At 42.7% G+C, this 127,133-nt stretch overlaps 3 protein-coding genes, 2 long non-coding RNA genes and 1 other non-coding gene across 6 annotated transcripts; 4 read left to right on the top strand and 2 right to left on the bottom strand.

Annotated features, from left to right (window-relative positions):
- Positions 1-6,384: 6,384 nt before the first annotated feature.
- LOC132870800 (uncharacterized) lies at positions 6,385-13,296 on the top strand. Its single transcript, XR_009651201.1, has 6 exons — positions 6,385-6,457; positions 6,718-6,758; positions 10,455-10,502; positions 12,676-12,752; positions 12,948-13,004; positions 13,187-13,296. It is a non-coding gene; the product is annotated as an uncharacterized LOC132870800 (long non-coding RNA).
- On the top strand, positions 12,802-12,865 carry LOC132871066 (small nucleolar RNA SNORD52). The gene has a single exon (XR_009651255.1). It is a non-coding gene; the product is annotated as a small nucleolar RNA SNORD52 (small nucleolar RNA).
- Positions 13,297-20,075: 6,779 nt separating the features above from the next.
- On the top strand, positions 20,076-27,382 carry c22h6orf47 (chromosome 22 C6orf47 homolog). The gene is made up of 2 exons (XM_060904676.1): positions 20,076-21,390; positions 26,249-27,382. The coding sequence occupies exon 1, from the start codon at positions 20,465-20,467 to the stop codon at positions 21,371-21,373; it is 909 nt and encodes a 302-aa protein (XP_060760659.1). The 5' UTR covers positions 20,076-20,464; the 3' UTR covers positions 21,374-21,390; positions 26,249-27,382.
- Positions 27,383-34,861: 7,479 nt separating this feature from the next.
- Positions 34,862-46,172, bottom strand: ppp1r11 (protein phosphatase 1, regulatory (inhibitor) subunit 11). The gene is made up of 3 exons (XM_060904675.1): positions 45,828-46,172; positions 36,104-36,212; positions 34,862-36,010 (listed from the first exon to the last, which is right to left on the bottom strand). Exons 1-3 carry the CDS (start codon positions 45,903-45,905, stop codon positions 35,829-35,831), a joined length of 369 nt encoding a protein of 122 aa, XP_060760658.1. The 5' UTR covers positions 45,906-46,172; the 3' UTR covers positions 34,862-35,828.
- Positions 46,173-46,255: 83 nt separating this feature from the next.
- Positions 46,256-110,925, top strand: vars2 (valyl-tRNA synthetase 2, mitochondrial). Its single transcript, XM_060904674.1, is given in 31 exon segments — positions 46,256-46,433; positions 54,106-54,288; positions 56,008-56,089; positions 58,142-58,242; positions 60,054-60,175; positions 64,975-65,041; positions 65,643-65,740; positions 67,452-67,533; positions 70,658-70,777; positions 70,991-71,099; positions 71,183-71,271; positions 79,008-79,098; positions 86,431-86,558; positions 86,690-86,793; positions 88,013-88,094; positions 88,896-88,972; positions 89,624-89,708; positions 89,944-90,037; positions 90,135-90,205; positions 90,316-90,441; positions 93,584-93,688; positions 95,922-95,990; positions 96,100-96,178; positions 96,370-96,500; positions 100,663-100,815; positions 104,577-104,813; positions 105,194-105,305; positions 109,219-109,424; positions 110,364-110,513; positions 110,675-110,714; positions 110,717-110,925. Coding segments are annotated over 30 exon segments (3,222 nt in total). The 5' UTR covers positions 46,256-46,433; positions 54,106-54,108; the 3' UTR covers positions 110,749-110,925.
- A 15,237-nt stretch (positions 110,926-126,162) lies between these two features.
- On the bottom strand, positions 126,163-126,531 carry LOC132870406 (uncharacterized). Its single transcript, XR_009651107.1, has 3 exons — positions 126,513-126,531; positions 126,322-126,430; positions 126,163-126,235 (listed from the first exon to the last, which is right to left on the bottom strand). It is a non-coding gene; the product is annotated as an uncharacterized LOC132870406 (long non-coding RNA).
- Positions 126,532-127,133: the final 602 nt, after the last annotated feature.

Here is a 127,133-nt window from a genome sequence, read left to right as displayed (position 1 = left end):
CCCGCCTCACACCCATAGTCAGCTGGGATAGGCTCCAACTTGCCTGCGACCCTGTAGAACAGGATAAGCAGCTATAGATAATAATAATAATAATAATAATAGGGTGGCATGGTGGTGTAGTGGTTAGCACTGTCGCCTCACAGCAAGAAGGTCCGGGTTCGAGCCCCGTGGCCGGCGAGGGCCTTTCTGTGTGGAGTTTGCATGTTGTCCGCGTGGGTTTCCTTTTCCAGCCTCTTATTGCCCCTGTCCCAACTTTTTTGAGAAGTGTTGCTGTCATGAAATTTCAAATGAGCCAATATTTGGCCTGAAATTTCAAAATGTCTCACTTTCGACATTTGATATGTTGTCTATGTTCTATTGTGAATACAATATCAGTTTTTGAGATTTGTAAATTATTGCATTCCGTTTTTATTTACAATTTGTACTTTGTCCCAACTTTTTTGGAATCGGGGTTGTAATAAATGGTGGTAGTGGTTAGCACTGTCGCCTCACAGCAAGAAGGTCCGGGTTCGAGCCCCGTGGCCGGCGAGGGCCTTTCTGTGCAGAGTTTGCATGTTCTCCCCGTGGGTTTCCTCCGGGTGCTCTGGTTTCCCCCACAGTCCAAAGACATGCAGGTTAGGTTAACTGGTGACTCTAAATTGACCGTAGGTGTGAATGTGAGTGTGAATGGTTGTCTGTGTCTATGTGTCAGCCCTGTGATGACCTGGCGACTTGTCCAGGGTGTACCCCGCCTTTCACCCGTAGTCAGCTGGGATAGGCTCCAGCTTGCCTGTGACCCTGTAGGACAGGATAAAGCGGCTTAATGGATGGATAATAATAATAATTTACAAATAATTTAATCAATAATATATATCGTTGAAATAAGTCATCTTGGTCAACTAACAAAGTTTAGTTCGAGGTCACGGCACCATACTCTCAGGAAATAAAGTACCTTATTAATGTCTTGTCACTGGATCAGTACCATCTAAGGTACTTATTTGTACCCTTTATTTGTTCCCTGCAAGGGAACATAAACTTAAAAAGGTACAAATATTTTCCTTGAAGTCCAATAATGAGCCCTGGGGGGTACATTAGTGTAGATTGTTCCTTGGGGGACAGAAATGGACTCCTACTGTACCCCTGTTTCTGACAGTGCACAAATAATATAAAAATATTATTAATAAAATAAATACAAATATTATACCTTCTAGTGAGGAGTCGTGAAATAGACATGAAGAAAATTGTTAAGGATGCAATAACTCGCTTTGTTTCCTTGTAAATATCGCCAATGGAGAGTTTAAAACAAAGAAAAAAGATTTGTTCAGTTTTGAGAGCAGAACTTTTTTCGTTCCCATTTCCAGGAAAGTATTTTTATGGAAATACTGTATAAATATTCATGTTTCGTGTCTCATTCTGGTTCAGAGAATGTTCCCCTAAATATTACATAACCAAATGGTAGTCCATCATGGTTCAGAGAACATCCTCCTCATATTCTTGTAACCTTTAAAATATTTGATCTATGCAATACCCTGCAATGGTTTGGAGAATGTTCCTCTATCATTCTGGTTCCCTATAAATGATCTGAACTCAGGAACTATGTGGGAGCCCAGCTAGTCACAGAATGTTCTGAGAACGTTTGTTTTCGTTCGTGAAACAGTCTGAGAACAGATATTTAGCTCCCATTTGGTTTTCCAGGAAATGTCTCTTGACAGAAATATAACCTGCATGTTTCATTTCACCTTATAATTCAGAAAATGATCCCTAACATTCCACTAACCTTTAAATAATTTAAACCTGGTCCTGAGTACGTCCTCCTAATGTTCTCATCTCATCTCATTATCTCTAGCCGCTTTATCCTTCTACAGGGAGCCTATCCCAGCTGACTACGGGCGAAAGGCGGGGTACACCCTGGACAAGTCGCCAGGTCATCACAGGGCCGACACATAGACAACCATTCACACTCACATTCACACCTACGGTCAATTTAGAGTCACCAGTTAACCTAACCTGCATGTCTTTGGACTGTGGGGGAAACCGGAGCACCCGGAGGAAACCCATGCGGACATGGGGAGAACATGCAAACTCCACACAGAAAGGCCCTCGCCGGCCACGGGGCTCGAACCCGGACCTTCTTGCTGTGAGGCGACAGCGCTAACCACTACACCACCGTGCCGCCCTCCTAATGTTCTGGTAAGCTTTAAATAATTTGGACTTCCCTAGAACCTTACAGTAACTCAGGGATGTAACTCAGGGACGTTCGCAGAATGTTCTGAGAATATTTGTTTTGGTTCATCGAATATTCTGCGAAACAATCTTTCTTTTTTAGCTTACGTTTGATTTTCCAATAATGTTTTCTTCAGATAGAAAACCTTCATGTTTCTTGCCACATTATGGTTCTGAGAACGTTCTCCTAACATTCTGGTAACAATAAAAAACTGTAAATCTCAGGAACCTTATACTAATCTGGTTCTGAGAACATTCCTCTGAGGTTGGGATGTTTCAGTTCACAACTTGGTTCTGAGAACATTCTCCTGACATTGTGGTCACATTTTACAAAAAAATCTCAAGAAGCTTGTAGTAACCCAGGATGGGTCTGGAAATGTTCTAACGATGGGGCCTTTCATTTCACATTACACCATTACACATTACACTCACTGGCCACTATAATCAGAACTTGTTCTTGATTCTAAGACTCCTGTTCTTGGCTGCAGGACTGGAACCCAATGTGTTCTTCTGCTGCTGTATGCTGAGATGCTTTTCTACTCACCACAGTTGTAAAGAGTTGCTATGAGTTACGATATCCTTCCCGGCCAAAAAGCTAGAACCAATCTGTCCATTTTCCTCTGACCTCTCTTACCAACAAGGCGTTTCCACCCATAGACCTGTTGCTCACTCAATGTTTTTTGTTTTTTGGCACCATTGGGCGGCACAGTGGTGTAGTGGTTAGCACGGTCGCCTCACAGCAAGAAGGTTTTGGGTTCGAACCCAGCAGCCAGCGAGGGCCTTTCTGTGTGGAGTTTGCATGCTCTCCCCGTGTCTGTGTGGGTTTCCTCCGGGTGCTCCGGTTTCCCCCACAATCCAAAGAGATCCAGTTAGGTTGATGTGGGGCGGCCTTGGGCTGAGGTGCCCTTGAGCAAGGTACCTGACCCCTGACTGCTCCCCGGGCGCTCTGGTGTGGCTGCCCACTGCTCTGGGTGTGCGCACGTGTGTTCACTACTTCAGATGGGTTAAATGCAGAGGATGAATTTCACTGTGTTTGAAGTGTGCATGTGACAAATAAAGGATTTCTTCTTCTTCTTCTTCTTCTTCCATTCTGTCGTGTGTGAAAACCCCAGGAGATCAGCAGCTTCTGAAATACTCAAACCAGTCCATCTGGCACCAACACCCATACCACAGTGAAAGCAAGTCACACTTTGAGATCACAATTTTTCCCATTCTGATGTTTGAACAGGGCGGCACGGTGGTGTAGTGGTTAGCGCTGTCGCCTCACAGCAAGAAGGTTCTGGGTTCGAGCCCAGCGGCCGATGGGGGCCTTTCTGTGCGGAGTTTGCATGTTCTCCCCGTGTCTGCCTGGGTTTCCTGCACAGTCCAATGACATGCAGGTTAGGTTAATTGGTGGCTCTAAATTGACTGTAGGTGTGAATGTGAGTGTGAATGGTTGTTTGTCTCTGTCTCAGCCCTGTGATGACCTGGCGACTTGTCCAGGGTGTACCCCGCCTCTCACCCATCGTCAGCTGGGATAGGCTCCAGCTTGCCTGAGACCCTGTAGGACGGGATAAGCAGCTACAGATAATGGATGGATGGATGATGTTTGAACATTGTGAACATTAACCGAAGCTCTTGATTTGTATCTGCATGATTGTGCTGCTGTGAAGGGATCAGCTGATTAAAGAACTGCATCAAACAGCACGTGTATGAGTGTGGCTAATAAAGTGATCGGTGAGTGTTTGGTTCCAAGAAGGTTCTCTTAACATTCTACTAACCTTTAAATACAGTAATTTGGAACTTTCTCTGAACCATCCCCATACAAACAAAATATTTTATATACAGCGCCCTCCACAATTATTGGCACCCCTGGTTAAGATGTGTTAAAAGCCTTAAAATAAATTCAATTTTTATTGCAGAAGCATAATCTCACACTGAAAATTGTAGAAAAATTTAACCCTTAACGCAAGTGAATTTAAAAAAAAATCCCTGACTAAGAAATTATTATTTTTCATAAAATCACCTGTTCCACAATTATTGGCACCCATAACAATTCCTAGAAAATATAAATGTAATTGAAGCATTTTTGTCATTTCTACTGTAGTTTATAAAGTTGATCAGAGTATCTAGGAACCTTTAATTAGTAATTCATCACATCCTGTTTCCCTGGGGTATAAATATGATGTGACACAGAGGCCTATTTCTCTTATCCACTCTTCAACATGGGAAAGACAAGAGAACACACCATTCAAGTAAGGCAGATGTGTGTCGACCTTCAGAAGTCAGGCAATGGCTACAAGAAACTGCCCATATCTACAGTCAGAGGAATCATCAAGAAGTTTAAAACAACTGGAACAGTGGCAAACAAGCCTGGACAAGGATGCAAGTTTATCTTGCCACCACGCACAGTGAGGAGGATGGTAAGAGAAGTAAAAAGTTCTCCAAAGCTCACTGTTAGAGAATTGCATCAAAGAGTAGCATCTTGGGGTCACAAAGTCTCCATAACAACCATCAGGCGCTATCTACATGCCAACAAGCTGTTTGGGAGGCATGCACGGAAAAAGCCTTTTCTCACTTACAAGCATAAACGTAAACGTCTGGAGTTCGCTAAGCGGTACTGGGACTTCAACTGGGACCGTGTGCTTTGGTCAGATGAGACCAAGATAGAGCTTTTTGGCAACAAACACTCTAATACGTCACAAAAGATGAGCATGCGGAAAAGCACCTCATGCCCACTGTGAAGTATGGGGGAGGATCGGTGATGCTGTGGGCCTGTTTCTCTTCCAAAGGCCCTGGGAACCTTGTTAGGGTGCATGGCATCATGAACTCTTTGAAATACCCGGACATTTTAAATCAAAATCTGGTGGCCTCTGCCCAAAAGCTGAAGATGGGTCATCACTGGGTCTTTCAGCAAGATAATGACCTTAAACATGTGGCCAAATCTACACAAAAATGGTTCACCAGACACAAACTCAAGCTCCTCCCATGGCCATCTCAGTCCCCAGACCTCAACCCAATTGAAAACCTGTGGGGTGAGCTGAAGAGGAGAGTGCGTAGGAGAGGACCCAGGACTCTGGATGATTTAGAGAGATTGTGCAAAGAGGAATGGTCGAATATCCCTCTCTCTGTATTCTCCCATCTTGTGAAATGTTATAGGAGAATATTAAGTCAATATTAATACCTGGGGTCAACTGTGCAGGAAAATGGGGGCTGCGATAGTGAGGTGAGGAAGAGAGTGCAGGCAGGGTGGAGCAGTTGGAGAAGGATTTCGGGAGTCATTTGTGATAGGAAAGTCCCAGCAAAAGTGAAAGGGAAGATGTATAAGACAGTAGTGAGACCAGCTGTGATGTACGGATTGGAGACCATAGCCTTAACGAAGAGACAGGAGGCAAAGTTGGAGGTGGCGGAGTTGAGGATGTTAAGGTTTGCGATGGGAGGTTGGACAGGATAAGGAACGAGCGCATCAGAGGGTCAGCACATGTGGATAACTTGGGAATTAAGCTAAGAGAGATGAGACTGAGATGGTACGGGCACATCCTGAGAAGAGATGCAGAGCATGTTGGAAGGAGAATGTTGAGGATGGAGCTGCCAGGCAAACGAAAACAAGGAAGGCCAAAGAGGAGATACATGGATGTGGTGAGAGAGGACATGAAAGTGGCAGGTGTGGTAGAGACAGGGAGCAATGGAGACGAAAGATCTGCTGTGGCGACCCCTAATCGGGAGCAGCCAAAAGAAGAAGATAGGAGAATATTAAGTGCTGTCTTGTTGGCAAAAGGGGGTTGTACAAAGTATTAACATCAGGGGTGCCAATAATTGTGGCACACATGATTTCATGTAAAAGAATTATTTCTTCATGTGGGATTTTTTTTCCCACTGAATAAACGCACTTGAATTAAAGGTTGGATTTTTCTCTTTTTTTGCATTGTTGTCCTATATTATTATTATTATTATTATTTGTTTTAAATGAATTTATTAGAAGCCTAAGAACATATCTTAACGAGGGGTGCCAATAATTGTGGAGGGCGCTGTATATGTATGTAATCTCCTGGTTTTTTTTTTAATAAACTCTTGTTAATTTGAAGTTAATTTTAAAAATCGTCTCCTGAATAAACCATTTTAATATCTGACGTTCATTTATTAAAAATGTTAAATAATAATAATTTTAATCAGGCAGTTGATTTGACGCCCCTGTTACTGAGTAAGGACCCCAATAAAGCCTGGCGCGGGGCTCTCTGTTCCTTCTCTGGGTGTGAGTGAGTTGTCTGTGCGGCAGGTTAGTGGAGGAAATATGTTTCTAAAACGCTTTCTTTACAAAGTATTATTGTTTAAATCTTTGCATGGTACAGTGTGTTATTTAATAATTATTTATTCTTGAGTGAACTAATTGTTAGAAAACCGCGCGCCTTTCTGTAAGGAGCTGGTTTTCCAAAATGGCGGCCACCTCGTGCTGCCATGGTGATCATTAAAGGGTGGAAATGTGTGTAGTGAAGTTTTTCTTAGTAAAACTCATATTTTATTTTTTTTTCTTTGTAGGTTTGCAGATATGGGCCTCGGCTACAGATGTGATGAAAAGGGTGAGTGATTTCCTACAATACTCTTTAAGCTAACGGCATTTTTTTCACCCAGGGTACACATTTGGAGAAATAAGATGTTATTAGATTATATAGAATTTTATTGATCCCTTTGGGAGGGTTCCCTCAGGGAAATAAAATTCCAGTAGCATCATTACAAGATAAACAGAGAATAGAAATAGAGAAAAAACTTCTAGATAAATTAAACTAGGTATTTGCATATGAGTGATTCCACGCTTATGGGTACTGAAATGGGGACATGAACTTATTTTTAAAAATTCACCTAAACCCATTTCTTTTTTTTACCATCAGGTCGCAAAACATGTAATCTTTAATGATTGATATGTTAATAGATAACTTTAATTTTCTGAGATGTAATAAAAACATATTTATATGCCAAAGTCAGAACATAACAGAAGTGTTGTGGACATATATATTCTCAATTTTAACAATGTAGAATTACTTTTTGAAACATAGGAAGGTGATGTTTTAGCAAATATAATTAATAAACATGTGTAGTAGAATAAACATACACATTCTTTCAATAAGATTAACATGGTATATAGCTAGATTGTAATTAATTTGTAACAGACGCGAGATGGACAATCGTAACAGAAGTAATGGAACAGACATCATTTTGGAACTCATAGGCTTGACTTTGGCATATAAATATGTTTTTATTACATCTCAGAAAATTAAAGTTATCTTTTAACATATCATTCGTTAAAGATTACATGTTTTGTGACCTGATGGTAAAAAAAGAAATGGTTTTAGGTGAATAAGTTCATGTCCCCATTTCAGTACCCATAAGCGTGGAATCACTCGTATACAAATATAATTAAGAATAAGAGAGGGAGGGGAAAAAGGGGCCAGTGGAAGAGGTATTGCACATTCAGGCCTAGAAATTCATATATTTTTTTTCACCAGCCAGCTGGTGTCACAGTCTGAATTTACCAACTTGGTATAATTTGGCCTAGTCTGAATTTACCAGCCTAATATGAGATTTATGTTCATACTTAAATTATTTTCACTTTATCTTGATGAATATTGACTTGTTTAAGTAAGACTCCTCATGATTATAATAATTTAGTTATTCTCTCAAATTTACCAACTTGGTATAATTAGACTGCTGTCATTGGGCCTAGTCAGAATTTACCAGCCCAATAGGATATGGGATTTACGTTCATACTTGATCCACAAATAAATTTTCACTTTGTCTTGATGAATGAATGACCCGTGTTTTAGACCCCGTCCACACGTAGCCGGGTATCTGCTAAATCGAAGATATTTTTCTACGTTTTGGCCTGTCATCCACATGAAAACACATCAAAAACGAATATTTAAAAAAACTCCGGGCAAAGTGAAGATTTTTGAAAACTCCGTGTATGCCTTTTCGTGTAGACAGAGATAACCGGAGTTTTGCGTTTTAGAACGTCACAATCTGCGCCAAAAAAAATGACAACAAATCTGCCCTGACGTCAAACGTGCGACCTTTGTTTACTGCAGAAGCCAGATTAAGCATGGACTTAAGCTACCCGCACACCACGGCGATCCACGCGGTACCGAACCGACCCATTTCAGAGCCGACTCCCGACAGGGCACGCACATATACCCCGACTGCTGACGAGTGCAGTCGCGATTGAAGCGACACGTGACAACTTAATAGCTTTGTGATTGGCTATTGGATATAGTTACTGTTAAATCCAACACTTGAAGATGCTACAGGCTGAATTACAAATGACACAACACGGAATATGTAGCGCACTATCTAGGCTGCATGAGCTATTATTTCCAACCTTAAATAGTGCACTTATATAGGGGAGTTAAAGCGATTTGGAATTCAGCCACACAACTTGAGCAGAGTGGCTTTCCAGCCCACTGTGTCTATGGATAAAGCTTCAGTCTGTGGAATTACAGTATATACCTGCATTAGGTGCTACCAACACGTATTTCTCGCGCTAGAAATTGTGTTTAATGATGTCACGTGTTATATGCGAAAGATATGATTGGCTATTGCTAGCGACTCTCGCCGATCAGTCTGGCTCCCGATTAGTTTTTCGAATCGGCTGTGAGATGAGTCGGTACCATCGAAAACTAGTCTTTACGCCTGACTCGCGACTTCAGTTGGCTCGGTACGCTGAAAATTGGCGTAGTGTGCGGCTAGCTAAAGAGTAATGGGTCGGAGTAGTGCCTTGAAAGCGTTAATTATTGTGCAGGTGCTATTTACATGTTTAATTTTAGAAGCCCAACTACTGCTCCAAGAGCACAGGCGATGTGATTAGGGGGGAGGATTTGGGGAAATAACCATCTACAGGTTTGGAATGCTTATGAATGTGATTGAAAACGCAGATGTTCGGTTATGTGTGGAAGGGATTTTTTTCGAAGACGAGGTGGTGTGGATAAAACATTTTTATAAACGGAGGGGGGGAAAATGTTCGGTTTTAAAAATACCCGGCTACGTGTGTACATGGCATTAGTTCCAGTTTATGCACTAAGTAGGCTGATCAGGACCAGCCAGCAGCCGGGAATGATGAACTTTATCTTCATGAATATTGATTTGTTTAAGTATATTGAGGTTTTTCACCCACATGACCAAGTCATGTGATGCATCGTTAGGCTGCCATTTTGGATGTCACGGCTCGAATCGGTTGAATGCGAGGAAGGCGACAAACGAAAAACATAAAAGAAAAAGGAGCGAGATGCAGAAAACACCTTCACTATCCAGCGACGTAGGGCATTTACAGGGCGAGCAGAGGGAGAGGGATTTGTAAAAATTGAGGTTAGCAGGCTTAGAGAACGACGTTTACCTGCTTCCACCAGGATTGTTCACTGACGTACGGAAGTACACGAAGCCCTCGTCTTTACCTGACTTCGGCCCACATGATCTGTATACCTATGTCGTTAAAAACCCATCGCCATACACAGGTATTGATCTGAAAGCGTATAAGAGTTTGGATGCCTACAAATATTTTGTCAGGCTGGGTAACATGCCTACATCAGCGGGTCGTCCCTGGAGCCGGTGGTCGCCATCTTATTACAGCTTTCGGTCCTCAGGATAAACAATGTTATTAAATATCATTGAAATAACTTCTTAGTCTGTTGAGACATGGCCCGTTATAAATTTGCTGTTACCAGGCAATGACCAAGAACTGTATTATTAGGGTCGGTGTCTGTGTTGTAGCGGTGCACTAGCAGCTAGCTGTTGGCACTAGCTAATGTCAACAACATCGTAGCTAGTATGTTACTGTAGCAATGTTTACGTTCAGTCATTTGGATGACTGTTAAAACCTTTCAGTCTCAAGTTCTTCTTTTACTGTATTTACTAGTTTACTGTAATTATGATCCGGCAGCTATTTACACCGGATCCAGTGTAAATAGCTGCCGGAGCGCACTCCGGCTTGCTCCCCCTCAAATTAAGCAGCGCGCTCCGGCTTGTGAAATATATGTGAAAACAAAATGCACTGACTAAAAATCTGAGAACTAAACTTTCAAAAATGACTATTTTGGAGCAGAAATGTGTACCCTGATTGAAAAAATGGCATTTTTGTTTATGAACATGTGCTGATGATCCATTAGACTAGAGTCTCTGAATGCATCATGAAGATCTTCACACTAAACTGAACATGATTCTGCTGTATGCACTGACTTAAATTGGTACTTTTCCAGCAAGACATTTATTTTTTTTTTTTATTGTTTTAGGCACTACAGAATGGTCTGAAGACGTCACCTAGTAGTTTTTATTCTCTGGTAAGTGCGTTTATGTACACTAGGATTTTTTTTTTTCTTCCTCCAATATAACTTTGCACTTGGTAGTTTAGTGTGTTTATATGTGGATCATAAAACGCTTGGTGTGTGGTTATAGGAAAATGATCAACAGTGGGGTGGTGGTTACTGCAGGGCTCGACATTAAAGTGCATATCACGGGTAAATTCAGGAGCGAGATCAATGTAATTCTATCTTGTATTAAACTTTGGTCAAATGTCACATTTTGCGCAATTTTTTTTACCTTGCGCAATACGAGAAATTCAGTTGAAATCGAGCCATTTGAGGCGAATTGGTCCGCTTCTGAAAAAACTTGGCACATTGATTTTCGTGACGTTGCGTGCGGGATGCCTCCCTCTGAATCCTGCGCCAGCACTCGTTTGTTTGAGAAAACGACCTGGTGGTTTTCTGCAAATTTCTTCGTTATCACATAATTATTTAAAATGTTTAACAGGTGTATCGTAGGAGGGTGTAGCAACACCAATCTTGATGGGATTAGTACTCATCGTTTCCCAAAAACCGGCCAATGGGAGCGCTTGGTCTACACAGGCTGTGCACTGAAACCGTGCAAAGCTCTCGCAGCCTGCTGGCGCTTCCGCAGGTGACGTCACGAATCTGGCTCCAGACTCCCTTGGGATTTTTCCAGATGCATTTATTTTATTTTTATTTCTGTTGTAGACAGATGGCCTTGTGCAAAATTACCCTTCTGGATGAGTGTAAAAGGACGTACTTTCATGTAAAAACAAAACACGAAATTGGTCCAGAATATGCACTAACTTTTTTTTTAATCCAGTCAAGCAAGCAGCAAGATTTTTTTTTTTTCCCTTGTCCTGACCATAACCTTTTTATTACTATGTATTTGAGTTCAGCGAAAGAAAACTGGTTAAAGTTTATTAAAAAGCGGGTATAGTTATGATTATGCTTTAACAATAACTTCTCAATAAATCTTGAACTTTAACTGTAACAAAAAACAAACTATCCAGTGCCCAATAATGGTGTGCACGTGCGGTGGTCTAACCCATTACCTGATCTGCAGTTTTAAGAGTCGGCCTCACCCAAATTCAAAGCTTCTGGAGGGGATAGTTAAATTTTGATTAATCCTGAAATATAAAATAATTTGAAGAAATGAAACAAAGAAAACAAGTTGGACATAAGGGTGATAGAATCACATTGTGAATGAAAACAAACTGTAAGTGGGTTTGGCATGGTCATAAAATTCCCCTGAAATATTTTACAACATTTGTGATGGTTAATGTGACCCATACAAAAGAGAGCCAATTAATGTCTGAATGAAATGAAGAAAATTCTCCAGATACCTTGGAGGTAGTTGGTTGCCACTTCAAAAATTTCCATTCATGTCCTTGGTTGTCCATCGTTTTCGATAATGCTTTGTCTTTGCGTAATTTTATCAAGAGATGGGTTTGTGCAAAGGACCTGTTTTAAGTGGAAAAGCCGTTGCATTGGGGCAGACCCACTCTCTTGGCCTCAGAAGTCAGGATCCAGTGGGATGAAGTCATCATGACTGGTGATTTCCTTAGCTGCAGTGGATGGCCATGATGTCTTTGGTGCCCTGTCATGCCCTATGCTCTCCACAAAGCGTTGCAGAACTGCCTTCCTGGCCGTTGATCTAATCTCCTCCGCCCAGTCCACCAGAACTGACTCACATGCTGGGTGGGCATCCCTAAGTTTCACTCTGTCTAGCGAGCATGCAGCTTGACAGAAGGGTCCATTAATCTAATAACCTAGATATTACAATGGTGTTATTTTTACATGTGCACCTGTTGTACTTGGCTTCCCCAGAATTTCAGTAGCAATGTGGCCAGATCACTGAAATGACTGAACTGGTTTTGTTGGGACTTTGTCAACTCTTGAATAATTAATATAAAAACAGTGATTTAACAAATTCAGGTTGTCCCATCGGACAGGTAGATGCGGGTTTGACTTGTCCGGACCAAACATTTGGTTGTCTCGGACAGTCGGACTACTGTTAATGTCGAGCCCTGCACTGTTCTCACCCAGAAGGTTGTTTGATTTTCCCACAATTTCATGTCATGAAGTGTCGTATTTCTCCAACACCACTGCAATTTGCCAAACTCATGGTTCTCATCTTATGACTGACCTTTTTTTTTTTTTTTTTTTTTTTAAAATCCTTTTATAGTGGCATTTAATGTTGAGCATCCATGAATCAACTTGGTTCCAGTTTTCAAATGAAAAGAGCTGTGATTCCTGACTGAGGTTGGCTTGATATTTTAAATATTGTGTATATTGGATAATCTCCAGTATGTGTAATGATGAGTCAATAGACTAGAGTCTCTGAGAACATGATGTCCTTTACAGAACACTGAACACATCTACATTTATACACAAGCATTTATTAGTCAAATTTGGCTGTCTTAGTGTGTTTTTGTTTTTTGCCTGGTTGGTGTCTAGAACTTGAGTTTTCTTCAGGGTGGAGTTTTTTGCACCCAGTGTGAAAGATGGCTTTTAGTAAGTATTGACTTTTTATTCTGAATTCCACTGAATATAGTGTTGATGATGATTTGCCTTTATTGGTTCAACTGAAATGAAGTGAAGTTTACTCGCAGCGCACTGAAACACATCTGTCATTTTGGGCTTTAAACATTTTTGCTTTTATGGATGTTTAATTTTGTATACTTTTTTTATTTTAGACTCGTGTTGGAGCATCGATGGTGAGAGCTGTGCATTAGTGTTCATGAATATAACCTGCAATGTTGGTGCTGATGGAGCAACTGATGCAAATAAAGCTCTGAAGTGTGAATCAAGACTGTTTGGGGTTTTTTGTGTCACATTAGGACATAATGTACTAGAAAATAAATCTCTACTTTTTTCCCTTATTTTAAAGATGCCATCAAGTTATTCTTTCACTTTTTTTTGGTTCACAAGGTCATACATTTTATTATATACAGGACCAGTCAAAAGTTTGGACACTTCCTTATCCAGTGGTTTGTTTAAATTGCTTCATGTCTCAAATGATGGATGTTGAGCAGTTCTTGACCATAATATGGAATTGTGGAACAGGGCTATTTACCATTTTATCTCATACATTTAAGAAAGTAAGAGATTGCACTAATTAACTTTCGATGAGAGACCTGTTAATTGAAAAGCATTCCAGGTGACTACCTCATAAAGCTGGTTAAGATAATGCTGATAGTGTGCAAAGCATCAAGGTAAATGCTGGGTACTTTTTGAAAAATCTAAAATATGGAACTTGTTTACCATGTTTTCATAGTTTTGATGTCTTGCAGTCTAGAAAATTTGCAGGTCCTATTTTTCCTTACACATCCTCCTCCAGTCAGTATTTAGTATAATGGCTTGGGTTCAATTTATACAACCCCTGGCAAAAAGTATGGAATCACCAGTCTTGGATGAGCACTCATTCAGACGTTTTATTCTGTAGAACAAACTGAGATCACAAACATGATACAATAATAAAGTCATTCCAGAGTGCAACTTCTTGGCCTTCAGAAACGCTAAAATAAATGAAGAAAATGCATTGTGATAGTCAGCAAATGTTACTTTTATAGACCAAGCACAGGGGAAAAAATGGAATCACTCAATTCTGAGGAAAAAAATATGGAATCACTCAATTTTCAGGTAGAAAATAAGGACTTGCCCAGTCAATTTCCTTTCCCTAAATTGACTCCTGCCTCAGATTAGATCTGCTCGTTAGTCTGCAGTTAGAAACAGCGCAGTTATCACACCTTGGAGGGCTGCTGGACCAAGTGGATTGGCAAGAATCATGGCTCCAACAAGAGAGATGTCTCTTGAAACAAAAGAGAGGATTGTCAAACTTCTTAAAGAAGGTAACTCTGCATGCATGGTTGCTAAAGATGTGGGCTGTTCAGTCAGCTGTATCTAAGATATGGACCAAGTACAAACAGCATGGGAAGGTTTTTAAAGCCAAGCGTACTGGTAGACCAAGGAAGACATCAAAGCGTCAAGACAAAAAACTTAAGGCCATATGTCTTGAAAACCGAAAAAGTACAACAAAACAAATGAAGCTGGAGTCGATGTACAAGTATGTGACCGAACCGTGAGAAACCGCCTAAAGGAAATGGGATTTTCATATAGGAAAGCTAAAAGAAAACCATCATTGAGACCTAAACAGAAAAGAACAAGACTACAATGGGCTAAGGAGAAGCAATCATGGACTGTGGATGACTGGATGAAAGTTATCTTCAGTGATGAATCACGAATCTGCATTGGACAAGGTGATGATGCTGGAACTTTTGTTTGGTGCCGTTCCAGTGAGATTTATGAAGAGGACTGCCTGAAGAAAACATCCAAATTTCCACAATCCTTGATGATATGGGGCTGCATGTCAGGCAAAGGCACTGGGGAGATGGCTGTGGTTACTTCTTCAATAAATGCACAGGTTTACGTTGACATTTTGGACAGTTTTCTTATCCCTTCAATTGAAAAGATGTTTGGGGATGATGAAATAATTTTCCAAGATGACAATGCATCGTGCCATAGAGCAAAAACCGTGAAAGCATTCCTTGGTGAAAGACACATCCAGTCAATGTCATGGCCTGCAAATAGTCCAGATCTCAACCCAATAGAAAACTTGTGGTGGAAATTGAAAAAAATGGTCCGCAACAAGGCTCCGGCCTGCAAAGCTGATCTGGCAACTGCAATCAAAGAGAGTTGGCAGCAGATTGATGAAGAATACTGTTTGTCACTCAAGTCCATGCCTAAGAGACTGCAAGCCGTTATAAAAGCCAGAGGTGGTGCAACTAAGTACTAGTGATGTTTTTAATGTTCTTTTGTTTGTCTGTTTTTCATGATTCCATATTTTTTTCCTCAGAATTGAGTGATTCCATATTTTTTCCCTGTGCTTGGTCTATAAAAGTAACATTTACTGACTTCCACAATGTATTTTCTTCATTTCTTTTCGTGTTTCTGAAGGCCAAGAAGGTGCACTTTGGAATGACTTTATTATTGTATCATGTTTATGATCTGAGTTTGTTCTACAGAATAAAACGTGTGAATGAGTGCTCATTCAAGACTGCTGATTCCATACTTTTTGCCAGGGGTTGTATTTGTAGGTTTTGTGCCTCCCCCCCCCCCCCCAAAAAAAGTCGTAAAACAGCTTTACAGAGACTTTTAAGCATATGAACTAATTTTATCCCTAATGAGCAAGCCTGTGGTGATGGTAGTAAAGAAAAACTCCCTGAGATGACATGAGTGAGGAACCCATCCTCATCTGGGTGATTGATTAGCAACTCCCTCCTAAAGAAAGAAAGCACAACTTTTATTCATCACACACACTTGTGAAATTCCTCTCTGCATTTAACCCATCTGAAGCAATGAGCACACTCACCTACCCAGAGCAGTGGGCAGCCATGCTAACAGCGCCCAGGGAGCAGTTGGGAGTTAGGTGCCTCACTCAAGGGCACCTCAGCCCAAGGCCATCCCATATTAACTTAACCGCATTTCTTTGGACTGTGGGGGAAACCAGAGCATCTCGAGGAAACCCACACAGACACGGGGAGAACATGCAAACTCCATACAGAAAGGCGGCCGCTGGGCTCGAACCCAGAACCTTCTTGCTGTGAAGCGACCGTGCTAACCACTTACACCACCGTGCCGCCCTAAAACTGTTCTATAGAGTCAACTTTCTAACCAGGAAATTAATTTTAGTTTTAACATGAAGTCTGTTTTGTTGACATTGCCAACTGTTCATGAGTGCTGCAGTCCTAAAGTTTATCATGGCAAAACTACATGTCTGTGAAGATTCTCAGGCCCTGTCCACACGGCAACAGATTCAGGTGAATATGATAAAATTGTTTATCGTTTCGGCCTGGCGTCCACACGGCACCGGCGTTTTGGGTGCCCCAAAACGAAATCTTTTGAGAACAGGTTCCAGAGTGGAAAAATCTGGCAACGGCGCCGTTGCGAAGTCGTCTGGATGAGTAGAACGGATTTGTTTACGATGACGTCACAACCACATGACAATCCTGCCAGCAAAAATGGGGGAAAAAAAGGAGCGATCTCACCTCTTCAGATGTTGGTTTAAGTCCGACAATCAATATTTTTGCAAGCTGGTTGACTTTTAAACTGCCTAGCCGCTTTTCATCATAAAAGTCCTACACATCAGAAGAGTGATGTTTTTAGATTTCACTCCAAGATGGTACATATCTACATTTTATCACACAGGCTTTTAACAAAGAAATGCTTCCTAAGATTGAAAGTGACATGCTATGATGTCTATGTATAGCATACGCTGTTGCAAACTGTGGTTGGTAAAAAGAGCAACTGGACTTGCTTGAAGATTCTTGAAGACGTTTCACCTTCTGGATGAAAAGCAATCCTAAGGTGTCGTTGAGTCATCCTGTTGGTGTGGTTCACTGGGGGCTGGGTGTGAACGGCCTGGAGTGTCGTTGGGGTGATCAATGGATTGTTGGTTCTCTCTGTCCTCCTGTGAGTCACTGAAAACAGCTGGGTTTTGGTGTGCATTCAGTTGTCTGGGAAGTGTGCCAAGGACTGCGTTGTAGGTGGCTGATAAATGGTGTCTTAGACCACCACCTCTGTTCAGTGATGGCCATTCCAGGTTGACAAAAATGGCTTCTTTAACTCCTTGCTCATAACAATTCTCTCTGGCTAAAATGTGTATGTTGCAATCCTGAAATGAGTGTCCTTTGTTGTTAAAGGACACTTAGCATGGTCGCCTTACAGCAAGAAGGTTCTGGGTTCAAACCCAGCGGCCGGCGAGGGCCTTTCTGTGTGGAGTTTGCATGTTCTCCCCGTGTCTGTGTGGGTTTCCTCCGGGTGCTCCGGTTTCCCCCCCAAGTCTAAAGACATGCGGTTAAGTTAATATGGGACGGCCTTGGGCTGAGGAGTCCTTGGCACACTTCCCAGACAACTGAATGCACACCAAAACCCAGCTGTTTTCAGTCAGTACGTTTACATGCACATCCAAATCGAGCTGCTGTCGGTAATCGAGCAAAGGGTCCCAGCAGGGGTGCCAGAGAAATCCAATCCTATATGCACACAAGGAAATCGAGCTATTGTGTGAGGTACATTGTGCACCAGAGCCACAGGTGGCGCTACACGCCCCATCGTGTTGGTACACTTCCGGTTGTCGTCATGAAGAAGAGCTATTCAAGAGTGTAAACAAAGTTATCAGTTCCGTGTTCTCCATTGTGCGTTTTTCTCCCAACCATGAATTTTAATATATTCAACTCCTTAAGCTGAATGAGCATGAACTCTGTCTCCTCATTGCTCCAGAAGTGCATGTTTCTGCTCGCCATTTTCTCTTCTTCGTTTGTTCCTCCTGACCTCTTCTGCTGCTCGCTACTACTGTTGTCATGCCGACCGAGGCTGTCGTGTTTCCCGCTTGTGGTCTCGTCACTCGTCACTTCCGGAAGGGGCAGTGCTGAAGTAAGTAGCTCGACTACGTAGCTCAATAGGGTATACATGCACTAAGTCGCTCGGCAAAAATCGCATAATCTAGGTCGTGTAGCTCGATTACGAGAAATCAAGTTCGGTTCAATTTCAGCCTAGCTAAGGTGTTTCCATGGCATTTAGAACTTCGATTTCAGTCGAGCAACGGCAGAAATTCGATTTTCTCTATGTGCATGTAAACGCACTCACTGACTCGCAGGAGGACAGAGAGAACCAACAACCCACTGATCACCCCAACGACTCTCTAGGCCGTTCACACCCAGCCCCCAGTGACCCACAACAACAGGATGACTCAATGACACCTTAGGATTTCTTTTCATCCAGAAGGTGAAACGTCTTCAAGCAAGTCCAGTTGCTCTTTTTACCACCCACACTTTGCAACAGCGTATGCTATGGACCCTTTTCACGTGACGTCACGACAAACGCGGCCGCCATTTTGGACATGTACTACCAGTAGTTTACCACAGCCAACATTGAGGAACGGCAGCAAAGAAAGTGTTTATTTTCAGCAAGACTTCCATCATGCCACTATATTGTTGTGCACCTAGATGTAGTAACCATCAACAAACAAGGCAAGGGTTATCATTTTATCGGATCCCGGTAGATGCTGACCGACGGAGAAGATGGATAGCGGCATACCAACGCTTGTGTAGTGACCACTTTGTTGGAGGTAAGACAAATAAAATTAGCCAGAAAAGGCGTTACATTGCTGTTAACATTCCATTCTAGTTTACTGTAATTATCATCTGGCAGCTATTTACACCGGATCCAGTGTAAATAGCTGCCGGAGCCAACGTCCGAGGTTCCGGAGCGCGCTAGCTCTCGGCCGGCCAGAGCAAGCTCCGGCAAGCTCGGACGTTGGCTCCGGCAGGTATTTACACTGGATCCGGTGTAAATAGCTGCCAGATCATAATTACAGTAAACTAGTAAATACAGTTTTCTGCATCTCGCTCCTTTTTCTTTTATGTTTGTCGCCTTCCTCGCATTCAAACCGATTCGAGCCGAAGTCCACTACATGTCCAAAATGGCGGTCGCGTTTACGAAGGTCACGTGACTGAAAAGGGTCTATACATAGACATCATAGCATGTCACTTTCAATCTTAGGAAGCATTTCTTTGTTTGTTAAAAGCCTGTGTGATAAAATGTAGATATGTCCCATCTTGGAGTGAAATCTAAAAACATCACTCTTCTGATGTGTAGGACTTTTATTATGAAAAGCGGCTAGGCAGTTTAAAAGTCAACCAGCTTGCAAAAATATTGATTTCCGGTATCAGACTCGTACCTCATTTACTTTGAATATTTGCATTATATTATCTAAGTTTTAAAATGTTAGAACAGATTCTACGGTGGAAATTAAGAAATTAATTAATTCAAAGAAGCACTCGGGCTAGTTCACTTCCTTAAACGTCAACGTTGATAGAAAGAATTGACTCAGTGAATCGGATCATTTGATTCATCAACAATAAGAGCCGAGTTATTCGACTCCTAAATGGCTGCTATATATTTTCCCTCTAAACGGACAAAACTTGCCACAGTGATTTATTTTTTTTATCTAAAAATGTTCAATATAATCTTAAATTAATAAAATAACTATTTTTGCATTCACTGTGGTGATGTTTGTGTCCGAGCTTCATTAAAATGATTCACTCTACATTAATGATTCACGTCCTCGCTGACAAACAACTCGGATGGTGAAAAGGTTTCTGGATGAAATCGCGATTTAAGAGATTTATTTACAATAAAGAAATAAAATAAATCGGCTTGTGTATTCGATTCACGTCAAAGAACCGACTCGTACGTGAGTGAATCATCACTCGTGTGAGCTTAGCACTGAGGCTAGTCGTTGTTTGCTAGGCTCCAGTTAGCCTTTTTTTTTTTTTCCTGAAAGTCTACGATGTAGGCAGCTATATTAAGCAAATTTGGCAGTAATAATGACTTAATTTTGTATAGATATATATTTGACTGAGTTAGATAGTTTATTTTAAATAATTTTGCTAATATTGGCTTGAGAAAGAGCTAATGCTAAAGGTGCTATGCTAGGCTAGATGGATAAAGACATCAGCGTTGGCTCTTAAAGTGACTAATTTTTGTAATTTGTGTGTTCAGATATCGCAAGAATTGCACGTAAGTTAACCTCGATTGTATATTTATTAATTTTAACCTTTAATGTGTGGTTAACTATTAGATAACTAGCCGTATTTTTTATTTTTTAGGGCGGGTGTGTCCTAAATCAGTTTGACTCTTCCTTGGGTCTTATAAACAAAGTACAGGTGTGGCAGTGAGCAACGCCTTTGATTTAACGTCTTTCATTTTTTTGCATAAAACAAACAACCTTTAGTAAAGCGTTCAAGCCAAATCTGACCGTCCTACCTAATGTTTTAATAGTTTATATATCATGTAGAGGTGTTTAATGATGAGATTAGGGTTATTCTAAGTTGAGTTGAAGCAAATAAGCTTCTCAGGTGACTTGGGTGATTTGGACACATTGGAGAAAGAAAAGAGAACAGAACAGAAAAGCCATGTCAGTTGTCGTAGGACGAGTTTGGGCATGGATCAACCCAGGGAACTTGTATCGGCCTTGGACCAGCAAACCCAAAAGTGAGAGAAATCTTCCAGGTGAGGGTCAGGAGAAAAGCAGATGGAGTCTGAGAGGGTTAACCTCTTGGGTTTGGGGTGGATGGAGAAACCAAAGTGACCAAAAAACCCCAACGGAGGAATACTGGGAAGCTCCAGAAGAGATTCTTAAACCTTTAGAAGTAGAAGTTCTGAGCGCAGAAAGCCTTCTCGAGGGGCAAAATCGTCCACGATGGTGGAAGCGGATAATCGGCTCCGTGTTTCATTTATGGCCGTCGTCATCCAAGGTCAGCGGATGCAGTCAGAGGAACGAAGGGTCGTGGGATTCTGACGCAAAAGATGCCGATTTTTCAGATTACGGAACCCCGCCGCCTTCTCCCGTGCCCCTTTCTCAAAGGTCCGCTACATTCCGGTTCTTCGCTCAGTCGTGGTCTGGAGAAATTCTCCCAGAGCATTATGAGATCTGTTTCAATTTCCTTCGCCACCTGTTTGACCTGTTTGTAGTCGGCTTTCTTTGGACGGTCTCACCGCCTGCCAAGTTTGTCCTGGATGTTCTGGGTGTCCAGGGTACACTGAAGCTCTGGCTCCATGGCATGGCCATGTTCCTCGTGGCCTCTGTAGGAATGGCCGGCCTGCTGTGGTTAGTTCAGGAGTACCTGCCTCAGTTCGCGCTGGTTTATGGCATCATCCAGGCGCTGGTCATTTCCGTCAGTGTGCGGCAGAGCGTGATTTTGGGGACCGAAGATGAAGGGGAGGATGGGAATGAAGAAGAGGGCAGCGAGGAAGAAACGGAAGACACTTTGGCGCAGAGTCAAAGCAGTAGCACTGCCAGCAAAATTGTGAATGTGTCTTGAAGACAGAAGGTCTTTGGGTAGGTGTTTCGCTTCACATACATTCAATAATCGTTCACTTTCATTCTCACATTGGAGGCAGGAAGTTATATTGTGATACTAGAATATAAATACCAGAATATTCCAGAAAATAGTCACCATTTAGGAGCTGAAGGCAAAGTCGATCGCAGTTCTTGATCTTAAGGCAGCATAATGATGCCTCTTTCTTTTATAAAGTTCCTTATTTCAGGCAAATTTAAAGATGCATTGCTCATTTCTTGCTTGAAATATTGGCAAGGCTCGACATTTAACAGTAGTCCGACTGTCCGGGACAACCAAATGTTTGGTCTGGACAAGTCAAATAAATCCACATCTGCATGTCCGACAGGACAAGTCGAATATTTGTTAAATCACTGTTTTTACAGTAATTGTTCAAGAGTTGCATCAATAAAGTTCCAACAAAACCAGTTCCTTCCCCTCAGCGATCCAGCCGTATTATTGTTTACGAAATTCCGGAGAAGCCGAGTACAGCAGGTGTGCGTGTGTAAAAATAACCACGTCGTAATATCCAATTATTGATTATTAGACTTGCCGTAATCAGAGACATGGCAATCAAACACGTCAATAAAATAAATATCTGTGGTGAATTTTGATTTCATTCGGCCGTTCATTGTATTTTTCTTTTCGCATTAACCATCACAAATGTCGTAAAATATTTCGGGGGAATTTCACAACAGAGCCGAACTCGCTTACAGTTTTTCATTCACAATGTGATTCTGTCCCCCTTATCATGTCCAACTTGTTTTCTTTTTTCGGCGTCATTTCATTAGTATAGGTAATCGTATGGGGCCAAGTCAAATTAAGGATTGATTTCCAAGTTTTGAAAATTCAAAACTTTGAAATCACGAGTGAAATTGATCCTTAATTTTACGAGGAACCATACGATTACTTGTTTATAATATATAGGGCCAAATTCATACTTCGGAAGCCATTCAAGTTCACAACATTTGTCATTCACGTTTTCTGAACCAATCAGGGCGTAAGACTATCTTGCACGTTTGAATCAGTTTCTAAAGCGTCTTTCGTCATGACACGGCGACACGACACGAAGATTTTGAAAGTCTCATCTCATTATCTCTCGCCGCTTTATCCTGTTCTACAGGGTCGCAGGCAAGCTGGAGCCTATCCCAGCTGACTACGGGCGAAAGGCGGGGTACACCCTGGACAAGTCGCCAGGTCATCACAGGGCTGACACATAGACAACCATTCACACTCACATTCACACCTACGCTCAATTTAGAGTCACCAGTTAACCTAACCTGCATGTCTTTGGACTGTGGGGGAAACCGGAGCACCCGGAGGAAACCCACGCGGACACGGGGAGAACATGCAAACTCCACACAGAAAGGCCCTCGCCGGCCACGGGGCTCGAACCCGGACCTTCTTGCTGTGAGGCGACAGCGCTAACCACTACACCACCGTGCCGCCCGGATTTTGAAAGTGGTTTACAAAATTTTATTGGAACTTCTTTACAAAAGCCTGCCTTACTTTAAGAGAGTCTGGTTCGTAGTTTCCCCATTTTCTTTCGTCACTTCTGCATAAAACCGCGATAGCACCTTGTCAGCATTCGTACACCACTAGAGAGTCGCTTATTTGTCTTTCTGCGGCCCATTTCTTAAACACGCAAAGCCAAAAATTCGTACTTTTTTTGGTATTTTTCATTTTCGCGTGCAGCTTTCAACTGGTTTATCATTTCTTCGTCAAATATAGTGAAACGCGGCATTGCTGAGTCAGCAGAGTCGGCCATTTTGTTGACAAAATTTGCTAATTTTTGTAACTGTAACCAAGCAATGAACTAGCCAATAGCGTTTCAGAAATACGGCCCCGTGTTAAGGAAAAAAGCCCTTGTTGATTGACCATCAGAATTGAGTAATATGGCCCTATTATCATATAGAATTAATTTATACTTCACGTTTTATTGGATTAATCAAGATTTAACTTGATTTCCTCTGGAAGCTTTGAATTTAAGTGAGTCTCAGTCTTTTAAAATTGCAGATCAGGTAATGAGTTATAACAACAAACGCACCATACTGGGGCATTGGATAGTTTTTTGCTTATTGTTTACAGTTTAAGTTTATGGAAATTATAAATCATTAAAGCGTAATGATTATCATAACTATACCTGCTTTTTGATCAACTTTGTTAACCAGTTTTCTTTCACTGAACTAGTTACAGGTTATGGTCAGGACCAGTGACCAGTCTTGCTGCTTGTCTGACTGGACGAGTCGATTTAAAGAGTTAATGTCGAGCCTTGATTGGCTACACGGATTTCCAGTGGTACCGTCCATATCCGTGAGCTTTCAGAAAGCGCGAACAAATCCAGATGAAATGAATATAGAGTACAGACAGAAGGCTCTGTTCGTATCCATGTAGTCAAATACAGCATTAGTTAAAATGACGTTAACACTTAAATGGTAGAAACCATTTATTCACAAAACATACATCATACGTGCAAGATGATTTACAGGACGGTCTCAACCTGTTCGCCATCGTGTTCAACACACAAAAACCAGGAAGTAACTGCAAGCTTTTGACTCAATTACGCCAGCAGCGGCCACACGTTCAGGAGAAAAATAATTCATAAAGCCAGTATCTCACTGGGCTGCGACAGCTTGCGACAAATCGCGAACGTCATTCGCGAGAGTTTCAAAAGTGTCTTGAAACGTTCGCAGGACTTCTCAATTTCCTCGCATGAGTCGCTCCTTCATCGCTGAAATTAACATGTTCAAAAAACTCGTGCGACAAAATTTCTCTCAAAATAGCCGCAAATGCGTCGCTAGTGTCGCGAAGCGGTCATGAACCCTTCTCAAGTCAGTTTCCGTGAGACAGGAAGTGCGAGTGTATCTCACTGGGCTGCGACTAGTTGGAGACGCAACAATTGCGGTAAAATATCTCATCTCATTATCTCTAGCTGCTTTATCCTGTTCTACAGGGTCGCAGGCAAGCTGGAGCCTATCCCAGCTGACTACGGGCGAAAGGCGGGGTACACCTAGCCTGGGCCCGCCCATCCTAAGCGTGACGCAACATGAGGGCCTGTTGCGAGCTTAGTCTGGCCAGGCAAGCTATCTACAGCTCTTCCAAGCTCCCGAAAAATCGGGAACCAATCAACTTTGAGCATCTCCAACGGCCCTGGGTAGAGGCGTGCTCAAGGCACTGACGTAGTAGAACTGCAACCGGAAGCCATAGATTGTTTACAGAATCTATGCCGGAAGCGCTTCATTCACGCTTCTGCATCTATTACGCATAGATGCTGTATTGAAAGCATTCAACGGGAAGTTCTCATTGAAAACGGAGCAATGAGCAGCCCTTTATTGAAAGGAAGGACGTTTTCGCCTTGCTCCCGACCGGCTTCGGTAAGAGTTTAATCTACCAGTTAGCCCCGTCGCGTCGCATACGTCAGAGGAAAGAGTGATGTGATTGGTTTAAGCTTCGTCACAGCCTTTTCTGGCTTCGACCAGTAGCAAACAGGCATTTCAGGGAGGCGGGTCAACCACGGGCTCTGGGAAACGGTTGGGCTTAATATCTTGGCCAGACTAATAGCTCGTAGAGCTTTGTCGCGTTAGCCAGACTAGAGTACACCCTGGACAAGTCGCCAGGTCATCACAGGGCTGACACATAGGCCAAGTTTACATTAGACCGTATCTGTCTCGTTTTCTTCGCAGATGCACTGTCCGTTTACATTAAACCGCCTGGAAACGCCGGGAAACGGGAATCCGCCAGCGTCCACGTATTCAATCCAGATCGTGTCAGCTCCGGTGCTGTGTAAACATTGAGAATACGCGGATACGCTGTGCTGAGCTCTAGCTGGCGTCGTCATTGGATGACGTCACTGTGACATCCACCTTCCTGATTCGCTGGCGTTGGTCATGTGACGCGACTGCTGAAAAACGGCGCGGACTTCCGCCTTGTATCACCTTTCATTAAAGAGTATAAAAGTATGAAAATACTGCAAATACTGATGCAAATACTGCCCATTGTGTAGTTATGATTGTCTTTAGGCTTGCCATCCTTCCACTTGCAAGTGGTAAGTGATGTGCGCTGAGATCTCACACACAGCGGCTCAGTCCCGAATCGTGGCTCGTGCACTTCACTCGTGCGCTCTGTGAGCTGCGCAGGGCCGGAGTGCGCACCCTCCAGAGGGCACTCGCTGTTCAGGGCGGAGTGATTTGGAGCGCAGGATGCCTGCGGAGCCGAGCGTATCCGTGTATTGGCGTTGCTATGTGCACGCGAATCGTGTATTGGTGTTGCTGTGTGCGCACTAATCGTTTTAAAAATGTTAATCTGATGATCCGCTGATACGGTCTAATGTAAACTTGGCCATAGACACAGACAACCATTCACACTCACATTCACACCTACGCTCAATTTAGAGTCACCAGTTAACCTAACCTGCATGTCTTTGGACTGTGGGGGAAACCGGAGCACCCGGAGGAAACCCACGCGGACACGGGGAGAACATGCAAACTCCGCACAGAAAGGCCCTCGCCGGCCACGAGGCTCGAACCCGGACCTTCTTGCTGTGAGGCGACAGCACTAACCACTACACCACCCGCGGTAAAATATGCGAATATCAATTCAGTGTGATTTCCAAGTGAAAATTGTCGCTAATTCGCATATTTTATCGCAATTGTTGTGTCTCCAACTAGTCGTTGGCTGTCGCGGCCCAATGAGATACTGGCTTTAGTGTTAACATAATTTTGACTCACCCTGTATTTATCACTGAGCGTACGTTACCTAGAACGTTTGTTTTACCAAGTTTGGACGATTTTTTTTTTTTCCTGGTTGCTTGTTTTAAATACATTTAAAATAAACAGTTTAACACGTGTCTTTGTTTTCCAGGCTGTGAGGAGACACTACAAACGGACCACTTGAGCACAAAGTCAGTCCATGAGCCAGACGTCGCTGATTAAGTCGTTATGAAGACACTACAATCTTACCAGCAATTTCTCAATTATATCCACACGGAGTTTCATTCCCACACAAACTGGAGAAAATCCTAAAGCACTGCTGTTTCCATTTATTCCAGTTTTTGAATGGACTTTTTTTTTTTTTTTTTTGAAGAACACGATACTCTAATGATTCATCAGCATTTTGGAAAGTTGCCAGTGAGATTTTTTTTTTTTGGAGAACAACATGCACTGTAAAGGCACTTTTAACACGTACGCACGGGGAAGGAGAGACGGGGAGAGACATGATCCTGCTGTGATATTTACCACATTATTAAAGTTGGTTTTAACCTCCGGAGAGCTGGCAGAGATTTGACTTGAACCTGAAGTGGCTTCGGTGTTCATATCCGCAGCACCAGCTCTTCTTAAATCCTTTTTTTTTTATTAAATACCCCACTCTGAGCTTTACTGAATTCATTTACAGTATTTATATTTAACGAAATTTGTAATTAGAGCAATGATCTTGTGTGTGATTTATATGTGTACTTAGACAGCACATTCATAGTCATGGAGGTTTTTTATTTTATTATTATTATTCTTATTATTATTATTATTTAGGAGTACTTGGGAACATTTTTGTCACTAGACTTGGTCAAGAAAGTGGACTTGCTTTTGACTCTATGGTACACACTAGCCAGGAGCTGGCTGCGTTGTTGTTGTTATTATTATATTTAATCCATTGCTTTCTACCCATGAACATTTCTACTATTATATATGACTTTATTTAATGTGTCTGTTTCTCACTGGGGTTTGCGTATTGTGTATTTGTCTGAGATCACGCTTTTACTTTATTCATATTCACTGTTTTGAATATTTACTACTAATGAGTTTTGTTCTTGTATAATATTTCAGACACACGTGCCTCGGTACAGACCACTAGGGTTTGTTTGTTTTATAGCCATGTTTCACACTAACTTCATACTGGGATTGTTTTAGGTGTCTCTTGCTGCTCCCTCCATCTTTTCTATGACTGGTATTTCAGAGCATGATCAGTACTAAGGTGTTTTAATAAAACTGATATCTACGAGCCTCTAGCATTGTTCTTCAGGCATGTTTTAAATCTGCAGCATTGTTCTGTCCATGTTTAATGCACTTTAAGTTTTTTTTTTTCCCTTTTTTCAGTTTTATGTTTACACTTCATTAAAGTGCCGGATCACAACAAGTCAGATGTGTAGAAATCATCTGCTTTGTAAACTAGGAACGATTGCGATGTCCTTTTGGAGAAGGAACGTGAATAGATGCAGTTGTGTTCAAAATAATAGCAGTGTGTTTTTAAAAACGTGAGTAAAGCTCAAAATCCTTATAATAGTTTTTATTTCCATGCATTGGGAACACTGCACATTATATTCTACATCAAAACATGAAGAAAAATGTATCTCATCTCATTATCTCTAGCCGCTTTATCCTTCTACAGGGTCGCAGGCAAGCTGGAGCCTATCCCAGCTGACTACGGGCGAAAGGCGGGGTACACCCTGGACAAGTCGCCAGGTCATCACAGGGCTGACACATAGACACAGACAACCATTCACACTCACATTCACACCTACGCTCAATTTAGAGTCACCAGTTAACCTAACCTGCATGTCTTTGGACTGTGGGGGAAACCGGAGCACCCGGAGGAAACCCACGCGGACACGGGGAGAACATGCAAACTCCGCACAGAAAGGCCCTCGCCGGCCACGGGGCTCGAACCCAGGACCTTCTTGCTGTGAGGCGACAGCACTAACCACTACACCACCGTGCTGCCAAGAAAAATGTATGAATATTTTAATTACTTTACAGAAAATGAAGAAAAATGAACATTGGGCTGTTAAAAAAAATAGCAGTGTCTGCATTTTTCATTACAAACTCCAAATATTTACTGTATAAACTGCAAAAATCTTAAGGATTTAGTATTCCTGTGAATCACTAAACTAATATTCAGTTGTATAACCACGGTTTCTGAGAACTTCTGGCACCTGTGAACAGGTATTCCAGCCCAGGATGATTTGACAACATTCCACAATTCCTCTGCATTTCTTGGTTTTGCCTCAGAAACAGCATTTTTGATGTCACCCCACAAGTTTTCTATCGGATTAAGGTCCGGGGATTGGGCTGGCCACTCCATGACTTTCATTTTGTTGGTCTCGAACCCTGATGCTGCTCGCTTACTGGTGTGTTTGGGGTCGTTGTCTTGTTGAAACACCCATTTCAAGGGCATTTCCTCTTCAGCATAAGGCAACATGACCTCCTCAAGTATTTTGATCTATGCAAACTGATCCATGATCCCTGGTATGCGATAAATGGGCCCGACACCACAGTAAGAGAAGCATCCCCATATCATGATGCTTGCACCACCATGCTTCACTGTCTTCAGAGTGTACTGTGGCTTGAATTCAGTGTTTGGGGGTCGTCTGAAAAACTGTCTGCGGCCCTTGGACCCAAAAAGAACAATTTTACTTTCATCAGTCCACAAAATGTTTTTCCATTTCTCTTTAGGCCAGTCGATGTGTTCTTTGGCAAATTGTATCCTCTTCAGCACGTCTTTTTTTTAACAGTGGAACTTTGCGGGAGCTTCTTGCCGATAGATTAGCTTCACACAGGCGTCTTCTAATTGTCACAGTACTCACAGGTAACTTCAGACCGTCTTTGATCACCCTGGAGCTGATCATTGGCTGAGTCTTTGCCATTCTGGCTATTCTTCGATCCATTCGAATGGTAGTCTTCTGTTTTCTTCCACGTCTCTCTGGCTTTGCTGTCCATTTTAAAGCACTGGAGATCATTTTAGCCGAGCAGCCCATCATTTTCTGCACTTCTTTACAGTATACGTTTTACCTCTCCAATCGATGTTTTAATCAAAGCACGCTGTTCTTCTGAACAATGTCTGGAACGACCCATGTTTCTCAGGTTTTCAGAGAGAAATGGATGTACAACATGTGCTGGCTTCATCCTTAAATTAGGGCCACCTGACTGACATCTGTTTTTTCACAGAATGAATGACCTCACTAATTAAACTCCACACTGCTATTATTTTGAACACGCCCCTTTCACTTAATTATTCGATTACACAGACTCGGAGCATGCATATCATGAATGTTGGGTCTGTTGGTTTTCTATGACTCTACTACACCTACTGGTAAATTATTTGCCATGTAGTAATATAATTTCCACCAAAAACAGTGACTGATCTGGTTAGTCGTGTTGGACTGCTATTATTTTGAACACAAGTGTAAGTGTGATGTAACCAAGATTTTTCACAGTTCTTACGGCTATAGTCACACTACAGCTCGCTGATACTTCCCAAAGCTCAGGGGAACATTCCCATTCCCAAACCCATCTGCGAGTATTCGCCGCTTAGTTTGCCGACAAAAACGGATTTCATCGCTGCCAGATTTCACTGCATGCACTGATATTTTTGGACAGTCGTGAGGCAGGCAGACACAAAAAAACAACTCACGAAGCACATTCGCCGTCCATGCTATCTATTTTTTTTTTATCGCCAAGTATTCGCCAACCCATCTCGAGCTGTAGTGTGACCACAGGCTTAATGATCACTGATCAGCACAGTGAGCCTGAAATAAATCATCTGGGTTCTGGTGTGTGTCGTTCCCCCTCTCCGTGAAACATACATATACACTCATCGGCCACTTTAACAGGAACTTGATTCTAAGACTCCTGTTCTTGGCTGCAGGACTGGAACCCAGTGTGTTGTTCTGCTGTTGCATGCTGAGATGCTTTTCTGCTCAGCACGGTTATAAAGAGTTACTATATCCTTCCTGGCCAAAAAGCTCGAACCAATCTGGTCATTTTCCTCTGACCTCTCTCATCAACAAGGCGTTTGTTTCCACCCACAGAGCCGTCATCGCTCACTCGATGATGTTTTTTGTTTTTCGCACCATTCTGTCTGTGTAAACTCTAGAGAATGTTGTGTGTGAAAACCCCAGGAGATCAGCAGATTCTGAAATACTCAAACCAACACCCATGCCACAGTGAAAGAAAGTCACACTTTGAGATCACAATTTCTCCCGTTCTGATGTTTGAACATGAACTGAAGCTCTTGATTTGTTTCTGCATGATTTGATGCATTGTGCTGCTGTCAGCATAACGGCATGAAACAGCAGGTGTACGGGTGACACGGTCTCAGCATTTAAGTCTAGGCTGAAAACATATCTGTTTAGTCGAGCCTTGTGTTAATGGTGTTTATGAGGTAAAGGTGTAGATCTGGAGGGTCCTCAGACATAGAGTGTTTTGGTAAACTGGGATGTATGGATGCTGTCAGTCCCCACTCGCTTGCTCACTCGAGTTTGTTGACGGTGTAGTGGCTGGCTGCTTTATGTCCCGGGGCTCCCTCATGCCTGTGTTACCTTCTGGCTCTCCCCTTTTAGTTATGCGGTCATAGTTAGTTGCCGGAGTCCCTGCTTGTACTCAGTGCAATATGTATACTGTTCCTACTTATTCAGGTGACATTGCCAGATCCATCCTGGTGCCCTGTGTCTGGTTGGAGTCTCATTGTATCGCTCCTGTGGAGGACGGCCCCATGTGGACAGTTGGGGGTCGCGCCTGGAGGACGCTCTGGACTCTTGCAGTGGTGCTTTTGTGGTTGGGGACTGCAGTTGACTTGCTGACTTTAGGACTGCGGTTGTCGTGAACCGAGCGCAAAACTGGTTTCCGTTGGTGGGGGGTTTATAGCATCAGTGAAGCTGACTTTATGTTAGGACTGTTGTTGCCTAAATGAGGATGGGTTCCCTTTTGAGTCTGGTTCCTCTCGAGGTTTCTTCCTCATGTCGTCTGAGGGAGTTTATCCTTGCCACAGGCTTGCTCATTGGGGATAAAATTAGCTCATGTTTTAAGTCGTTCAAATTCTGTAAAGCTGCTTTGCGACAATGTTTATTGTTAAAAGCGCTATACAAATAAACTTGACTTGACTGTTCCTAATAAACTGGCCAATGCGTTCGTTGTTATTGCATCATGGTGATCAAAATTGCCGTTGGGAGGTTCTGTTCTGATGGAACCGGTGCTTGGAACAAATTGAGTTTTATAGTTTCCAGTACAATCCTGCACACCAAAAGTATTTTCATCCAAGTTTTGGAACGACCCAGTGAACTTTAGAAGAAAGACCATGTGTGAATTCCTAGTTGACTTTCTACAAATTTCGAGGCGTTTCTGCACCAGCTACCTCTGATTAAACAACTCCGACCCATGCCTCTTTCCTGTGGGGACGGGATATCGAGCACAAAGCAAAAGCCATGCACAGCTCCACGCTTTTACAGTTCCACAATCACTCGGTATATCGTTCAGTGGAGGGCGTGGCATGTAAATGGCAGGACGTGAAATATTTAGTTTTACATATTGATACTTTCTTTGATAGGACAGAGTAGACATCTTTATGGAATGAGACTGTGGGTATAATTACACTACCGTTCAAAAGTTTGGGGTCGCTTTGAAATGTCCTTATTTTTGAAAGAAAAGCACTGTTCTTTTCAATGAAGCTCACTTTAAACTAATCAGAAATCCACTCTATACATTGCTAATGTGGCGGCACGGTGGTGTAGTGGTTAGCGCTGTCGCCTCACAGCAAGAAGGTCCGGGTTCGAGCCCCGTGGCCGGCGAGGGCCTTTCTGTGCGGAGTTTGCATGTTCTCCCCGTGTCCGCGTGGGTTTCCTCCGGGTGCTCCGGTTTCCCCCACAGTCCAAAGACATGCAGGTTAGGTTAACTGGTGACTCTAAATTGAGCGTAGGTGTGAATGAGAGTGTGAATGGTTGTCTGTGTCTATGTGTCAGCCCTGTGATGACCTGGCGACTTGTCCAGGGTGTACCCCGCCTTTCGCCCGTAGTCAGCTGGGATAGGCTCCAGCTTGCCTGCGACCCTATAGAAGGATAAAGCGGCTAGAGATAATGAGATGAGATGAGACATTGCTAATGTGGTAAATGACTATTCTAGCTGCAAATGTCTGGTTTTTGGTGCAATATCTCCATAGGTGTATAGAGGCCCATTTCCAGCAACTCTCACTCCAGTGTTCTAATGGTACAATGTGTTTGCTCATTGCCTCAGAAGGCTAATGGATGATTAGAAAACCCTTGTACAATCATGTTAGCACAGCTGAAAACAGTTGAGCTCTTTAGAGAAGCTATAAAACTGACCTTCCTTTGAGCAGATTGAGTTTCTGGAGCGTCACATTTGTGGGGTCGATTAAATGCTCAAAATGGCCAGAAAAATGTCTTGACTATATTTTCTATTCATTTTACAACTTATGGTGGTAAATAAAAGTGTGACTTTTCATGGGAAACACAAAATTGTCTGGGTGACCCCAAACTTTTGAACGGTAGTGTATATCCTCATGCAGCTACTGACTAGTACAGGTTTAAGCTCACTTGGTATTGTAAACTAGTTCAAACAAAATAGCTCCTAGCTCTGAATGTGTATGTATGGTGCTGTGATGGACATGGACTGGGAGTATTCCCACCTCATGTCCTGCGTTCCCAGATCCACCATGACCTTGCCCAAGCTGATACAGGTGCATTCACAGGTGGTGGCAGTTGAAATTCGAGCTCTGAATCTCCGTACAGGAAAGAACTTCATCACACTGTACAGTTTTATTCAACAGTAATCGTGTGTTTGAGTGAGGATGAAGATGCTGAGTAACCCTGAGAGGGAAAATAAAGTCTGTGGTAAACAAATGAAGCCAAAATGTTGCCCTCTAGTTGTTGACTGCAGTAAACATTTAACCCTGCCTACTTATTTCAAAGCAACGGCCTGAACACTGGAGGTGTGCGGCTTCTAGTGTCCACCAGAGGGCACTGTACTGAGGTGCAAGGCCCTATTGTTTTCCTAAGGATTCTTCTTCAAGACTTGGCCATTTTCAAGGTGGGTCCCATGGGCAAAAATTCATGAAATTTGGTAGACACATCAGTCCTGGCCACTGCTACTCAGGGATAGAGCCTTGGCCCTACCACCAGAACTTGCGCCGCAGCGAATAACATCCCGTGGTGGTGCTGGTTCGTTGTGGACGGTTTCAAGGGAGGTGGCTGTGAAATTTGGCTTCTCTCGGACCTCCGGTGGCCGAGTTATGAGCGTTTAAAGTCAAGCTGGAGCCGTGGATCGAATCAAAACTAAAGGTGAGCGCTGTAGCTCCGGAGGACTCCATAGTGCCCCTACATGTCATTTGAGACTTTTGTCTGGTATATAGTTTCACCTATCCGTGTCAAATTTGGTAGGTGAGTAGGGTGCCCCAAGATGAACAAAATTGTAATGTACATTGTATTAACCATACTCAACAGAGAGTGAGTTATTTTTGGTTTTGTGCGTTTTGACGTGTTACATTTTGACGTTCTTCGCCATGGCAGTTTGTTGGATTCATGCCAGATTTGGTATACCAGAGGTACTTGGGCCCTTCATCACCACTTGTGGCTTCATTTTTTATATAATCAAATGACGACAAAAAGAAAAAATTCCTTGTTTGTTGTAGTCGCAGGGCTGTAAAAAGTTCATCCAATCATTTCACTGGGTCTGAATAAATTGATTGGCTGGTCTACCTGCCTGTTTACCACGAGCTGGCCTAGTGGTTAGCATGTCTGGCTCTCAACCGAGAGATCGCGAGTTCTACTTGCGGTCAGGTCATACCAAAGACCACCATAAAAATGGTACCCACTGCCATTTGGTAAGACGTACTGCAATACAGATGCGAGTAGGGAGTCAAACTCTTGCGGTTACCCCTCACCGTAACACTAGCTATATAATAGGCGAGAGGTAGAGGGCTATAGAAACGGATATTGGCACCGCCCAATGCGCCTCAAAAGACTAGTTAGTACTGGGACAGGAGACTGCCTGGGAAGACCAGGACCTGGCACGGAAGGGACTTTGACTTGACCTACCTGTGAGGGAAGCCCTGGCCTAACGGTTGGAGAAAAAGCATTGGGACCAAATTCCCAGGACCAGCAGGAATGGCTAGGCACCTAACCTCCAACTGCTCCGGGTATGTTGTACATCGCTCTGGCTGAGAGCGTCTGCTAAACGCCATTAATGTAATGCTCGTGCACACATGACACGTGACCGGAGTCTTCCAGAAAGCTAGACATCCATGTTGCAAAAGCTCACAAGCTCGTCGACAGCTGAGTCCTAGCAACAGCCATGTTCGACTCGCTCTGCTCCTCCTTCGATACTCAGGAGTCAGGCAGTGCGCGTTCATGTGTTTTGGAAGAGTGGCTTTGGAGACGGGGCGGGATTTTTCATTTGGATTCTTTCAAAATCTTGATTACTCTTTCTGGTTTTGTTCATAATTACCTTCCCTGCCTTTAAACTGTGTATTTTTTTAGTCATGTGCATTATATCTCAAACAAGCCGTTTAAAGAGTTCGGATGAAACATAGCATTTTTTTTTTCCCCTTCAAATACTTCATTAAGGAAGACGCTTTAATGTACAACTTAAATAATTGATTCTACGTGTATTATTTATGCATTATAACCATTTCAGCTGGCCAAGTCATCTCTTTCATCGTTGCTCTCTCTCAGAAATTCACACGCCTCATATGTACCAAACGCTTTTTCATTTATTTATTACTGAACATGCTGACATCACTGGGATTTTACAGTATTTCTCACATGGTACTGATTTGAACATTAGATCCTTTGCTCCTTTTAATCTTTCAAATAGAGATGCAGCTGATACTGAAGTCGGTTTAGGCAATACTAAATGTAATTCCAGCGCAACTGTGAAGCTTCCTGCCGTTAGTACGTACATGCACAATGCCTTCGTTAGCTATACTCGTCTGATTGTCAGAAAAGAATCAGTAGTGTCACTAGGAAACGTGATGACATGAAGAAAATGACTCGCCGTGTTCATGTAAATGAGTGAAAACGTTAACGTACTATGTGAAGTGTCGCATGTACTCACTGAGGATGGGGGGGAGAAAAAAAAAAAAAAAGGCAGCGCATTACCTCTTTATAAGCTCTAATAATTGCGTCTACTCCAGCTGTAATACAATCATCATCATCATCAGCAGCAGTCTCCTGGTGAGCAGAGTCTCACCTCAAGTCTTTGGAATGGACCCTGCTTTCTAAATCATCAGCTAAAACAAAAATCTAATGTGTTTTTCTGTTTATTTTATAGATTTACTATAACCACTGGCTTGATCTTCACTTGCGTTAAAATGAGAATGTATAACAAGATATAACTGATCTGAAAGATGCAAATAAATAGAAAAATTGAATTAAAAAAAAAAAATTAAAACCCATATCCTATGTACAACAAATCCCAAAAAGATTCTCCACAGCATTCAGCTGTTTTCTCACTAATCACAATGACAGCAGGAAAAAAAAAATTAAAAAAATAAAATCAACCTGCATGAACTAAAAGCTCTCACTCTGCATCGAATCGCAATTTGAAACAACGCAGTGACTTTATTTTGCTGTGAGTAGCCGGATGTAAAATTATGAACGTGTCCGTGCCGCATTTTCTTTTTTTTGCCACCAGCCCACCCAGTGCTCTTTCACTCCTGATTAGTGAGGGTTTGTTCCACCGGAGCTCGGGGGCGTAGTGGTGCCACCGCTGTCCCCTCTCTGTCCGTGTCCTCTCCCGTGGCCGAGAATGCAGTGCGCGCTACCGCACCCTTCCTCATCCTCTCCTTCGCTCTCTGTAGAGGACTCGCCAAACTGTCGGGGCTTCTCGTAAACGCAACAACCTGTAGACGTGAGGGAGCGAAACACAGTCTGATCAAGCTTTTAATGGAGGAGCGAGTTGTACTCAATGCGCTGGAAAGCTGGCGTGTACTCACACTTCGAGGACCTGCGACCCATGTGTTCGTTGTCCACCGTGTCACTGGACCACTCCACCTTTTTGTCAGTCTTCCTCTTTCGAAGTTTGATCGTCAAGCTTCTTCCTTCCTGTAGGACCGAGAAATAAGGTTTGACATGCAGCCGTTTACACCGCAGCGCTGTCGCGTGATTCATTTCTTAGAACAGCAGCATTTGTTCTAACGTAATGTAGTTTTCTAATCAGCAGCACGACGCACGATACGAATCGAGAGCTTCAGTTCCATGTTCACTAGGGCTGTAACAATATGCGTATCGAAATCGCGATACGCAGAGCCACGATCCGTGTCGCGATACAAGGCGGCAGAATCGCGGTACACCCTTTCAAGCTTCTCCTCAGCCCAAAAACAGAGGCGCTTCCAAACTTCAATTTATGAATTGAACTTATTTAAATTACATTTTAAACTGACTTAAATTACTTTTATTTTTTATATCTATTAGTAAGTCGTTTTTTCGTCGACCTGCGACAATCTTCTGCGAGTCACGCAACGTCCACACTCGCCACTGGCAGAGCATTCGTTTCTTTTAAGCGGTCGCCATTCTGGTTGCGACGCAGGGAGCGAATCTGTAAACAAGCAGCTCATTGGCTGGCTAGGTGTGCCACAAGCCAATCACAATCACTTGACCGGAAAGGCATGCAGTGTTGCCAGATTGGGCAGGTTTAGGTGCTTTTTGGCTGGTTTTGAACATATTTTGGGGTGGAAAACGTTAGCAATATCTGGCAACACTGAAGGCATGTCTGCTTGGGCGGAAGCCTTCTGCGGCAGTTACATTTTGACACGCGAGCAATGTTTCACCATAAAAATTCCGTAATTTCCATCTGTTTTCCGCAATCACAGAAAATCATTGGCCCTATGAGAGTGAGAGCGCCACCCCCCCCAAAAAAAATCTTAACGGATTTACACGATTTGGAAAAATGACTTTTTCAGAACCGAAAAACACAGAGCTTCCGGCTCAACAGTATTATTTTGAGAAATAAAACAATCTTTGGATATACATTTGTTCATTTTTGCATACATATTACTCATTCTCTGCAGTGGTCTGAATTATTTGTTATTAAATAGTTAATGTAAGTAAGTAAATGTTAATAAGTCAAATTTACTACTTTAAAAAAACAACATTTAAAAAATCATCGTGGGTGTATCGAATCGTGGGTCAAAAATCGCGATACGAATCGAATCGTGAGTTGGTGTATCGTTACAGCCCTAATGTTCACACATCAGAACGGGAGAAATTGTGATCTCAAAGTGTGACTTTCTTTCACTGTGGCATGGGTGTTGGTTTGAGGATTTCAGAAACTGCTGATCTCCTGGGGTTTTCACACAGAGGGAGGGAAAAAAAAAAAAAAAGTTCTGTGGGCGGAAACGCCTTGTTGATAAGAGAGCTCAGAGGAAAATGGCCAGATTGGTTTGAGCTGCCAGGAAGGATATAGTAAAGGCCAATTTATGCTGACAATGCAGTCCTTGCAGATGGCGTCTGCGTAGCCCCCCACCTTCGCAGACGCTCTGCGCGCACCTCCCAAAAATTGTGACCACCGCAGAAGCCTCGCAGACAGCGTCGCAGACAAGAGGGCTCTGATTGGTCCACTCTACATCCGCTGTACACGCACTTCCGCTTCCCTACTTTCCCGGTTTGTTTTGTTTTCACGACCGGCATTTTTAAAAACACGAGCAAAGATGGAGCAGCACAAAGAGCGGTTGATCGAGGAAGTGAGGAAGTACGTACATCTATACGACTCCAGTTCTAGTCATTTTAAGTAACCGGATGATAAACACTCCACTAACCACACCCACCAACTACTCCTAGCGATTTCGCGCCCCCTTGCGTTGTGGCGGTGAATAACATCGCGCACGCCTATTACTCCCCGCTCAATGATAAATTACAACTGTCTGTGAAAAGCTATCTGCGAAAGCCTTGTTGCAAGAGCATGCAGAGGCCCTAACTCATAGCAACTCTTTACAACCGTGGTGAGCAGAAAAGCATTTCAGTATGCAACAGCAGAATAACACATTGGGTTCCAGTCCTGCAGCCAAGAACAGGAATCAAACGGGGTGTTCACATGACAACTTTTACTCCGGTGTAGCACCGGGGCTGCCCCGGTAGAGCGTTCACACGGTACAAAGTTATAGCGGTGTCGCCCCTGAAAGCTGCTTAAACCGGTGCAAATCTAACCCTGCTCGGGAGGTGGTTTAAGAAATTTACTCCGGAGTAAATGCTAGTTTGCGGGGCAGCACCGATATACAATGGGATGTCTGAACGCTACAGGGGTAGACTCGCTACGCGTGAGGAGAGTTGATTACATACGGGCATTGCATAATTTGCATCCTGGTATTTTGCGCTTCCAAAATGGCGAATATCAACAACAACAGAACTGCGTGTCTTCCAGTGTTGCCAGATTGGGCGGTTTTGAACATATTTTGGGCTGGAAAACGTCAGCAGTATCTGGCAACACTGGTGTCTTCATCCACGTTGTTTTCCCGGCGCTTGGTGATGCCATGACAACCGGGAAAAGGAAGTACATTTTCACGCATGCGCATATTTCATTTCCGCATTATTACTATCGTATAGCACGGTCGCAAAAACTGCCGTGTGAACGCAAGTGGGGCTGCACCAGTGCTAACACGCTTCTCTCTAGTAAGCAGGGTTGTGACGTGTGAACGCTCCACAAAATTTACACCAGTGTAAGATATATCGCAACAAAATACATCATCAATGCAAATATGTGCCGTATGAACACCCCTTTAGAATCAAGAACAAGTTCCTATTAAAGTGGCCGGCGAGCGTAATGCATTACAGGTCAGCGATATTAGGGGTCGACTGATAACCGGAGCCGACATTCAGCATTTTTCGGATTACCGGAATTGGCACTTGAACTTGTTTCATTGCTGATAAAAGCGTTTTTGGTTATAATTTAAAAAACATCCTTCTGTAGTCTGGCTCAGCGTCCCGCCCACAGCGCTACTGGACTGGCAGAAACGTCGGACCACTTTTCAAGTAAATCCAAACAAATAGCTTGTCAGTGTTTGTGAGAAGTGAGGAAACGAAACAGCACATGTTTTCACTTCCACAGTGAGAGGAAATGTACGAATCATGGTAAAAAAACGTCAAGGTTGAACAATACAGCTGGGTGGAAAGGGGGGGGGATAAATAAATAAATAAAAGCCCAAGGTCATAATTCTCCTCACTCACTCTCGCAAACACACCTCAAGATAAGGACGACCGACTGCCAGAGTTTGTGTTCAAAGTGTTTAATATTAAACAGTAGGTTGTGAGTAAGAATTGAATTATTGTACAAACGACAAACGTCACATTCACGGTAAACGTACAGTTTTTCCTTGTAGTTTACTTTTTTTTTGGCGGGATGAGGATGGTCACGTGCAGGACCCCTCCCCACGGCTCCTATTACGCAGATTCTACCGTAACTGGATCCATTAACCACTTGCCCACAAAATAAGAATTTTTTCTTGTCCTTTTTTCAGTGAGGTAATATTTTCAAGATATGGTATTTGGTCTTCTAAAACAGCACGTCATTTAAAAATGCACTGAGTATATCAATAAAAGGTTTTTAAAGAATAAAGTTCTATTTCTTTGACATATCTGACAGACATAACTCCCATTTTAAAAATCCCTTTCATTATCCCTGTTGCTATCGTCAGTGAATTTCTGTCAGATGACCTGACGATAGACTCGGCCGTTATGGATCTTTGGTAGTTATCGTGTGGAAGCAGGCTTTATCATTTTTGGGTGTCAACAGATAGAGTTGAAATAGATTAACAGCGAAAAAACTATTTCGTTCACGAGAGAAGCCCACAGTTATTTTTAAAAAATGCTATCGTCAGTCTGTCAGTCAAATGCACCTGACGATAGCAAAATTCAAGCCCTCAGCACGCACATGTTGACGGACGCAAAGAGGAAATTCTACTGCGCGTGATTTTTGTGACGGCAGACATTTACTTCCGGGCAAGACTTGGAGTTCTGACAGCTAGATTTCATCAAATAAATCAAGGTAAGATTTTCAGTCAGCTATCCTGACCATAGAAACATTGAGAATATATTTGTGCGTTCATATTTAAAGTTTTCTGGAGGAAAACTATCGTAAGTTGAGAGAAATCAGAGCCGCTTGCGACCCTTTCAGCCGACAGGCCGTTTCAATGTGTTATTTCCCCGCGAAAGTGACACAGTCGTGTCTATCGTCGCTGTTCTGACAATTGCGCTACATTCACACTGCAAGGCTTAATGCTCAATTCCGATTTTTTTGTGAAATCCGATTTTTTTGTGAGGTCGTTCACATTAACAAACATATGCGACTTGTATGTGATCCTCAGTATGAACGAAAAGCGACCTAAAAGTGTTCCGCATGCGCATTGCAGGATACGACGACGTCACACGCAGTGAGCATGGCCAGTGTTTACGGAAGTAACCTAAAGTTTCCTGTGTATGACAGTAGCCAGCATGGAGTACCTGGCGATGATGCAGTTGTTGTTGTGACGGAGCCAGAACATGCACAATAGCCTGATGTTAAGGAGGAGGTTGAGAAGGAAGAGGGCAAGGGTTTTGGCTCAGGCGTTCTGCGGGGTAGTGACTGCAACCTCCGTTCAAAGGAACATCAAAGCCATGTTGTAACTTTTTTTGAGAGACCCGCCGCCTACTTCAGCGCAGAATAGTGACGTTTGTGGCTTGTTGATGACGTGTAAGTCGGATGAATGCGACCTGGAGGTTCAGACTGAAGTCGCATATGAAAAGAGCGGATAGGAATCGGAATCAGGACCACATATCCAAACGGCCTGGGTCGGATTTGAAAAAAATCGGATCTGTGTTGTTCATACTGTCAATAAAAGATCAGATACAGGTCACATATGGGCGAAAAAATCGGATTTGAGTCACTTCAGCCTGCAGTGTGAACGTAGTGTTATTGTTGATATTTCAATTTTGAAAATAAATTTTATTTATTTCAATATTTTATTTTATTATTTGGTGCTAGTGATGAGGTATTTAATATTATTACTAAATTTGTCAGATTAATAATGTTTGTTGCTATGAGTGTCTGTCAGAATATGATGGTAGACGTTAGTTTGTCTGTCAGGTTTTGATGATAGAAACCGATGTGTTTCTATTGTCATTTAGCATGTCTGTCATGTCAGGCTTTTATTAATTAGTTACCAGGACTACTGTCCTAAAATTTACTGTGAATGTCCAAGACCCCAAATGCTACTAGAAAAACTTAATAGAATGATCAAAATAATCAATTCAGCAATTTAAGGAGATGGGACTTAACTGGCCTCTGTTATGGTAGAATCTGCCACTACAGAGCATTTGGACCGGAATAAACAGTTAAAGGAGTCCTAATCAAGTCTTCATATTTACCGTATTTTCTGGACTATAGAGCGCACCTGTATATAAGCCGCATCCACTCTATTTAAAAAATAAAAATAAAAAAAAGATACAGGCCACACCGGGCTATAAGCCGCAGATATCTATGTTGAAAAATTAGATATTTACTGCATGTACAGAACGATTTTGTACTGTAAATGTACATGTATGTACCTGAACAGATTCTTTCCGAACAGTGCCTTTTAACACGGCAGCAACTTTGCTGATTAAAACGGAACAGAACCAAGAGAAAATAACCGGTATTTATTTACCTTCATTTCTCCTGTGTTTGAAACCACAAGTCACTTTAATCATCTTCGCTGGATTTGAAAATAATTACCAGTTAGTAATTTGTCGTGCGTGTTCTATCTGCTAAAGATCTGCTAATTCTTCTTTGCATTGATTTTTCGTCTATCTTATTTTTGATTCTACTTCCGGTTAGAGCGCCCCTAGCGGTGGAAGAAAAATCCACAGAATAGCCGCACCTTTGTATAAGCCGCATGGTTCAAAACCTAGGAAAAAAGTAGCGGCTTATAGTCCAGAAAATACGGTAGGTGGTTGACAAAATACAGACGTCACGGACTACAGAAATATAATAAAAAAGGGATATAAAACTCCTCACAATTGTGAACAATCCTGTCCAGATCACGTCTACATCCATAGAAACCCCTCTGAACGTATACGGTGTTCATTGACTATCAGCATCAGTACTTTACAGCGAACTGCTAGCTATACATGGGTAAAATGGCTCTTGGGCAATAATACCTACTTACTTGTGCAATTTGCAGGAATTGGTGACGTATCAATTTTCCCCATAGCAACAAGCCCGTGGTGGGCAAGCTAACTTGACTTTCCTTGACAACCGTAAGAGTTTGACTGGCGATGCAAAGCAATCCATTTCTAGAATAGCTGGTTTTACCTTTTCTACTGTCTTTTTTGACCCGAATTTTCGTACGTACTTGGAAAAAGTTTGTGGTTTTAACTTCTTTCGCAAGTTAAACCGAATCATTGGCTGTAAAAGAGAGTTTTTTGGACTCAAGTTGGTCGCCGCTGAAAGAAATTCACGTGCAAAATGGCAGATTTCTCAGGTATGTTTATAACTTATTATTTCTCCTTTTCTACCTTTTATCATTCGCTTAACGTGTGAAGATTCTTGAAAATAAATTCAGATATATAAAATACAGATATATCCGCCATTTCGCACGTGAATTTCTGTCGGCGGCGACCAACTTGAGTCCAAAAAACTCTCTTTTACGGCCAATGATTCGCTTTAACTTACGACAGAAGTTAAAACCACAAACTTTTTCCAGGTACATATGAAAATTCAGGTCCAAAAAAAAAAAAAAGGAGAAAAGTAAAAACAGCTATTATAGAAATGGATTGCTTCGCATCGTCAGTCAAACTCATGGTTGTCGAGGAATGTCAAGTTAGCTTGCCCACCATGGGCTTGTTGCTATGGGGAAAATTGACACGTGACCAATTCCCGCAAATGGCCTATACTACCTGGGTAACACTACCTGTGCAATTCCACCTTTGTAATACATTTATGTTAACTGTACATCTGCAAACCTGTTAAAAAAAATTCTCTAAATTTGTAGTTTATTTCTTATATATTATTTACCAGCTTAAGGTTGGTCTGTATCATGAAATACCGTGACCGAGGTCTTGAAAATACTGACCGAGGCATCTGCAGGGCTCGACATTAACGCTTGTCCGGGACAAGTGATACTGTATGTCGGACAAGTTCATCGTCTCAGGTGGGGTTTACATTAGACCGTATCAGCGGATCATCAGATTAACGTTTTTAAAGCGATTCGCATGCACACAGCAACACCAATACACGGATACGCTCGGCTCCGCAGGCATCCTGCGCTCCAAATCACTCCGCCCTGAACAGCGAGTGCCCTCTGGAGGGTGCGCACTCCGGCCCTGCGCAGCTCACAGAGCGCGCGAGTGAAGCGCACGAGCAGTGATTCGGGACTGAGCCGCTGTGTGTGTGATCCCAGCGCACATCACTTACCACTTGCAAGTGGAAGGATGGCAAGCCTAAAGACAATCATAACTACACAATGGGCAGCATTTGCATCAGTATTTTCATACTTTTATACTCTTTAATGAAAGGTGATACAAGGCGGAAGTCCGCGCCGTTTTTCAGCAGTCGCATCACATGACCAACGCCAGCGAATCAGGAAGGTGGATGTCACAGTGATGTTGTCCAATGACGACGTCAGCTAGAGCTCAGCACAGCGTATCCGTGTATTCTCAATGTTTACACAGCACCGGACCAGACACGATCTGGATTGAATACGTGGACGCTGGCGGATTCCCGTTTCCCGGCGGTTTAATGTAAACGGACAGTGCATCCGCGAAGAAAACGAGACAGATACGGTCTAATGTAAACTTGGCCTCAGTTACTTGTCCGATTGGACAAGTGCCAAAATACGCCGATATTCGGGTTACATATCAAAATTTATCAGTTTATTCACATGATTTCCGAAGCATCTCTCTCGACATATTGTTTTGATGAATCTCCGGATGTTTCTATTCGGAAAGAGCGATGTGCGCATGCGCAATATTCCACTTGCGAAACCGGCCAATACCACTTTATGTATTTGAGCTGAAAAGTAAACGGCCGTTTATGATTGGTTTTAATCGTGTCATACACGTGGATTTGTTGACATTTCTGTTGGTGGGATCATTATTCAACTGTATATTTACGATGAGTGTGTGGTAATTTCCAAATCTTTGAATTGTTGCTGATGGTGTTCATTATATAGCCGAGCGTGTGCTGGCGGGGAACGTGCGTGTGGATTGACAGGAAGTGAGGTAGGAGTGGGGAAAGTTATCTAGGAAATACCAAGCTGTCAAATGGCTGCTAATTAGGTTACCGGCTGTATTAATTAACTAATTAGTAATGGGGGTTTAGGGATTTGAAACATAGGGCTCTATAATTTAGATATAATTATGGATTATTTGAAATTATCTTTTTTTTGACCATTAAATACCATACAGGAGACACACTGAATAATTAAACAATTAATCAGTGGAGGATATATATTCAAAGTTAATCATTTAAAAATGAAAATATATACAGTATAATTTTAATTTTCAATTTCTCATAAATAAATGATTGATGGAGTCCAATTGATGGAGCAGAACTCAAGGGTTGATAGATGAAGATGAATAGAAACTTTATTTGCATCCATTCATCTGTGAGTCAATAGAGGTGTGGAGGTTTTCATCTCATCTCATTATCTGTAGCCGCTTTATCCTGTTCTACAGGGTCGCAGGCAAGCTGGAGCCTATCCCAGCTGACTACGGGTGAAAGGCGGGGTACACCCTGGACAAGTCGCCAGGTCATCACAGGGCTGACACATAGACACAGACAACCATTCACACTCACATTCACACCTACGCTCAATTTAGAGTCACCAGTTAACCTAACCTGCATGTCTTTGGACTGTGGGGGAAACCGGAGCACCCGGAGGAAACCCACGCGGACACGGGGAGAACATGCAAACTCCACACAGAAAGGCCCTCGCCGGCCACGGGGCTCGAACCCGGAACCTTCTTGCTATGAGGCAACAGCGCTAACCACTACACCACTGTGCCGCCAGTTGCCAAGTTTTCCAATATATTATTATTTGTTGATATTATATTATGTTGCCCTGTGTTGTTCTCATGTATGTATTTAAAAACAGTATCAAAATACTCGGGTCTTGAAATAAACGCACATTAGTCATGAACAATGGTAACTACTCTCTTTTGCGTTATTTTTGACAGAATGAACAGATTTTGGCGAGTTGATTTCCTGTTTGGCGAGTTACTCTGGAAGGTAACTAGTCCGGCTGGCTGGTGAAAAAACATGAATTTCTAGGCCTGCGATTACCGATACTAATATTTGTCATAGATAGTTGGTTCATGGATCATTTTAAAGGTCTTTTCTAGTGCTTTCTGGTGTAGTAGAAATATTCTTAATCTAATAACTTTGATTTTTATTGTCACGTGACTAAATATCGGTTATCGGTTTCCTTGATCAATAGTAGCCGTATCGATATCGGCCCAGAAAAAAAAAAAATCAGCCGACCCCTAGAGGATCCATAATGGACACCATTTTAATAAAAATCACTGAGTATTTCTACAACCCATTTATTTGTAACACAGATTATTCAGAGTTAGCAGTCAGTATTAATACAATTCGCTGCTTGCTAAGTTCATTAGCCAGGCTAACCGACCTCGAGGAACATTTATACCTCCATCTTTAACAAACTTCCCCTTAAATCATGAATAAAGATGTGGAAGATGATGCTCGGTCACCTGCTGGGGCGGCGGCGGTGTTCCAGTCTGCACCGTCTCCGTGATGGTTTCACTGGACGGCCCCGCTACCTCCGCCATAGCAGCGTTAGCACAAGCAGCTAAGCTAACTCGCTTCACGTCCTATTTCCTGTTCGTCTAACGCGCCCAGTTTCCTCACAACCCAGCTAGCTCAGCCACAACTCCGCGCTAATCCTGCCGCAAAATGAATAACTAATGATAATAAAAATAAAAACGAATCCCTTCTGAGATTTTTCAATGCGTCATTGCAGCTAATCAGAATGTTGAGGATGAATCTGCACTCTTTCTAAGCGCAGCAGGTTCGGGGGGGGAAACAATTAGCCGACGGACTACTTCCTGCCTTCCTCGCCCTGTGTGTTCACTTGTATTCTGCTCGACGGGAAACAAAATACCTAACTACTGTATAACTAACGCTTAATTAATAGAAAGAACATCAGATTTGACATAAAAGTGATTTAGTGTAAGGTTATTGTTTTAGGATATTTTTTTCAAATGCAAATGTTATATTTAAATGTTTATGAGCCAGGTGATGACGCGAATCCAACATGTCTGCGCCCTTAGAGTAACATCACCACTCAGCGACTAAAGGTATCTTATAGTGATATTTTCCACTGGCCTTTTTAGATAATGCAAGTTTTGGTGTAAATAAAGTATACCAGCTTTAAAATCTTCACATTTTCAAAGCAAATTAAGCTTAAATCATACGAGTTTTTATCAAAACGTGTGTAAGTGGCATGACTGCCTGCCCTTACTCTTAACACTTCTTTATCTCAGAGGGCTAGTGGATGTGTCAAAGAAATTCATTCATTCATTCATTCATTCTCAGTGCCAGATCACTAATACATTTTGGTCTGATTTAAGTGTTATTACTTGCTCATTGCTTGCTCTGTGAAAGTTAATCTCTCAGAATGATGTCAATAAGCACCTAGGAAATGTTAAATAGTTCATAGTTGAATCTTAACCTGGGGTCAACTGTGGGTGGTAAAAGAGAGCAACTGGACTTGCTTGAAGGTTCTTGAAGATGTTTCACCTCTCATCCGAAAGGCTTCTTCGGCACGGTGGTGTAGTGGTTAGCGCTGTCGCCTCACAGCAAGAAGGTCCAGGTTCGAGCCCCGTGGCCGGCGAGGGCCTTTCTGTGCGGAGTTTGCATGTTCTCCCTGTGTCCGCGTGGGTTTCCTCCGGGTGCTCCGGTTTCCCCCACAGTCCAAAGACATGCAGGTTAGGTTAACTGCTCATTATCATTATCTCTAGCCACTTTATCCTGTCCTACAGGGTCGCAGGCAAGCTGGAGCCTATCCCAGCTGACTACGGGCGAAAGGCAGGGTACACCCTGGACAAGTTGCCAGGTCATCACAGGGCTGACACATAGACAACCATTCACACTCACATTCACACCTACGGTCAATTTAGAGTCACCAGTTAACCTAACCTGCATGTCTTTGGACTGTGGGGGAAACCGGAGCACCCGGAGGAAACCCACGTGGACACGGGGAGAACATGCAAACTCCGCACAGAAAGGCCCTCGCCGGCCACAGGGCTCGAACCCGGACCTTCTTGCTGTGAGGCGACAGCGCTAACCACTACACCACTGTGCCGCCTGGTTAGGTTAACTGGTGACTCTAAATTGAGCGTAGGTGTGAATGTGAGTGTGAATGGTTGTCTGTGTCTATGTGTCAGCCCTGTGATGACCTGGCGACTTGTCCAGGGTGTACCCCGCCTTTCGCGCGTAGTCAGCTGAGATAGGCTCCAGCTCGCCTGCGACCCTGTAGAACAGGATAAAGCGGCTAGAGATAATGAGATGAAATGAATGAGGTATTTATCCTCTCATGGATGAAAAGCAATCCTAAGGTGTCATTGAGTCATCCTGTTGGTGTGGGTCACTGGGGGCTGGGTGTGAACGGATAACTGGGTTGTTGGTTCTCTCTGTCCTCCTGTGAGTCACTGAAAACAGCTGGGTTTTGGTGTGCATTCAGTTGTCTGGGAATTGTGCCAAAGACTGCATTGTAGGTGGCTGGTTAATGGTGTCTTAGACCAGTGTTTCTCAACCTTTTTTCAGTCACGGCACCCTTCAGAAGTATGCAAATTCTCAAGGCACCCCCATATAAAATATACGCAGTCATGCTGACCCCGGCAGTGACGTTGTGACATGGGAAAGGGGGTCGTGAGACAAATTTTGATCATGCATGAGGTGGCGATGATCTGCATTAGTGTAACTATCTTTTTTTGGAATTTTAATTCATTTTATTTATTTCAGTGTTAGAATATATAATTTTTTGACAGCACCCCTAACGAAGCCAGACGGCACCCCGGTTGAGAAAGGCCGTCTTAGACCACCACCTCTGTTCAGTGATGGCTGTTCCAGGTTGACAAAAATGGCTTCTTTAACTCCTCGCTCATAACAACTATCCTCTCTGGCTAAAATGCGTACGTTGCAATCCTGAAATGAGTGTCCTTTGTTAAAATGAAGATAGACAGCAGAGTCCTGGCCTGAGGAACTGGGGTCAACTGTGCAGGAAAATGGGGGCTGCAATAGTGAGGTGAGGAAGAGTGCGCAGGCAGGGTGGAGCAGTTGGAGAAGGATTTCGGGAGTCATTTGTGATAGGAAAGTCCCAGCAAAAGTGAAAGGTAAGATGTATAAGACAGTAGTGAGAGCAGCTGTGATGTACGGATTGGAGACCGTAGCCTTAACGAAGAGACAGGAGGCAAAGTTGGAGGTGGCGGAGTTGAGGATGTTAAGGTTTGCGATGGGAGGTTGGAGAGGATAAGGAACGAGCGCATCAGAGGAACAGCACATGTGGAGAGCTTGGGAATGAAGCTAAGAGAGATGAGACTGAGATGGTATGGGCACATCCTGAGAAGAGATGCAGAGCATGTTGGAAGGAGAATGTTGAGGATGGAGCTGCCAGGCAAATGAAAGCGAGGAAGGCCAAAGAGGAGATACAGTCCCCTCCAAAAGTATTGGAACGGCAAGGTCAATTCCTTTGTTTTTTTTTGTACACTGGAGACATTTGGGTTTCAGATCAAAAGATGAATATGAGACAAAAGTTCAGAATTCCAGCTTTTATTTCATGGTATTTACATCTAGATGTGTTAAACAACTCAGGACAGAGCACCTTTTCTTTGAACCCACCCACTTTTCAAGTGAGCAAAAGTATTGGAACAGACATTATTAAATTAACTTAAAGTGAATAACATTTAATATTTGGTGGCATAACCCTTACTTGCAATAACTGCATTGAGCCTGCGACCCATTGACTTCACCAGGCTGTTGCATTCTTCATTTGAAATGCTGTTCCAGGCCTTTACTGCAGCCTCTTTTAGCTGTTGTTTGTTTCTGGGGGTTTCTCCCTTCAGTCTCCTCTTCAGGAGGTAAAATGCATGCTCTATTGGGTTAAGGTCCGGTGATTGACTTGGCCAGTCCAAGACCTTCCACTTTTTCCCCCTGATGAAGTCCTTTGTTGTGTTGGCAGTGTGTTTTGGGTCATTGTCTTGTTGCATGATGAAGCTTCTCCCAATTAGTTTGGATGCATTTTTCTGTAAATTGCCAGACAAAATGGTTTTGTAGACTTCAGAATTCATTCTGCTGCTACCATCATGAGTTACATCATCAATAAAGACTAGTGAGCCCGTTCCAGAAGCAGCCATGCAAGCCCAAGCCATGACATTACCTCCACCATGCTTCACAGATGAGCTTGTATGTTTTGGATCATAAGCAGATCCTTTCTTTCTCCATACTTTGACCTTTCCATCACTTTGGTAGAGGTTAATCTTGGTCTCATCAGTCCATAAAACTTTGTCCCAAAACTTTTGTGGCTGATCTCTGTACTTCTTTGCAAAATCCAATCTAGCCTTCTGATTCTTTTTGCTGATGAGTGGTTTGCATCTTGTGGTATGGCCTCTATATTTCTTCTCTCGAAGTCTTCTTCGAACAGTGGATTGTGATACCTTCACCCCTGCCCTGTGGAGTTTGGCAGTGATGTCACTGACTGTTGTCTTTGGGTGTTTCTTCACAGCTCTCACAATGTTTCTGTCATCAACTGCTGTTGTTACCCTTGGCCGACCTGTTCGATGTTTGTTGCTCAGTACACCAGTAGTTTCTTTCTTTTTCAGTACATTCCAAATTGTTGTACTAGCTATGCCCAATGTTTGTGCAATAGCTCTGATCGATTTTCCCTCTTCTCTCAGCTTCAAAATGGTTTGCTTTTCTCCCATTGACAGCTCTCTGGTCTTCATGTTTGCTTAGCAGCAAATACAGTTTTCACAGGTGAAACCCAAAGCCAAAAACAAGAACTATTTAAAGTTTCAGCAATCAATCTAAAAGGCAACACCTGAGCAACTAGAAACACCCATCAGTCACATGTTCCAATACTTTTGCTCACTTGAAAAGTGGGTGGGTTCAAAGAAAAGGTGCTCTGTCCTGAGTTGTTTAACACATCTAGATGTAAATACCATGAAATAAAAGCTGGAATTCTGAACTTTTGTCTCATATTCATCTTTTGATCTGAAACCCAAATGTCTTCAGTGTACAAAAAAAACCAAAGGAATTGACCTTGCCGTTCCAATACTTTTGGAGGGGACTGTACATGGATGTGGTGAGAGAGGACATGAAAGTGGCAGGTGTGGTAGAGACAGGGAGCAATGGAGACGAAAGCGCCGCTGTGGCGACCCCTAATCGGGAGCAGCCAAACGAAGAAGAAGATATGATATGAAATGTTTTTATACAGCGCTGTGCAAAAGTCTTGCAAAGAAATGCTGCCGACCAAAGATGCCTTAAAGGTGCTGAGAAGAGATATAATTTATTCGTCTTTTGTTTCACGGATCTGTTTGCAAATGTCAACCACAAATTACATCCTGCAACTCAAAACACACTACAGAGTCATGATGTTTTCCAGGGCCTAACAGTTAGAGAAACAGCTTTGGGACCAAAAGGTTGCTGGTTTGATTCCCAGGACTGGCTTAAGTGCCCTACAGCAAGGCAACTAACCCCAACCGCTCTGGCAAGAGTGGTGGCGTACCTTGTGTCTGATTCGCCAAAGAAAACTGATGATGTGATTATCAGTTCAGGCATTGAACCTGACCGACTGACCTGAACTGAAAGGTGCTGAGTGCGAAGTTGAATGCTGTGCAAAATGTTCTGTTGATGTTTCGCTGCTGCACACACCTTTATCCTGTGTGTAAAGGTTTTGCCGAGATAAAAAGCGTCCCGCGTTTTATGATTCCAGAGATCGCTGAAGCAAGTGAGCAACAATATCACGTGACCACCGTGGGGCGTCTGAGCTCCTTTTAACGACATGACGAACTTGGCTCTCGCATCAGCTAAAAGCCAGCAGCAAAGAAAAGAAAAGGAAATCAAATCAAATCAAGTTTATTTGTATAGCGCTTTTAACAATAAACATTGTCGCAAAGCAGCTTTACAGAATTTGAACGACTTAAAACATGAGCTAATTTTATCCCTAATCTATCCCCAATGAGTAAGCCTGTGGCGATGGTGGCAAGGAAAAACTCCCTCAGACGACATGAGGAAGAAACCTCGAGAGGAACCAGACTCAAAAGGGAACCCATCCTCATTTGGGCAACAACAGACAGCCTGACTATAATATTAACAGTTTTAACAGGTATAACCCTCAACTGTCCTCATGGGGCCGTCCTTCACAGGAGTGGGGCGATAAAACTCCGACCAGACACAGGGCACCAGGATGGACCAAGCAGGTCCGAGGGGCAGAAGAGGCCAGCATCTCAATCCCAGGATCAACATGTAACTCAGAGGGACAGATTGGGGGGAGAGAAAGAAAACACAGGTTGTTAGGTATGCCCTAAAAATGACAAGTATTAAATCTGTGTGGTAGGCTCGCAGAGACGAGAGTCTTTACATCAGGCATAACACACAACAATGGCATGTTAATATGGTAAAAAATATCATGACCTGCTCTGGCTGGATGCTTGATTGGGTGATGGGAGCACACTCCTCAGCAATGATGAGATGCAGATGGGACCCTTAGGGCTGGCCAAGACAATTCAGTTACATTTCACCGGGTCTGGGACATGCGACAGAATGTCTGACGGCCGATTCCCTGCAGGCTACGATAGCCAGTCGAGGTCTCCACCCTCTCCACCAAAAGATTTCCTGTTGACTCCATGTAACTCAGAGGGACAGATTTGGGGGGGGGGGAGAGGGAAAGAAAACACAGGTGGTTAGGTATGCCCAATGTCACCTGAATAAGTAGGAACAGTATACATATTGCACCGAGTACAAGCAGGGACTCCGGGAACTAACTATGACAGCATAACTAAAAGGAGAGAGCCAGAAGGTAACACAGGCATGAGGGAGCCCCGGGACATAAAGCAGCAGCCACTACACCGTCAACAAACTCGAGTGAGCAAGCGAGTGGGGACTGACAGCATCCATACATCCCAGTTTACCAAAACACTCTATGTCTGAGGACCCTCCAGATCTACACCTTTACCTCATAAACACCATTAACAAAAGGCTTGACTAAACAGATATGTTTTCAGCCTAGACTTAAATGCTGAGACTGTGTCTGATTCCCGAACATTACTTGGAAGGCTGTTCCATAACAGTGGGGCTTTGTAAGAAAAGGCTCTGCCCCCCTGATGTAGCCTTCACTATACGAGGTACCAGCAGATAGCCTGCACCTTTTGATCTAAGTAGGCATGGCGGGTCATAGAGGACCAGAAGTTCACTCAGGTACTGTGGTGCGAGAGCATTTAGTGCTTTAAAGGTCAATAGTAGTATTTTATAATCAATATGAAATTTGATTGGGCGCCAATGCAGTGTGGATAAGACAGGCATGATGTGGTCATATTTTCTAGTTCTAGTAAGGACTCTTGCTGCGGCATTTTGAACTAACTATGCAGGAAAGCCTACATAGTGAGTGCAATTGCAAGATAGAGCAAGGTTAGATGATGTCATTTTTCTAGACACATAACTAAATCATTCTAGCTATCTTAAATCACTTAGCTATCTTAGCCTTAGAATGCATGGGCTCGAGTCCACGGTAGCGAGTATGGAGTTATACACCTAATGTTTTGATCTTGCAGAGAAAGAAATGACAACACAAAAGGAGTAACAGAGAAAAGATATAATTTATTCGTCCTTTGTGTCACGGCTCTGTTCGCGAATGTCAACCACAAATTACATCCTGTGACTCAAAACATTCCGAGGTCGATACAGAGTCACGATGTTTTCTGCACGCCGCCATCTTGTTGTGACGCAGTTCCATAGTTAGTTAAAGCTCCTCGCGTTCGACTGTTTCCTGTTTCCGTAGGGCCGTACTGTTTACCTGAAGAGGTAGGAAAACGGTCCCAAAATGGAGAAAAGAGACCCTCAGGACGGGCGGCACAGTGATGTAGTGGTTAGCGCTGTTGCCTCACAGCAAGAAGGTCCGGGTTCGAGCCCCGTGGCCGGCGAGGGCCTTTCTGTGTGGAGTTTGCATGTTCTCCCCGTGTCCGCGTGGGTTTCCTCCGGGTGCTCCGGTTTCCCCCACAGTCCAAAGACATGCAGGTTAGGTTAACTGGTGACTCTAAATTGGCCGTAGGTGTGAATGTGAGTGTGAATGGTTGTCTGTGTCTATGTGTCAGCCCTGTGATGACCTGGCGACTTGTCCAGGGTGTACCCCGCCTTTCACCCATAGTCAGCTGGGATAGGCTCCAGCTTGCCTGCGACCCTGTAGAACAGGATAAAGCGGCTAGAGATAATGAGATGAGATGAATGAACTTCTTTCTTATTACTGATAGAGTCTTAAATCATATAAAAACTGCTTTATTCTGCTCAGAGTAGCTGCGATTCTTGAGCGTGTACTGGGAACACTGGGCATAAATCAGGAATACACCCTAAATGGGGCATCATGCGCGCAAACGTTTATACACGAGGAGTTTTTTATCTTAGCAAATCCAACTAGCATGTGCTTTTTGTTTTGAGGAAATGCATGTGGATGTGTAGAGAACATGCGCAGAGATGGCACACTGACGTTAATCCGAGCTCAGGATCGAACCGAGGACCCTGGAGACGTTAGGTAGCAATGCTACTCTACTCACTGTACCAACGTTCCATGTCTCGAGATACGAGAAACCGTTCCCTGACTGTGAATCGAACCTCGGCTGCACCGGTGATCTTCGAACACGGATAAATATAATCGGTCTTTGAATTGTTATAGCTGTCTCCTTGAGGTGACTCAGAAAAAAAGCTCCAATGATCCTGCTGAAATCCTGATTGCATTTCTTTCCTTCTCTGTACCTTTAGGTCATGTGGAGACACACCTGGGGCAGATGTTCCAGACCAGGGTATGGAGTGTGGAGTACATGGAGACGAAAACTCTGCTCTCGACTTTCCTCCTCATCTTCATCACAGCCCTTACAGTCTCTTAGGTCTCAGTCTGAAAAGGCCAAGCGGAAAAGAAAGAGAGAGACGGCCATACAAAGCAGCGTGGGTGACTTAGAATGTTAGCTATTCAGTTCATGACATTTTATTTGCGGCTGTTTGCACAAGAACACGCAGTGCTCAGCGTAAATGAGTGCACCCCCTTTGAAAAGTAACATTTTAAACATCTCAATGAACACAAACAATTTCCAAAATGTTGAAAAGACAAAGTTTAATATAACATCTGTTTAACTTATAACGGGAAAGTAAGGTTAATAATATAAACTTAGATTACACATTTTTCAGTTTTACTCAAATTAGGATGGTGCAAAAATGAGTACACCCCACAACAAAAACTACTCCATCTAGTACTTTGTATGGCCTCCATGATTTTTAATGACGGCACCAAGTCTTCTAGGCATGGAATGAACAAGCTGGCGACATTTTGCAACATCAATCTTTTTCCATTCTTCAACAACGACCTCTTTTAGTGACTGGATGCTGGATGGAGAGCGATGCTCAACTTGTCTCTTCAGAATTCCCCATAGGTGTTTGATTGGGTTCAGATCAGGAGACGTACTTGGCCACTGAATCACTTTCACCCTGTTCTTCTTCAGAAATCCAACAGTGGCCTTAGATGTGTGTTTAGTCATGTTGGAAAAGTGCACGACGACCAAGGGCACGGAGTGATGGTAGCATCTTCTCTTTCAGTATAGAGCAATACATCTGTGAATTCATGATGCCATCAATGAAATGCAGCTCCCCGACACCAGCAGCACTCATGCAGCCCCACATAAGGACACTGCCACCACCATGTTTCACTGTAGGCACCAGGCAGTTTTCTTTGTATTCCTCACCTTTGCGACGCCATACAGTTTTGAAGCCATCAGTTCCAAAAACATTTATCTTGGTCTCATCACTCCAGAGTATAGAGTCCCAGTAGTCTTCATTTTTGTCAGCATGGGCCCTGGCAAACTCTAGGCGGGCTTTTTTGTGCCTGGGCTTTAGGAGAGGCTTCTTTCGTGGACGGCATCCATGCATGCCATTCCCCTGCAGTGTACGCCGTATTGTGTCACGGGAAATAGTCGCCCCAGTTTGGCTTTCTACTTCTTTAGATAACTGCAGTGAACTTGCATGCCGATTTTCTTCAACCCTTCTCATCAGAAGACGCTCCTGTCGAGGTGTTAACTTCCGTGGACGACCTGGACGTCTCTGTGAGATGGTTGCAGTTCCATCTTTCTTAAATTTTTGTACCACTTTTGCTACAGTATTCTGAGTGATAAGTAAAGCTTTGCTGATCTTCTTGTAGCCTTCACCTTTGTGGTGTAAAGAAATTATTTCCTGTGGGGAATTCTGAAGAGATGAGTTGAGCATCGCTCTCCATCCAGCATCCAGTCACTAAAAGAGGTCGTTGCTGAAGAATGGAAAAAGATTGATGTTGCAAAATGTCGCCAACTTGTTCATTCCATGCCTAGAAGACTTGGTGCTGTCATTAAAAATCATGGAGGCCATACAAAGTACTAGATGTAGTAGTTTTTGTTGTGGGGTGTACTCATTTTTGCACCACCCTAATTTGAGTAAATTGAAAAATGTGTAATCTAAGTTATATTATTAACCTTACTTTCACGTTATAAGTTAAACAGATGTTATATTAAACTTTGTCTTTTCAACATTTTGGAAATTGTTTGTGTTCATTGAGATATTGTTTAAAATGTTACTTTTCAAAGGGGGTGCACTCATTTACGCTCAGCACTGTATTTATATACTGTTATCTGACATTCATAGGATGTTGACAGTGTTGGCATGAAATGGTCAGAAAAAGAAAAGATAACATACACTGCTGCATTCTTGCCTGGAGAGAAGAAAGGTACGGGCTGTTATTATTATTATTATTATTATTATTATTACTGTATGTAGGACAAGTTGAATATGTGTTTATATCCCTCATCAAAAAATTCCCGCGCAGGGAATGTTTAAAAATGTTAAAAACTAAAAAATAAAGGATGTGGTGCGAGTCAGTCATGGTATATCTTGGATATACCATGAACTGACGTCACAATTTCAGGCTATACGGCCGACTCGAATCTTTTATTGTAAAAAAAAAAAAGACTCGAGTCAGCCGTATAGCTTGAAATTGTGATATCAGTTCATGGTATATCCAGGATATACCATGACTGACTCGCACCATATCCTTTATTTTTATTTTTTACAATAAAGACAGACAAAACTAGAAGTCATTAATACAATCGAAACAAAAACATTAACATTTCAACCAGGGAGATTGTCAACCGAACACATTAAAATAACCACACAGATCAATAGTTTTAAAGGAACAGTCCACCGTACTTCCATAATGAAATATGCTCTTATCTGAATTGAGACGAGCTGCTCCGTACCTCTCCGAGCTTTGCGCGACCTCCCAGTCAGTCAGACGCAGTCAGACGCGCTGTCACTCCTGTTAGCAATGTAGCTAGGCTCAGCATGGCCAATGGTATTTTTTTGGTATTTTTAGTACGCCTGTCATTATAGTGCGGACTTTCCATAGCATAGAAAATCGCTACGTTTCAATTTGTGTAACTGAACTTGTTTCATGTCACTGGTCATATAAACCTATGTAAACAGGAAAAACGTGGAAGAGTTTGGTCGCATCTAACTACAGCCCCAAAAAATACCATTGGCCATGCTGAGCCTAGCTACATTGCTAACAGGAGTGACAGCGCGTCTGACTGCGTCTGACTGACTGGGAGGTCGCGCAAAGCTCGGAGAGGTACGGAGCAGCTCGTCTCAATTCAGATAAGAGCATATTTCATTATGGAAGTACGGTGGACTGTTCCTTTAACAGCTTTTCTGATTTTGTGAGTTAGTAATTGTTTTTACATACAGTACTGCTTGGTCTCTTTTTCAGATCCCAACAATAACAGTTGAGTAACCAACTCAAGTCACAGCTGTGGCTCCGTGAGCATTTCTGTGTGTAGATCTACGTATCATGATCATGCCTGGCGAGGCAGGCGATCGAACGGCAAATAAATAAATAAAGTTTTTAGCTCATGCGGCTGCAGGCCAGGTTGGATGACCTTATGCGATCACATGTCCTCCATCGTTGTCGTCTGTCCAAAATTTACAAAAATTGCTACAATCCTCCTACATGATTGATCGGATTTCGATCAAACTCATACTGAACGTTCTTCAGGTTGGTATGTATAAAAGTTGTCAAGACGGTGGCGCCACCTGTCATATTTATGATTTTATGGGTGTCTGAAATCTTTGGGTGACTCGTCACATTAAACGCTACTCTTCGTAAACTGCTAGGACATTTTCACTGAAACTCACCCAGAAGACTCTAAAGACATATTGCAACAAGAGTTGTTCACCAGGTGGCGCCACCTGCTGTGGATGTGGCTACACAGGGGTCATATGGTATGCAATTTCACGAAAATCGCTACTCCGACAACAGGACTGATTGAATTTCAAACTCGCACACAGCAACAGTGGGCGGCATGAGCAACAGCCTCATTGAGGTTATTTAAAAAATAAAGAAATAAAAAAACAGCAGCATAGCATGGTACGTTGCACATGCGCAGGTTGAAGGTCGCTCTGACGTAAACAACAAACATGGCTGCCTTCAGTGAGTTTATGCCAAGATTCAATCTCATGGATGAAAGTTAAACGTTAACACTTTTAGTTTGGAATTTTTTGATGAGGGATATAAATCTAATATACCATGCACTGAGAGGCACTGGTTGAAATTATGACTAATAACGACTCTTTGGTGACTGGCGTCGTACTATTTTCTTCAGGGCTGCTCCAGTCACCGCAGAGAACCCTTCATTTCAACTGCATGGTATATTTGATGAATATCGAAAATAATAATGCAGACTTTTGCCGACCATTTCGTCGTCTTTTTCTCATTCTCCCTCAGATACCACTCTGCCCCTCCCGCAGTCCTATAGCCCAGAATATGTGGAGTCGTGCTGGTATCAGTGGTGGGAACAGCAGGGGTTCTTCAGCCCTGAGAAGCATGTAAGCACTCACTCACTCTGACTGACTAATATCAGCTTCATCAGCCAGAAATCCAAGACTTTACTGCAGATCTGGAAATGAGAATCAGGGTTCATGTTCGGTTTGGTCTGTATCTGTGTTCAGAAAAGAAGGATGCAGGGATGTATTTACATCTTATATATATGGTGGTGCTTGAAAGTTTGTGAACCCTTTTAGAATTTTCTATATTTCTGCATAAATATGACCGAAAACGTCATCAGATTTTCACACAAGTCCTAAAAGTAGATAAAGAGAACCCAGTTAAACAAACGAGACAAAAATATTATACTTGGTCATTTATTTATTGAAGAAAATGATCCAATATTACATATCTGTGAGTGGCAAAAGTATGTGAACCTCTAGGATTAGCAGTTAATTTGACGGTGAAATTAGAGTCAGGTGTTTTCAATCAATGGGATGACAATCAGGTGTGAGTGGGCACCCTGTTTTATTTAAAGAACAGGGATCTATCAAAGTCTGATCTTCACAACACATGTTTGTGGAAGTGTATCATAGCACGAACAAAGGAGATTTCTGAGGACCGCAGAAAAAGCGTTGTTGATGCTCATCAGGCTGGAAAAGGTTACAAAACCATCTCTAAAGAGTTTGGACTCCACCCATCCACAGTCAGACAGATTGTGTACAAATGGAGGAAATTCAAGACCATTGTTACCCTCCCCAGGAGTGGTCCACCAACAAAGATCACTCCAAGAGCAAAGCATGTAATAGTCGGCGAGGTCACGAAGGACCCCAGGGTAACTTCTAAGCAACTGAAGGCCTCTCTCACATTGGCTAATGTTAATGTTCATGAGTCCACCATCAGGAGAACACTGAACAACAATGGTGTGCATGGCAGGGTTGCAAGGAGAAAGCCACTGCTCTCCAAAAAGAACATTGCTGTTCATCTGCAGTTTGCTAAAGATCATGTGGACCCACCAGAAGGCTATTGGAAAAATGTTTTGTGGATGGATGAGACCAAAATAGAACTTTTTGGTTGAAATGAGAAGTGTTATGTTTGGAGAAAGGAAAACCCTGCATTCCAGCATAAGAACCTTATCCCATCTGTGAAACATGGTGGTGGTAGTATCATGGTTTGGGCCTGTTTTGCTGCATCTGGGCCAGGACGGCTTGCTGGAACAATGAATTCGGAATTATACCAGCAAATTCTAGAGGAAAATGTCAGGACATCTGTCCATGAGCTGAATCTCAAGAGAAGGTGGGTTATGCAGCAAGACAACGACCCTAAGCACACAAGTCATTCTACCAAAGAATGGTTAAAGAAGAATAAAGTTAATGTTTTGGAATGGCCAAGTCAAAGTCCTGACCTTAATCCAGTGGAAATGTTGTGGAAGGACCTGAAGCGAGCAGTTCATGTGAGGAAACCCACCAACATCCCAGAGTTGAAGCTGTTCTGTACAGAGGAACGGGCTAAAATTCCTCCAAGCCGGTGTGCAGGACTGATCAACAGTTACCGGAAACGTTTAGTTGCAGTTATTGCTGCACAAAGGGGGTCACACCAGATACTGAAAACAAAGGTTCACATACTTTTGCCTCTCACAGATATGTCATATTGGATCATTTCCCTCAATAAATAAATGACCAAGTATAATATTTTTGTCTCATTTGTTTAACTGGGTTCTCTTTATCTACTTTTAGGACTCGGGTGAAAATCTGATGATGTTTTAGGTCATATTTATGCAGAAATATAGAAAATTCTAAAGGGTTCACACACTTTCAAGCACCACTGTAGATAAAATATATAATATTTTGCATCTTTTCTTGACTTTTCCTAGAGTGAGATGCCACAAGCTGTGGATAAATATTTCTCCCTGTGTATCCCTCCACCGAATGTGACGGGCACGCTGCACCTCGGCCACGCTCTGACAGTGGCAATTGAGGACGCTTTGGCTCGCTGGTGAATACTGGGTTATGTCCATCTGATTTCTGTTATACTACATCAAACTTCCTTCAAGTGCCATTTCATGTGATTTATGAACAAACAACACGTGATGATCCGTTTATAGGTTTATTTCATGATGGTGAAGAGACAAAGTAGTTCCTGTTGTGAGTTAGATTTAGCAGCAATAAACAGTCACTCCATCAACAGCCTCTCTTTTGAAATGAATAAGAAGAAAAAAAAAGCTTGTCGTATTACCAAGAAGCTCAAAATCCCATCAGAGGGAACCGACTGACTGGAACACTGGAGACTCCTTCCACACTGTCAGAAATGGGGTACAGTAGGAGTTCATTTCTGTCCCCCAAGCTACAATCTACACTAATGTTTAGCCCTTATGGCTCATTATTGGACCTCAAGGTAACTGTGTACTTTTTTAGGTTCAAAAAGGTACATACAGTGCCTTGCAAAAGTATTCATCCCCCTTGGTGTTTGCCCTGTTTTGTCACATTACAAGCTGGAATTAAAATGGATTTTTGGAGGGTTAGCACCATTTGATTTCCACAACATGCCTACAACTTTAAAGGTGTTTTTTTTTTTACCTTGACACAAACAATTAGATTTCTGTTTTTTTTTTTCATCTCGAGTGTGTATAGGTATTCACCCCCAAAGTAGAGCCACCTTTTGCTGCAATTACAGCTGCAAGTCTCTTGGGGTATATCTATATTAGCTTAGCACATCCAGCCAGTGGGATTTTTGCCCATTCCTCAAGGCAGAACTGCTCCAACTCCTTCAAGTTGCGTTGGTGTACAGCAACCTTCAAGTTACGCCACAGATTCTCAACTGGATTGCGGTGTGGGCTTTGACTAGGCCATTCCAAGACATTTAAATGTTTCCCTTTAAACCATTCCAGTGTAGCTTTAGCAGTATGTTTAGGGTCATTGTCCTGCTAGACCGTGAACTTTTGTCCCAGTCTCAAACCTCTGACTGACTCAAACAGGTTTTTCTCCAGAATTGCCCTGTATTTAGTGCCATCCATCTTTCCTTCAGTCCTGACCAGCTTTCCTGTCCCTGCAGATGAAAAACATCCCCACAGCATGATGCTGCCACCACCATGCTTCACTGTACGAATGGTGTTCTCAGGGTGTTGGGTTTGCGCTACACATGGCGTTTCCCATGATGGCCAAAAAGATCCATTTTTAGTCTCATTTGACCAGAGAATCTTCTTCCATTTGTTTGGGAAGTTTGCCACATGCTGTTGGGCAAACTCCAAACGTGATTTTTTAAGCAATGACTTTTTTCTGGCCACTCTTCCATAAAGCCCCGCCCACTCTGTGGAGTATATGGCTTAAAGTGTTCCTATGGACAGATACTCCCATCTCCGCTGTGGATCTTTGCAGCTCCTTCAGCGTTATCATTGGTGTCTTTGTTGCATCTCTGATTAATGCCCTCCTTGCCCGGTCTGCGAGTTTTGGTGGGCGGGGCCTTCTCTTGTCAGGTTTGTAGTGGTGCCATTTTCTTTTCATTGTGCTATACTGGATTTAATGGTGCTCCCTGGGATATTCAAAGTTTGGGATATTTTTTATAACCCAACCCTGATCTGTACTTCTCCACAACTTTGTCTCTGACCTGTTTGGAGGCTCCTTGGTTCTCATGTCACTTGCTAAGTAGTGTTGCAGAGTCAGGGTCCTTCCAGAACAGGTTGATTTATACAGACATCATGTGACAGATCATGTGACACTTTGACTGCACACAGGCGGATCTTAATCAACTAATTATGTGACTGATGAAGTGAATTGGTTGGACCAGCTCTTATTTAGGGGTTTCGTAATACGAGGGGGGCGCGAATACTTATGCACACTCCAGATTTCTGTGGGGGGTTTTTTCATCTTAATTATTGTTTGTGTCACAATAAAAAAAAAAAACATGCACCTTTAAAGTGGTAGGCATGTTGTGTGATTCAAATGGTGCAAACCCTCCAAAACAGGACAAACACCAAGGGGGATGAATACTTTTGCAAGGCACTGTATATGTTCCCAAGCAGTATATAGAGTACAAATGAGTACCTTAGAGGGTACTGATCCACTGACAAGCCATTGTACCCCTCAAGGTACAGTAATGAACTTTATTTTCTGAGAGTGCATGTTAAATCTTAAAACGCAGTCATCTCCTTGATGAAAGCGTCACCATATCAATAATCCTATGCTTTTCTTTGTTAAATAACGTGTTTTTTAATCTGATTTTCATCACCTCTTTACTCCACCAGACGAATACCTGTGAATGTCTTGCTACTATAGAAACGATAACGAATGAAAACGAGTAGCCTACATTATTATACAAGAGACCTGTGCGGGTCTGAGCTCAGCCTTTGTCTGATTGGGAGATAGACGTTACAATAGCCCGCTCAGAAATACATCGATGCCAGGATTCGAACCGACGTTGCAAAATCTTTTCCTTTCCTGGAGAGCGCTCTAGACTGTTTGGCAACAGAGGATTACATCATGAACTGAGGTTATGTAACGTTGCACTTACAGAGTCAGTATGCAGTGGTGCCACATCATGACTGTGGAATCGCTACCTGACGCTGGCACGCCAATGACCATCTTACATTCTTAAAGCAGATACGCAGAACCTTTATTTTTAAATAAATTTCTGAGTGGATAGTATTGCCATCCTTGATTCTTGTATGCTGCATAAATTGGAATAAAAAATATATATATTTGAGAGTTAAAATCGACCGCAAAGTTGGCATTGGAGCTGCCCTGCTGAGCCAGCCAGCCCTGAGTGCGTGATGTCACTGCGGTAACCGGTTTTAAGACCGAGGCCCTTGACAGCTATAGACCAAAGTCATATAAATAAAAATTTATGGTGAAAGTAAGAAATACCGTTACCGACTCGCTCAGCTAAGACTGATTTGACTTTATTGATTGTTGGTTGACTCTCATTAAAACAGGATGGGTGTTATAACTTATGCAACATACATGTACATGCATGCATTTTCACTGATAAAACGTAAAAGGCTAATTAAATAATCAGATGAACTGAGACAATCACATTCTGAAGCAAATTAAATAATCTCATACCGCTAACTTAAACACACAATACAAGTTACATGTATTAATCTAAATGCAGGTAAACAACGTGTTTGTTGTTTTTTATCCAAATGAGAGTCGGAGCGTAACCCGTCTGTGTTCTCACTTCTTGAAGGCCGATCTTGTGGCCGATTGTTTTGAAACAATCTGACTTTCAGTTGTTTGTTCATTCGCTTCTTCCACGTAAGGGTGAGATGGCAGCAATTTCCAGTTTAGAAATCAAACGGCTGCTCCACTTATTCTCTATTTTGTCCATGCGGAGTACTCCGCCATTACTGCTCGGCTCAGGCAATTACTAAAACCCGGGACCGAACAGGACGTCACCGGTTTTAGCAACAACTGTGGGGAGGTCACTGCCTGAGCGATATGTCCCGTCCCGTCCTGGGTTTTAGCAACAACCGTGGGGAGGTCACTGCCTGAGCGATATGTCACGTCCCGTTCCATCCCAGGTTTTAGCAACAACCCTCGGCTCACACTCTGGGAGGACTGGTGCAACTGAACTTTGCTTTTTAAATAAATAAAATAAATACTTTTCTTGTAGTTTTCTTTTTCTTTAATTATTGATACTACGTCCTCTTTCAATACGGGCTTATAGCCAACGCTCCTCAACAGATCAGAGGTCTTGTACGAGTCTTCAGTAAAATGTGCAGAGCAGAGGAGAGACCACTTTGTAGGCGCCCAATGTGCCCGTGAACTTCTCGCAAAACGTGTCCAAGTCTTTGCAGTTTGAACATTCTTGGGCCATGAATGCAACGTAAATCCGCCTTCTGTTGTGTTGCTGCACTGCCAGCAACACATCTCCATGGCATGGCGATAAATTAGCTCAAAATGGAGGATTGGAGTTGCAGTCAGCTCTGTGTTTTAGTATAGCGGAAATGTCGATGAGACCGATAGACTTTCTGTTGTGACGTTACAGACGTCAAGGTCATTCACTCAGACCGCTACCTATATAAATCACTGTAATTGTAAAAATTACTATATTAGATTTATTGTTGGGGCGGCACGGTGGTGTAGTGGTTAGCGCTGTCGCCTCACAGCAAGAAGGTCCGGGTTCGAGCCCCGTGGCCAGCGAGGGCCTTTCTGTGCAGAGTTTGCATGTTCTCCCCGTGTCCGCGTGGGTTTCCTCTGGGTGCTCCGGTTTCCCCCACAGTCCAAAAACATGCAGGTTAGGTTAACTGGTGACTCTAAATTGAGCGTAGGTGTGAATGTGAGTGTGAATGGTTGTCTGTGTCTATGTGTCAGCCCTGTGATGACCTGGCGACTTGTCCAGGGTGTACCCCGCCTTTCGCCCGTAGTCAGCTGGGATAGGCTCCAGCTCGCCTGTGGCCCTGTAGAACAGGATAAAGCAGCTACAGATAATGAGATGAGTTGAGATTTATTGTTAACGCTTAAAACTATTCCTGTGCCATTCTTGAGGTCTCGAGGCATTTATAAACGAAAGTGAGGCCACGGCTCTGCGTATACGCTTTAAACGCACTCGAACTCTGTTAAACACGTACAGGCTAAAAGCTGAGCCAAAAACTGGGATTATTTGAGTTACAGAAGGCAGGTTATGTTCACCGCTGTCCCACTGTAAAAAATTAACCAATCAACACCTTTCTGACTAATCGTGTACGAGACTTCAGTAGTGCTGTGGTGTAAAATGTGCTGTAAATAAAGGGTAGTTTCGGATCATTAAAGCATCAAAGACATCTGATGTACAGTAATCTCCTCCTCATGCTTCTTTAGGCGGCGAATGCAAGGCTACAGAGTGCTGTGGGTGCCGGGCTGTGATCACGCTGGGATCGCAACACAGGTATCTTCCTTCAGAGCTTGTCTCATATATACACTCACACTCACCGGCCGCTTTAATAGGAACTTGTTCTCGGCTGAGAGGAGTGGAACCCAATGTGTTCTTCTGCTGTTGCATGCTTTTCTGCTCACCACGGTTGTAAAGAGTTGCTGAGAGTTACTATATCCTTCCTGGCAAAAAAAAAGCTCAAACCAATCTGGCCATTTTCCTCTGACCTCTCTTATCGACAAGGCATTTCCACCAACACTCAATGTTTTTTGTTTTTCGCACCATTCTGTGCAAAGACAGTTGTGTGTGAAAACCCCAGGAGATCAGCAGTTTCTGAAATACTCAAACCATGGGGCTCAAACCAACACCCATGCCATAGTGAAAGAAAGTCACACTTTGTGATCACAATTTTTCCCATTCTGATGTTTGAACGTTGTGAACATTAACTGAAGCTCTTGATTCGTATCATGCATCGTGCTGCTGTCAAGGGATCGGCCGATTAGAGAACCGCATAAAACAGCAGGTGGATGTCTAGGCGTTTGTAATAAAGTGGCCGGTGAGTGTTTTGTATCGTCGATTTAACTCAGTAAAGAATGATTTTGTGTGTTTCTGTCAGTCTGTGGTTGAGAGGAGGCTGTTCCAGGAGCAGGGAAAGCGGCGGCAGGACTACGGTCGAGAGGAATTCCTGCAAGAGGTGTGGAGATGGAAAAACGAGTGAGTCTCACAGTGTGTTCCTTAGAGTAGATGTTTACATTATGTACAGTGGTGCTTGAAAGTTTGTGAACCCTTTAGAATTTTCTATATTTCTGCATAAATATGACCTAAAACATCATCAGATTTTTACACAAGTCCTAAAAGTAGATAAAGAGAACCCAGTTAAACAAATGAGACAAAAATATTATACTTGGTCATTTATTTATTGAGGAAAACGATCCAATATTACATATCTGTGAGTTTGCTTTCAGTATCTGGTGTGACCCCCTTGTGCAGCAATAACTGCAACTAAACATTTGCGGTAACTGTTGATCAGTCCTGTACACCGGCTTGGAGGAATTTTAGCCTGTTTCTCCGTACAGAACAGCTTCAACTCTGGGATGTTGGTGGGTTTCCTCACATGAACTGCTCGCTTCAGGTCCTTCCACAACATTTCCATTGGATTAAGGTCAGGACTTTGACTTGGCCATTCCAAAACATTAACTTTATTCTTCTTTAACCATTCTTTGGTAGAACGACTTGTGTGCTTAGGGTCGTTGTCTTGCTGCATGACCCACCTTCTCTTGAGATTCAGTTCATGGACAGATGTCCTGACATTTTCCTTTAGAATTTGCTGGTATAATTCAGAATTCATTGTTCCATCAATTATGGCAAGCCGTCCTGGCCCAGATGCAGCAAAACAGGCCCAAACCATGATACTACCACCACCATGTTTCACAGATGGGATAAGGTTCTTATGCTGGAATGCAGTGTTTTCCTTTCTCCAAACATAACGCTTCTCATTTCAACCAAAAAGTTCTATTTTGGTCTCATCCGTCCACAAAACATTTTTCTAATAGCCTTCTGGCTTGTCCACGTGATCTTTAACAAACTGCAGATGAGCAGCAATGTTCTTTTTGGAGAGCAGTGGCTTTCTCCTTGCAACCCTCTCATGCACACCATTGTTGTTCAGTGTTCTCCTGATGGTGGACTCATGAACATTAACATTAGCCAATGTGAGAGAGGCCTTCAGTTGCTTAGAAGTTACCCTGGGGTCCTTTGTGACCTCGCCAACTATTACACGCCTTGCTCTTGGAGTGATCTTTGTTGGTGGACCACTCCTGGGGAGGGTAACAATGGTCTTGAATTTCCTCCATTTGTACACAATCTGTCTGACTGTGGATTGGTGGAGTCCAAACTCTTTAGAGATGGTTTTGTAACCTTTTCCAGCCTGATGAGCATCAACAACGCTTTTTCTGAGGTCCTCAGAAATCTCCTTTGTTTGTGCCATGATACACTTCCACAAACATGTGTTGTGAAGATCAGACTTTGATAGATCCCTGTTCTTTAAATAAAACAGGGTGCCCACTCACACCTGATTGTCATCCCATTGATTGAAAACACCTGACTCTAATTTCACCTTCAAATTAACTGCTAATCCTAGAGGTTCACATACTTTTGCCACTCACAGATATGTCATATTGGATAATTTTCCTCAATAAATAAATGAGCAAGTATAATATTTTTGTCTCATTTGTTTAACTGGGTTCTCTTTATCTACTTTTAGGACTTGTGTGAAAATCTGATGATGTTTTAGGTCATATTTATGCAGAAATATAGAAAATTCTAAAGGGTTCGCAAACTTTCAAGCACCACTGTACTGTGTTTGTGCATAGATTTACTTTTTAGTGCAAGACACAAGAGTTTTCCGTGGGTCGTTTTTGTGTTTCAGGAAAGGAGATGAGATTTATCGACAGTTAAAGAAACTCGGAGCTTCACTGGACTGGAGCAGGGCTTGTTTCACCATGGACACGGTAACACACGACATGACATGACACATGCCTCTCGTACCTCGCCGAGACCTGGTGCTCAAATTTCCTAGAATCTGATTGGTTCAGAAGCATACATGTCAACCTATACGGAATGTCCGTATTTTATACGGATTTGATTCAATAAACGTAGTATACAGGCATACAAATAAAGTTATACGGATTCTTTAAAAAAACTTCAATATTTATTTAGAGCTATAATCAATTCCCACGATGATAAAAGAGCGCATAACATTTACAAACGTACTGCACACCACAGAAAGCACAAACAGCCAGTAAAGAGTCTTATGAAATCGCGTGTTATCTTGTGGTAGCGAGACTTCGTTCCACTTTTGATCATGCGCACACCGCATTGCGAGAATCCCGACAACCGGGAAGTAACATTTTGTTTGAAAAGCGTATTTCCACCTGAGCGACTTTCACTAGCGACTGAAAAGATTCTGAATGGGCACTCCGGCAAGATCAACACAGACACTTGCTGTGACATGCAGCCTCGTGAGGTATTGGTGCACAGTGCTAAAAAAGCTGTCATGGAGTACAATTCAGAACATTAGAGTGACACTTTGTGTTTTTGTCGAACAGTGGAGCTTTGTATTCATTCTGAAGGTTCATTGTTATTAATATTGAATAAAAAGTAAATGGGATATATCATTGTTAATTATCATTCAAATTTTAGGTAAATTATTTTAATTTGCATCTTATACGGATTTTATAAGGGAAATACGGATTTTGGAGGTTGGTTACACAGGTTTGATTGACCAAAGGTTGACATGTATGCAGAAGGTGTCGATTAATTTTCTATAACAGCAGTTCTGACTGTAGTTCCGACTGCACGTCAAATCGCAGGTTTATTATTCATTATTAATACGCTTGGTCTAAAACATTTTCATTTCTATCGCAACAAATCGTTCACAGGGACCTGTATGGTGTTACGTTTTATTCCTTTTATATAGACTTCTATGAGTTCGTATAATGAATAAGCACATTTAAGAATTGTAAACATGTTAGTCTTCTCGGTCAGTGTCCAAACAGGACACAGTTTTATCTCTGTTGATAATCATATTGGATTTTGATTGATGGAATTATTTTTGGAAATGAGCACAATGTGAAGATTAAGGACGACTAGGAGGTTCCGATGGTGTGTTGTTGTTTTTTTTCAAGGCCAAAAGCTATTCCACTGTAAGAGCGCTTTAAAATTAGTCATCTTGTTGATAAGTACTACAGAGAGAGAGAGAAAGAGTGTTCCTTGTAATGCTCGCTTTACCATTTAGCTAGCTGTGATCTGACATTGTGCTTACATTGTGGACACTCATGGACAATCTCGTCATGTGTTTCTGTCACTTTTGGCCTTGTTGCGATATTTCTAAGGACATTATTAACACTTTCTTGCCTTTCAGGACGAAGTATTGTCTCTATACGAAGTATTGATCATATATACCAGTCAGCCATAACATTAAACACACTGACAGGTGAAGAACATTGATTATCTCATTACAGTGGTACTTGTCAATCAAGAGGTGGGATATATTAGGCAGCAAAAGGAGAACAGTCAGTTTTTGAAGTTGATGTGTTGGAAGCGTAAGGATCTGAGTGACTTTGACAAATTGTGATGGTGAGATGACTGGGTCTGAGTATCTCCAAAATGGTACATCTTGTGGGGTGTTCCTGGTGTGCACTGGTTAGTACCGAACAAAAGTGGTCCAAGCAAGGACAACCGGTGAACCTGCAACAGGGTCATTGTGGCACGAAGGCTTGCCCATACGGTCCAATCCCACAAAGGAGCTACTATAGCACAAACTGCTGAACAAGTTAATTCTGACACCTTTCTGTCACCAGTTGTCCTTCCTTGGACCACTTTTGTTCAGTACTAACCACTGTACACCAGGAACATCCCACAAGATGTGCCATTTTGGAGATGTTCGGACCCAGTCATCTCGCCATCACAATGTGGCCCTTGTCAAAGTCGCTCAGATCCTTACACTCGCCCATTTTTCCTGCTTCCAACACATCAACTTCGAGAACTGACTGTTCTCCTTTTGCTGCCTAATACATCCCACCTCTTGATTGACCGATGCCATTGGAATGAGATAATCAACGTTATTCACTTCTTCACCTGTCAGTGGTCATAATATTATGGCTGATCGGTGTATATTATACACACTATACATAGGCTACGACTACATCTAATTTAATAGTTTTTAATGCTGCTTTGTCCTGCACACACCTACTATTTATTTTACCACCTCTTGGACTCTTGCTCACATCTTGTGACTGCACATATCCCACTGCCTACGGCAAGCATCTGCACTTTATCTATATATCTCACTTCCTGAATATATTCTGCATATTTTGTATATCCTGTATATTGCATTTGTCAATAATCTCTTTCCCCGTCTTTCCTCTTCTCCTTCCCGCTTATACACTACCGTTCAAAAGTTTGGGGTCACTTTGAAATGTCCTTATTTTTGAAAGAAAAGCACTGTTCTTTTCAATGAAGATCACTTTAAACTAATCAGAAATCCACTCTATACATTGCTAATGTGGTAAATGACTATTCTAGCTGCAAATGTGTGGTTTTTGGTGCAATATCTCCATAGGTGTATAGAGGCCCATTTCCAGCAACTCTCACTCCAGTGTTCTAATGGTACAATGTGTTTGCTCATTGCCTCAGAAGGCTAATGGATGATTAGAAAACCCTTGTACAATCATGTTAGCACAGCTGAAAACAGTTGAGCTCTTTAGAGAAGCTATAAAACTGACCTTCCTTTGAGCAGATTGAGTTTCTGGAGCATCACATTTGTGGGGTCGATTAAATGCTCAAAATGGCCAGAAAAGTGTCTTGACTATATTTTCTATTCATTTTACAACTTATGGTGGGAAATAAAAGTGTGACTTTTCATGGAAAACACAAAATTGTCTGGGTGACCCCAAACTTTTGAATGTTAGTGTATTGTATGAGTTTTAATTTTTTTTTTTTGCACAGCTGTATAGCACCTGAGCCTCACAACAAGCATTTCAGTGTCTAGCCGTCCCTGACGTTTTGTCCACGCGACGCTCTGTGCACTGTGATGCTTTTCAGTCATTTTTGATCCCTTTATTTGTCCTGCAGAATTTCAGTAATGCCGTGACGGAGGCTTTTGTGAGGATGTGTGATTCAGGGCTGATCTATCGCTCTGAAAGCCTGGTCAACTGGAGCTGCGCGTTAGAGTCGGCCATCTCCGATATCGAGGTACAAAAAAGAAAATGAACAAGTAGAAGTAAAATTTCTTTTCTATAGAAGACACAAAGGTTGTATATGGTATCAAACGTTAAAGCACATCGTCTTATAGATTATCTGATATCAAATAATGCATGACATCGTTTATCCACGTTTTAAAAGTCGGAGGGAATTTTTCCTTCCACTGAAGCTGAAGCCTGATGTACGTGATGTCCCTGTGTGTAGGTCGACTCGAAGCAGTTATCAGGCCGGACTCTTCTGTCTGTTCCTGGCTACCAGCGAAAAGTCGAATTTGGGACCATGGTTACGTTCGCCTACCCGATAGAGGGACAGAGTGAGCGTTTTATATTCACTTTCTGGAGTTCAGATTCATTTTGCAGTTGGTCCTGAGTTTCTTGCTTTTGTTGTCTTTGTTAGAAGGAGAGGTTTCTGTATCGACCACTCGTCCTGAGACCATGCTGGGGGACGTGGCCATCGCTGTGCATTCTGACGATCCTCGATACCAAGTATACACACTTTTATATATCGACAGGACTGTGCAAAAGTCTTAGGCACATGTAAAGAAATGCTGTCGACAAAAAATGTCTTACTACTGTAAACAGTAAGCCATAATAAATGAAACAAAGTCAGTATTTGGTATCAGACGACCCTTCGCTTTAAAAAAAACAATAGCAGTCTGAGGTACAGTGAGTGCAGTTTTATGCGGAAATGATCTGTAGGTTTTACTGAGCATCTTCCAGAACCAGCCACAGTTCTTCTGGACACTTTGACTGTCACACTCGCTTCTTCATTTTGCACCAAAACCCAGCAGCCTTCATTATGTTTTCTTTTTTAATCTGAAACGTGCGCTCTTATGGAATACACTGCTCAGATACAGTGGGGCAAAAAAGTATTTAGTCAGCCACCAATTGTGCAAGTTCTCCCACTTAAAAAGATGAGAGAGGCCTGTAATTTTCATCATAGGCACACTTCAACTATGAGAGACAAAATGGGGGGAAAGAATCCAGGAAATCACATTGTAGGATTTTTAATGAATTAATTGGTAAATTCCTCGGTAAAATAAGTATTTGGTCACCTACAAACAAGCAAGATTTCTGGCTCTCACAGACCTGTAACAACTTCTTTAAGAGGCTCCTCTGTCCTCCACTCGTTACCTGTATTAATGGCACCTGTTTGAACTCATTATCAGTATAAAAGACACCTGTCCACAACCTCAAACAGTCACACTCCAAACTCCACTATGGCCAAGACCAAAGAGCTGTCAAAGGACACCAGAAACAAAATTGTAGACCTGCACCAGGCTGGGAAGACTGAATCTGCAATAGGTAAGCAGCTTGGTGTGAAGAAATCAACTGTGGGAGCAATTATTAGAAAATGGAAGACATACAAAACCACTGATAATCTCCCTCGATCTGGGGCTCCACGCAAGATCTCACCCCGTGGGGTCAAAATGATCACAAGAACGGTGAGCAAAAATCCCAGAACCACACGGGGGGACCTAGTGAATGACCTGCAGAGAGCTGGAACCAAAGTAACAAAGGCTACCATCAGTAACACACTACGCCACCAGGGACTCAAATCCTGCAGTGCCAGACGTGTCCCGCTGCTTAAGCCAGTACATGTCCAGGCCCATCTGAAGTTTGCTAGAGAGCATTTGGATGATCCAGAAGAGGATTGGGAGAATGTCATATGGTCAGATGAAACCAAAATAGAACTTTTTGGTAAAAACTCAACTTGTCGTGTTTGGAGGAGAAAGAATGCTGAGTTGCATCCAAAGAACACCATACCTACTGTGAAGCATGGGGGTGGAAACATCATGCTTTGGGGCTGTTTTTCTGCAAAGGGACCAGGACGACTGATCCGTGTAAAGGAAAGAATGAATGGGGCCATGTATCGTGAGATTTTGAGTGAAAACCTCCTTCCATCAGCAAGGGCATTGAAGATGAAACATGGCTGGGTCTTTCAGCATGACAATGATCCCAAACACACCACCCGGGCAACGAAGGAGTGGCTTCGTAAGAAGCATTTCAAGGTCCTGGAGTGGCCTAGCCAGTCTCCAGATCTCAACCCCATAGAAAATCTTTGGAGGGAGTTGAAAGTCCGTGTTGCTCAGCAACAGCCCCAAAACATCACTGCTCTAGAGGAGATCTGCATGGAGGAATGGGCCAAAATACCAGCAACAGTGTGTGAAAACCTTGTGAAGACTTACAGAAAACGTTTGACCTCTGTCATTGCCAACAAAGGGTATATAACAAAGTATTGAGATGAACTTTTGTTATTGACCAAATACTTATTTTCCACCATAATTTGCAAATAAATTCTTTAAAAATCAGACAATGTGATTTTCTGGATTTTTTTTTCTCATTCTGTCTCTCATAGTTGAGGTACAGTGGTGCTTGAAAGTTTGTGAACCCTTTAGAATTTTCTATATTTCTGCATAAATATGACCTAAAACAACATCAGATTTTCACACAAGTCCTAAAAGTAGATAAAGAGAACCCAGTTAAACAAATGAGACAAAAATATTGTACTTGGTCATTTATTTATTGAGGAAAATGATCCAATATTACATATCTGTGAGTGGCAAAAGTATGTGAACGTCTAGGATAAGCAGTTAATTTGACGGTGAAATTAGAGTCAGGTGTTTTCAATCAATGGGATGACAATCAGGTGTGAGTGGGCACCCTGTTTTATTTAAAGAAAAGGGATCTATCAAAGTCTGATCTTCACAACATATGTTTGTGGAAGTGTATCATGGCACAAACAAAGGAGATTTCTGAGGACCTCAGAAAAAGCATTGTTGATGCTCATCAGGCTAGAAAAGGTTACAAAACCATCTCTAAAGAGTTTGGACTCCACCAATCCACAGTCAGACAGATTGTGTACAAATAGAGTAAATTCAAGACCATTGTCCCCACCCCCCGGAGTGGTCGACCAACAAAGATCACTCCAAGAGCAAGGCATGTAATAGGTGGTGAGATCACAAAGGACCCCAGGGTAACTTCTAAGCAACTGAAGGCCTCTCTCACATTGGCTAATGTTAATGTTCATGAGTCCACCATCAGGAGAACACTGAACAACAATGGTGTGCATGGCAGGGTTGCAAGGAGAAAACCATTGCTCTCTAAAAAGAACATTGCTGCTCATCTGCAGTTTGCTAAAGATCATGTGGACAAGCCAGGAGGCTATTGGAAAAATGTTTTGTGGATGGATGAGACCAAAATAGAACTTTTTGGTTTAAATGGTAAGCGTTATATTTGGAGAAAGGAAAACACTTAATTCCAGCATAAGAACCTTATCCCATCTGTGAAACATGGTGGTGGTAGTATCATGGTTTGGGCCTGTTTTGCTGCATCTGGGCCAGGACGGCTTGCCATCATTGATGGAACAATGAATTCTGAATTATACCAGCGAATTCTAAAGGAAAATGTCAGGACATCTGTCCATGAACTGAACCTCAAGAGAAGGTGGGTCATGCAGCAAGACAATGACCCTAAGCACATAAGTCGTTCTACCAAAGAATGGTTAAAGAAGAATAAAGTTAATGTTTTGGAATGGCCAAGTCAAAGTCCTGACCTTAATCCAATCGAAATGCTGTGGAAGGACCTGAAGCGAGTAGTTAATGTGAGGAAATCCACCAACATCCCAGAGTTGAAGCTGTTCTGTATGGAGGAATGAGCTAAAATTCCTTCAAGCCAGTGTGCAGGACTGATCAACAGTTACTGGAAACGTTCACTTGCAGTTGTTGCTGCACAAGGGGGTCACACCAGATACTGAAAGCAAAGGTTCACATACTTTTGCCACTCACAGATATGTAATATTGGATCATTTTCCTCAATAAATAAATGACCAACTATAATATTTTTGTCTCATGTGTTTTTAACTGGGTTCTCTTCATCTACTTTTCGGACTTGTGTGAAAATCTGATGATGTTTTAGGTCATATTTATGCAGAAATATAGAAAATTCTAAAGGGTTCACAAACTTTCAAGCACCACTGTATACCTATGATGAAAATTACAGGCCTCTCTCATCTTTTTTAGTGGGAGAACTTGCACAATTGGTGACTGACTAAATACTTTTTTGCCCCACTGTACGAACAATTTTTTTTTTCCCTGTAACATTTAATTTTGTGCTGGAAAATGAAATGAATGTTTGGAACTCTAAAATGTTTTTGTACTGAGCAGTCATAAAATAGAAATCTGTAACAAAGTTTGTATGGAAAAAAAATAGGGTGGATATATATTCTATCCACATTCACTGGATATGAGCAATCACGCGTTCTGATTGGCTACTCTACTACTAGGATATCAACACATACTGTGAGTAGAGAAAAACGAAATGGCGGAGCGTGTTACTGAATCAACCAAGGACGAAATAAAAACTCTACTCGAAAACAAAACCCCAAAAAATACAAACAAGAAGACATCTATATCCCCCGCCCGATATACCAACTATATACCAAGTTTCAAGATATCATTTGTCACATTTTTCAAGTTCTGCTGCAGGAAACCAACCCTGTTGGTTTCAGTGAGGTCTTTACACTGACCTCAGCAGCCCACGGTATACAGTGGCATGCAAAAGTTTGGGCACCCTGACTGAAAATGTCTGTTACTGTGAATAGTTAAGTGAGCAGAAGATGAACTGATCACAAAAGGCATAAAGGTAAAGACGAGACATTTCTTTTCAGCATTTTCTGCAAGATTTGTGTATTATTTTTGTTTTGCACAATTGGAGAGTGAAAAAAAGAAAAGGAACACCATGCGAAAGTTTGGGCACCCCAATACATTTGAGTTCTCAGGTAACTTTTACCAAGGTTCCAGACCTTAATTAGCTTATTGAGCTGTGGCTTGTTCAAATTCTTCGTTAGGAAAGGTCAGATGATGCAGATTTCAAAGCTGTATAAATTCTCTGACTCTTCAAACTTGTCCCGGAAATCAACAGCCATGGGCTCCTCTAAGCAACTCCATCACATTCTGAATAATAAAATAATTGATGCTCACAAAGCAGGAGAAGGCTACAAGAACGTAGCAAAGTGTTTTCAGGTAGCCGTTTCCTCAGATTGCAATGTTATTAAGAAATGGCAGTTAACAGAAACAGTGGAGATCAAGGTGAGGTCTGGAAGATGAAGAAAACTTTCTGAAAGAACTGCTCGTTGGATTGCTAGAAAGGCAAATAAAAACCCCTGTTTGACTGCAAAAGACCTTCAGAAAGATTTAGCAGACCCTGGAGTGGTGGTGCACTGTTCTACTATGCAGCGACACCTGAACAAATATGACCTTCATGGGAGAGTCATCAGAAGAAAACCGTTCCTGCGTCCTAGCCACAAAATTCAGCTTCTGAAGTTTGCAAATGAACATCTAAATAAGCCTGATGCATTTTGGAAACAAGTCCTGTGGACTGATGAAATCAAAATAGAACTTTTTGGCCACAATGTGCAAAGGTATGTTTGGAGAAAAAAGGGTGCCAAATTCCAGGAAAAGAACACGTCTCCAACTCTGAAGCATGGGTGTGGATCGATCATGCTTTGGGGTTGTGTTGCAGCCAGTGGCACAGGGCACATTTCATTGGTCGAGGGAAGCATGGATTCGAATAAATACCAGCAAACTCTGGAAGCAAACATCGTCTGTAAAAAACAAAAGTTGAAGTTAAAAAGAGGACGGGTCCTACAATAAGACGATGATCCAAAACACACCTCAAAATCTACAACGGAATACCTCCAGAGGCCCAAGCTGAAGGTTTTGCCCTGGCCCTCACAGACCCCTGACCTAAACATTATTGAAAATCTGTGCGTAGATCTCAAAAGAGCAGTGCATGCAAGACAGCCCAAGAAACTTGTAGAACTGGAAGCCTTTTGCAAGGACGAATGTGTGAAAATCCCCCAGGTAAGAACTGAAAGATTATTAGCTGCCTACAAAAAGTGTTTACAAGCTGTGATACTTGCCACAGGGGGTGTTACTAGGTACTAACCATGCAGGGTGCCCAAACTTTTGCTTCGGGCCCTTTTCCTTTTTTGTTATTTAGAAAATGTAAAACATGAAAATAAAAAATTGTTTTTTTTTTTTAATATTAAGGGAATGAGTCGTCTTTAACTTTATGCATTTTGGAGATCATTTCATCTTCAACTTGCTTAACTGTTCACAGTAACAGCAATTTTGACCAGGGGTGCCCAGACTTTTGCATACCACTGTAAACCCAGCGGACCTTTGGTCCAGATGAGCTAAAAGTTAAAATTTCTTAGTATCAAAAAGCAGATATACATTACTTAATCAACACATATACCAACTTTCAAGACCATACCACTCATAGTTTTCAAGTTCTGCTCCAGAAACAAAACCTACCGCTAAGACTAAAATTTAAATTTCTTAGTATGAAAAGGCACATCTACATCACCTTGTTAACATGTATACCAAGTTTCAAATCCGTATCATGAATACTTTTGGATATATGCTCCGGAAACAAACATTGCTCTTACCGTAGAAACTTTTTAAAAAATAGGGTGCCTGAGACTTTTGCACAGTACTCTGTGTGTGTGTGTGTGTGTGTGTGTGTGTGTGTGTGTGTGTATACACAGTGGTGCTTGAAAGTTTGTGAACCCTTTAGAATTTTCTATATTTCTGTATAAATATGACCTAAAACATCATCAGATTTTCACACAAGTCCTAAAAGTAGATAAAGATAACCCAGTTAAATAAATGAGACAAAAATATTATACTCAGTCATTTATTTATTGAGGAAAATGAGCCAATATTACTTATCTGTGAGGGGCAAAAGTATGTGAACCTTTGCTTTCAGTATCTGGTGTGACCCCCTTTGTGCAGCAATAACTGCAACTAAACATTTCCGGTAACTGTTGATCAGTCCTGCACACCGGCTTGGAGGAATTTTAGCCCGTTCCTCCGTACAGAACAGCTTCAACTCTGGGATGTTGGTGGGTTTCCTCACATGAACTGCTCACTTCAGGTCCTTCCACAACATTTCCATTGGATTAAGGTCAGGACTTTGACTTGGCCATTCCAAAACATTAACTTTATTCTTCTTGAACCATTCTTTGGTAGAACGACTTGTGTGCTTAGGGTCGTTGTCTTGCTGCATGACCCACCTTCTCTTGAGATTCAGTTCATGGACAGATGTCCTGACATTTTCCTTTAGAATTCACTGGTATAATTCAGAATTCATTGATCCATCAATGATGGCAAGCTGTCCTGGCTCAGCTGCAGCAAAACAGGCCCAAACCATGATACTACCACCACCATGTTTCACAGATGGGATAAGGTTCTTTTGCTGGAATGCAGTGTTTTCCTTTCTCCAAACATAACACTTCTCATTTAAACCAAAAAGTTCTGTTTTGGTCTCATCCATCCACAAAACATTTTTCCAATAGCCTTCTGGCTTGTCCACGTGATCTTTAGCAAACTGCAGACGAGCAGCAATGTTCTTTTTGGAGAGCAGTGGCTTTCTCCTTGCAACCCTGCCATGCACACCATTGTTGTTCAGTCTTCTCCTGATGGTGGACTCATGAACATTAACATTAGCCAATGTGAGAGAGGCCTTCAGTTGCTTAGAAGTTACCCTGGGGTCCTTTGTGACCTCGCCGACTATTACACGCCTTGTTCTTGGAGTGATCTTTGTTGGTCTACCACTCCTGGGGAGGGGAACAATGGTCTTGAATTTCCTCCATTTGTACACAGTCTCTCTGACTGTGGATTGGTGGAGTCCAAACTCTTTAGAGATGCTTTTATAACCTTTTCCAGCCTGATGAGCATCAACAACGCTTTTTTCTGAGGTCCTCAGAAATCTCCTTTGTTCGTGCCATAATACACTTCCACAAACATGTGTTGTGAAGATCCGACTTTGATAGATCCCTGTTCTTTAAATAAAACAGGGTGCCCACTCACACCTGATTGTCATCCCATTGATTGAAAACACTTGACTTTAATTTCACCTTCAAATTAACTGCTAATCCTAGAGGTTCACATACTTTTGCCACTCACAGATATGTAACACTGGATGATTTTCCTCAATAAATAAATGACCAAGTATTATATTTTTGTCTCGTTTGTTTAACTGGGTTCTCTTTATCTACTTTTAAGACTTGTGTGAAAATCTGATGATGCTTTAGGTCATATTTATGCAGAAATATAGAAAATTCTAAAGGGTTCACAAACTTTCAAGCACCACTGTACACACACACAAATCATACACTGATTATAGAAAGTAAGAGGCATGTTTTCTGCTATTAGGCTCTCCATGGAAAACAGTGCAGACACCCATTTACTGACAGGCTGTTACCCATAATCACAGACACTACGGTGGACATGGAATTGGGAACGGGTACGTTTTCGGGGGTTTATTTCCCCCCATCCATTTTTTTTTTCAAAATTATACCAACACAAAGCCTGTACAATATAACAAAAAAGACAGTAGTGCATTGACAGTGAATACAAGCTGAAAAATGAACAAAGGGAAGAGGTAGATTTTTAAAGTGCAAATTAAATCCTTCAGTGATTTGTAGTGGTGGCACGGTGGCGTAGTGGTTAGCGCTGTCGCCTCACAGCAAGAAGGTCCGGGTTCGAGCCCCGTGGCCGGCGAGGGGCTTTCTGTGCAGAGTTTGCATGTTCTCCCCGTGTCCGTGTGGGTTTCCTCCGGGTGCTCCGGTTTCCCCCACAGTCCAAAGACATGCAGGTTAGGTTAACTGGTGACTCTAAATTGACCGTAGGTGTGAATGTGAGTGTGAATGGTTGTCTGTGTCTATGTGTCAGCCCTGTGATGACCTGGCGACTTGTCCAGGGTGTACCCCGCCTTTCGCCCGTAGTCAGCTGGGATAGGCTCCAGCTCGCCTGCGACCCTGTAGAGGGATAAAGCACCTAGAGATGATGAGATGAGTGATTTGTAGTATACAGTGGTGTGAAAAAGTGTTTGCCCCCTTCCTGATTTTTTTGCATGTTTGGCACACTTAAATGTTTCAGATCTCATCTCATCTCATTATCTCTAGCCGCTTTATCCTTCTACAGGGTCGCAGGCAAGCTGGAGCCTATCCCAGCTGACTACAGGCGAAAGGCAGGGTACACCCTGGACAAGTCGCCAGGTCATCACAGGGCTGCACATAGACACAGACAACCATTCACACTCACATTCACACCTACGGTCAATTTAGAGTCACCAGTTAACCTAACCTGCATGTCTTTGGACTGTGGGGGAAACCGGAGCACCCGGAGGAAACCCATGCGGACACGGGGAGAACATGCAAACTCCGCACAGAAAGGCCCTCGCCAGCCACGGGGCTCGAACCCGGACCTTCTTGCTGTGAGGCGACAGCGCTAACCACTACACCACCGTGCCGCCCCATGTTTCAGATCATCAAACAAATTTAAATATTAGACAAAGATAACACAAGTAAACGCAAAATGCAGTTTTTTAAATGAAGGTTTTTATTATTAAGAGGAAAAAATCCAAACCTACATGACCCTGTGTGAAAAAGTGATTGTCCCCCACATTAAAACATAAATTAACTGTGGTTTATCACATCTTTGGAAAGCGGAGTTCAATTTCTCTAGCCACACCCAGGCCTGATTACTGCCACACCTGTTCTTAATCAAGAAATCACTTAAATAGGACCTGCCCGACAAAGTGAAGTAGACCAGAAGCTCGACATCATGCTGCGATCCAAAGAAATTCAGGAACAAATGAGAAACAAAGTAATTGAGATCTATCAGCCTGGAAAAGGTTATAAAGCCATTTCTAAAGCTTTGGGACTCCAGCGAACCACAGTGAGAGCCATCATCCACAAATAGCGACAACATGGAACAGTGGTGAACCTTCCCAGGAGTGGCCGGCTGACTAAAATTACCCCAAGAGCGCAGCGACGACTCATCCAAGAGGTCACAAAAGACCCCACGACAACATCCAAAAAATCTGCAGGCCTCACTTGCCTCAGTTAAGGTCAGTGTTCATGACTCCACCGTAAGAAAGAGACTGGGCAAAAATGGCCTGCATGGCAGAGTTCCAAGACGAAAACCACAGCTGAGCAAAAAGAACATAAAGGCTCGTCTCAGTTTTGCCAGAAAACATCTTGATGATCCCCAAGACTTTTGGGAAAATACTCTGTGGACTGACGAGACAAAAGTTGAACTTTTTGGAAGGTGTACAGTATGTCCCATTACATCTGGCGTAAAAGTAACACAGCATTTCAGAAAAGGAACATCATACCAACAGTAAAATATGGTGGTGGTAGTGTGATGGTCTGGGGCTGTTTTGCTGCTTCAGGACCTGGAAGACTTGCTGTGGTAAATGGAACCATGAATTCTGCCGTCTACTAAAAAATCCTGAAGGAGAATGTCCGGCCATCTGTTCATGACCTCAAGCTGAAGCGCACTTGGGTTCTGCAGCAGGACAATGAACCAAAACACGCCAGTAAGTCCACCTCTGAATGGCTTAAGAAAAACAAAATGAAGACGTTGGAGTGGCCGAGTCAAAGTCCTGATCTGAATCCGATTGAGATGCTGTGGCATGACCTTAAAAAGGCGGCTCATGCTCGAAAACCCTCCAATGTGGCTAAATTACAACAATTCTGCAAAGATGAGTGGGCCAAAATTCCTCCACAGCGCTGTAAAAGACTCTTTGCCAGTTATCGCAAACGCTTGATTGCAGTTATTGCTGCTAAGGGTGGCCCAGCCAGTTATTAGGTTGAGGGGGCAATCACTTTTTCACACAGGGTCATGTAGGTTTGGATATTTTTCCCCTTAATAATAAAAACCTTCATTTAAAAACTGCATTTTGTGTTTACTTGTGTTATCTTTGTCTAATATTTAAATTTGCTTGATGATCTGAAACATTTAAGTATGCCAAACATGCAAAAAAATAAGAAATCAGGAAGGGGGCAAACACTTTTTCACACCACTGTATACACCAGGGGTCACCAAACTCCGGCCCGCGGGCCGACTCCGGCCCGCCACCCCCCTTTGACCGGCCCCCAGCCCCTCTGCCCCCACCACTTGAACCAGCCCTATGAGGCAATCCCCAAAAGTGGTCATGGCCTATTTTTTTTTTTTAATTGCTTTTTGACAAGTAATAACGTCTGCATCTTGTATTTTGTTGATTTTATCAATTAAAGTTGATATTTCGTTATAAAATGAACTATTCATATTTTCCGAATTTTCGTCATATGCTCGCGATCAAGCAGTGACAGGCAGCGCACGCGCAGAGAACTGTCAGTGTTCAGGACAGCAAAATGGCTAGCGGTAAGCGAAAAGCTGACAGAGAGTGCAGAGTTTTTAAAGAACAGTGGACCATCGATTATTTTTTCGTTCAGTGTAAGGACCGTGCAGTTTGTCTTGTATGTAAAGAAAGTGTGTCGGTTTTCAAAGAATATAATCTGCGTCGTCACTACGAAACCCGCCACAAAGAGTATGCTAGTTTGCGAGGGCAAACAAGAGAAGACAGGATTCGGAGGATGAAATGCGGACTGGCTGCACAACAGAATGTTTTCCTTCGCCAAACCCAGATCAACCAGGCTGCTGTCCGAGCTAGCTATAAGGTAGCTCACCTACTAGCTACCCATGGAAAGCCGTTTACTGATGGGGACTTTGTTAAAGTATGCATGCTTGCTGTGGCCGAGGAGGTGTGTCCCAACAAGTAGGATGCGCTCAACGCGGTGAGTCTCTCCGCACCTGCTATGACCAGGCGAACCGAAGATTTGGGGGACAACGTGTATGACCAGCTGAATGAGAAAGCGTCAGAATTCGAGTTTTTTGCTTTGGCCATGGATGAGAGCAATGACGTGCAGGACACAGCACAACTGCTGTGATCTATTGATCTATTGCTCATACTATTATAATTTCACTGTTTTTTAAAATGTATTTATTTTATAGGCCTATTTATTTGACCTTTAAGTGCTGCACACAATTATTATTAATAATATCAACAGGCCTACCTACAATTTATAATTTTCCACTCACCTTTGCCAGTGTCAATCACCTCAACTAGGCAGATGTTTCTTACCTTGACAGCTTTGATGTTATTTTTATTAGAAAATAAATAAATGGAATATCTGTGGTATTTCAAATTAAAACAAAGTGTGAAGATCTCGATTACTACTTTTGCAAACCACTAGTAAAGATAAACAAATATGTGCCAGGAATCAAGTGTTGATATAGGAGTGTGGATATAGTAGTGGGGATGGCTGTGCCAGGCTAGTAATCTCTACTACACAATGAGGCCTGCTGGTGGTCATATTTGTCTGAGTCATACAATTCTATGTTATATAGCTGACCCGACCCCGGCCCCCATCACAGTCAGGAACGACAGTGTGGCCCCCAGAGCAAAAAGTTTGGTGACCCCTGGTATACACCATACCAGTCAAAAGTTTGTACACCCCTGCTCATTCATAGGTTTTTCTGCATTTTTGATCATTTTCTCTACCGCAAAACTCTGAAACAACATATACGGATTTATGTTTTTTTGTATCTGTAACCGCTTATCCCATACAGGGTCGCAGGCAAGCTGGAGCCTATCCCAGCTGACCATGGGCGAGAGGCAGGGTACACCCTGGACAAGTCACCAGCTCATCGCAGGGCTGACACACACATAGAGACACAAACAACCATTCACACTCACGGTCAATTTACAGTAGAGCCAGCAATTAACCTAACCTGCATATCTTTGGACTGTGGGAGGAAACCCATGCAGACACGGGGAGAACATGCCAACTCTACACAGAAAGGCCTTCGTCGGTTGCTGGGTTCGAACCCAGAACCTTCTTGTGTGAGGCGACAGTGCTAACCACTACACCACCGTGCCACGGATTTGTGCGATAAACAAAAAGTGATTTTAAAAAAAAAAATCATGTTTCAGATTCTTCAAAGTAGCCACCGTTTAGCCCCCCACACACTTTTTTTTCCCATATGTACGTTTTTGTTATAATATGCTGAGTGTTATTTAATATTGTTATTATATCCGATACCACGTATATGGATCTGGATGAGACCAGCAAAAAGTGGTGCATCTGATATCGGAGGAAACATATCAGATATCAGATCCTGTAACAATTGGATTTGGAAAAGAAGTGTATTTTTGAAACTGGAAATGTTTGCATATAAAGAGACTTCACTTTTTTTTCTTTTGTTGGGATTGATCATATTGTAGCGCACCAGTCAAAAGTTTGGACATACCTTCTAATTCAGTGTTTTTTTCTTTATTTTTATTAATTAAAAGACACTTCTTCATGTCTTAAAGTAATGCTGGATGTCGTTTCTTTTTACTTAGTCGAGTGGTTCTTGACATAATTATGTACGGTATTGGATTACTACAGTTGTGGAACTGGGCTACGTATTTATTTCATATTTTTATTATTTATTATTTACTGTTTGATCTCAAAGGCATTAAGAAGGAAGAAACTTGTCCGCTAATTAACTTTTGAGGAGGCACCTGTTAATTGAAAAGCGTTCCAGGTGACGACCTCATGAAGCTGGTTAAGATAATGCCAATAGTATACAAAACGTCATCGAGGTAAACGCTGGCTACGTTAAACAATTTAAAATATCAAACTTTTTTGTTTGTTTCCCACATAATTCCATATACAACCCCGATTCCAAAAAAGTTGGGACAAAGTACAAATTATAAATAAAAACGGAATACAATAATTTACAAATCTCAAAAACTGATATTGTATTCACAATAGAACATAGACAACATATCTCATGTCGACAGTGAGACATTTTGAAATTTCATGCCAAATATTGGCTCATTTGAAATTTCATGACAGCAACACATCTCAAAAAAGTTGGGACAGGGGCAATAAGAGGCTGGAAAAGTTAAAGGTACAAAAAAGGAACAGCTGGAGGACCAAATTGCAACTCATTAGGTCAATTGGCAATAGGTCATTAACATGACTGGGTATAAAAACAGCATCTCGGAGTGGCAGCGGCTCTCAGAAGTAAAGATGGGAAGAGGATCACCAATCCCCCTAATTCTGCGCCGACAAATAGTGGAGCAATATCAGAAAGGAGTTCGACAGTGTAAAATTGCAAAGAGTTTGAACATATCATCATCATCTACAGTGCATAATATCATCAAAAGATTCAGAGAATCTGGAAGAATCTCTGTGCGTAAGGGTCAAGGCCAGAAAACCATACTGGGTGCCCGTGATCTTCAGGCCCTTAGACAGCACTGCATCACATACAGGCATGCTTCTGTATTGGAAATCACAAAATGGGCTCAGGAATATTTCCAGAGAACATTATCTGTGAACACAATTCACCGTGCCATCCGCCGTTGCCAGCTAAAACTCTATAGTTCAAAGAAGAAGCCGTATCTAAACATGATCCAGAAACGCAGACGTCTTCTCTGGGCCAAGGCTCATTTAAAATGGACTGTGGCAAAGTGGAAAACTGTTCTGTGGTCAGACGAATCAAAATTTGAAGTTCTTTATGGAAATCAGGGACGCCGTGTCATTCGGACTAAAGAGGAGAAGGACGACCCAAGTTGTTATCAGCGCTCAGTTCAGAAGCCTGCATCTCTGATGGTACGGGGTTGCATTAGTGCGTGTGGCATGGGCAGCTTACACATCTGGAAAGACACCATCAATGCTGAAAGGTACATCCAGGTTCTAGAGCAACATATGCTCCCATCCAGACGACGTCTCTTTCAGGGAAGACCTTGCATTTTCCAACATGACAATGCCAAACCACATACTGCATCAATTACAGCATCATGGCTGCGTAGAAGAAGGGTCCGGGTACTGAACTGGCCAGCCTGCAGTCCAGATCTTTCACCCATAGAAAACATTTGGCGCATCATAAAACGGAAGAGACGACAAAAAAAACCTAAGACAGTTGAGCAACTAGAATCCTACATTAGACAAGAATGGGTTAACATTCCTATCCCTAAACTTGAGCAACTTGTCTCCTCAGTCCCCAGACGTTTACAGACTGTTGTAAAGAGAAAAGGGGATGTCTCACAGTAGTAAACATGGCCTTGTCCCAACTTTTTTGAGATGTGTTGTCATGAAATTTAAAATCACCTAATTTTTCTCTTTAAATGATACATTTTCTCAGTTTAAACATTTGATATGTCATCTATGTTCTATTCTGAATAAAATATGGAATTTTGAAACTTCCACGTCATTGCATTCCGTTTTTATTTACAATTTGTACTTTGTCCCAACTTTTTTGGAATCGGGGTTGTATGTTCCAGATGTTATTTCATAGTTTTGATTTCTTCAGTATTGTTCTACAGTGTAGAAAATAATCAAAATACAGAAAAACCTATGAGTGAGTAGAGCAGGGGTGTACAAACTTTTGACGTGGTCCCGTATGTGTACTTTATTTATTATATTTACAGTGTGAGTATGGAAGAGTTTAACTGTGAAGTGCTTCGTTTAAAAAAAAATTAAAGTTTAGTTATTTTTAAAGAAAACTATATTAGACAGGTTGGTATCGGCCGATGCTCAAGGTTTCTGTATCGGGAAAAAAATGGCATTGTCGCATCTCTAACATTTAATAGCTCGGTTTTTATCATTTGTGTATTATAGATGCTCTCTAAATAAATTGTAGTGTTAATATTATTATTAGTTTATTAAAAAACTAAGAATAGATGCAGTATGAAAATGTAATATTGGTACACACTACTTCGCCATCAACAAAATATTTCTTTCCTGTCGTATGGTAGGAGCTGTGAAGCTGACTCCGGCTCACGATCACACTGACTTCCGGCTCTCTCAGAGACACTCGCTGCCTCGCCTCACTGTGATCGGGGGAGACGGAACTATGACGTCCCTTTGTGGCCAGTGGCTCCAGGTACTGAACCGGGCCTCACTGAGAGAGAGAGAGAGAGAGAGAGAGTGCAGTTTTTAAAACTGTAAATTGAAATATACTGGATAGGACACACATCTAAACACAACACCTCCATCTTTTTCTCTTCTTCTCAGGGCGTGAAGCGATTCGATGCCAGGGAGCGTGTGATTAGTGCACTGATGGAGAGAAAGTTGTTTCGAGGGAAGAGAGATCATCCCATGTCTTTACCGATATGCAGGTGAGCTGAGACTTGCTCGAAAGATGATCAAAGAGAAATCACGACTATAATATGCTCAGTTGAGGTTATTTAAATCATTCACGCCTTTCATTTTTGCTCACTGTCTGGGTTAATTTAATTTCCTCTCAAGATGACACACACATTGAGTGCTCAGGTAGCAATATGAGTAATGAAATGTGTGTGTGTGTGTGTGTGTGTGTGTGTGTGTACATATAGTACTGTGCAAAAGTCTTAGGCACCCTGGGTTTTTAAAAAAAAATTCCATACAAACTTTTGTTATAGATTTCTATTTTATGATTTCTACATTATCAAGTCAGTACAAAAACATTTTAGAGTCCAAACGTTCATTTTCCAGCACAAAATTAAATGTTATAGAAATAAAAGTTTGTATCTGAGCAGCGTATTACATAAGAGAGCACTTTTCAGATTAAAAAAGAAAACATAATGAAGGCTGCTGGGTTTTGGTGCAAAATGAAGAAGCGAGTGTGACAGTCAAAGTGTCCAGAAGAACTGTGGCTGGTTCTGGAAGACGCTCAGTAAAACCTACAGCTCATTTCCGTATAAAACAGCACTCACTGGACCTCAGACTACTATTGTTTTTAAAGCGAAGGGTCGTCTGACACCAAATATGGCTTACTGATTACGGTTTATAGTATTTTTTTTAATGCTGAAACATTTAATTGCATTATTTTTAAGCCATTTTTTGTCTCCAGCATTTCTTTACATGTGCCTAAGACTTTTGCACATATAGATAATATATTAGATATAATATATTGCTTTATTATAATAAATCTTCATAGCCTGTAAAAATCCTCGAGTGAAGCTGAACTTGCGTTTTAATTCAACAGACCTCCAGCTAAGAATTTTACTCAGCAGTATTTTAACAGTACTCAAAAAACATCATGAAATATAGATGATAAAATTCATTTCATTGTTGACTCACTACCAGAAAGCGCCATGGGAGGAAAGCATTATCCAAGTTATCCTAAAAATCAGCACCATATTGTTAATGGAGACTTAGAAATAGCAAATTGAGCATGAGTAAAGTAAATCATACACACGCACAATTATGATTTCACGACCTTGATTTTTTTTTTCCTCTTGCGCCAATGTTTGTGTGCTTTAATAAGCTTCTCATTTGCATAATGCATATTTACTGCACTCAGATTAGCTGATTCAGATTCTTTTGTCCTGATTCGATGTGTTTCTCTGCCTGTAGCCGATCTGGAGACGTCATTGAACCTCTGCTGAAGAAACAGTGGTTTGTTCGATGTGAGGAAATGGCACAGAAGGCAATTCAAGTACGTGCACACACTAATGCAGTTAAATGTGCAGACATATCAAAACGATACTCTTAGCTACTAGGTATATAACGATATATTGTGCAATGATAAATCATGATGCAAATTTATGACGATTTGAATTGATGAAATACTAAAAAAGGAATTATTATTATTATTATGCTGTAATTTCATTGTTTAAACAATAATGTACAATAGCGGGAATGCACGTGACTTCACCATAGGTGGAAGTAAAACAGCTCTAATGTAGTGAAAATAGCAAACAGATCTAAAATGTGAAAGAGCTGTTGTGTGATTGACTGTACAAACAGATTTAACAAAAAATCAGAGCTCTGTCTTTACAGATTGCTGAAAGATAAAGAAAAGAGAAGCAAATGGAGGAAGTACAAATGTTTATAAAAGTTTATTAAGAAAAGGCCTATTTGTTATTCATTTTTTTTCTTTAATTTTTAATAAAAGGAATATTTTCATTAATAGGCCTTTATATTTTATTCCAATCTTTTCAAATGTGGGTAAATAATTATTATTGGGTATTAAAAATTAAATTTTTGAAACTTTAATAAAAAGAATATTTAAATTGATAAAGAATAGGAAAATAAACATTGCTCTTTTTGGTAATTAAAATTTTTTTTTCCTAAAATATTGTGGTAAAATCAAATTGTGAACCCAATATCATGAATCAAATGAAAACATGAATTGGGTGAATCGTTACATGCCTATTAGCTACACATACCACCTTTATAATAATTATATTTATGGTCTGGTTATTATATATTGATTCTTTTTTTTTAACACCATGAGGTCGTGGATGATGGAGAGCTGGAAATAATTCCTCACTTCTACACTAAAACATGGAAGAAATGGCTCACTAATATCAGGTTAGTTATATTTTCTCAAATGACAGACATGGCAAATAAGAACAGATGTGAATTTTTGATTCTTCAGAGGTGCCAAAATTTACCAATGATGATCCAGGAAACACATGAAAGCCTCAAATAATATTCAGCAGGTGGAAAAGACAGTTCACTGAAGGGGAAAGGACACAGGAATGCTAGCGCAGTCAAGCCAAATTTTATTATTATTATTATTATTATTATTATTATTATATTTCCCCGTGTAATTTACTTGGTTACTTTTGAAATCAACATCAACAACGCCATACAACAGAGTGACCTGGCACCCAAAAATCTCTTAAAATCTTCTGTATTTAACGACGCAAATCTGGCGGCCATGTTTGTTTACAAATTTTCACAGTCACTCGCTAGCATGGAAGTTTTACGTCTCTGGCGTGTGACGTCATGTTGTCTTGACAACCATGTAATATCGTAAACCATATTCAACGCTCATTCTCCATTGGGTAGAGTGACGTAATACACGTAGGATAAGCGATATGCTAACAATATTGCATGCTGTTGAACCAAATGAATGAAACCTGCTAGAAGGGAATAGGACACGTTTTTATTCCATGGAAAAAGTGTCCTGTATGTATAATAATATTTCATAATGTAACGTGTCTACTCCTCCTGCAGTGATTGGTGCATTTCTAGACAACTTTGGTGGGGACATCAAATTCCAGCTTACAGAGTGACATCACCATTTTCTCCCACACAGGAGGTATGAGCAGCTCCGATATTAGAGCAAGGCTTCACTTTCCTTGTTCATCCTGATCAGTGCCTCCAGCTTTGAACATTTGTATGTTTGTGTCTTTAGTGCACTTTATTTAAATTGTTATAACCAAAGCAAGTTGATTCTGATTATCTTGTTTCTGGGACTTGTTTGTTTTTAGTGGAGTCCTTTACAGATCTCAGCTCAGTGTGTTATTGCTGTGTGACATTGTGCCTCTCTGCAGGAGCAGTGGGTTTGGGGCCGGAGTGAATCGGAGGCCAGGGAACGTGCTGCTGCTAAATTCGGAGTGGACCCTAATGCTGTCGTTCTGACTCGAGGTGACTACAATCACCGTCCTGACATTTTCAGTGACCAGTCATGCAAATCAACATTTTTTTCAATTTGAAATGCAACCCTGCGCTTTGACTGTCTTAGATCCAGATGTGTTGGATACGTGGTTCTCTTCAGCTCTTTTTCCTTTCGCGATGTTGGGCTGGCCTGAGCAGGTACACCGTTCCTCGGTCGTTATTCCATTCAGATATTAAATAAGCATAATAAGATTTTAAAAGGGGGGAAAAAAACCAGCTTGCCTAATAAGTACATATTCAATTCATAGACGGAGGACCTGAAGCAGTTTTATCCCAACTCCATTCTGGAGACAGGAAGTGACCTCATCTTTTTCTGGGTGGCCCGGATGGTAATGCTAGGCACTGCGCTGACTGGACAGCTGCCCTTCAATCAGGTACTGTATTGATTTTGAGACTAATCCAGGGGTGTCAGAGAGACCGATTTAGTTCAGATTAAAAAAGATCAACTGTGAGCTACTGCTCACTTACAACCCCGATTCCAAAAAAGTTGGGACAAAGTACAAATTGTAAATAAAAACGGAATGCAATGATGTGGAAGTTTCAAAATTCCATATTTTATTCAGAATAGAACATAGATGACATATCAAATGTTTAAACTGAGAAAATGTATCATTTAAAGAGAAAAATTAGGTGACTTTAAATTTCATGACAACAACACATCTCAAAAAAGTTGGGACAAGGCCATGTTTCCCACTGTGAGACATCCCCTTTTCTCTTTACAACAGTCTGTAAACGTCTGGGGACTGAGGAGACAAGTTGCTCAAGTTTAGGGATAGGAATGTTAACCCATTCTTGTCTAATGTAGGATTCTAGTTGCTCAACTGTCTTAGGTCTTTTTTGTCGTATCTTCCGTTTTATGATGCGCCAAATGTTTTCTGTGGGTGAAAGATCTGGACTGCAGGCTGGCCAGTTCAGTACCCGGACCCTTCTTCTACGCAGCCATGATGCTGTAATTGATGCAGTATGTGGTTTGGCATTGTCATGTTGGAAAATGCAAGGTCTTCCCTGAAAGAGACGTCGTCTGGATGGGAGCATATGTTGCTCTAGAACCTGGATATACCTTTCAGCATTGATGGTGTCTTTCCAGATGTGTAAGCTGCCCATGCCACACGCACTAATGCAACCCCATACCATCAGAGATGCAGGCTTCTGAACTGAGCGCTGATAACAACTTGGGTCGTCCTTCTCCTCTTTAGTCCGAATGACACGGCGTCCCTGATTTCCATAAAGAACTTCAAATTTTGATTCGTCTGACCACAGAACAGTTTTCCACTTTGCCACAGTCCATTTTAAATGAGCCTTGGCCCAGAGAAGACGTCTGCGCTTCTGGATCATGTTTAGATACGGCTTCTTCTTTGAACTATAGAGTTTTAGCTGGCAACGGTGGATGGCACGGTGAATTGTGTTCACAGATAATGTTCTCTGGAAATATTCCTGAGCCCATTTTGTGATTTCCGATACAGAAGCATGCCTGTATGTGATGCAGTGCCGTCTAAGGCCCCGAAGATCACGGGCACCCAGTATGGTTTTCCGGCCTTGACCCTTACGCACAGAGATTCTTCCAGATTCTCTGAATCTTTTGATGATATTATGCACTGTAGATGATGATGATATGTTCAAACTCTTTGCAATTTTACACTGTCGAACTCCTTTCTGATATTGCTCCACTATTTGTCGGTGCAGAATTAGGGGGATTGGTGACCCTCTTCCCATCTTTACTTCTGAGAGCCGCTGCCACTCCAAGATGCTCTTTTTATACCCAGTCATGTTAATGACCTATTGCCAATTGACCTAATGAGTTGCAATTTGGTCCTCCAGCTGTTCCTTTTTTGTACCTTTAACTTTTCCAGCCTCTTATTGCCCCTGTCCCAACTTTTTTGAGATGTGTAGCTGTCATGAAATTTCAAATGAGCCAATATTTGGCATGAAATTTCAAAATGTCTCACTTTCGACATTTGATATGTTGTCTATGTTTTATTGTGAATACAATATCAGTTTTTGAGATTTGTAAATTATTGCATTCCGTTTTTATTTATAATTTGTACTTTGTCCCAACTATTTTGGAATCGGGGTTGTACGTATCCCCCCGCCGCTCTCGCTTATATCAGAATGCAAGCAATCGAAGGAATAGGACACTTATTATGAATGTTGACTTCAACAAATAATTAACCCTGAAACGAGTAAGTAAAGAGCAGTGTCTCTCCCCAGGGATTTCAAATAGCATCCTGATAAAATGTCATTTTGAAATAGCATTTTGCTTCTTGAAATAGCGTCAAAATCCACCCTATATGTTTCGTAAATACATTTAGTCGATAAACAGGAAGTTGATGTGCGACAGACCTGAAAACGGTATACACAGTATAGAACCCCAAGCTGAAGCTCGGTACCAAACATCAAGCAGTTGTGATTTGTAATTGCTGAGAAAAGTGTTATGAAAATTTTGTAAACCTACGCTATGTGTTTCGTAAATACATTCAGTCGGTAAACAGGAAGTCGATGTGCGACAGATCTGGAAACGGTACACACAGTATAGAACCCCAAGCTGAAGCTCGGTACCAAATATTGAGCAGTTGTGATTTGTAATTGCTGAGAAAAGTCTTATGAAAATTTTGTAAACCCACGCTACATGTTTTGTAAATACATTCAATCAATAAACAGGAAGTCGATGTGGGACAGACCTGGAAACGGTACACACGGTATAGAACCCCAAGCTGAAGCTCGATACCAAATATCAAGCAGTTGTGATTTGTAGTTGCTGAGAAAAGTGTTACGAAAATGTTCTAAATCCACGCTATATGTTTTGTAAATACATTCAGTCGGTAAACAGGAAGTCGATGTGCGACAGACCTGAAAACGGTATACACAGTATAGAACCCCAAGCTGAAGCTCGGTACCAAATATCAAGCAGTTGTGATTTGTAGTTGCTGAGAAAAGTGCTACGAAAATGTTCTAAATCCACGCTATATGTTTTGTAAATACATTCAGTCGGTAAACAGGAAGTCGATGTGCGACAGACCTGAAAACGGTACACACAGTATAGAACCCCAAGCTGAAGCTCGGTACCAAATATCAAGCAGTTGTGATTTGTAATTTCTGAGAAAAGTCTTATGAAAATTTTGTAAACCCACGCTATATGTTTTGTAAATACATTCAATCAATAAACAGGAAGTCGATGTGGGACAGACCTGAAAACGGTATACACAGTATAGAACCCCAAGCTGAAGCTCGGTACCAAGTACCAAGTGGTTCTGATTTGCGCTTGCTGAGAAAAAGGGTGTTTCGGATGGACGGTCAGACATAAACCAGTATGCTCAAACCCCCCCCCCCCCCCCCCCCCCCCCCCCCCCCCTCGGAGCAGGGGTATAAAAAATTGGCATAGAGTAAGGAATAAGTCTACAATTAAGCAAATACAGATTTATTAAGGGTTTGTATGACGAGTTCATACAAAGAGCTAAAATTAAATTACTGCATCTTCAGCACATCTGTGTGTGACTCTCACCTTCCTGTGTCTCTCAGGTTCTCTTCCACTCCCTGGTGAGAGATAAATACGGCCGGAAGATGAGCAAGTCTTTAGGAAATGTCATCGACCCTTTGGATGTAATCTCAGGTGTCTCTCTGGAGGTACGCTGACAGCCGATTTTGTACGAGTTGCCAGTTCTTGTAACCGGAGTGAAAGCCTCACGGCCTCCAAAGAAAACAGTTCTGAGTGAATCAATACGGACAATCGCACTACTGTGGCTCATGATGACTTTTTAAATGTTTTCAGTCATTCAGTTCTTGTCAGTCGTTTAGTCGTAATTCAGGATAAATCAGGACTAGGACTTGAACGAAATTCAGCATGTGAAACTGAAATAAATAAATATTCGTTAATACCAAAACAATCTGTCTTTGTTACTATAGACCACTAGAGAGACGTTAAACATGGTTATCCAGGTCTAAAGATGTTCTACAACATGCACCGTGCACTTATTCATTATTTACTAAAGATATTACAGACACTAAATCAGGCCGACTATCGTCACCGGGACTCGAATCACAAAAAGTGAAATGGAAGTATATAAAGATTAGACTAGACAGTCCAGAGATTACATCCAGTGTATTAACAGACATTAGATCCGAAAGGGGAGAGTTTTCACACCTTCATCGTTTTCTTAGCTTTTCTTTTTATACAGTATTTATCCCCTTGGACCTGATAAGTTATCTGACATGACTTGTTTTAAAGAAAAGAAAAAAAGTCCATGATGAAAAAGATGATTGAATTAAAAAAAAAACATTTATTCTGGGGGCGGCACGGTGGTGTAGTGGTTAGGTTAGCGCTGTCGCCTCACAGCAAGAAGGTCCGGGTTCGAGCCCCGTGGCCGGCGAGGGCCTTTCTGTGTGGAGTTTGCATGTTCTCCCCGTGTCCGCGTGGGTTTCCTCCGGGTGCTCCGGTTTCCCCCACAGTCCAAAGACATGCAGGTTAGGTTAACTGGTGACTCTAAATTGACCGTAGGTGTGAATGTGAGTGTGAATGGTTGTCTGTGTCTATGTGTCAGCCCTGTGATGACCTGGCGACTTGTCCAGGGTGTACCCCGCCTTTCGCCCGTAGTCAGCTGGGATAGGCTCCAGCTCACCTGCGACCCTGTAGGACAGGATAAAGCGGCTAGAGATAATGAGATGAGATGAGACATTTATTCTGTACATCAAGCTTAAAACAGATATGTTTCATCTGTTCAGAGTTCGTGGCTCTGCTCAGAAATGGGAAGTGAAGTGGCACTAGGAAACAGAACCTAACTGTCGAACCCTGTGTGTGTGTGAGAGAGAGAGAGAGTGAGTGAAGGAACACTCAGGAAGGAGGTAGAAAATATTCCTTGGTGCTTCATGCTCTTTATTTTCTCAGCTGTGCTTTTCAGCGCACTTTTCATTCACTCAATACAAGAACAAACAAACAAAATGGCACCTCACGAGTTCACACCTACTGCCGAGTGCAAGTTCACTTTAAATTACATCACACTTCGTGTGTGTGTGTGTGTGTGTGTGTGTTAGGAGTCAACTCGGCCATTTCTCTCTCTCTGTTTCACTTGTTTTGGTGTTTCTGTCTGTCTGTCTGTCTCTCTCTCTCTCTGTCTCTCTGTTTCTGTCTCTACATCTGTCTGCCTCTCTCTCTGTGTCTGTCGGTGTCTCTCTCTCTGTGTTTTTGTCTGTCTGTGTGTGTCTCTATGTCGCTGTCTCTGTCTGTCTCTCTGTTTCTGTCTCTACATCTGTCTGCCTCTCTCTCTGTGTCTCTCTCTCTGTCTCTCTCTGTGTTTCTGTCTGTCTGTCTGTCTCTCTCTCTCTGTGTTTCTGTCTGTCTATGTCTCTCAGTCGCTCTCTGTGTTTGTCTCTCTCTCTGTCTGTCTCTCTGTTTTTGTCTGTCTCCATCTGTCTGCCTCTCTCTCGATGTCTCTCTCTCTCCACTGCTCTGTCTCTCTCTTTCTGTCTCTCTCCCCATCTCTCTCTCTCACTCTCTGTCTGTCTCTCTCTTTCTCTCCATCTGTCCTTCTCTCTCTCTCTCTGTCTGTCCTTCTCTCTCTCTCTCTCTGTAATAATTGTGCGTTACCTGCAGGTTTAACCCACCTCCTCTCCGTCCACTGCCACAATAACTGCATAGTCTTATTCATCGCCATAATCATTAAACATTAAAATGTAGCTGTTCCACCATTCAGTCATGTTTATCACTTATCTGGACCTTCATGTATTTTTAATTCACTGTGCCTCGGATAGATCTTATAAAAGGGACGTGAAGTGAAATAAGGAGACAGAAGATGTTCAGGATATACTGAGATAGGGATTTTTTTAAATGGCATTCACATAAAGTATTCCTCTGTGTATTTAGAAACTTCAGGAAAAAGTGATGGAAGGAAACTTGGATGAAAGAGAGCGAGCACTTGCTCTGGAAGCGCAGGTCGGTAAAAGGGACGGCATGTTCCAGTGACTTTGAACACATCCTCTCTCATCACTCGTTATGTCCTGCTGGCTCATTATGTCCTTCTGTCCTCTGTGTGTCTGTGCAGAGAAAAGATTTCCCAAAGGGTATCCCGGAATGTGGCACAGATGCGTTACGGTTTGCTCTCTGCTCGTACAAAGCCCAGGGTAAGTGACCTCCTGGGTCTGTCAGTCAAAGAGAAGGAGGCGTGGCTTGTGGCCAGATATTGTAAGAGTATCTCGTGTGTGTGTGTAAGCTTTGATGGCTTTGTGGAATGTACACTGAATGAGGTGCTAATCCAAGGCTGATGGATGAAGATTTCCAACATTCCTTGTGTCGTCGTGTGTTTCTTTATCAGGAGAGGACATCAGCATGTCTGTATCTCAGGTCCTGAGCTGCAGACACTTCTGTAATAAGATGTGGCAGACGGTCCGCTTCACTCTGGGAGCTCTGCTGGACGCACGAGCTCCTCTGACGACACTTGCAGAGGTACAGAGTAAAGTCCTCCTGTGTTTGGTGTGAACGTAGACAGTTCCGTGTCTCACATGATCGCATCCCAAAGCACACACCTTTCCATACACTGTCAGAAACAGGGGTACAATAGGAGTCCAGTTCGGTACCCCAAGGTACAATCTACACTAATGTACCCCCTAGGGCTTATTATTGGACCTCAAGGTAAATACATGCACCTTTTTAGGGTCAAAAAGGTACATATATGTTCCAAAGGGTACAAATAACTGCCCCAGTGACGAGCCATTGTACCCCTAAAGCAGTGGCGGCTGCTGGTTTTTAAAACAGGGGAAGCCCATTTTACGCATTCATCGTAAAACCTGTAGGCCGGATATCAAAGCATAGAAAGGTGTGCCCCATTAGCATAGTGAACTAGACAACCCTACCTAGTGGCAGAAGGTGTTTTTGCTTGTACATTTCATGTTATAGTCTGGCTTGCCAGGCTAGTGCCTCATATCCTTAATCAAAAATATCAAACATCCAAAAATCACTGGCTATTCAACCAAGAGCCTTGAACATCATACCCTGATATGCAACACAGAGTCTTTAACACAACACCCAGCTGTGCAACACATCCTTGAACATCTTCTGCAACACAGTCTGGAAATCCATAACCAGGTAGGCTATGCAACACACAGAACCTTGAATATTATACCCAGGTATAACCTATAACACCGAGCCCACCATTCTCTTAACATTACTGAACAATATACACACTTCAGATTCATGAACATGAACACTATTTATACACAAATTCTGCCCTCCGCTCCTTTTCCAGAAAATGGTCTGTGACCCTGTCATACCAGCTGGTTGTGCTTTCCAGAGACTTCACCAATTTCTGTTAGCAGCTAGCACTGCAGATCCCAATAAGGCTCAAGCTAGCCTACAACCAGATTGAACTACAAATGAAATAAACGAGTGAATTCACGAATGATCAAACTGATAGAATGGATGAAAGTTAACGGAGCACAACGAGTAATATTTACATTTATTTACAGAGTAATGTACAGAGACATCAATGAGAAGAAACGTTTATATGAAAAGAAAGTCGGACAGCACTTTGGCACACGACTACACGTTCTCGACATCCGCTAGGGACTGACTGATCATGCTTCCGTGTTCCTCGCCGACGCCGAAGTACAGAGCCCGCCCTCCTCATGTCTTTCAAACACCACCTCCAATAATCCTTCATCGGCCCGGCTTCTTGTCCCTCCCACTCTCTCGTTAGTCCCAGAGAAGCCTGGCTTCCCTGGAAGTGACGAGTTTGTCGATTTTAACCAATAACAACTAGCCGAAATTGTCTGTTCAGAGCCGTCTCATAGACCGCAACGGATACCCGGCTGCCAGCCATAGAGCCCGTTGAAATAAGAAAGGTTACAGCCAGTGTTGCCAGATTGGGCGGTTTTAAGTGCATTTTGGTGGGTTTTGAACATATTTTGGCTGGAAAACTTCAGCAGTATCTGGCAACGCTGGTTACAGCCTTGCAGCAAAGGTGATTCTCGTAGCGAACTGCAAGTTCATCAGACATCACTCAAATAAGTTACAGGATAGTTATGAACGTAAATACAATCTTGGGCATATATTATGTTATGCAAGTTATTGTTTTAATGAGAATTCAACGTCGTAGATGCCGCAGTTTGGGGAGAGAATTTTAGGGGAAGCTCGGCTTCCCTTGTTGTCTCTGAGAAATCGCCCCTGCCCTAAAGGTACAATAATGTACTTTATTTTCGGAGAGTGTAGTATAGTAGTGAAAATCTTTTAGACCAGGCGTATTCAATCATTTGTGGAAGTCCAGTTATATAAAATTTTTACCTTCTAAATGTCTGGATCAGCAACTGGCATTAACCATTAATGATTAGTTTGTGATTATAAATAAGACACATCAGTTTGAAGCAGTTATGATGTTGGTTTTTTCCTTTGTTAGTACCAATGGTGAACCGTTACTGTTAGACCTGGGACCAGACTTAGAGGTCAGACAAAACTTAGCCAGACACCAAGGGATTTTGTAAGGGATTAGCGGCAGGCTGCCAGGCCGCTCTGTTGTGTGTAGTTGTCGATGTTGATTTTAAAAGTAAGTAAATTACAGAGGGAAATGAATACTTAAGTCTGCGTGAATAACACTGTAGCGACCGTGCAGCGTGGAAGAAGAGTCTGGAGACAGAAATGTTAGTTTCTCGGTCGTTAGCCTGTGCTACTTGCTTTTGATAGATAGCACTGGCTTGACCGCTTTATTAGCATTCGCTAACACTACTGATGAACGCTACACCGGGTGGAAGGTGACTTCACTGCCGCACTAATAGTGTCAATTTGTGGTTAAGCTAACATTGACTTTCAAGAAGGCTGAGGGTGGTAAATTTTTGTTCCCTCCCACTATAAATTAAAATCTGATTGGTTAAAGGAGAACTGAAGTCATTTTTAAACTTGCTTTATTTCTTAAACGTGTTATTCAATTACGTTTTCAGTTTTAGTAACCTTATATCGTGACTCGTATTGGCAATTAAATATTATACTTCCGATTCGGCCGATTCGGTTTTTAGCCATGTTGAATTTAGTTTGTTTGGTCCGCGGCAGGCGTCGCTTATCCGCGCGATCTTCACGAGACTCGTGCGAGACTTCGAAACGTGAAGTGTCAGCCAGGTGTCAGCGCCGCCATTTTGAAAACTGTTTTCCAAACACAAAAACGAGTTTAAATGACGATTACTGCCTACTTTTTTCAAACTTTCCTGATCGCTATCAAAACAAACAAAACTTCCGGCTTGATTACGTCAGCATTCGAAAGAGTGCGCGCGCGTCTTTTGACAGCGTTGGCAGATGTTGGTGACTTTGATTTCCGCTGTACGTTTTACTTCCGTCCTACGATGTCTCGCACAGGTCTCAACGAATCTCGTTTACGGCCATCGCTTTGACATATGGACTGATCTATTACAGAGCATATTTCAAACACTCAGAACTTGCTATAGCAGCGACAGAATAGCGATAAAAATGCATTCCGATATTTAATAAAATGAGATAAATAGAATTTTGATAAAAGAAAATTTGCCTTCAGTTCTCCTTTAATTCATCGGTCACTTCCTCCATAAACATACACTGCCATGGCCTTCTGTCCCGGCAATGAAGTCCTAACCAATGAGTGAGCAGCTCTAAACTCTTCTCAGCCTCGAGACAACAAACAAAAAAATCTCATTGGGTAACTCGAATGTTTTCAGGACAGTAACCCTTTCATTTCTGAAGCAAATTTGATAGAAAATGAGGCCAAATTAGAATTATAAGAGAATAATTATCGTGAAAGAAATTGAATATAACATTTGAAATGCTGATATGTTTGGACCTTCTCTGAACGCCTAAAAGGCCCGAACGGTTCCCCTTTGGTTAGTACCTCATATTCCCACTTTGGACTAGAGCCACGGGCTCTGAACAAATGACACACTTGAAGCGGAGAATAAACACATCCGTCTCTGTCCGTTCTGTTTTCCGTCAACTTTTTTTTTTTTACAAGCCATGACGTCACTTCATTAATCACACCAAAGCATATAAATTATTATTATTATTATTATTTTAAAAATCTGTGAATCTATGTAAATCCTACAGCTGAAAACTCTTTTTCTTTCTTGATGAGCTTCATCAAGAGAACAGAGAACCTGCTACAGAAACTACGTCGGTTCACATTTAACAAAAACAAAAAGTCGCTGAATTACGGTCATATATTTTTTCCTTCATTGATCAGTTCTGCTGTTTATCAACTGCTTGGTTTGAGGCATTGAAATCCATCTGGAACGCAGCCCGCAGACTTGACCCCTTCACTAAACCACGTTCAGAATCATGACCGATGAAGCCTGTGGTCGAAATATTGACGTGTGTTTAATATTTTCTTGCTTTCCTAAAAATACTTGGAGTAGTACAGTGCAGTGAAGACTATGAAATCTGATCGATATGTTAATATACCGAGATGCAAAAGGATATCCAGTGGTTAAGGTTCTGTGCTCTTGACCGGAAGGTTTTGAGTTCAAATCCCAAGCTGTGATACAACACTGTGCTGAGGTTATAAGTCGCTTTGAATAGAAGCGTCTGCCAAACGAATCGACGTAATTATGAAACTGTGTGTCCGTTATTGATTCTTTCTCCTTGTATCACTCTGTCTCAGACCTTTCCTGCGTCGAGGATAGACAGATGGATCTGCTCGCGACTTTACAGTACAGTGATACAGTGTGATAAAGGCTTTGAGAGCTATGAGCTCCACACAGTCACCTCCGCTCTGCATTCCTTCTGGCTCCACAGCCTCTGTGACGTGTATCTGGTGAGTTGACAGTAGGGAATGAAACTCTGCGTCCTTTACTAATTGTTAATAGTTTACAGACGACTGTAGAGTCATTTAGGTCGTGTATATGAATTTATTATTTCTTTTACTGGATCTCTTCATTAAAACGAGCCAAAATGAATAAATCGTGCACTGAGAGCTGTTTTGAACTTAAAGGTGCTGACTGCAAAGTCATCTGAAATTTTCACTTTTTTTTCGTGCGTAGCGTTTTCCTACGTCTCGCAAGAACAATATCATGCGGACGAGATTTTGATGTCCTGAGGGTCGCTTTTCTCCGTTTTGGAACCAAATATCCTACCTCTTGATGTAAACGGTATGGCCCTAGAGAACGCAAGGAGCTTTAACTCATTAGCATAATTCTGGAGCTGCGTCACACCAAGATGGCGACACGCGGAAAACATCGTGACTCTGCATCGACCTCGGAGAGTTTTGAGTCGCAGGATGTCATTGGTGGTTGACATTTGCGAATAGATCCGTGAAACAAAAAACAAATATATATTTTCTCTGGGGTGGCACGGTGGTGTAGCGGTTAGCGCTGTCGCCTCACAGCAAGAAGGTCCGGGTTCGAGCCCCGTGGCCGGCGAGGGCCTTTCTGTGCGGAGTTTGCATGTTCTCCCCGTGTCCGCATGGGTTTCCTCAGGGTGCTCCGGTTTCCCCCACAGTCCAAAGACATGCAGGTTAGGTTAACTGGTGACTCTAAATTGACCGTAGGTGTGAATGTGAGTGCGAATGGTTGTCTGTGTCTATGTGTCAGCCCTGTGATGACCTGGCGACTTGTCCAGGGTGTACCCCGCCTTTCGCCCGTAGTCAGCTGGGATAGGCTCCAGCTTGCCTGCGACCCTGTAGAACAGGATAAAGCGGCTACAGATAATGAGATGAGATATTTTCTCTGTTACTGCTTTTGTGTTATTGTTTCTTTCTTTGTAAGATCAAAACGTTAGGTGTATAACTCCATACTCGCTACCGTAGAGTCGAGCCCACGCATTCTAAGACTAAGATAGATAAAGCCCGGCGCATACGAGCGATTTTCCGTCTCTTGGTCGTGCAACTTTTTGTCGTAAACGAAAAATTGCTTCGTGTGTGGATATTTTTTATTGCTTATGGTGATTTTTTTTTTTTATTGCTTGCGACAGATTGCAGGTATCAAACATGCTTGATATTCTACGGAAAAAAAAAATCGCCAGTCGCTGACTTGTTGCAGAGATATCGCCGCGTGTGCATGTCTTTGCGATAACGAAGCGAGCACTTCCAAAGGCTAAGCCGATCTCCGCCTGCGAAGTAGTCACGTGATTTCCACATAACTTGCGTCAACCTCCCGAAATCACCCACTGGTCAAAGGTAACGCGCAAATGCAGCTACCTGAGAGGAGAAACTTGCGTCCAGAAATCGGAATACATTTGCGACGAGAAGTCGCCCGTGTGCACCGGGTTTAAGCGCTACGGTAGCTAGAATGATTTAGTTATCTGTCTAGAAAAATGACGTCATCTAACCTTGCTCTATCTTGCAGTTGCACTCACGAGGCAGACTTTCCTTTTCTTTTCTGCTGGCTTTTAGCTGGCGGGAGAGCGGAGTCTGTCACGTCCGCCCACGCCGACTTGTTTTGGTCATGTGATATTGTTGCTCACTTGCTTCGCCGATCTCCGGAATCGTAAAACGCGGGACGCTTTTTATCTCGGGAAAACATTTACACACAGGATACACACACCGTGTGGAGCAGCGAAACATCTCGAAACTCCAACAGTAATAGACATAGAACATTTTACCCAGAATTCAACTTTGCAGTCAGAACCTTTAAACATGTTGATCTGTCTCTGGCTAGATCGTAACATCTTGGCAGAGGCAACCAGGTTTTGGCCGAAAATATCCCGGCACTTCCATAAGAACCTCTTGTTTACCAGCACCTAAATTTAGTCCTCTTGAATCTTACCCTAGGCTGACACTTGCACGACTTTTGGCCACGATTTTGTCGTGGCAAGTCGTGCCATTTTGGGGCACGAACTGGGAGGCTCCCGCACTGTTCAAGACTAGTTCACGCATAGTTCACGACGAGTTCACGAATGCGTGCCCGTCCACATTCACGAACTGGCACGACGAGTTCACGCATAGTTTGCGCATAGTTTACGCACTTCCCGCATTGGCACGACGAGTTTGCGCAATTCGGACGGTGTCGTGCCGACTTGGGCACGCCTGTGTCATGCACAACCTCATCCTCATCAGATACCCACACGCAATTTCAGAAGTGGACCGCGAAGATCCGGACACACATGATCTGATCCCTGGTGGATGGAGGACTGACCGACACCTGCAGGGGCTGCTGCCTCTAACCGGCCATCATACCCAGAAGGATGCAAAGGATCAGCGAGACTACCTGTCACATTACTACATGTCCCCTGCTGGTGCTGTCCCTTGGCAAGAAAGAATGGTAGTAGCTTCATGAGCTGCATCCACAGTTGTTCCATTTTTGAAATAAAAGAAACGAAACTCCCCCCCCCAAAAAAAAAAGTCATGAAGGAATAGAAAATAAAAGACATTAAAGAAAAAAGCAAGAAAAAAAAATTGCGAATGGCGAGAAGTGTCCGGGAAGCCCTATATATACCCCCGCACCGACGCGAGCGCCACTGTCACGCAGTAGTCGTGAACTGCTCGTGAACTCGTCGTGAACTGCTCGTGCCATGCGCAAACTGTTCGTGAAGTGCGTAAACTAGTCGTGAACTGCTCGTGCCATCAATGCGTGACCGTGTCAGTGGGAAGGCACGGCCACGCTGCGACGCGCACCAATTCATGAACATGTCGTGAACTACTCGTGAACTCGACGTGAGCTGTTCGTGAACTATTCGTGGCAGTTCGTGACAGTCGTGGCATGGCGCGCACTTCCACGCACTGGCACGCATCGTCCCGACGAGTTCACGACGAGATCACGAACGGTTTGCGCATAGTTCACGACCCACCGTCTTACCTCCGTTTATCCCACCGTCTTACCTCCGTTTATCCCACCGTCTTACCGCCGTTTATCCCACCGTCTTTCCGAAGTTTATCCCACCGTCTTACCACCATTTATCCCACCATCTTACCTCCGTTTATCCCACCGTCTTACCGCCGTTTATCCCACCGTCTTACCGCCATTTATCCCACCGTCTTTCCGAAGTTTATCCCACCGTCTTACCACCATTTATCCCACCATCTTACCGCCGTTTATCCCACCGTCTTACCACCGTTTATCCCACCGTTTTTCCCACTGTCTTACCGCCGTTTATCCCACCGTCTTACCGCCGTTTATCCCACTGTCTTACCGCCGTTTATCCCACCGTCTTACCGCCATTTATCCCACCGTCTTTCCGAAGTTTATCCCACTGTCTTACCACCATTTATCCCACCATCTTACCGCCGTTTATCCCACCAGTTGTCGTGACCAAAATTTTGAACATTTCAAAATTCTCGTCCCGACATGGCACGCAGTCACGACGGGTTTACGCACACTTCACGCCAGTTTACGACTAGTTTGCGCACTGGCACGACTCGAGTCGTGCCAATGCGTGCCACGGAATCGTGCAAATGTCAGCCTAGCCTTACAGTCAATAATGCACATCTTTGTCATATTACTGAAAAAATGACTTTTTCAAAAATATACTTTGTCAACATTGCTATCAAGGATCAAACAAGGCTCCTATTCAGTGTTTTGCGTATACATCATCCTTTCTTGATTTTTTTTTTCCTATCGGTTTCTTTCCTCCTTTCCCAAGGAATGCATTAAGCCGGTTTTGAAACGGGACGTAAACGAAAACGAAGTGCGAGATGAAGAGAAGCAGATTGCCTCTGCTGTGCTCTACCACTGCGTGTCCATTTCTCTCCGCCTCCTTTCCCCTTTCATGCCTTTTCTCACGGAGGAGCTCTGGCAGAGACTGCAGCCCTATAGCCCAGACCCCTCTCCAGCTTCCTCCAGTGTGTGTGTGCAGCCATATCCAACAGCCTCTCAGCTGGTGAGCCAATGACAGCCACAGGATAAACGAATAAATATTACAATGTGTCTTTCATTAAACTGGCGAATTGCTGTGGTATAAGATGAATTAAACTATTTAGGGCATGCTGTTATTGGGATATAAACAACCTCTGGGTGGTACCAGCTCTTAGCTTTGCATCGAGTTGCATCACACCACTCTGCTGTTCATTATTTTCCCATAACAGCACGCCTCACCATGTTTTATTCCTTACTTAAAGGTAAACTCTGGGATTTTTTAACCAGGGCACTATTTTCCCACCCGAGAGTTTTCCTTTAACACAGGTTACAGTTTTCCTGACTGCGTGTTAGTCCCCAGTTTCCTGATTCCACTCTAATTGTTGTTTCACATGATTTCCGCAGGGCCATTGGTACTTTCCTGAAGAGGAAACAGATTTTCCGATGGTGCAGGAAGTGGTCAGGGTGGCCAGATCACTCAGAGCCCAGTGTCACATCACGAAGGAAAAACCTGACAGTGAGTTTTATGACTGTTTTTCCTGTTTCTTTCTTTGCACAGTATATCCATAGTGTCAGCATTTTTTGATAGTGTAGTGGAGCACTGAACAGTGGCAAATCATTGGAATAAACTGAGGTAAGCTCCTGATATAAATTGTGGTAAACCACCGGGGTAAACATAGACAAATAGTGTTAAACTACTGGTATAAATGGTCACACATTACTGGTATAAACAGCAGTAAGATGGTGGGATGAACAGCGGTTAAGACGGTGGAATAAATGGTGGTTTAGATGGTGGGATGAATAGCGGTTAAGATGGTGGAATAAACAGTGGTTAGACGGGATAAACGGTGGTAAGATGGTGGAATAAATGGCAGTAAAACGGTGGAATAAACAGCGGTTAAGACGGTGGAATAAACAGAGGTAAGACGGGATAAACAGCAATAAGACGGTGGGATAAATGGTGGTAAGACAGTGGGATAAACGGTGGTAAGATGGTGGGATAAACGGCGTTAAGACGGCGGAATAAAGGGCGGTAAGACAGCAGGATAAACGGCAGTAAGACGGTGGAATAAACGGCGGTTAGACGGGATAAACGGTGGTAAGACGGTGGAATAAATGGCAGTAAAATGGTGGAATTAACAGCGGTTAAGACAGTGGAATAAACAGAGGTAAGACAGGATAAACAGCAATAAGACAGTGGGATAGACGGTGGGATAAATGGCGGTAAGACAGTGGGATAGACGGTGGGATAAACGGTGGTAAGATGGTGGGATAAATGGCATTAAGACGGTGGAATTAAGGGCGGTAAGACAGCAGGATAAACGGCAGTAAGACGGTGGAATAAACGGCGGTTAGACGGGATAAACGGTGGTAAGACGGTGGGATAAACGGCGGTTAAGACAGTGGAATACACAGAAGTAAGACAGGATAAATGGCGGTAAGACAGTGGGATAGACAGCGGGATAAACGGCAGTAAGACAGTGGAATAAACGGCGGTTAAGACGGTGGAATAAACGGCAGTTAAGACGGTGGAATAAACGGCAGTAAGACGGGATAAATGGCAATAAGACAGTGGGATAGATGGTGGGATAAATGGCAGTAAGATGGTGGGATAAACGGTGGTAAGACGGTGGGATAAACGGCGGTAAGATGGTGGGATAAACGGCGGTAAGACGGGATAAATGGAGGTAAGACAGTGGGATAGACGGCGGGATAGACGGCGGGATAAACGGCAGTAAGACAGTGGAATAAACGGCGGTTAAGACGGTGGAATAAACGGCAGTTAAGACGGTGGAATAAACGGCAGTAAGACGGGATAAATGGCAATAAGACAGTGGGATAGATGGTGGGATAAATGGCAGTAAGATGGTGGGATAAACGGTGGTAAGACGGTGGGATAAACGGCGGTAAGATGGTGGGATAAACGGCGGTAAGACGGGATAAATGGCGATAAGACAGTGGGATAGACGGTGCGATAAATGGCAGTAAGATGGTGGGATAAACGGCGGTAAGACGGGATAAATGGCGATAAGACACTGGGATAGACGGTGGGATAAATGGCAGTAAGATGGTGGGAAAAACGGTGGGATAAACGGCGGTAAGACGGTGGGATAAACGGCGGTTAAGACAGTGGAATACACAGAAGTAAGACGGGATAAATGGCGATAAGACGGTGGGATAAACGGCAGTAAGACAGTGGGAAAAACGGTGGGATAAACGGTGGTAAGATGGTGGGATAAACGGCGGTAAGACGGTGGGATAAACGGCGGTAAGACGGTGGGATAAACGGCAGTAAGACAGTGGGAAAAACGGTGGGATAAACGGTGGTAAGACGGTGGGATAAACGGCAGTAAGACAGTGGGAAAAACGGTGGGATAAACGGTGGTAAGACGGTGGGATAAACGGCGGTAAGACGTTGGGATAAACGGCGGTAAGACAGTGGGATAAACGGCGGTAAGACGGTGGGATAAACGGCAGTAAGACAGTGGGAAAAACGGTGGGATAAACGGTGGTAAGACGTTGGGATAAACGGCGGTAAGACATTGGGATAAACGGCGGTAAGACGGTGGGATAAATGGCGGTAAGACGGTGGAATAAATGGTGGTTTAAATGGTGGGATGAATAGCGGTTAAGATGGTGGAATAAACAGTGGTTAGACGGGATAAACGGTGGTAAGACGGTGGAATAAATGGCAGTAAAACGGTGGAATAAACAGCGGTTAAGACGGTGGAATAAACAGAGGTAAGACGGGATAAACAGCAATAAGACGGTGGGATAAACGGTGGTAAGATGGTGGGATAAACGGCGTTAAGACGGCGGAATAAAGGGCGGTAAGACAGCAGGATAAACGGCAGTAAGACGGTGGAATAAACGGCGGTTAGACGGGATAAACGGTGGTAAGACGGTGGAATAAATGGCAGTAAAACGGTGGAATAAACAGCGGCTAAGACGGTGGAATAAACAGAGGTAAGACAGGATAAACAGCAATAAGACAGTGGGATAGACGGTGGGATAAATGGCGGTAAGACAGTGGGATAGACGGTGGGATAAACGGTGGTAAGATGGTGGGATAAATGGCATTAAGACGGTGGAATTAAGGGCGGTAAGACAGCAGGATAAACGGCAGTAAGACGGTGGAATAAACGGCGGTTAGACGGGATAAACGGTGGTAAGACGGTGGGATAAACGGCGGTTAAGACAGTGGAATACACAGAAGTAAGACAGGATAAATGGCGGTAAGACAGTGGGATAGACAGCGGGATAAACGGCAGTAAGACAGTGGAATAAACGGCGGTTAAGACGGTGGAATAAACGGCAGTTAAGACGGTGGAATAAACGGCAGTAAGACGGGATAAATGGCAATAAGACAGTGGGATAGATGGTGGGATAAATGGCAGTAAGATGGTGGGATAAACGGTGGTAAGACGGTGGGATAAACGGCGGTAAGATGGTGGGATAAATGGCAGTAAGACGGGATAAATGGCGATAAGACAGTGGGATAGACGGTGCGATAAATGGCAGTAAGATGGTGGGATAAACGGCGGTAAGACGGGATAAATGCCGATAAGACAGTGGGATAGACGGTGGGATAAATGGCAGTAAGATGGTGGGATAAACGGTGGTAAGACGGGATAAATGCCGATAAGACAGTGGGATAGACGGTGGGATAAATGGCAGTAAGATGGTGGGATAAACGGCAGTAAGACGGGATAAATGGCGATAAGACACTGGGATAGACGGTGGGATAAATGGCAGTAAGATGGTGGGAAAAACGGTGGGATAAACGGCGGTAAGACGGTGGGATAAACGGCGGTTAAGACAGTGGAATACACAGAAGTAAGACGGGATAAATGGCGATAAGACGGTGGGATAAACGGCAGTAAGACAGTGGGAAAAACGGTGGGATAAACGGCAGTAAGACGTTGGGATAAACGGCGGTAAGACGTTGGGATAAACGGCGGTAAGACGGGATAAATGGCAATAAGACAGTGGGAAAAACGGTGGGATAAACGGCAGTAAGACGTTGGGATAAACGGCGGTAAGACGTTGGGATAAACGGCGGTAAGACGTTGGGATAAACGGCGGTAAGACGTTGGGATAAACGGCGGTAAGACGGTGGGATAAACGGCGGTAAGACGGTGGGATAAATGGCGGTAAGACGGTGGGATAAACGTCAGTAAGACGGTGGGATCAACGTTGGCAAGCTCTTGGTATAAACGCTGGTATGCCATTGGTGTAAATGGATGTAAACCACTGCAATAAACAGTGGTAACCGTTTGGGATCAGTACTGGTAAACCACTGAATTTCTTTTTTAAACCCATGGTTAATTTCTGTAAGGATTAATGCACTGATGTCCCTATGCAAGGCTGCTTTCAGACAATTAAAGTGCTGTAAAAGTAACATATAGTTTTATTTTGGCCTTCTGTAGTGTTGGCAGTGTGCACAGCAGACCAAGCACAAACACTTCACAGCTTCAGACGTGCTATCTGCATCCTGGGCCGGATCTCTAACCTTCATCTGCACTGCCCTCAGGAGGGCACCAGCTCCCTCCCCTTCTCCACTGCACCACCTCCAGACATGGAGAGTGCCATCGGGGTGACTGACCATTCAGTCCAGTTACACCTCGATGTACAGGTGATGGAGAAATACACCACTGCAGAAGTCTTAGACACGTGTAAAGAAATGCTGTAGACCAAAAATGGCTTAAAAATAATGAAACGATTCAACATTACAGTATTTTTTAAGCACTAAGCCATAATAAATGAAACAAAGTCGATATTTGATGTGAGACGACCCTTTGCTTTAAAAAAATAAATAAACAGTAGTAGTCTCAGTGATTGCAATGAGTGCAGTTTTATGCGGAAATGAGCTGTGGGTTTTACTGAGAATCTTACAGAACCAGCCACAGTTCTTCTGGACTAAATTATGAATGTTTGGACTCTAAAACTTGATAATGTTGAAGTTATAAAATAGAAATCTATAACAAAGTTGGGCGGCACGGTGATGTAGTGGTTAGCGCTGTCGCCTCACAGCAAGAAGGTCCGGGTTCGAGCCCCGTGGTCAGCGAGGGCCTTTCTGTGCGGAGTTTGCATGTTCTCCCCGTGTCCGCGTGGGTTTCCTCCGGGTGCTCCGGTTTCCCCCACAGTCCAAAGACATGCAGGTTAGGTTAACTGGTGACTCTAAATTGAGCGTAGGTGTGAATGTGAGTGTGAATGGTTGTCTGTGTCTATGTGTCAGCCCTGTGATGACCTGGCGACTTGTCCAGGGTGTACCCCGCCTTTCGCCCGTAGTCAGCTGGGATAGGCTCCAGCTTGCCTGCGACCCTGTAGAACAGGATAAAGCGGCTAGAGATAATGAGATGAGATAAAGTTTGTATAAAAAAAACAATAGGGTGCCGAAGACTTTTACACAGTACTGTGTGTGTGTGTGTGTGTGTGTGTGGGTACTCTATATATAGTATACCGAGATGCTGTGTATGAATTATATGCCTGTAATTATCTGGTCTATATTTAAACATTTACAGCAGTACCACAGTTGGTCTTTGCCAATATATTCTCTCTGTTTCATTCTTAGAGTTGCAGGAATAGTAACAAACAGATGATCCTACTTTCTCAGCGTAGAGAAAAACTTCTCTTTCAACTTGAGCAATTCCTGTCTCGGACGAGAGTACCAAACTACACAGAGAAGGTTCCTGATCACGTTCGGCAGGAAACCGGGAATAAGGTGACCTTTTACTGTGCTGTATAACTTCAGCCTTGTGTAGCGAACCGAAAATGATTGAAACTGCATGTTTGTTTTCTAACTGTGTGCTAAAAGCAGTATCTTTTTAAAGCAGTTCATCCGTGCTAAAATGTAACTCAGTTCTTTTCTCTTCAAATCTACAGATCACAGCACTGGAGCAGGAAATAAAGAGCATTGAGAAACAACTTTGGAGCCGGTCAAAAAAGACTCCAGATAGTTAACTCCAACCACAACTTGATAAAGAAGCCAATTAATAGAGAATAAAAATGAAATTACATGCAGTGCTTAAGCAGGAAATGCTAAAACTCTTGACGGGGCCAAGGTGAAATATAAAGAAATGTTGTTGTACGAAGTATTTCCATGCATCATAAATGTTTAAATAAATTATACGTCATGGACACAATATCTAGCATTTTTTCATTTACATTTTATATTTAATTTCTAGTTTCCAGTTTAATTTTTTTTTATTCGTAATTGTTTCTCGTTTAGTTTAACTGTTTCCGATTAAATTAAACAATTTATGTTTCAACTGAATAGAACCCAGTATGCATTGCTGATGAAATTATACTTTCGCCATTTTATCAGTGCGGTGAGAGAGCACAGATTTTTGAAGGAAAAAAAAAAAGTTGCAACAAGATCATCATGAAATTTTTTATTTATACAACCCCAAACCAGAAAACGTTTGGACGGTATGCTGAAGTTGAAATTGAAATTAAAACTGTAAACAATGATTTGTAATTAATCTTTGACCTGTATTGCACTCAAAACAATACAACAGCACATTATTTGATGTTTTACCTCATTAATTTTATTGTTTTTTAAAAAATAAAAACATTTCCATTTTGATTCTTGCAACACATTTAAAAAAAAAAGTCAGGACAGTAAAGCATTTACCACTTTTATAATGTTCCAATTCCTTCTCACAACACTTAAAAGATGTTTAGAGACTGAAGACGCCAATTGATGAAGTGTTTCAGGTGTTATTTTGTCCCATTCTTCCTACAGTCTTAAAGTGCATATCGCGGATAAATTCAGGAGCAAGATCGATGTAATTCTCCTATTTTATATTAAACTTTGGTCAAATATCTCATCTCATTATCTGTAGCCGCTTTATCCTGTTCTACAGGGTTGCAGGCAAGCTGGAGCCTATCCCAGCTGACTACGGGCGAAAGGCGGGGTACACCCTGGACAAGTCGCCAGGTCATCACAGGGCTGACACATAGACACAGACAACCATTCACACTCACATTCACACCTACGGTCAATTTAGAGTCACCAGTTAACCTAACCTGCATGTCTTTGGACTGTGGGGGAAACCGGAGCACCCGGAGGAAACCCACGCGGACACGGGGAGAACATGCAAACTCTGCACAGAAAGGCCCTCGCCGGCCACGGGGCTCGAACCCGGACCTTCTTGCTGTGAGGCGACAGCGCTAACCACTACACCACCGTGCCACCCGCTTGGTCAAATATCTATCACATTTTGCATTTTGTGCAATTTTTTTTACCTTGCGCAATACCAGAAAAATTCAGTTGAAATCAAGCCATTTGAGGCAAATTGGTCCGCCTCCGAAAAAACTTGGCATTTGGATTTCCCGGCAAACATTGATTTTCGTGACGTCGCATGTGGGACGCCTCCCTCTGAATCCTACATCAGCGCTGGTTTGTTCATGAGAAAACGACCTGGTGGTTTTCTGCAAATTTCTTCAACGTTATCGCGTAATTATTAAAATGGTTAACAGATGTATCGTAGGAGGGTGTAGCAACACCAATCTTGATGGGATTAGTCCTCATCGTTTTCCAAAAGACCGGACAATGAGAGAGAAATGGGAGCGCTTGGTCTACACAGGCTGTGCACTGAAACCGTGCAAAGCTCGCGCAGCCTGCTGGCGCTTCCGCAGGTGATGTCACGAATCTGGCTCCAGACTCCCTTGGGATTTTTCCAGACGCGTTTTATTTTATTTTTTTCTGCTGTAGACAGATGGCCTTGTGCAAAATTACCCTTCTGGATGAGCGTGTAAAGGGACATACTTTCATATAAACAAAAACAAAATTGGTCCAGAATATGCACTTTAAGACGTGCAATAGTACGGGGTCGTCGGTGTCATATTTTTTGTTTCAACATTGGCCCCACATTCTCTATTGGGGACAGAAGGGACACACCCTCTTCTTCCACAGCCCTGCGCTTTGTAATGTGTTCAGAATGTGGTTTTGCATTGTTTTGTTGAAATCTCCCTGGAAAAGGTGTCGTCTTGAAGGCGGCGCATGTTACACCACAATCTCGGTGTACTTGTCTGCATTAATGCTCCATCACAGAAGTGTAAGTTACCTTTGCCAAGGGCACCGACACAAACCCATACCATGACACACCCTGGATTTTGGACTTTTTGCTGGTAACAGCCTGGATGATCCTTTTTCTTTGGTCCAGAGCGCACAGTGTCCATTTCTTTAAAAAGAAAAAAAAAAAGACCTGGCATATTGATTCATCTGACCACAGTACACATTTCCACTGTGTGATGGTCCGTCCCAGATGCCTCCAAGTCCAGAGAAATCGACGGCGCTTCTGGACACAGTTATGGTACCACCAGGCTTTCTTTTTGTACAGTAAAGCTTTAACTGGCTGTGATGACCTGGCGACTTGTCCAGGGTGTACCCCGCCTTTCGCCCATAGTCAGCTGGGATAGGCTCCAGCTTGCCTGCGACCCTGTAGAACAGGATAAAGCTGCTAGAGATAATGAGATGAGATTAGTTTTAACTGGTATTTGTTGATGTAACTCTGTATTGTAATACTTGATAAAATTTTGCCAAAGTAATCCCGAGCCCATGTGGTTCTATCAGCTATAGATGAATGACGGTTCTGGATGCAGTGCCGTCTGAGGGATTGGAGATCATGAGTGTTCAGCTTAGGCTTGAGCCCTTGCCCTTTACACACCGAAATCCCTCCAGATTCCTTGAATTGTTGAATGATATTATGCACCATAAAGGGTGAAATACCCAAATCCCTTTGTATCTCTTTAAAGGACATGGGACATGGATTTTTACCTGGGCATAATTATGTATAAAGGACATAAGAAATGCCATCTAAATCACTGCAGGGCGTCAAAAATGTGAAAATCATCACATTATTCAACTTAATACTTATACATCAGCGTAAAACAATGATTCGTTAATTAGCTAGGTGGTCACGTGACCCGTGACGTCACAAAAACTTTCCAAGGAGCCAGCGCTTGGGAATCTAATGTAAACAGGTTACCGAAATGGACACCATCGACAGTGATATTCCCGATGTTTCACAGAGATGTGAAGTTAGACCCTATCAATTCGAACCGATAGCTGGAAATTCACATGAACATGGATCTTGTCTTTACTCTGACGGGTCAGATGATTCTGAGAGTGAGAGTTCATTCAATCCCCATGAAACTGAAAGCGGTCGGCTCGATAACACATCCTGGTAAGTTAAAAACAATTCTGCTCAAAGGCTAATGATCTGTTGAAAGAAGTATTATTTTTGTATCATACATTGAAAGTTCATCATAGATCTAGCTAAAGTCCGTTGCAAGCTAGTTTTTTTTTGCTGATATTTTTCGAGATTGACTGAGATACAATGCTTCCAGAGTCCGAGATGAAAACATTCAAAATGGCAAAACACCATCACACAGCCAACAACACTACGCCATTTGGCGAAAGAGATGAAAATTAAGAAAAGTTAAACAAACTTACCAACATAACATTTATTTAAATGTCCATTAATGTTACAGGATTTCTTGACTGTCTCTACAGTTGTAGGAATTTTAGGCCCTGTATATTATGGTGCTATCACTGCCTCCATGAACCCGGCTATACGGCCTCTTAAATTTGGCTTGGCAATTAATATCGCTCAGTACCTGAGTATTAATGTTGAAAGAATCCTCAGTGAAATGGTCCGAACACAGTTTGTGGGAAACAGTAGGTGCAAAGTTTTTTCTACGGCAGTAGTGAGCCCACACTTTCCTCAGCTTCGGGTCCTTGGGGAATGCAAAAAAACTTACTCCAGGGCATTTCCCATTGGAATTATTGCAACCATAAGCAGCACAATACACCATGATGTTCAATGTACGTTAAAGACTATAAAAACAATTTTCTTGTCATCCACTTCTCCATTCATCTACCCGCTTGTGCTGTACCCGAAAGTTTTTGTGACGTATGATCACGTGACAGCGGCTCTTCCGGTTGTAAAATATGCATATCGGAGCTCGAGCAGAAATGCCATATAATCATCACGAATATAACAATTTTGCTAAATTTAGTAGATGATTTTGTATTTGTTGATGCAATTAATTCATATTTTTAATGGAAAGAAACTGATCTAGCGTGCTTTTATGTTTCATGTCCCATATCCTTTAAGGAACACTGTTTTTTAAACATTTCAATAATTTTCTCATGCATGTGTTGATAAACTGGAGATCCTCAGCCCATATTTCCTATTCAAACACCTTTCCTAGATACTAATTTTGTCCGCAGTCATGATTACAATCACCTGTTGATTGATTGATTGATTGATTTTTATTTCGTAAAATAATGCACAAAATACATAGTGTACATTTAAGATACACGGATAACACAAGATAGTGTACAACACTTATTTCCATTCTGGTCTGGCAAATGGAAATGCTGTGATTTGGAACAGGTGTGGTTGACATCACCTGTTTCAAATCACATCATTATTTAATTGCTTTCGCCTTAAATTGCCCTGTCTCAACTTTTTTGCAATGTGTTTCAGGCCTGAAACGCAGGAATGGATGCATGGTATATTAACAAATGAAATGAAGTTAACCAGACAAAAATAGAAATATCTTGGGCTCGTTCATACAGTCTGGTTGGAAGCACAGGTGTTACCTGCAGGGCATTTCTGCCTGTCGTACCTCCGACGGTGCCAGTGGGCCAGCCACAGGGTCGTCAGCTGGGAGTCACCCTTCACAGATGTTTTGCCCCTTTGAACCCAGAATATCTCTAGGTGGTGGGGCAGTGATGGGGACGTCTCCTTACTGCTCTCTGTGGTTGGCCCTAAGAACCAAGGCTCTGGTCCTTGGTTCCCCCACTTTGGGTCTCTTCTTCTGAGCCAGAAGCTCCCTTTCTCTACCTCCTCAGCCAGTTCCCTGAAGGCCTTCTTCTGCTTGGACCTGGTGACTCCAAGGGTCTTAAGTAGCTGTTGAGTGGATTTTCGAATGAAGCCTGTGCATCTGTCTTCGACAGGGTAGGTACATACCTTCCACCCTGCTTCTGTACAATGCAATTCGCAGAAGCAGGAAATATGGAAGTGCAATGAAAATGTAGAAATCAATAATCCAATATGAGTCGGTTATTCAGAGTCCAACTTAAGTCCATAAGTTGCGTCAGTATTTACATGGGGAAAGTTACACGTATTCAGAGTTGAGTTACACACGTTTAAGTTGGTTTTCTGGACGCCCTATTAAGATTATCCGAAATGCCTGTGTGTACTTCACACCTCTAACACTGCCATTTCATTTAAGCACAAGGAAAAAAATGAGGGATTGAAAATGCGGACTAAAGACGCAGATGCAGATTGCAAGCATTCAAATAAACATTTAATAAGAGTCTAGTATATTGCAGGAATAGCCCTAGTTGTAATCGTACTGAAAATGTGTTAATCTTTTAACAATAATACTTTTATCCTCATTATGCAGCAGCTTAAAATAGCACTTGATCCAGCACATCCTATTATTATGCATTTATCCATCCATCCATTATCTGTAGCCGCTTATCCTGTCCTACAGGGTCGCAGGCAAGCTGGATCCTATCCCAGCTGACTATGGATGAGAGGCGGGGTACACTCTGAACAAGTCACCAGATCATTATTATTATTATTATTATTTCCTCTTCACAGGCTGATCTTTGCCGGTTTTCGCCAAGGAGTGGGTCATAACAAATGACCAAGGGTCCTGGGTGTTCATTCTTTCACCACGATCAGGTCTGAAGCACTCTTACTCTCAGTATCCTTACTGTTCCAAGCAGCATTGTCTTCTGTAACATTGATGGTGCCATTTTAATTCCAAGTGTTCCTATCTATTTGCTGACGTCAATCGTTACACAACCAAGCACACCTACTACCGATGAGATGACCATTACCTCTTTTATTTGCCAAAGTCTAGATATTTCTTTCCTGAGATCTTGATATTTCTCTATTTTCTTAAGTTCCTGCTCATGGACCCTGGAATCACCTGGAATGCAATATCTATTATTATTATTATTATTCATCCATCCATTATCCTTAACTGCTTATCCTGTACAGGGTGGCAGGCAAGCTGGAGCCTATCCCAGCTGACTATGGGCGAGAGGCGGGGTACACCCTGGACAAGTCGCCAGGTCATCACAGGGCTGACACACAGAGACAAACAACCATTCACACTCACATTCACACCTACGGTCAATTTAGAGCCACCAATTAGCCTAACCTGCATGTCTTTGGACTGTGGGGGAAACCGGAGCACCTGGAGGAAACCCACACAGATACGGTGAGAACATGCAAACTCCACACAGAAAGGCCCTCGTTGGCTGCTGGGCTCGAACCCAGAACCTTCTTGCTGTGAGGCGACATTGCTAACCACTACCGCCATTTATTATTATTATTATTATTATTATTATTATAAATTATGGTATGCTCGGGGACAAACGTAGCGGCCGGCTCACCTGCTCAGCAGAAGTAGTTAACGCTTTCCTGCATGACACTCTGAGCGATCCAATGAGAGAACAGGAGCTGGAACCTAATAGAGCCCTTATTATCCCAGCTCCACCAACAACAATGTTCGATCTGAAGGAGCCTAACCTGAAGGAGGTTGAGGAGGTAATCAAGGCAGCACGCTCTTCCTCTGCTCCAGGGCCCAGGGGTGTACCATACATTGTGTACAAGCGTTGTCCCCAGCTCCGGTGTCACCTCTGGAAAATCTTGAAGGTGATATGGCGAAGGGGGAGAGTTGCTGACCAATGGAGGTGTGCAGAGGGAGTGTGGATCCCCAAAGAGGAAAATTCAAAGTGTATCAGCCAGTTTCGGTCCATCTCACCGTTGAGCATCGAAGGGAAGGTGTTCTTCAGCATTGTTTCCCGGAGACTCAGAGTTTCTTCTCAAGAACAACTACATCGATCCCTCAGTGAAAGGGGGGTATCCCCGGAGTTCCTGGTTGCTTAAAGCACACTGGGGTAGTCACACAGCTCATCAGAGAAGCCCATGAGAACAGAGGCGACTTATGTGTGCTGTGGCTGGATTTGGCCAATAATGCGTATGGATCCATTCCACATAAATTGGTTGATCTTGCACTACATGGCCACCACGTCCCCAGTGCGATCAGGGACCTGATCCTGGATTATTACCACAACTTCAGGTTGAGGGTCACTTCTGGGGAAGTAACTTCAGACTGGCATTGGCTGGAGAAAGGGATAATAACTGGGTGTACCATCTCAGTTATCCTCTTTGCCCTGGCGATGAACATGGTGGCCAAGTCAGCTGAGGTGGAATGCAGAGGCCCTCTAACCAGGTCTGGCGTATGGCAGCCCCCCATAAGAGGATTTATGGATGACCTTACTGTGACAACAATATCAGTCCCAGGAGGGAGGTGGATCTTGCAAGGCCTTGATAAACTTGTCACCTGGGCCAGGATGAGCTTCAAGCCTACCAAGTTAAGATCCATGGTGCTAAAAAGGGGGAAAGTGGTTGATAAATTCCACTTCTCCTTGGCTGGAGCTGCTATCCCCTCCATTAGTGAGCAGCCAGTGAAGAGTCTGGGGAAGCTGTTTGACGTATCTCTGAAAGACACCGCCGCCATTCAGAGGTCCAATAAAGAGCTGGAAAGTTGGCTCACCAAGGTCGACAAGTCAGGCCTGCCAGGCAGATTTAAGGCCTGGATCTACCAGCACTCCATCCTACCACGGGTTCTATGGCCTCTGCTGGTGTACTCAGTCCCAGTGTCAACAGTGGAGTCCCTGGAGAGGAAAATCACCAGCTTTCTCCAAAAATGGCTGGGCCTCCCTCACAGCCTCAGTAGTGCAGCCCTCTACAGGACCAGCAACATCTTACAGCTCCCATTCAGTGGTCTCACTGAAGAATTCATGGTGGTACGCACAAGAGAAGCCCTTCAGTACAGGGACTCCCGGGACCAGAAGGTGGCAACAGCTGGCATTGAGGTGCGAACCGGGAGGAAGTGGAGAGCAGAGAGAGCAGTGGAGGTGGCAGAGTCACGCCTCAGGCAGAAGGAGCTGGTGGGGATGGTGGCCATTGGGAGAGCTGGTTTGGGCTTTTTCTCAAAGACCCAAGTGGGCAAGGCCCAAGGGAAGAAGAGACACCAGCTAATCCAGGAAGAGGTCAGAGCAAGCGTGGAGGAAGAGCGAGTGAGCAGAATGGGGGGGGCTCAGGCAGCAGGGGGCATGGATAAAGTGGGAGGGTATCCTACAGCGCAAGGTCACCTGGACAAACATCATGCAGGCGGACCTCCATCGCATTCGTTTCCTTGTCCAGGCTGTATATGATGCCCTACCAAGCCCCGCCAACCTCCATGTGTGGGGCAAGAGTGAGTCACCAGCATGCCAGCTATGCTCTGGAAGGGGATCCTTACAACATCTGCTGAGTAGCTGTCCAAAGGCCCTTGTAGAAGGTCGCTACCGCTGGTGCCATGACCAAGTGCTGAAGGTGGTGGCAGAAAGCATATGTAATGCCATCACCCCTGGCAAACACCATCTTGCCCCGAAGACCAAAATTAACTTTGTCAAAGCTGGAGAGGAACCCTGCCGACAGCGTAGAACAAGGTCAGGGTTCCTCTATACAGCTGCAAGCCGATCTGGGGAAGCAGCTGAAGTTCCCTCAGCATGTTACTACAACATCACTCCGGCCAGATATAATCATCATCTCCGAGGCAACAAAACAGCTGATTGTGCTCGAACTCACAGTGTCCTGGGAAGAGCAGATGGAAGAGGCAAATGAAAGGAAACACGCAAAGTACCAGGAGCTGGTGGAGAAGTGCCGGGAAGGGGGCTGGAAGACTCATTGCGAGCCAATAGAGGTGGGCTGTAGAGGATTTGCAGGGCACTCATTCTGCAAAGTCCTCAACCAACTGGGCCTAACAGGAGTGGCTAAGAAGAGGGCCATCCGATCTGTATGTGAAGCCGCAGAGAAGGCCACAAGGTGGCTGTGGATAAAGAGGGCTGATCCATGGACGGTTGCTGCTGGGACGCAAGCTGGGGTCTGATCAAACTCAGCTGGGTCGCCTGGGCGAGGGTGTCTGATGTTGAAAGACCCGAAACACCCAGTGACCCCAGGTTACATCACTGATGATGCGTCCCAGTGCATCCAGAGGATGTATCTTGCACACATTATTATTATTATTATTATTATTAGTAGTAGTAGTAGTAGTAGTGGTAGTAGTACTACTACTACTACCACCACTATTACTACTACTATTAGGAGAGCAATTGTTCAGCAGAGAGGCCAGAATTATGAAATTATTAACACTGCCCTAACTTGTCAGCTCAGTGATATTGCTAAAGTATGGAATCCAAGGCAAAATGTACTGAAAACCATATTTAAAAATCATCACCCCAATTATAGCAATGTCGCTTCAGAGAAATCATGGTTTGAATTTTCAAAAATGAAAGTTCAGTTTTTTTCTGACATAATTCCATTACTGACTAAGTTAAAGTACTGAAGTGCTTGCTTTTAAAAATACTTAACCTAACCTGCATGTCTTTGGACTGTGCGGGAAACCGAAGGAAACCCACGCAGACACGAGGAGAACATGCAAATTCCAGACAGAAAGGCCCTCAAACCCAGGACCTTCTTGCTGTGAGGTGACAGTGCTAACCACTACACCATCATATGTAGAAATCACCTTTAAAAAATAAAAAAATTGCATTTCCCATAGTCTGAACTTTTTCCAATTATGGGTTTTTAAGTACAATGTTGCACAACATCCAAATTGAATTATTTTTAATTATTAAAAAGGAAAATTTTATTCCTATGATTCTGCATCATACATGTCAAGTTATACAGTTTCCCCATATTTTGTACAGGAAAATGCAATTATTTGGCTAATACGGCGTATACTGATTTTCATACGGGAAAATTACTTTATGTATTAGAGATTTTTTCCGTTACTCAAAGAGAATTTTCTTCGCATGCACCATTTATTTTTTCAAACACGCATACCCAGTGAAATGGAACTACAGTGGTGCTTAAAAGTTTGTGAACCCTTTAGAATTTTCTATATTTCTGCATAAATATGACCTAAAACAACATCAGATTTTCACACAAGTCCTAAAAGTAGATAAAGAGAACCCAGTTAAACAAATGAGACAAAAATATTATACTTGGTCATTTATTTATTGAGGAAAATGATCCAATATTACATATCTGTGAGTGGCAAAAGTATGTGAACCTTTGCTTTCAGTATCTGGTGTGACCCCCTTGTACAGCAATAACTGCAACTAAACGTTTCCGGTAACTGTTGATCAGTCCTGCACACCGGCTTGGAGGAATTTTAGCCCATTCCTCCGTACAGAACAGCTTCAACTCTGGGATGTTGGTGGGTTTCCTCACATGAACTGCTCGCTTCAGGTCCTTCCACAACATTTCGATTGGATTAAGGTCAGGACTTTTACTTGGCCATTCCAAAACGTTAACTTTATTCTTCTTTAACCATTCTTTGGTAGAATGACTTGTGTGCTTAGGGTCGTTGTCTTGCTGCATGACCCACCTTCTCTTGAGATTCAGTTCATGGACAGATGTCCTGACATTTTCCTTTAGAATTTGTTGGTATAATTCAGAATTCATTGTTCCATCAATGATGGCAAGCCGTCCTGACCCAGATGCAGCAAAACAGGCCCAAACTATGATACTCCCACCACCATGTTTCACAGATGGGATAAGGTTCTTATGCTGGAATGCAGTGGTTTCCTTTCTCCAAACATAATGCTTCTCATTTAAACCAAAAAGTTCTATTTTGGTCTCATCTGTCCACAAAACATTTTTCCAATAGCCTTCTGGCTTGTCTGCGTGATCTTTATCAAACTGCAGATGAGCAGCAATGTTCTTTTTGGAGAGCAGTGGCTTTTCCTTGCAACCCTGCCATGGACACCATTGTTGTTCAGTGTTCTCCTGATGGTGGACTCATGAACATTAACATTAGTCAATGTGAGAGAGGCCTTCAGTTGCTTAGAAGTTACCCTGGGGTCCTTTGTGACCTCGCTGACTATTACACGCCTTGCTCTTGGAGTGATCTTTGTTGGTCAACCACTCCTGGGGAGGGTAACAATGGTCTTGAATTCCCTCCATTTGTACACAATCTGTCTGACTGTGCATTGGTGGAGTCCAAACTCTTTAGAGATAGTTTTGTTACCTTTTCCAGCCTGATGAGCATCAACAACGCTTTTTCTGAGGTCCTCAGAAATCTCCTTTGTTTGTGCCATGATACAAACATGTGTTGTGAAGATCAGACTTTGATAGATCCCTGTTCTTTAAATAAAACAGGGTGCCCACTAACACCTGATTGTCATCCCATTGATTGAAAACACCTGACTCTAATTTCACCTTCAAATTAACTGCTAATCCGAGAGTTACACATACTTTTGCAACTCACAGCTATGTAATTTTAGATCATTTTCCTCTGTAAATAAATGGCCAAGTATAATATTTTTGTCTCATTTGTTTAACTGGGTTCTCTTTATCTATTTTTAGGACTTGTGTGAAAATCTGATGATGTTTTAGGTCATATTTATGCAGAAATATAGAAAATTCTAAAGGGTTCACAAACTTTCAAGCACCACTGTATTTTCGATTTATGTGGTTTTATAGTTGCATGTGGTTTTCTCGGTCATTTAAGTCCATCGGCTTGGACTGCCCAGACTTCTGTAATGGCTGCAGAAGTTATGTTCTGCCAATTTCTCGTGGAGCACAACATCCCCCCGACTGTGGCAGACCATTTTTCACAACTAGGGAAAAAAAATGTTTCCCGATTCAAAGACTGCACAGGTAAGCATTATTATTATTATTATTATTATTATTATTATTTTAGTTTTTACTGTTTGCATGTAGGAAAGCTTCCTCCATGATGATGATAATTTCGGGAGGCCATAGTGGGAGTCGCCGTTTATACAACGGCAACTGTAGTTATCCGGCGATTTCTGGTTTCGCTTCCCTAAACATTTTAATTGCTGATAGATATTATATGTAGACACAGATGACCAACACTTGTTACGACCATCAGTCGTCAGTAAACTGGAAAAGTATTGAATGAAGAGTAATGGTGGTAACGACCGTTGGTAACCTGTCTCTAAAATGTGTAGTAGGGGATGGAAGCAATTTAACACGATCTACATGTTTGCCGTGCTCTGATTTTCTTTTATTGACCAGGAAAATAATAGATGTATATTGGGGAAAGGTCTTTGATGTAAAAACTGCTTTGGGTGTTGCCAGGTTTCCAATGCTGAAACAACTTTTTACTGCTTTGCTGTGCCTCCCACATAGCAATGCAGATAGTGAGAGGGCTTTTTCATTGGTTAGGAAAATTCATACTGAGTACAGAAAAAATATGGCTGCAGACACATTAACTGCATATCTGCAAATTAAAATGAACTGTAATGAGGAGCTACAACTGCTACCCATCCATCCATTATCTCTAGCCGCTTTATCCTGTCCTACAGGGTCGCGGGCAAGTTGGAGCCTATCCCAGCTGACTATGGGTGAGAGGCGGGGTACACCCCGGACAAGTCACCAGGTCATCGCAGGACTGACACGTAGAGACAAACAACCATTCACACTCACATTCACACCTACGCTCAATTTAGAGTCACCAGTTAACCTAACCTGCATGTCTTTGGACTGTGAGGGAAACCGGAGGAAACCCACACAGAGAACATGCAAACTCCACACAGAAAGGCCCTCGCCGGCCACTGGGCTTGAACCCAGGACCTTCTTGCTGTGAGGCGACAGTGCTAACCACTACACCACCGTGCCGCCCACCAACTGCTACCCAAGCAGTGATATTATAGCTAGTGGCAAATCTGCAACATCTTTGTACAACAAAGAACACTCAAAAAAGGAATAAGATTTCAATTCTTGTTATAAATTACTGGGAAGATTTTCAATTTAACTTCATAATTTATTAATATTTTCACTTATCCTGGTTTACATAATATACTTGATGTGGTTCAGTCATCTTTAGTTGGATCGAACACTGCTTGCGGTGTCAACACTTTTTTCTCAAATGGAACTTTTACTAACCTTCATTTACTGTTTGACATTTCATCTCATCTCATTATCTGTAGCCGCTTTATCCTGTTCTACAGGGTCGCAGGCAAGCTGGAGCCTATCCCAGCTGACTACGGGCGAAAGGCGGGGTACACCCTGGACAAGTCGCCAGGTCATCACAGGGCTGACACATAGACACAGACAACCATTCACACTCACATTCACACCTACGGTCAATTTAGAGTCACCAGTTAACCTAACCTGCATGTCTTTGGACTGTGGGGGAAACCGGAGCACCCGGAGGAAACCCACGCGGACACGGGGAGAACATGCAAACTCCGCACAGAAAGGCCCTCGCCGGCCACGGGGCTCGAACCCGGACCTTCTTGCTGTGAGGCGACAGCGCTAACCACTACACCACCGTGCCGCCTTCTGTTTGACACGATTATATATAATTTATTACATGTAACCTACTATTTTAATTAACATACCTATTTAGTACTGCTGTTATATTTCAAGTAATTTTCTTTGGTGGAATGTAATATTGTAGGTGATGTCAACACTTGTCAAATCGAACTTTGTGTAATTTTTATGAACTATTTAATATTAATACATTTTATTTGCAAAATTGACATCAATAATTCTGGTATTACTGATACAATATATATTAAAATAATTAAGTTTATAGTTCAGTCATTCTCTTTAGTAGATAATTGTTTACTTGACTGGACATACAGTGGTATGCAAAAGTTTGGGCACCCCTGGTCAAAATTGCTGTTACTGTGAACAGTTAAGCAAGTTGAAGATGAAATGATCTCCAAAATGCATAAAGTTAAAGATGACTCATTCCCTTTATATTTTAAGCAAAAACAATTTTTTATTTTCATCTTTTACATTTTCTAAAATGATAAAAAAGGAAAAGGGCCCGAAGCAAAAGTTTGGGCACCCTGCATGGTTAGTACTTAGTAACACCCCCTTTGGCAAGTATCGCAGCTTGTAAACACTTTTTGTAGCCAGCTAATAATCTTTCAGTTCTTACCTGGGGGATTTTCACACACTCGTCCTTGCAAAAGCCTTCCAGTTCTACAAGTTTCTTGGGCTGTCTTGCATGCACTGCTCTTTTGAGATCTACGCACAGATTTTCAATAATGTTTAGGTCAGGGGTCTGTGAGGGCCAGGGCAAAACCTTCAGCTTGTGCCTCTTGAGGTATTCCGTTGTAGATTTTGAGGTGTGTTTTGGATCATCGTCTTATTGTAGGACCCGTCCTCTTTTTAACTTCAACTTTTTTACAGATGGTGTGATGTTTGCTTCCAGAGTTTGCTGGTATTTATTCGAATCCATGCTTCCCTCGACCAATGAAATGAGCCCTGTGCCACTGGCTGCAACACAACCCCAAAGCATGATCGATCCACACCCATGCTTCAGAGTTGGAGACATGTTCTTTTCCTGGAATTTGGCACCCTTTTTTTCTCCAAACATACCTTTGCACATTGTGGCCAAAAAGTTCTATTCTTATTTCATCAGTCCACAGGACTTGTTTCCAAAATGCATCAGGCTTATTTAGATGTTCATTTGCAAACTTCAGATGCTGAATTTTGTGGCTAGGACGCAGGAACGGTTTTCTTCTGATGACTCTTCCATGAAGGTCATATTTGTTCAGGTGTCGCTGCATAGTAGAACAGTGCACCACCACTCCAGGGTCTGCTAAATCTTTCTGAAGGTCTTTTGCAGTCAAACAGGGGTTTTTATTTGCCTTTCTAGCAATCCAACGAGCAGTTCTTTCAGAAAGTTTTCTTCATCTTCCAGACCTCACCTTGATCTCCACTGTTTCTGTTAACTGCCACTTCTTAATAACGTTACAATCTGAGGAAACGGCTGCCTGAAAACACTTTGCTACGTTCTTGTAGCCTTCTCTTGCTTTGTAAGCATCAATTATTTTATTATTCAGAATGTGATGGAGTTGCTTAGAGGAGCCCATGGCTGTTGATTTTCGGGACAAGTTTGAGAAGTCAGAGAATTTATACAACTTTGAAATCTGCATCATCTGACCTTTCCTTACGAAGAATTTGAACAAGCCACAGCTCAATAAGCTAATTAAGGTCGGGAACCTTAGTAAAAGTTACCGGAGAACTCAAATGTATTGGGGCGACCAAACTTTCACCTGGTGTTCCTTTTCTTTTTTCCCTCTCCAAACAAAAATAATACACAAATCTTGCATAAAACACTGAAAGGAAATGTCTTGTCTTTACCTTTATGCCTTTTGGTGATCAGTTCATCTTCTGCTCACTGAACTATTCACAGTAACAGACATTTTCAGCAAGGGTGCTCAAACTTTTGCATGCCACTGTAACTGTAAACCCTCACTGTCTTTGTGAGAGAATTTGGATACCTGAAGTGGATACTGACCCTGCCAAGAGTGGAGAAACTCAGCTGGAACAGGAAGGAAAGAATCTCCACGAGATCCATCCCTCTAGACTGGGAGAGGCAACATTCCCCACAATTTCAGAACACAGTTTTCTTTTGACTTTATTTCACTTTAGAGAAACATATGGAGAACAGACCTGCACTGTTCTGAGGTACTGCAGGGTGAAGTACCACAGCTGAGAGGCGGTGTCCAGGAGCAGAAACTGAAACCCAGCTGAAGTGATGCACGGCGCTTCACCAGCCTCACTGACGGAGCGAGCACAGCAAAGGCACGGGATCATCTTTCCTGCTTGTTGTAGTACAAAAAACCCAGAAACCCTAGATTTACCTCTTCATGAGGCCGGCCAGCACTGTCGCCTCACAGCAAGAAGGTCCGGGTTCGAGCCCCGTGGCCGACGAGGGCCTTTCTGTGCGGAGTTTACATGTTCTCCCCGTGTCCGCGTGGGTTTCCTCCGGGTGCTCCGGTTTCCCCCACAGTCCAAAGACATGCAGGTTAGGTTAATATGGGACGGCCTTGGGCTGAGGTGCCCTTGAGCGAGGCACCTAACTCCCAACTGCTCCCCGGGCGCTGTTAGCATGGCTGCCCACTGCTCTGGGTGTGTGTGTGTGTGTGTGTGCATACTGCTTCAGATGGGTTAAATGCAGAGAGGAAATTTCACAAGTGTGTAATGAATAAAGTTGTTCACACGGTGGTGTAGTGGTTAGCGCTGTCGCCTCACAGCAAGAAGGTCCGGGTTCGAGCCCAGCGGCCGGCGAGGGCCTTTCTGTACGGAGTTTGCATGTTGTCCGCGTGGGTTTCCTCCGGGTGCTCCGGTTTCCTCCACAGTCCAAAGACATGCAGGTTAGGTTAACTGGTGACTCTAAATTGACCGTAGGTGTGAATGTGAATGTGAATGGTTGTCTGTGTCTACGTGTCAGCCCTGTGATGACCTGGCGACTTGTCCAGGGT

The sequence above is a fragment of the Neoarius graeffei genome, chromosome 22, assembly GCF_027579695.1.
Source record: "Neoarius graeffei isolate fNeoGra1 chromosome 22, fNeoGra1.pri, whole genome shotgun sequence".
NCBI lineage: Eukaryota > Metazoa > Chordata > Actinopteri > Siluriformes > Ariidae > Neoarius > Neoarius graeffei.
The sequence above is the reverse complement of the archived record's forward strand: the minus strand, read 5'-3'. Positions and strand labels throughout refer to the sequence as shown.

Excerpts from the sequence above, each read along its gene's own strand:
- c22h6orf47 (XM_060904676.1), top strand. The coding sequence starts at position 20,465 with ATGTCAGTTGTCGTAGGACGAGTTTGGGCATGGATCAACCCAGGGAAC.
- ppp1r11 (XM_060904675.1), bottom strand. The coding sequence starts at position 45,905 with ATGGCGGAGGTAGCGGGGCCGTCCAGTGAAACCATCACGGAGACGGTG. Across the intron at positions 36,213-45,827 it reads CACCGCCGCCGCCCCAGCAG|GAAGGAAGAAGCTTGACGAT; the intron begins GTGACCGAGCAT and ends TCGGTCCTACAG. Across the intron at positions 36,011-36,103 it reads GGGTCGCAGGTCCTCGAAGT|GTTGTTGCGTTTACGAGAAG; the intron begins GTGAGTACACGC and ends TCACGTCTACAG.